Source organism: Protopterus annectens, chromosome 1.part1 (genome assembly GCF_019279795.1).
Source record: "Protopterus annectens isolate FY-2018-M chromosome 1.part1, PAN1.0, whole genome shotgun sequence".
Lineage (NCBI taxonomy): Eukaryota > Metazoa > Chordata > Ceratodontiformes > Protopteridae > Protopterus > Protopterus annectens.
The window spans coordinates 430999865-431144043 of NC_056726.1; positions in this window are offsets into that span (position 1 = coordinate 430999865).

A 144179-nucleotide genomic window follows, 5' to 3' on the forward strand; every position below is an offset into this window, starting at 1 on the left:
AAAAGGCTGGATTTGGAGTTTTTAGGTATGTATTTTATGTGTTAGGTGATAGAAGGGAGTAGTGATGGTAATGGTAATTTGACATACGGGGGGGGAATTTAATAAAGCCTACACATTTTTTTTTACCATGTCGGCATTGCATCATGCTGCCAACGTGGGAGTGAACATTTTTAGATTCATTAAGCTCTGCTGAGCGGTGCACATGAGCACGCCAACACGGAAACCTCATAAGCAGGTGAATCTCATGCAAATGAGGCAGTTGGAGTGATCCAGCAAGCAGATAGGCAGCTGTGCAGACCCCACGTCAGTGTCCGTAGTGCACACAGAAAAATTCCGTGTACAGGACTGTAGACAGACGGAAGGGGCTGTAAAAATGTAGGTCAATAGACAGAAATGGCATAGCACACACAGATATGAACAAACTATCCTCTTCATGTTCCAAAAGTTACAGTAAATATATTAAAATAAATTACTGTTTAAAATAATCTTAGCATGTTTGCTCGGCGAGCTTCAGTGCGCAAAGATGACTTATTCAAAAAAAAAAATAAAACTGGAAAAATCAAATATTAATATCATGAGATAGAAATGCATCGCAGGACCCTGCATGTAGTATCTACAATGGTGCACTGGTGCTGTTCCTAATGTGGAAGGGCTTGGAAGCATGTAGTATCTAGGTTGTGAGCACAGATCCTTATGCAAATGAGGTGAATATACTGAATAGCATAATGGGGTAACTGTGTCCGCATATCCCCTCCATGTAGGAAGAGAATCATGTTGGTGTCCACAGAGGTGGTAGCTGACATCAAGAGAGGGTAAGTCCAATGACTACTAAGCTGATTGGAGCTTAGCTGCACATGTTTACACAGTGCGACACCATGCTGAAGTAGGAAGCCTATGGGGGGGGGGTGTGTGCACTAACTTTTAAGCTTTGTTTACCTACAGGGTGCATGTTTCTGCATGTTTGTATGGCGTGCTGCTGTGCTGAGCGTGGACATCTAGGGGGTGTGCACTGACTGCTGAGCAGTGTTTACCTTGTGGGCACATGTTTCAGAATATCTAAAAGGCCAATGATGCATTAATTAGTGTTGATCCTTGCTTAACTTAAACTAGGGCCATTAAATGATGTCAGTGATATGTTAGGGAGGTGCACTGCATCATAGGTGGCCAATCACGCAAGGAGCACTTACAGTAGAGCACTATAAAGTATGCATACACCCTACAATCTGATTTTCCGCCATACTCTGCACCATTGGAGTACAGACTTGGGAATTTTAACTGAAAGAATGCTAAGGGCTGCTACAGGTCTGCTACATTTGTATGTTTTTGATGCTGAAGTCAATGCTGCTGCTGTTAACATTAGGCCTAGGCAGAGAAGGAGGAGAGTGTTCAGGCCCAGGGTAACCTTCCAAGAGCTACATGACATGGAGATTGTAGTGTGCTACAGGGTGGAGAGGGACAAATTACAAGAACTCACTGAGCTCTGCCGCTCTCAACTCAGACCCAAAGCCAACAAAGGGGAACCCATCCCAATGGAAACAAAGGTATGTGTAGCTTTTAGGATAATAGCCACAGGTACTTTCCAAAGACCAACTGGGGACATGATGGGGGTCTCACAGGCAACTCCACCAGTTCCTGGATGCTATGCTACCACATGCCAGTGATCACATTTATTTTCCTCTCACCCCTGAGGTGAGGGCCAGCAGTATGCAACTTGTCTACCATGTAGCACACTACCCTAAGGAACTGGGTGCCATAGATTGTACCCATGTACACATTAAAGCACCACTCAGTGAGGAGGGTAGAATCTACGTAAACCACAAAGGGTGCCACTCCATCAACTGCCAGGTCATGTACAATTCCCAGACCATTATCATGAATGTGTCTGCTGGCAGCCCTGGCAACTATCACGACTCCCATATCTGGCACCCATCGCAGCTGTACCAGAAGTTTCCTAGGGGGAACATCCCACATGGCGATTTAGTGGGGGTTATTGGCTATGCACTGGAACCATGGATGATGACACCCATCAGAAATGTACACACACCCATGGAAGAATGCCATAATGAGGCACACACACAAACTATGGACATCACAGAGAATTTGTTTGGGTTGTTTAAGTCATGGTTCTGGTGCCTCAGTATATCTGGTGGAGCCCTGCAGTACTCTCTGCCACATGTGCACATATGTTCACAATATGTGCCATACTATACAATATGATCCTGCTGAAGCAGCTGTGGCAGGATCAGCATAGGGAAGGGATACACAGTCCCCCACTAGTGCCTAGGTTACCGCAGCCACACTCACAGAAGGACTCAGAGGAGAAGCCCCCTGATGATGTCCCTGTAGGCAGACATAGGCGTGTTGAGTATGCCCTGGCATTGCACATACAGTGACAACCTAGGGTCCTAGGGACTAACACCTTACTCCCACTTCCATACATATAATAAAATAGTTGATGCCAGGCAACCCACACAACCTGAACCTATCCATGTATCAGCTGTATACCGCTTGCTTCACACAGAGTCAGCCCTGAACTACAGTTCTGTCTACTACTGCATTCTCAAGGTAAGTCTCTAACCTACACACTAATTGTAAGGATTACTATAATAAGGTATCATATGTATGGATCCACTGCTGTTATGCAAGAAAATATAGTGGGCTATTTGGTCAGAGTTAACATCCACATGAGGCAACTGATATCTAGTCCAATAGAATGTGCTCCTTAATACTTACTAGGTTTCATGGTTGGAATATTCACAACATCAACAGTGGGCACACATGATATTTGGCAACTGTCTACCCAAGCTGATCATGTGCTGTTGTTCCCCCACCCCCAACACAGGAGTGTACCAATATAACCGCTTTAACAGAAAATCAGTTATGGTATAGCAGTGGACCAGGCAATCTCAGGGCTGTAACATAGATAGCGCTCACACATTGTATGTCTCTCTTCACCCAGGATAACAATGTACATTTGTATGCTGTTGATTGTGTGATGGGTGACCCCTCTCTTTCTAGCGACCTGTGTTACACAGTGGATTAGGGAAGCTAGTATGGGTGATGGCATTGATGGCTCTAATCTGGAATTACTCACTTTTGCATTTGAGGTAGTAGTATGTTGGTGTTTTCACAGAATGCCATACCTCCCAACCTCTCAGTGCAAAGAAATCTGGTCAAAGCCAGAAAGATTGAGGGGGACAAAGACCCAAACATAGGGACAGAGTTTAAATATTGGTCACATAATCCTTGCTGGAAGGAAAGGTGTTGCAGTAGTACATATATTCTGATGGATATAAAGTCTGACACACAACTGTTGGTCTATAGTAAGTAGAATATATTGATGTCAACATTCAATAAGGCACCAGAAGACCACAAATGTATGAGGAGCAGACCAAACATATGAGGCAAATCTCTGAACATTCTATGAAAATCAGGGCAGTTGAGAGGTATGCAGACTGTCAGTCTGTTGGTGGTGTAACATTACCAACCTCAGTCACATATTTAGAACAGCAAACAGCTGGGGAATGCTGTGGACATTTTGAGTGGAGTGCAGTACTGCAGAAACAGGGGCAGATGTTAATGTCTGTAACATACAAACTCCCAGACTGGAATACGGGGTAGGTGTGTCCTGGAGTCACATTATAAGTACTGACAGTCCCACTGGACATGCCTGTGCACTTAGTAAAGATGAACACAATTCTGTTGGGCCTTCATTCAAATGGCCTATTATGTATAAATGTCTGTACATACAGACATATACATATACATATCTGTCTGTCAGTATCTCTCTCTCACATGCATAGTATATCTATCGCTTTGTAGTGTCAAATAGATATATATAGCTATATATATTAAAATGATACATAGACTCCTCCCATATATCTACAGAGCACATATACATATCATACACACACAGCTACATTTATATATACATCCCTGTTATACACATGTGTAGATGCCTGCATTGCCCAACACACCCTAATAATGATGAATAAACTGCACTATCACACAGCCATAATGTTGCTCAAAGGATCCAAACTAATCCACTTACCTACAGACCCCTATACATGCTGGATGTCACCACAAAGACAGACACAGGTGAGCAGGTGATGTAATACATAATGGTGTCAACACATACATGGACAGGGCACACTGTCCATGCCCACAATGTCACCTGCCTAACTGCAAGCTGCCACATATGGCCAAACTGGTAACTGCACACACACGGATGGATAAAATCAGTTATCTCACTGCTAGGATACTAGAAAACAGTATGAACCAATATCACTCTGCAGGCCACAGATGCTGTTCAACACAAGCCTAGTTTGTGTAATGCACAAGTACAGTGCCTGCAATCACATATACAACAGACTTAACCTGTGGTGCATGCAATAAGTACTGTGATCTATAGTGTATAAGCCTAGATAGGTAGGGGGTCTAATCTCACTACAGCCTACTTGGTGCATGTATGTGTGTGTGTGTGTGTGTGTGTGTGTGTGTGTGTGTGTGTGTGTGTTTGTGCGTGTGTGTGTATATATATATATATATATATATATATATATATATATATATATATATATATATTTTTTTTTTTTTTTTAATTTATTTTACATTTGTTGACTGGGATTATCCAACTGAGCTGAAAATCCCTTTTTCAGGAGAGGCCCGGGGAGAAAAGCTCCAACATATTATACAATTTCATTATAAATTAGCATTAAACAGCAATGTTACAGGATTATTACAAGGCATTAAGTAGCAATACAATGTTATACACTATCAATAATCATGAGTATAGCATAACTATTTCAAGATGTATAAAAAGAAAAAAAAAAAAAATATATATATATATATATATATATATATATATATATATATATACACCTGAAGATTACCAGCTGACAGTGTAGTAGCATGTGTGATAAATACTGTGATCTATAGTGTGTAATACTAGTAGGTAGAGGTTCTAATCTCACTCCAAGCTACTTTGTGCATGTGTTTGTGTACCCCTACAAAACTAGAGACATGCCCTAATGGGCTATCCAGCAGCAATGGTTATGCACTTTTTGGGCCTGTAACTTGCTGTTGGCTTCCACACTGCCCTATTCAACAAGGCCTGATGATGTCAGCCACCTTAAGACTACCAGCTGACCGTCTAGTATCAGACATAAGCCATGGCACATGTGATAAGTCCTGTGATCTGTAGTGTATAAGCCTACATAGGTAGGGGTTCTAATCTCACTGCAGTCCACTTGGTGCATGTCTGGGTGTGTCTGTATACCCCCGCAAAGCAAGGGACATGCCATCTTGGGCTATCCAGCAGCAATGGTTATGCACTTTTTGTGCCCGTAACTTGCTGCTGCCTTCCAAACTGCCCTATTCTATAAGGCCTGATGATGTCAGCCACCTGAAGATTACCAGCTGACAGTGTAGTAGCATGTGTGATAAATACTGTGATCTATAGTGTGTAATACTAGTAGGTAGAGGTTCTAATCTCACTCCAAGCTACTTTTTGCATGTGTGTGTGTACCCCTACAAAACAACTGACATGTCCTCATGGGTTAACCACCTGCAATGGTTATGCACTTTTTGGGCCCATAACTTGCTGCTGGCTTCCACACTGCCCAATTCTATAAGACCTGATGATGTCAGACACCTTAAGACTACCAGCTGACAGTGTAGTAACAAGACTTAAGCCATGGTATGTGTGATAAATACTGTGATCTATAGTGTGTAAGACTAGATAGGTAGGGGGTCTAATCCTTCTCTGCCCAACATGGTGCATGTGTATATCCATATGGCATACATATCATAGCCTATGCAAAGTAGACATAGGTAGGGTTTCGCATCATTTTATTTGTAGCAGGTGATGGGGTAGGGTTTTGCATCATTTTATTTGTTGCGGGTGATGTGCCCCCCCAAAAAAAATGACTGACCTCTACAAGGCTTGCTTATATCAAAAAGTATTATATGTTCCAAACTGACAGTGCTAGCAGACATGAGTTGTGCTGCATGCATCTGGTACTGTGATCTGTAGTGTGCACCAGTACATAGGTAAGTGTCCTAATCTACATACAGCCAACTTGCAGTATGTGTGTGCCTTGGCATGTCCTGTATGCAGTGAGTGGAAGTGGTGTTAGCCTGAATGTGGTCATGTTTGTGTATGATGTTGTTACAGCAGTATATATCATGTTAGCACAAGTGACCTTAACTAGCATAATGACCATACAGCCCTCACAATCAGAGATATCTGTATACACCTCAGTACAGGACCAGCACATACTGCCCTAGTTCAAGAGGGACTCAGGCAGATGTTGTGTGTTTAGATGATGGCCGCCCAGCCAAACAGATAGCATATGCTGAGGTACACTGAGGTGCTCTGTGTATCATTAGGCAGGGTCTATTTCAAGGGTGTGTTTATGTCTGCTAGACAAATGTCTCACACAGTCATGTAGTGCTAATGTCACATAATAGGTTAATGCCCTTACATCTACTATGCTCCCTAAAGATAGGCAGCATATGCACTCCAGCAAGGTCACACCTTGCCCTGTAGCAGACCTTATCACAAGTTATGACTGCATGAGTACGCTGACCACCACCATTGTCCTTTGTAGACTGTCATACAGATGTGAAGCTATGGAGCCATGTACATATACTGCTGTGCCTTGCTGAAGTCATATTTCTGCTGTGCTGTCATGCCATGCTGTGCTGCTCCACTGCCACCGTGTGTCCATAGGTTATCCCTTCAGACTCCTGCAAAAGAAACATACACAGGTCTGTGACATACCTGTCCTTGTGTAACAATACCGCCAGTACAACATCACACAACATAAGGTCTACAAATGTATGTTGTGTACTCATGACACATGCCAGCATACAGTATATGTTGGTGACCACTACAAGTGGCATGCAAAACAATAATGCATTACACAAGTACATCTCAAGTATTATAGTCACCCTGTGCATCAGACACATAGCTTCATTTGTCTGTATCGATGAGAAGGATGACAGGGATGTGGCACAGTTATCATCACTTGCACAGGGTGATGTGTGGGGGTGCTGGAGACCTAGGCTGGCCCAAACTGTTGACAACATGTGTGTGAGTCAAGAAAGGGAATGGGTTAGATGGGGCATGGAGGGGTCCCGTGTGTGTCTGTAGGTGACTTGCAGGTGACAGTGGTTTGTGAGTGTGTGCGTGTGCACAGTCAATTGTATTGTTATCTCTACATGTGTGTATGTTGATGAGCTGTGGACCGTACATAGTAGAATTGACAGTTCATCATCTCAAGCCCTGAACATGGGAACTGGCTCCACCAGGACTTGCAGTAGCACCACCATCCCCAAGGTCAGACATGGTGCTAGTACCTGACGGTGACTGCTGTCTGCTGGGACCATGTCCCCCACAGGACTTACCAGGACCACATGCCATGGCCTTCCACATCATGGTGTGGACAGCACACTCCCTTCTGTAGTGCTGGATGTACTGCCACTATGGGACTGTAACTGTGCATGGCCAAACAGACTCTCAGATGGTGTTGCTGACCTACGTCCACAGGTCCGACACACAACTCCAGTCACATGTTCCAGTACTGGCAATGTGTGGCACAAGACAGACACTTTCTCAGCCCACCATCTGTCCAGTGCATCAGTGAACTGATCCAGGGTGTCCCCAGTGTAGTGGAGGCAGTCATGGATGTCAGACTGTGCTGCATCCATAACCCTAAGCATATGTCTAGTGTTCCATTCAGAATGTGCCTGTGCCTCCATATAGCCCAAAACATGCATTGAGTGGCCTGTGATGTGACACCTGCAACAGGTGGTGCATGGTCAGCAGTCTTCCTATGAGCACCCCTGTCAATCCATCTGTGTGGGACCTCTCCATCTTTCTGGCTATAACCAGTGTCTACATTCATCGATGCCATAGTTGCCACACTGGCCTGTTCAATGTCTCCACACTCTGACTGTCCCATATATGAGGCTTGTGGGGGAATACTGACTGTATGCAGTGACAATGAGGGCAGAAGAGGGATATCAACCTCTGGGACAGATTCAGCCTCCGACAACCCCACCTATATCTCACTGTGGCCACCATCATCATCAGAGTCCAAAGAGACACTAATATCAGGTGGTATGGGGAAGAGACCCCAATCCCTCCGGTCACCTGTGGAAACCAAGACAAAAGCTGTACATTAATACCTGCACTATTATGCATGGAAAATCCACAAAGAGTCATAATAATGAAGATCCACAACTGCATTAAAATTCTCACATCCTCTCATTTCTGCTTTCATGCACAACAGACTTCCTCACAACAATATACACATTCAACTCAAGGCCTTTATAACAAGCACGTCAGGTAAATCATGTGATACTTGCCCAGTACAATGTACATTTTAGGTATGCAGTATGACACTATACCTGATAACACATCACAAAAACCCAGTACACCTATCTTAACAAATATATACAAAGACAAGTTTCAATGCCTAAGGTGTGTACCATCAACCTTTTGGTATGTACAGAGCATGTCGGATTTAATAGCCTCATGTACACCAGGAGGCATATTCACTCTGAACTATAACTGCAAAAGTGTTTCTGCTCATTCATCTACACTCCTGTGATTACCCACTCTGGGAAACTTAGATAACTGTTCCAGGCAGGAACATACAAACATTCTACTCTATTTATACACAACATTACCTGTACATAGGGTATTATCCTGGCCCTTACCCTAAATAGCATATGTATGTTCCATAACAAAACAGTATCAAGCTTTCCAGAAGCAGGACCATGGCCTTGGACAACTCCTGATGGACTTGTAAAAAGGTGAGGGTGAGGTAATTTCAGTACAACTGCATGTTGCAGCACAAGATAATACCTGTGTATATCTCACATGTACAGTAGCTTCTGTGTTATGTGATGTATTGCTGACATTCTGAGTATGAGTGTAGAACTGAGCTCATCTCCCCACAGCACATAGACCTGACACCCATGTAATGGTATGTACAGCCTGCCAGAATGACTGCTGCAGTATTACAATGGTGATCACAGTAAGCTTACCCGCACTTTCCTCTGCTGTGGACACTGTGGTACCCACCTCCATGATGCATGGTGTGGTGGATGGCTGGGAGATATTGTGTGTCCCTAGGTTCCCCAGGAATTCCTCAGTGCCCGTGAGTGGTTATTCCATTGCAGGCCCTCCACTGGTGATGGCACGATGCCTGGCTATATCAGCTTCCCTTCATCATGCAGCAGTCACCATGCCCATAGAGCAGTGCCGAACCTGCTCATATGTCCTGTTCTGGTGGCTAGTCTCATCCACATCCTGGACAAGGTCTTCCCACAATGCAGACTGCTATTCCCTGTTATGCCTCCCCCTGGATAGGAGGATGTGATGATGCTGCCATAGTCCTTGAAGTATAAGTTAATTCTCTGCATCTGAGAAGGGGGTGTGCCTTCTGCATTACATTGTTCCTGAAACACACCCAAAGGGAAACACATTACAGTATCAGATACATGGATGTTCACTATGTACAGATACAGCAGGAACAAATTAGCCATCACTATCCACTGCTTGCTCACGCATGTCATACCTCACAGTGTAACAACATACTACATGTGTGGATACAACTGAGATAGTATCATTACTGAGGTAGTTCTCTGTGTGCCATGAGAGTTTCTGCTGTAGGATCATACAATCTCACTCTGGTCTACTATGGTGTGTCCTCTAAGGCCAGCCACCCATTAATATGTCATAAGACCAGTGCCAGACAAATAGCAGTGTGCTATTATGACCACTATATTGGGATGTCCAACAACAACAGTCTGCCACAATGACAAAAGATAATGCAACCCTAATATATTCTATGTCCCCTGTATGTGTAAGGCAGCTGGGTATCAATGACATGTCATTACCACAGGTCTAAGACAGGCTTACTGCTGTACTTCCTATTCTCTATATCTCTATCCTTCCACCTGCATCCTGTTATACACAAAAACAGTTACATACCTGATGGAGTGCAGTACTCCTCTGTTGAAATGTTCTGCTACTACTGTGTAACAAAGGAGTGCTCTGCGTGAGGAAAGTCTCATACAGAATGTTTGCCCATAGCCAGCTGCTTGCATTTTAACATGCTGCTCATTAGCAGGTAATGGCCTCTAAACCAATCTGTGACTCTGATATGCTAATTGCAACCAAAATAGCTGAGTTGCAGTATCATTAGCCAATGATATGCAACCACTGTGCAATAAGTTTCAGTATCATTAGCCAATGATATGCAACCACTGTGCAATATATAAGGCCTTCATGTAGAGCAGAGCCCATTTTTTAGCTGTTGAGATGGACATAACTGGGGTGAGGAGACTACATCATTGCAGAGGGTAGGTCTGTAGTAGAAACCTTTACATAGAGCTGTGTGTACCACAGGCTGCAGCTGCTGCTGCAGGTAATAGACATAGGCAGTGAAGGTGAACACTTTGGAGGATAACAAGCTGTAGGTGTATGTGTGTCAGCTGTGGCAGTCTTGTTGTAGAGGTAGAGAGATTACCCCTAACACTCCAATTACAGCATGTGTTTAAGGTATGCATGTTAGGCAACTGTGTCAATAACAGAGTACTAGGCAACATATGATAATGCTATACGGATATGTGATGTGTGTCCCTACCTGCAGGCCTGTGACTTCCAGCAGTCAAAAGCAGTTATTTAGTTTGGAATGCTTTGTGTGGTTAATGAGTGCATGAGTCATACATTAATTTCTGTCTTCACAATAATGTAATTGAAATGCAACACAACACTGGATTTGAACCCAGAGCTGTGTGGCAAAATGTACTGCATGTAAGACATTTAACAGACAGAGCTACTGACTCACTGCTAAAGTGGGTGTATTTGCAAGATATATGTGCACACATACAGTCTGTGACATATATTCACTAAATCCATCAGTATGTGACTGGCTTTATATGGATGTATTTCTGCACCACAGTCCTAGTTGAATATGTATTTTGCCATGAATGTCTTAGCAGGTTACTTTCTACATGTTGCTGATAAAAGGGCACATTTACCTCCTATCACAGTGCTCAGTTACATCCATTATCATGTCTTTGGCTGTCTAGTGGTGTACTATTGCACCGGAGTCCAAGGTACACTCCCATTTTTCCATTACTTTTTATTCCAGTTTCAATGGTGTGCCACGGTGTGCAGCTACACTGAAACATGCCTGACTGCAATTGGAAATTACTATGTTTTGTTTAAACACCTTAATTAAGAGTTGCGTGGCATAGTGGGTTAATGCAGTGCGCTGCAGAAGTGATGGGCTTGGGTTCGAAATATGCCATAGTTGTTTATTTTGCACATGTGTCTTACAATATTAGAAACACATATAGTTATTATAGCTCTATTTAGCTGAGCTTAGCGAAGCTGCATAATGCGGAGTGTCGCGCAGCTCCGCACTAAAAATATATAGAGAAAAGAAAAATGAGGAGATAGAAAAGTTGTGAAATGGGGCAAGCAGAGGGAAAATCATAGTGAAAGGCAGAGAGGGATGTGCAGGAAGGGTGTAGGAAAGAACCATAGCTATCCATTTCATGCACAGCAACAACTGTGCACTTTGACAGAATTTGCAGATGAATCTGGATTCTCAAAGCCCAAAGAGAGGGGTGAGGATAACATAACTTTGTTGTGAAGCCAATTGGACCAAATTATGACTGTCCAGTGGACACGTGTATGAAATGGAGAGCTATGTATAGGCCCATATTTTTTTTTTTCGGACAGGTGCCCATTTTTTTTTTTTTTTTAAGGTGAGAGTAGAATGTTGGGGAAAGAACATAGATACATGTGGGGGAGGTAAGATGGGTAGGTGAGGATACATTTGCAAACAAACAAGACAGACAAGACAGCAGACAGGTGCAGTGTGGGATACATGGGGGGTGAACACCTTAGATAGGGAGGGTGTTGTAGAATCCAAGTCCCATGTGCCTTCAGATGGCAGTAGTGTGACATACGTCATCACCCATGGGACTGTTGACACTGCTCCATCACTGCCCCGAGGGTGGCTGTGCTAGAGACTGGGCACCAGGGTGAGGCTGCCCCACCAGGGTGGCCAGCATGACCTCAATCTGGTGCTGGTGGCGGTCATAGCCATGTGGACTACCCTGTGCAACAAGGCTGGCAGCTTCACATGGGTGACAACACTCCATCTGCCACCACTCCCAGAGGGGGAGTCAGGCCCCGTTCCCTGGGGTGGTACTACGTGACACCGCAGTTAGCACAGGGGCAGCAGAGGGGGTACCACCGGTCTGGGTCCCAGATGTGCTGGGACCCGGTGTCATGGCTGGTTGATGCAGGGTAGGGGGATCAGCCAGAACTGGCCTACCTTGACATGCTGTGGGAAATGAGGTATAGCAATATGTTTACGGTTAGTAATAACTAAACCAATGTTAGTATTAACAGAATCGAACATCATATTTATTCATCCAAATACATATTAATGTATAACATGTGAAACACAACAGTAAGTAACATAACAGTTAGTATGGTAACAGCATGCCAGTAAAAAGTAAACTAAAGGGCCAACAAAACAGTTTGACAAATATGTTAATATTGCATCATAATAAAACATAAAAATAATCAACCACATTTTCCAGTATATAGTTAGTCTAACAAAATATGTTGTTATTAAATCATAATAAAACATATCAGCAATGAAACACATTTTTCCAAAATATAGTTAGTGTAACAAATATGTTAATATTAAATCGTAATAATAAATGACAGTAATAAATAAATGAAAATAAGGAGTGGGGAAAGAGGGAAAAAATCCATAGCTGACATTGTGATTATATCCCTCAATATACTGAAATATATGATCTACAAGTGTGCACTGTCAGGTTTGAGTACAGTGACTACAATTTTTTTATAACTGATGTAGCCCATACATACCTCTCAAGCTGTTAGCATGGGTCAGTGTGGGCCAAGCAGTAACAAATGCAGGTACACCACTACACAGAACAGTTTTACATACTGTGGACTTATGTAACTACCCAGGTGTTCTGTAAATGGCTTTGGTAATACATTGCATTCCAGGTAATAATTTAGCTGTCAGTCATGTGACAGATGGATTATGCAGTTTTCATTACATTATGAGAAACCGTGACACTTGTCAGGCATGTTTGTGTACAGTAAGTAAACTAGGCAGCTGTCATGCCTTAGTTGGCAGGCATGGGAGTAGAACCCAATAGCTGTGACTGCAGGGGGCATCTGCAAATAATGTAATAACTGACTGCAACAACCTAGTACAGACATGCAAGGGATACAGCCATACTGGGATTATGTGGCTTTATTTATGACTCAGAAATGCTAATGAATACATTCTTGGTATTGATGTTAACATTCTGTGAAATCTAAACACACTATCTGCTCATAATATGGTCCACCTCACCCATATATTTGTTGTGCTCCTGGAGAGAGAGAAAATGTGATCATTATGTGACTGATACTGAAAATGTAGTGCTATATACCACTGGATTCGAACCCAGGACTGTGTGTGGCAAAATGTACTGCATACAAAGCATTTAACAGACTGAGATACCAAGTCACTGCTGACTACTAAGTGACTGATACTTACCTAGAGATCACCTGGAACTATAAACTGAATTGAGCAATACAAGTTACAGGATATTCCTCTGACATTCTAGTACTATTAAAGTGTCATAGTAGACTGCAGTGACAGTAGAACACACATGCATGGAATACAACCATACTGCATATATGACAAAACTGTAGTTTAGAATCAACAATGGTAGTGAACACATTTTATTGTTATTGGTTTGAAATATCTGTGAAGTCCACATACAATATCTGCCCATGGACTGGACTACCTCACCCATATACCTTTATTACCTGATGTCTGAGGAAGAGAGAGCATTATGTGACTGATACTGGCCTGGAGACAGCCTTAGACAGTACTATGGGTTGAGCAATACAGTTTGAAGACCTTTAGATTTGCTCGCTACAGATATTACAGTGTTACACTTGACTGCAGCAACCATACCATAGACAATCAATGCATACAGCTCTACAGCAATGATTCTGATAAAACACAGTCCTGCTGAACAACATTTTGCTTACTGTGCTGCGGTGGTACAGCAGTAGCATTGTTACCTCACAGCAAGAGGTTCTCCCGTTTGATTCTCAGCTGGGCTTGGGAGTGCCTTCTGTGTGGAGTCTGCATGTCCTCCCTGCGGTTGGGTAGCGTTCGAAAGACATGCGTGCATAAATGGGCGTGCCTTCGTTGAAGGTTGAGCGTCGAGCTGGCACGTCGGCATTTCATAAAAATCTACTGCCAATCATTAGCAGACCAGAGTTCCACTGTGACAACCCCTTACCGGGAAAAGCCGAAAGACAAACAACAACATTGGTATTGCTAATTCCTTATTGAAATACAGTTCTTATTGTTCATTTATTGCACCACAGCTCTACAGCTCTAATTGCCCATTTATTGCACTACAGTTCTACATGCCCATTTATTGCAGTACGGCTTTTCCTTGTGTATACATTATTGCAGTAAATGCTTTACCCTTTTATTTTTATTTATTTTATTTTATTTTATTTATTTTATGTAAGTACAGTATGTCTTCTTATTGCTTATTGCACTATGGTTGGCATACAAAATCTGTACTTACCACACTCATGGCACAACTTGGCTAGGCACCCAGCATGGGACTCGACATTGTGAGCACTCTCAGCTGTAGCTATTGGGAGAGCAGCACACCATTATGCATACCTGTTTTGCAGACCTTCAGCTTGCATTTTGGTTAGACAGAGGAAGACATACTGTACTTACATACTTGTGGAGCATTCCCAGCTCGAGCTTCCTGGACCCAGGTGTCCAGGGTTCCCCTTTTCCTCCTTTTCAGGTCATCAAAATGGTAATGACACTGTTCACCTGTGAAGGGAATACCAGTAATACTGGTGAATTCCCTGGCCAAACAGTCCCAGGCCTCCACCTTACACTCTGAGCCCTGGAATCCACCCTGCATCAGCCAGGGTTCATGGTTTTTAATAAGGAGCTGGACCATGACCCTGGGCTCCTGAATGCTGCACTGCTGTGCCTGAAATCGTACACCTTCACCAACACTACCAGCCATACCAACAGTTGAATGAACTCCAATGACTGTTGCAGAATTCCTGCCTATTGGGCTTAATATAGGTTGTTTTCCCACCCTTACATGTCATTCAGCAACATTCAAAAAAGTGCCACGTCAGTTAGCAGCATGCAAACCAGCTGTGCAAAGCCAAGCAGTGTGAAAACTCACATAACTGTGGTTTTAGCAAGGCTTAGCACCATGCAAACATTGGTAGCCATTAGCATGTTTTTGCATTGCTTAACATGATTGAGCAGTGCTTATCAGAGTGCAGCAGTGCCAAAATTCACAATAGTGTAATGAAATTAAAGAAAAATAGTACATTCATTTACAGCCATATTCTACCTGTTATAGACTCAAACTCAGGACCTACTACACATAAGACCATAACTCTACTCATGGAGCTAATTGGATGTTATAAAAACTAGTCTACCTTCACATATACTACTAGGCTACCTGTTAGCTTTGCTGAGCTCCACACCACACCACGCAAACATGCTTAAACACACTTATGAATAAATAATTAATCACATCAGGTTCCTATTTTTGGATGTCTGGCAGGTGCCTGCCATGTATGTATGAGCTCCACTTGGCTCTGCTGCACTCCGCTCTGTGCTAAAATACATGACAAAAAAAATTAATTATGATAATTAATTACATCTGCTATATCTATCTATATATATATATATATATATATATATATATATATATATATAGGTTCATAGGTTCATAGGTAAGTACTAGGCTATCTGCCCATGGGCATTTATAAGCCTAGCCACAGAGTGATGGCTTTCGCCTCCCCATTAGATTAGTAACCTGGGCCTCTGTCAACAGGGCTCCTGAAGTGATCCCAGGGTAGAACTTACGATTACCCATCCACTCATCAAGATTTCTCTTGAAGAGGGTAAGAGAGGAGCTCTGTCGAATATGGATTGGGATTCTATTCCAGAGTGAGGGGAGTCGCTGGGACAGGAATCTATCCCTCCAGCATGTCATGTTTATTGTTGTACATAGGTTCAAGTCGCTAGAACGAGTGGTTCTGAGGGATCTCGTTTTTTTGAGGTGAAGCATGTCCATTAGTTCAGTGTTTGACATGGCCCTATAGGGCAGGCATAGGTCACCTCTGAGCAGACAGTAAGCGACTGAGAAGAGCTGGAGCTTTTTTAGTCGTGCTTCATTGGGTAATTGTTTAAGGCCCTTAATCCTCTTGGTGAGGTACTTCTGTGGTCTTTCTAGTTGTTGCAAGTGTCTAGTGAGGTACATCCCAAATGGGGCATTGTACTCTATTATGGGCCTAATGAGTGAGGAGTAAAGGGGCACAATCACCTCCTTGGATCTGGATGAGAAACCCTTTGTGATCAGGTGTGTCACATAGAAGGATTTCCTGACCGTTTTGCTATGTGGTTATCAAAGGAGAGCATGCTATCTACTTGGGTACCCAGGTCCCTAATTACTTCTTATGTACTTAGTAGATTCCCATCTATGTGGTAGTTTGTAGGTACTTTGTTTTTCCCAAATGGGATTACTGTGCATTTTTTGGCATTTAGCTTGAGGCCGTGACTTTAACACCAGGTGTTTGTCTCTGTGAGACCCTTTTGCAGGATGTCTGTGTCAGCTGGAGAGTCAATTATTGCACCCAATTTACAGTCATCTGTGAACTTGGTTAGCCACAGTCCCTCCGCCTTTGCCTGTACTATATATATGAAATATATACCGAACAGGAGGGGTCCCAGGACTGAGACCTGTGGGACTCCACTTGTGACTGGTTTACAGTCAGACATGGCACCTGCCACTCTGACCATGTGGGTTCAGTCTGAGAGCCAATTGGCAACCTATCTCGTGATATGGGGGTTGATATTTAAGCTGGTGAGTTTGTCTATGATTCCTGAGTGTGGGATGGTGTAGAACTCCTTAGTGAGGTCCAGATATGCTGTGTGGACCACCTTCCCTTCATCTATGGCCTTGGTGACTGTTTCAAAAAAGTCGACCAAGTTCAGGAGGCAAGATCTGCCTTTAACAAAGCCGAACTGGGTGGGGTCCAGTGTCTGGAGGTTCCCAATGTCCCTGTTAATGAGCTCCATGATAATGCGTTCCATGGCTTTGCAGACCAAGCTAGTCAAGCTTATAGGGCGATGGTTCCCAGGGTCAGTTGTGGCACCACCTTTGTGGAGTGGTACGACTGTTGCTGTATGATGTTCTTTGGGTACATAGCCTGTAGAGAGGCTGAGTTTGAATAGTGATTTGAGATGGGGGGTTAGTTCATTTTGAAGCTCGTGTAAGACACAACCTGGGATAGCATCTGGTCCCATTGATGCTGTGTTTTTGGCCTTTGAAAGGGCTGTCTTTACTTGTGTGTCTGAGATATCTGGAGCGCCACTTTCTTCTGGGATGTGTGCTAGCCCCTTTGGTGGTGGGGGGGTGAAGTTTGCACTGAACTTGTCAGCCAGGATGTTGGCAATGTCAGTTGGTTCAGTGTATTTATGGTCATTATGCACTAGCTCGGAGCATATCTGAGAGTTTGCTCCTAGACTCTTGACATAGTTAAAGAAGACCTTGTGGTTATCCTTAGAGTCATTGGCTATTTTTCTTTCGAAGTTGGCCTTGGATGATTTAATGAGGGAGCGCAGTTTTTTACTGATGTTAATCAGAGATGCCTTCTTATTTTGGGATTTTGTTCTATCTTGCAGGAGTTTTCTCCTTTTGTTGTAAAGTTTATTTATGGCTGGGGTCCGCGAGAGTGGCTTTCTCTTTCTTGAGGAGTTGGTCTTGGTTTTACTTGGGATGGCTCGGTCCATGCATTCTTGAAGGTGTTCATAGAATGCACTTGTAAAGGATTCTGCCGATGGGTCATCATTTTCCATTTGATTGGGAGGTTTGAAACTTCCTACCTTGGTCTTGAGGAGTGTGAAGTTGGCTTTAGAGAAGTTTTTTACCTTGATTTCCTTGACTGGGGGGGGGGGGGGTCGGGATGTGTATGTCCAGTGTGATTAGTTTGTGATCTGATCTTAACAATGATGAGTTTACCTCAGGTGTGGAACATAGGTTCCCCATGTTGGTGATGACCAGGTTCAGTATGTTGTCACCTCTTGTGGGAGTGGTGACCAGCTGTTCAAGGGTGTTTGAGTTTATAAACTCAAGGAAGCATCGGGCTTGGGCGTTTGAGCTTGAGTAGTTTTCCCAGTCAATGTTTGGATAGTTGAAGTCACCCAGTAGCATGGTGTTGGGTAGAATCTTCATACTTTCTAATGTTCTCAGGAATGCTGTGTGAGGGTCCTGAGACAAGGTGGGAGATCTGTAGCAAGCTATAAACTGAACAGTCAATTTACCCGCTGTCAATTGCACTTGGATGGTCTCAGATTCCGCATGCTGTGCTACTAACCTGGAGGTGTGGGTGTTCTTGATGACTATGGACACACCCCCTCCTTTTGTGTTCCGGTCCTGGTTTTGGGACCTAAAGGTATGGTAGGAGTTATAGCCTGGTAGTGCTGGGGTGCTCTCTGGAGCCTTGAACCAGGTTTCTGTCACTGCACATACGTCGATTTCTTCCATACTAAGGAGAGCCTTGAGTGCGTGCATTTTGAGGTTTAGACTTCTGGTGTTGAGCAGCATTACCCTCAGTTTTTGTTTATTATTGTTGTTTATGAAGGCGGGTCTGTCTTTTGAGCCTTGCCTAAAAAAGGCAGTATTGGGGCGGCAAGAGTCTTGGCCAGTATTTGAAAGCCCAGGGGCGACAGGTGCAAGCTGTCTCTGGCGAAGCAACATGGCTTGTCAAGCATGTCGTCCCAGGCTGACAAGTACTGGATCCCCTTTGAATGACACCAGTAGTTTAACCAATTGTTGAAACTGATCATTTTTCTTCATATGCTGGCATCATTTTGGGTGAGGGCAGGATGCTACTCAGAGTCAGAGTCATACCAGCCTGGGCTACATGGTCAGAGAGCTCCTCCATGTCTCTTTTCATGTAGTCCAGGGAGGTACGTCTCAGGTCATTTATGCCTGACTGTTGTGACGTATGTGTTACCTGGTTTCTGTTGTGGGGTGGAGGTTGCTTGGGTGTATGCTTAGGAGGTCTCTGTTGTTTAGGCAGGTTCTTATTTAGAGCCTCCGAGTATGTTTTTGCGTGTTTCTGAGAGTTGTTTTCTGGTGCAGCTATGGCTGGTCTATGTGAGTCTGGTAATGTGGTGCTAGTGTTGCCCTTCTCCTTGTGACTGGTTGATCCAGTCGTGAGTTGAGAGAGCTTAGCCTCCAGTTTGGCTGTGTAGCTGCATCTCTCACATATGTTTGTGTTGGTTGGGAGGAGGAGGGGGTTGTCTGTGTACATGAGGCAATTGTAACATTGCCTCTGGATGCCCAGATTCACCAGCTGGACTGGAGAGCACACCTGAAGCTGTTCCGTGAACATGCCTGAATAGATGGTTGGGACTGTATTGTTGATTGGATGAGCAAAGGGCCTTATACTTCCTGAGTATAGGGCTGAAGTGCAAACTGTAAGCTAGTGCTAGTTTTAGTGAGTTTTAGTAAGTGCCTGTCTTAAATTGCCTTATTTCAAGTGCTGGGTTGAAGTGTTTCAAGTTTCAAGGGAAAAACTGAAGTGCAGACTTTGTGGAGCCTGGAATAGTTTATCCGCAGCTAAACAGCGCTGCGCAGTGTGCAAACCAGCGCAAAACTGCGCTAAGTGGTTTTTATACCAGGGAGATCAAAAAGGACATAAATTATACATAAAAAGCACACACACATACATATATACATAGCAAGAGAGACTGAAAGTGTGTGTCATTATTTGAGGTGTCAGTCTTTCAGTTACTGGCAGAGTGAATAGCTTTGGGAAACTCACCGAGTATTATCATCATCAAAAGTTGTTGCTGTTGAAAAGAGGAAGATCACACGTGTGTGAATAAGTTATGTGTGGATTTAGGATTTTAATTCTGAAACTTTTGGAAAATGCTGAAAGTTTCAGCATTAGTAGTGGGAGCGTGTGTACAAGTATTTGTGGATTAGGGTTAGAGTAGTGTCGTGAATGTGTGCTCCTGTATTTGGTGTGTGTCTCAGGTAGTGTTAAGGAAATGGTTAGTGTAAGGAAATATGTAGGGTTGTGGTTAGGTTGGGGTAAGCTTAGAGTTAATACATGTCAGTAATGGGGTGTGGGGGGGGGTGAAGTCCTTCTACCCATTCTTATAAAGGCATGTTGACCATAACACTAACCCTGCCGCTAACACCAGTCCCACACTTTACCTTTGAAAAAGCCTTTATGCAAAGTAACCACAATTCAAACAAAGTTTGAATTTAGTGTTCGGGTTTTGGCTACATGATAATAAAAGGAAACTTTCTTTTTGAAATTATATTTTTTATTTTGTGGATTTTTGAGTGTGTTGATTTTCAAAATGTGAGTATGTGTGTGTATGTGTGTGAGTGTGTGTGTGTGTGTGTGTGTGTGTGTGTGTGTGTGTGTGTGTGTGTGTGTGTGTATATTGTGTGTATATATATATATATATATATATATATATATGTATGTGTGTGTGTATATATATATATATATATATATATATATATATATATGTTTTTTATATATATATATATATATATATATATATATATATATATATATATACATCTAAATATATACACAGACACACATACATGTATACATAAAACATGTATACATATTGTCACACTAAGCCTAATATCCAAAGCCATGGAACAAATTATCATGGAAATGATAAACAAGGATATTGGCAACCTACAGACACTGGACTCATCCCAGTATGGCTATGTTAAGGAAGGTCATACCTACTTAACCTGACAGACCTCTATGAAAGAGTTACCAAGGCAATGGGCAAAGGTAAAACAGTGCATGCTGCATATCTTGACCTAACCAAGATAGTCTATATAATACCCCACTCAGATATTGTTAACAAGCTCTCTGAGCTAGGAATAAATCCCTGTATAACTCACTAGATTTCCAGCTGGTTCACAGACACGACCCAAAAAGTCAGGATTGGTGAGGCCATCTGTACCAAGAGACTGGTCACCAGTGGAGTACCCCAGGGCTCTTTGCTGGCCCTGCTCCTGATTGGCATCTGCTTATCAGAAGTCAAGACTAATGTTTAAGGCCTCGGGTTCACCAAGTTCACAGATGACTGTAAATTTGGAACTATCATAGATTCCCCCCAAGCCACTAACACCTTGCAAGATGGTTTAACAAAGGTAAACGACAGGTGTCAAGGCCATGGCCTAAAACTCAATTCCAAAAAATGCAGTATAAAGCCCTTTGGGAAACTGTCACCCAAGTTAATTACTCCATCGATACAATATCCCTAAGAGTCGACTTAGTAGTAAGAGATATGGGAATATATGTAGACAGCAATCTGGCCTTTGACCAACATGTAGTATAGACAGTAAGAAAATCATTCTGTGTCTCCCAGCTTATAGGTAATTATATCATCCAAGTCCAAGAAAGTTATAGTACCACTTTACTCAGCCCTTATCAGACCTATCATTGAATACAATTCCCCCTTTGGCATGTATCTAACCAGATACTTGCAACAGTTGGAATGCCCACAAATGGTTCTCACCAGGAGAATGCAGGGTATGACTACCCTGTCTTACACTGATTGCCTAAATGCTGTACCTCTGTATTATCTCCTTCAGGCTGCTGAGAGGTGATCTTTGCCCTGATGAATCTGCTGCACATGAGCAAAACAACCAGCACCAGAAACACTAGATCCACGGATCTAAACTACTCATGTAACATAAACAGAATAAGCCGGCAAGACACAGATCTGTCCCAAAGGATCCCTGCATTGTGGAATAGGCTTCCCATTCATGTAAAACACAGTTCATCCCTGACTCATTTCAAACAAAACCTTGACAATTGGATAGAAAATTGTAAATTAACCCCTGGTCTAGCCCCAATGTCTCTTAAGGACAAGAACCGCTAATAAAAAAGTATTATTCTAACTAACACCCCCCACAAATCCTGAGTTCCCTCCCTACTAACATGCCCATGATATTCAGGACCCAAATGGTTTGGGGTGTGTGGCTAGGCATGTAAGGGCCCTAGTGGTTGTTAGCCTAGTAACAACCTATGAAAATGTACAGGATCCACATTTATAGTTCCCTATTTTTGGAACCAGTGACCTCATAGTGAATAGACTTATAATATCCAAGTGTTTTATTAGATTTAACCCATTACTGTGTATAAAAACTGTTTATTTTCCAACTATTTGAAACAAATGTTAGTTGTCCTCTAGAATTTTTCAGTTATTCTTTACAACTCTATTAATTTCAGATGCTGCATGTTTATCTACACCAATTATATTATTATTATTTTTTTATATTGGCTTTAAGTTTTTAGGTCCGCCTGATAAGCATTATTACAACAAAAAAACTGTGGACAGTTATCTGCCCTCTTTCCAGAAACATCCTTAACTATCACATCTATAAGTTCACCTTAATATCTTATAAAAATCCTTTACAATGCTTACATCTTTTAAAAATAGGCATAATGTGTGGTTAATTTAACATAACTGATAAACTGATTTTTTAATGATATTCACTTTCAAGGGATATGGGTGGTAACTATGAGAAAGTAACTACATTTTTATTCTGTTTTTCCAAATGTGTGTAAGCCAAAAGTTTTCTCATTTTCAGAAACATAAATGCCCAAAACATTCTCTCCTGCTTGGAATATAATGCTATAAATCATAAAGATGAAATATTCTCATTCATCTGGCTAATAAATTCAATAACTTAGATTGATTTCCCAAGCAGATAAAAGTAAATCACCTTTAAACATGTTTATAAAAAAACTTATTGGAATTTCATCCCATTATAGAGTTAAGTCTCTTCCCATTCAGACATAATCAAAATTGCAAATGTGGGGGGCTATTCTTTATCCATAGCCACTCCCATGACTTGTCTAAACATTTCAGCACCAAAAGTAAAAAAGTTGTTTTTAGCACCAAATCCAGTTATCATACATAGAACCTTTATCTCAGTATTGAATAATGCAGTTTTCATTTCCAGGAAACTAAACTCCTTAACATCTCAATTCCATTCTGTGGAATGACAGAATAAAGGGATGCAACTTGTACTGTAAATGAAAAAAGAATTCTCCAATATTATCAGGCAAAATCACATGACTCAGCTTTGTCAAAAAATGCCAGGAATTCCTTGTGCAGTTTTATTTTTCTATAATACCATTTAAAGCACTATCTAAATACAATGATAAGACACCAGTTTCACTTCCAGCTGTACTAAGGGTCTGAGTGGTGGGTCAATTGCATCTTTATGCATTTTGTGGATACCAAAGTATATCTCCAGCTCTGAATCTTCATTGAGTAAAAACTCATATTCCTGTAAAGAAATATCACTATTCTCAAATAATTTACATAAAACAAAGTCAGCATACTTAGAAGCTTGGTACATCTGTTTAACTTAATTATAACTGTGGGATATATTGTTTAGTCAATTAAACCATTAAAACATTTCATTTCTTACTAGTTCAAGAATATTAAACTATTATTTCCCTTACAACTCATTAAGTTATATGTGGATGGATAAGGTTGCAACCACATGGAAACAACTAATCATGACATCATCTGGATGAAAAAAAACTTGCCTTCCGCACATTTAGACCAGCTACTACACAGACAGGGATTAATGCTGGAGGTGTTTCAGTTTACATCAAAAATAAATATATGTCAAGGCTGGTCAAACAGGACAATGCACTTGAGTTTCTCCATGTTCAAATTACCATAGGCAAAATCCGGTACCATTTCTTTACATGCTATAGGTCCCCCTCTATGATCCAGGAAACCCATACCATGTATTTAAACTTATTGGAAACACTCACCATCCAACCCAATACCATATTCATGAATAACTTTATGTCTCTATTAACTGAGAACCATATATGACACCAAAAGTACAGGCACAGAGATTCCTGGATTTTGTAAATGCAAACTTCCTAGATCAGATTTTCAATACACCAACAAGGGGTGCAAACATACTGGATTTGGTCCTCACTAATATGAGAGAGTGCTGCAAGCTCCCTACTATAATGTCTTCTCTGGTAAGGTCAGACTACAAAATGGTCTCCTGTGAAGTAAAAATAAAACCTAGAACCCCAGCTATACTTGGAATATTCAGAAACTACTCTAAGGGCAACTTCTTACTATTAAATGATAAACTGGTTATAAAACTTATATAAAGTGGCACAAAAAGTTGTAGAACAGAGTGTGAAGGATTAGTTTGTAAGAGAAAGACAATGAATATGTGTTAAGTAGAATAAAATATAAACTTTATTATGACACAGTTTCACTTACTGGTTTGGATATTCAGGAGCTTTTTAGATAACAAAAAACAGGAGACAGCACTGGCCTATATATAAAGTAATAATGCACAGATAATAGCATTATAGAAAACAGTATTGATCCATGGAGAAACTGATCAGTTTGTAAATAAAAGTACAGAGAGTGTTTCTTTGCCTAAATAGATGGACAGAGAGAATGAAAGAGGTCTTAATATCATTTCAATAGGTAAAGAAATAAAGGTTGAGGAACAAATGAAGACAGGTACGTTTTATAGCAGACAGAGGTTGTTGACGGGGTATAATAATTACACTGTCTGAACTATCTATTCTACCAAAATCAATTAGACAAGAAATAAAGAATATCATGGGCAAAGTTATAAAACACTGTACCGCTACAGGAAATAAAGAGAGCATTGTTGCAGGGCCACGCTATTAGAGGATATCAGTAGAAGGCAGAGACTTAAAGAAATGTATTCCTGTATTTAGGTATACTGATGTAATGAAAATAAAACAGAATGATGTAGAAAATATGTTTTTCCAGTGAAATATGGCTCCTGGCTATGATTAGATAGACGCCACTTATCAAAAGAATGATGTAACATGGTTCAAACCATGAAAACGCATCTCGGGATAGTGGCAGACCATGCGCCAATACAAATTAAGTTTGTATGCCAGTAGAAGTATGCTGGGAGAAACATTGACATTTACCAGCATTTATTCTGAAAAGAGAACCAGTTAATTACTGGGCAGATCAAACTTTAAATAAAATGATATTAGATTTGAACCTAAACAGTGTGATAAAGCAAATGAGCTATGGCATAATATTCACAGAGGGTATCTAGATGGCTTTAAAAGTTAAAGATTTACAGATGCAAAAAAGAAAAAGTGGAAAACAACAGGTTGAAAAAGAACTGAAAGAAGTTAGAATATCTATACAAGAGTACTTATAAAATACAAACAAACAAAAACCAATTGGTTTTAATACAACTATTTTCTACAATAACCTCAGAGAAACCAAACTGTTCATTCAACATTTGAAGGAACAGAAAGTTGAAAGGATGATAAATAAAATCAGGAAATATGAGAATGATAGGGTAAAAGTAAAAAATAGTGCAATTAAGAATGCAATTGTAAATTGTTACTGCATACTATATAAATTAACAAGATGATGAGGCTGAGAGTAACAGGAAATATCAATATATATTGGAGACAATTACAACTTCTCTAGTTAACAGAAGTAGAAAGAAAGGTTTTATTATCAAAAATAAAAGAAACTGAAATGAAAAAAGCAATGAGAAACCAGAATAGAGGGAAAAACCATAGTATGATGGAATATTGGCTATTGATCCATGAGGTTCTTTAGAAGTCTACATACATTCCCATGAAGTTTGCAGCCCTTATACTTGAAGTACAAATAATCCAGACTTCAGCAGAACATTTACATATTGCCCCTATCCATGAGGAACAAGGGTGCTAAACCAGGAGTGAATTTGTGGTTACCCACCCATTCTTCCAGATAATTTTGAATAGTGAAAGAGAAATACTTTGTATTATATGGAGAGCAAAGTGATTCCAAAGAAGTGGTATTTTCTGGGATAAACATCTATCCCTCCAACATGTTCTATTTTTTTGTAAACTGATTTAAATCTCTTGAGCAGGTGTTTATGCCCCCATTGTGACAGTGTTACAGGTCCAAAGAGAGAGGATCTGTTGATCAGTTTGTGAAGCAGCAAGATCACCTCTCAGTAGCCTGTATGACACAGAGAAGATGGACAAACCCTTGAGGTGGTCTGTATAGTTGTTATGATTTAGGCCCTTGATATCTTAGTAAGAAAGCATTGTGAGTGTTCAAGCTGTGTCAGATGTTTGGAGAAGTACTTACTGAAGGAGGACTTATACTCAGTGATTGGTCTGATGGGTACAGAATACAGTGGAATGATAACATACCTGGACCTGGGCACCATGCACTTAGAAATAAGTTGTGCAATAAAAAGGACTTTCTTATAATACTGAATATGTGGTGATTGAAGGACAGTTCATTGTCTACATAAATTTCCAGGTCCTTAACTACTGGATACATTTTCCAGGGTGTGTTGTCAAAGTGATAGAGACAAGAAACTTCTTCCTTGCCAAAGGATACTATTATACATTTCTTGGCATTTAGTTTTAGTCCATGGCTTAGAGAAGGGCCCTCTTGGAGGATCTTGATGTCCTCTGGAGAGATTATGATGGCACCAAGTTTACAGTAATCTAAAAACGTGGTCAGCCATAAATCCTTAATAGAAGCTTTAACATCCAAGATGTAAATGCCAAAGAAGAGTGATCAAGGACCATACCGTTGGGTACACCACTAGTGACAGGTCTTTTGGAGGAGGTAGAGTAGCCCACTCTTATTTTCTGTGTTCCATTTGTGTGCCAAGTTGCTTTCCAATGAATTACATAGGGATCAACATTTAGCTAGGATAGTTTATCTATAATACCCGAATGTGGAATGTTCTAGATATGTGGTGTGCAACGGTTTGCACTCATCTGTTGCTTCAGTAACCCTTCTGAAGAAGTCAATCCCATTAAGTAGGCAAGATCTGCCTTTGATAAATCCAAACTGGCTTGGGTCAAGAGTTTGTGCCAATAGAAGCAGTGTTTTTGGCCTTAGACAGGGCCTTGAGGACTTTTCATAGGAAATTTGAGGGAGATGTGTAGATGTTCATACATATGAGCTCTGGAAATGTAGGAGGGGAAAGCGGAGTTGAAGTTAATGCTAATTGTATCTGTTGGTATATTGTCTATGTCCTCCGAATCCAAGTATGTGATATTGTTTAATATTAGCTCTACTCAATGATAGACATTGTTCCTAACATAATTAAAGAAGATTTTGTGATTTTCCTTTGCCTAGGTCAATATTTTTTACCTCATATCTGGTTGATATTGACAGAGTTTAGAGTTCCCTGTTAAGTTTAGCAAAAGGTTTTTTTTTTTTTTTTTTGAACTTGTGAGGTATGTTTACTTTTACATGTCATTAATTTTTTTTTATTTTTACAAAGTGTTCCACCATAGAAGACTATTTTTGAATTTGGCATTGTATTTACTTCAGAGGGGAATTGATGTATCTATGCAGCTATTCACGTGTGCATAACATTTGGCAGTAAAAGATTCTACATAAGCGGTGGGGTCATCAGGTTGGAAAAGGAAGTTGAATTTACCCATGTCATCATTCAGCTTCAGTAAATTAGCCCTGGCAAAATATTTGAATTCTGAGGTATTAGAGGATGTTTCTGGCTTTAGTCTTAAGGTAAATGCGATTGATTTGATGTCTAGTTTGACCAGGGAGAGAGCTTCAGTTGTGAGGGAACAGAACTGTCCCATATTGGTGATGACCAAGTCCAGAATTTTATAGTCCCTGGTTGATGTGCAGACTAACTGGTCTAGAGTGTTTATATTGATGATGTCCAGAAATTTCTAGATATACATGTTAGAGGATGTATTGGTCTCTCAGTTAATGGAAGAGTAGCTGAAGTCCCAAAGGAGAAGGGTGTTTGGTTTAAGTCTTAGGGACTCCATACTGGTGAGGTAGGAATTATGGGATGTGGGGGACATAGAGAGTGTCCTATAGGTAGCCATGATGTGATAAAGGATCTTGTTAATGGTAAGTTGGACAAGGGAAGTTCCAGGTTGTCATTTTGTCTAACTAGTCTGGAGCTGAAAGCTTTTGTTTACAAATATGGAAACACTGCTGCATTTAGTGCCTTCATCTACTGTGGTGGGACTGCACATATAGTAGGCATTAAAATCCTTCTCTGATGGGGTGCTCTTATTGGTCTTGAACCAGGTCTCTGTGATGATGCAAATATCAATGTATTTCAGAGTAAAGAATACTTGCAGAGTGGATTTTTTTTGTTAATGCTTTGAGTGAGGAGCAGCAATAATGCTATGTAATCCAGATTATGTTTTGGTATGTTGGAAGGTTTTAAGAACTGACCTTGTCTAAAAAGACACTATAGGGCTGGAGAAGGATTTAGCCAGTTATATAAAAGCTTTGGCAGGATAGGTGCAGGCCAACCCTGGCAAAAGAGTTGAGACTGTCTACCAAATTCCCTCAGGCTGATATATACTGGACCCCTTTTAAATGACACCAGAAGCTAAACCAATTATTGAAGTCAGTAATCTTTTGTTCATATTAGGGCATCATTCTTGGTGATGGTAAAATATTGCTCAAGGCTATGCTCACACCTTGCTCAGATACATATTCTGAGAGCTCAGTCATCTTTTTCTTCATATAGTCTAGGGAGGTGCATCTCAAGTCATGTACACCCCAGTGTACTATTATGCCATCATAGGTGCATGATGTGGTAAATCCTGGCACCTGGCCATGACCCTCTCCATGCACAACTTGGTTGAGTGGTGCATCAGTCTCACAATAGAGTCACTAATGACTGGGATGTTGGGTTGTGTGGAGGTTTGCTTTATGGGCTTTTGAACTGAGACACTGTGACTCTTAGATATAGGTTTCAAGGTGGGTGCTACCTGTGTTGGTTGTTTGAGAGACTACTGAGGTTACTTGTTTCTTTGGTTCCATTTAGGAGAACTTAGTGATTTCGGTAGATTAATTTCATGGCCCTCAGCATATGTAGGTCTATGTGTTTAGTCTGATCAGTGTGTGACTGGTTTAGTGTAGTGTTGTATGGCACAGACAGCTTGCTTGTTATTTGTAGTGTCTTCATGTGAGTGCTTTGCTCTCTCACACAGTGTCATTTTGTTTAAGAAGTAGGTGGTTGTCTGTAAATATGAGAAACTTGCTACTTTGGCTCAGGATGGCCATTTCTACCAAATCCATGTTTCTAGGTGCTTACTAATGTGATCTGAAGTGAGCACATATTAGGTTTGAAGTTTATAACTGAAGGTGCTATCTTTTTTTGTAGTGGAGATAGTGTTGACCTCAACACCTTGGTATAAAAGGTTTCAGTACTTCTGATCCCTCTAGCACCAGGAACAATAGAGAAGAAGTAATCCCAAGCTGATTCCTGGGAAGCAGCTCCTAGGCTCTCCAGTGGTTGGTAGTCTACTTCCTGCTTTTGCAGATTTTCAAAGAAAGATGGTAAAAATGGGACTTACACTCTGAATACTGCAGTGTGAACAAAGTGAGTGAGATGATATGAAACAGAGGCTAATTCACACTTTAAGAGTCTAATGGGAGGGCCTTCCAGTTACATATTTCAGTGACCAGTAGAATGAGCAGATGAGAAGGAACTCAGATAAACTTCCAAAGTCAAATTTACTGTAGGATATCACAGCTCAAAAGCCACAAATTTTGAAAGCACACCAGGAATAGGTGTGTTGGGTTCTGAAAATCCAGTGCAGTGACATACCAACAGCAGTCTCACAGTACTTACAGTTAAACAAAAATGTAGCTAAACAGGAATGCAGAAAAATAAGTAATCCTATTTCTCAACTCCTCACACTATTTAGCTGGATTAAATTACTTTTCAGTCAGCAAAATAGGAAAGTAATGCTTTCTAACTGACCCTAGCCAAGAACTTGAACTACTCCAAGAAAAAAAAGAAACTTCAAGGTAAAACAGTTGTGGAGCCATGCGTTTACAATGGAAGGGGTGCAGTCTGAAAAGTAGACTACTGAGGTGTGTTAAAAGTACATGAACATTGGTTGGGATGATAATCAGGATTGAATTTATATGAAATGGCATCCTAGGCGAAAGATTCCATGGTGCACCCCTATTACCCACTGTCCCCCCCAATACACACACACACACACACACACACACACACACACACACACACACACACACACACACACACACACACACACACATTCCCTAGTATCCCACATACTGGCATCCCCACACCATCCATATTATGTTTTTAAAGTTTTTACCCATTTTGACTTTCACTTCAGTTTTTTTTGCCTGCATCCTTCCAACAACCGTACTTGGCTGCACTGTAACTGTGGAGGAAATAATGAAATTAAACTAGGGGTCTGGATGCTGCTAGGTCTCCAGAAGCCTTGAGGTTCAACAAGGTTTGAAGTGCATTTTAGACAATTTTTTCTTGCTTTTTTTTTAAACGGCCTTTTAATCAAATCTTGACCTGGACAAAAATCATGACTAAGAAAACAATTCTGTCTTACTCTTCAACTTTACATTGTTATGCTTCCTTTCAACACACAGTAACTGGCCAAATGTATGGATGAATAATCATATTAAGCTGTGGGTCTGAGGACACCAGGGTTGTAGATGCTCAGAGGTACACTTAGAGCTTTTTCCAACCTTTTGATCCAATGATAGCCTGAACAAAACATAAATAAAGACATTTGTGACTTATTTTTTCAAGGGATAAATACACTGTCTGAGACAAAATAGTTCACAACAAAATGAGAAGGCAAACACTTGCAAGGATACATAAGTCATAACTGGGAATAGTGTCTGCCTCCCTACCCCCCAAAAGAAAGTCACATCCTTTTGATATTAAATTGAGACAAAAGTCAGGGCAGAAATGGTCACAGATAAATTTCAAGGGGCTACTGTCAAGCATGTATACAGCATGTCTTCTCATCCCTTCACTCAAAAGACAGCCACATTCTGTGGACCACTGTAATGTTAGACTGGGACAAGGCTGAAAGAACAAATAGAACACAGTAACATATTTCAGTGTGTTGCTGTCACACATATATAAATAGAATGTCTCCTTTGTCCAGTCCGCAAAAGATAGCCATCTGTATATACATTAGAACAAGAACACTCATCCATTTACCTACTTAACTAAATAATCTTTTATTCCTCCCACAGGGAGGGTATCAGAGACAGAGTCTCCAAGATCTGCTAGCTAAAGTGATTATATATGGACTAATCCTTTGTGTTCTGCACCTGTGAATACATCTGATGTTTGATTGTGAGGAATGTGAAAAATGATGGCCACAATAATGTATTCACATTTGTTTCTCCTAAATAATACACTGCTCCTAGTCAAGCTATAGTGACATTCTCTTCACACCTCAGAGGTTTGTGAGTAAAGTTAAAGAAGTAATGACCACACTGTCCCCAGCCTCAACACAAGTTATAGCAGCCTTCTGTAATTACATTTGAAGTTTGTGATGAAAATTAAAGAAATAATGACCAACTGTTCACAGGCCTCACACAAGCTGTATCAACTTCTAGTGTGCAAAACAGCACTGAGGTTTGATAGTGAAGAAAATTAAAGAAGTATTGACCACTCTATCCTCAGCTACATCAACATTCTGTACACATCTCTGACAGTGCTGGCTTTAGACTAGGTGAGGTGCATGACACAAACCACTACTAAGCCTCTGTCCAAATTTCACTTATACAGCCTGGAGTGTGGGAGCTACTTGGACCCCAGAAGATGAGAGAGTCTGGCAGTTCTGTGCATTTTATGACTTTTTTTTTAACAGTAATGACTTGCTAACTCTTCTAGGCAGCAGTAAAAAAATGTATGCAAGTGCATGGCAATATTATATGTCTGCCACAGAAAAAAATCATTGTTTTTTCTCAAACAGACTTTTACACAGTCACACACACACACACACACACACACACACACACACACACACACACACATAGACACACACACACACACACACACACACACACGCACACACATGCGCACACATGCGCACATACATGCACACACACACACATGCACACACATGCACACACACACACATACTGCTGTCACTGACCCTGACAAATCAGGTTTATCACAAAATGAACAGTTTTTCACACACTTGTACACATACCAACAGTGCTCCTAACAAACCATGTTTATCACACACTGAATAAGCACACGTACGTGCTACTGGCTTACTTAAAGGCAACATGAAGGATCACAAATGCATCTGTGTCATACGTTTAGGGTGTTGGAGGAAAACAAAGCATATAAGTAAATTTACACAGAGATATGGGGGCATGTAGACACCATACAGAAGAAACCACAGCCAAGAACGTAACCAGAGCCATGCACTGTGAGATGGCAATACTACTTACAGTTCCAATTTGTTAATAATCACCTACATACACATAGACACTGGCAAACACACACACACACATACATACACACACACACACACACACACACACACACACACACACACACACACACACACACACACACACATGCACACACACAGACACACACACAAAAACACACACACACACATATATACACACATACAATAGTAACATTTGGTTGACACACTGGTAGACAAGTGGCTTTAGTGTTAAAATATAATATCATGGTAAGTTTCACTGCAATGTGTTGTATTGTGCAAAATGGTAGAGCAATTTAGGGATTATTCCTCTTTTCTGTACTGTGGTGTGACCATGTAGTAGGTATATATAATTTAGGGGGTATGTATTTATACTCTTTTTGATTCACACGTTTCAGTATTTATTTTCAGAAACCAGTGAATCAAGCAATTGTGCTTTGATCACTCATTAGGTAAATTCACACACACACATGCACATAGACTCATCCTGCTCCTGCTAGACCACTAAAGATACTTACCATGCACAATGCTGATGCCTGTGATGGGAAATTAAAAAAAATTATGACCAACCAATGACTTTTAAATTCGCTGCAAGCCCCCTCACACACACACACACACACACACACACACACACACACACACACACACACACACACACACACACGCCTAAGCCATAAAATACTCATTTAAAACTGATTGTAACCAATACAATACATTGTGTGACAATGAACCTACCATACCATGACAGATCAGTCACTATTTTTTAATAGTAATCAGATTACAATGTTAAGTCACTTGTATACAAAGACAGTCTTCATACTTGTATCCACTGATATTCTTCCTACCCATCAGTTTCATCCACTTACTGACTTCATTTGCCTCAGATATCAGATTGCAGTAGTAGTAGTAACAATAATAATAATAATAATAGTAATAGTAATAATAACAATAATAACAGTAACAATAATACAGTATTCCATCTTACTTCCTGCAAATGTACACTAGACTTGTAAAGCCAAACTAGTGACTACTTAAACTGAGTAAACAAGAGGGTCTGCTACTTTAATCTGCTGATGGCTCTCTTCCAGCATTTATAGCCATCTCTGTGGACACTTCAGAAATTTGATTGTGATAAAAAGCTTACACATTTAAATTTTGTTCCACATGAACAATAGCCACATATTAAGGTATTCCAAGTTGCTTCACACAAATCACATTAATCCTGCAAAGACAGACTAATGAGCAATCAACAGAAGTCTTTTTTCTTCATAGACAGCCCCAAGAGCATTCTGCAAACCAAGGACAATTGAGAAGTATATACCATTTTTGCAATATTAATTTCCATCATCTCTCCTTTATCTTTCACATGGTTCCTTGATTACTATTCATATATTCCTGAAGAAGAAGAGCTTATTTGCCTAGATTATGGACTTTTAAACCATGAACACCATATGAAAGTTGGAAGCTAGCATTACAGATGGTCACCTGTTAGAATGAGAAAAACACTTACCTGTAAAAGTTAGAAACCATCCCAGAGCTCCAGTCTGATCAGAATGTGTTCCTGCCCACTTTACTCCATCAATTGTCGATGCATTGCCATACAGAAACCAAAATATCTAGTACAGATGCTTCTTTCTTCCACCACAATCCAAACCAAAATCCTGCAACTCCCATTGCTGACACTGCAGAGAAACACACTACACATTTAAATGCACCACAGAACTTTTGCACCAGGATTCACACACTATTTCCTCTTACATTTAACCTTCCCAAGCTTTCTGCCCCTTGTATTTAGTTTCATTGTGGGTGGTGACATCTAAACTATATCTCAGAATTAAAAAAGAGAGGGAGCGAAAGCCCAGGAATATTTAAAATTGAAATGGAGTGGTATATTGTAAATAGTCTGACTGGGTCACAGCAAAGGGGGGGGGGGTACTCACCCCTGTGTCATAGCCTAAATCTACCAGTGTCATGTATCTAGAAAGACCCCAGATATTCCTAACTAAAAAGATCACCAGGCTAAAGACTCTCAACTACTAAGGCATACTTGATTCTCTGTCTATATACTCTGTCTCCTATAGGCACCTGTGTGCTAATTTAATTCTAGCATTACATGCTGTTTAGAACCCAACCTATCCTTGATCTACTACACCTCCACAAAACAAATGGCTTCATAAACACTTAAACTAAAGACTTGAATCTCCATCAACAATAAATAAAACATGTTGGAGGGATAGCTGTATTACTCAGTGGTTTCCCATCTCTGGGTTAATCTTTTACTGCATATAAAATGGAGGGATAACCTAGATGTTTGGATAGACACCCATACTATCATCCTAGGCCTGACTTGGTTTGCCATACTGGAGGCAGGAGGGAATGTATGTGGGTGGATATTGGCAGGGTAATTATGGCCCATGATGTGACTTTGATAGTCTTTGAGGCTATGAATTGGTTAAGTTTGAATTCTATCTCTCATCCTGAAACTTTTACTAAGAGTAAAGGTAGAAGCCACACATATAATGTATATTCTGTTCTGGCTGCTGAAATATAGTTGTGGTTGAATATTAACTGAGTTGCTTAGCCAGGTAAGGTTCAAAACTAAGATGGCTGTGTTGTTATATAGATTTATGGACACAGTCATGATTTGTTTTTAGCCAATTTTGGTTCCTTGCTTCAGAAACCCATTTTACAATTAAGTAATTTTACAGAGTTCAGTTCTGCTGCTTACCTCTTTATAGTTAATGGATTATTGTTAACTTCTATTTATGTCTAATTTGTTGGTCAGAACTTTTCAAATAAAGATAATTAGTGCTTTTACTACTCAAGGGAAATAAACAAGGGCGCACCTATATTAATGGACTGGCAGTTAGTTCTGACTTTTTGGTTTTATGAGAATGGCAGTATGAAGAAAGTCTTTTTGTGCTTGGACAGGGCATTGGAATATCTTGAACAGATTAGTGTTTCAGAAAAGAAAAATAAATGCTAGCATAAAGGAAGTTTTATTAGGACAGAGTAAGAAGCAGTGAAGAAGATTTGAAAAATAAGCAGAAATAAACTAGAATGAAGAACACCTTTAAAAGGGGACAGATCAGAGTTCAATAAAACTGCGTAGGCACTGCAATAATTCAAGCAGTTAAAATACTGCAGCAATAAAAAAATTATGTTTTACTGTTTTACACACACACACACACACACACACACACACACACACACACACACACACACACACACACACACACACCCTTGAAGTATCACTGCATTTTGTGTTTAATACTAAGTTTTAATCAGCAATGACCAGATTTCCCATTTAAAATGATTACCCTAGTATATGTGGAGTTATTGGGCAAAGTGAAGTAAAAAAATTAATCGAACAAGTTAGTGTTGGTAATAATTCCACATCATTCTCTTACCTTTACAGTGAATGACCCACGCAGAATTTTTGTACTTATCATCCGACTCTGTATTTGGATTAAGAAATTCACTTGGACTAGCTGAATAAGTGAACTAAGTGAGCCATCGCAAACCTCTAAAATGTACGTGTTGGTGTCTGACTTACAAACATGCAGTATAATAACTGAAGACTACATTTTTTTGACAAGCATATTACAGAATATTTTCCTCAACATAACCTGAAAGCTCACTCACTCATTCCCTCACTGTTAATGTTGCAATGGCTAGAATAATCTTTAACTTCCGATATGATCTGAAATTGCATCTCTGTTATGTTGCTGTTTCATAATGTATGTGTCTGTCTGTCTGTCTACTGTCTGTCCATATGTTCTTATATGAGTGTATATGTGGGCGTGGATGTATTTCTGTGTTTTTCTCAAAAATACTGTTTTCATTTCTCATATACATTGATCTCTATGAGTTTAATGCTAAAATATTTCACACTAAATATTTCTTTGGCATTTAATGTTGGTTCTAACAGGATTATTGTATTTTCCAAATCTATCAGTCAAATTCCAAATTCTTGCTGGTTACAGTTTTAGTTCCCTTTCTCCATGAGTGAATCCCATCAAGTGGAAAGAAATGATTATGTAAGATCATCCTAAGGATTCATTAAGATCCCTACTGCTCACATTCAAGGTTGCAGTAAAACGGCCCTGTTTCTGTGATACAGCATTTTGACATTCACAGAGATATGAAGTACAGTGCTGCAGTGAAGAAGGACCTCATTATTGGCTAATTTGTATGCCCATGAATTACCATTAACTGCCATGAGTCCAGCGGTTGTGCTATGAGGATGAGAGGTATGCTTAACATTTCCTGTCCCTTTTCCTCTTACATCACAAAATGTTATGGACATTACATAATGCCTGAGATCTTCAATATATATTAAAATAAAAACTGCTGGACTACGTTATTAGTTAGTGCAGTGGGTTAATGCACAGGTTTTGTGTGTCAAGGATGCGGGGTTCCAATAACCTTTGTATGATGTTCTCTTTTGGATGCTATCTGTGGTGTCTAGTGTCCCCCTCTTTGGATGCTATCTATGGTGTCCCCCCAAACCACACTGTGTTTAAATGCTGCTCAGACAAATTGTGCAGAGTATTCCCTGGTGGCTAGTGTTCCTCTATTGACCCCAAGTGTGCCATTAAGGCATGTAGCTACAGAGTTATCCCTGGTGGCTAGTGCTTCACCCCACTCTGATCCCTTTTCTGTTTACCTGACATTCAGTCATGACTTTATAAAGGTATCCCTGGTGGCTACTGGTTCTTCCCACCCAATTGTTGCAGGCCCTGATCATTAGTCTAGGGTTATGTAGAAGTATGACAACTGTCACAACCTACCCACATACATGTATACACAAACACACAGGTAAACACACAGATACACACACACACACACACACACACACACACACACACACACACACACACACACACACACACACACACACACACACACACACACATATCAGTCCCCTCTGCACTAAATAGCAGTCACAGACACACACATCTTTTCACCAATCTACACACACACACACACACACACACACACACACACACACTTACATAATTTTCTCCCTCAGTAAATATCCTTCCACTGTCTCCCTGGCAGACACACACTCACACATGTAGTACTCACATACACTCATGCACATACCTCCTAACACTACTTTACCACTAAACTCCCCAGCACGTACCTCAGCAGTGATGGATGAACACAGTCTTTGTATCTTGTTCACAATCTAGAAGGGCTAGGAACAGCTGTGCTAATCCATGCACCTGAGCAATTCCATGAATCATTCAGCAACATAGATGCCTTACCGCAAGTAGTTCTGGAGGGCAATGCATGGCTAATTAGCATATAGCTCTCCCCCATACTGCCTCCTTAGCACTGAGCGTGGTGCCAGTGATAGTCCACCACAGTGCTGTACATCTTTGTGAAAAAGCAATGCAGTAGGACTGTCTTTGAATTACATAAGGTTATTTTAATCTTTATGAATTCAGCCTCCTGTCTTCACATTTAAGATTTCATTCCTTTGTAATCATTTGTTAAACTTGCATACTTTAGGTAAAAGTGCATCAGCAAAATAATGGATAAGGAGATGATTTCATTAAAGACAAATATAACATTCCATCAGCAAAATAATGGATAAGGAAATGATTTCATTAAAGACAAATATAACATTCATTTCAGATGGGCAAAATTTTCCAGCCTCGTCTTCCACAGATTGTAAACTGAACATAAATTATTCAAAGTTGGATAAATTATAATGCATGTGTATTTTTCTTTGTATGTTTTGAATTTAGTCTGCAATACCCTAAAGATATATATGTTTATTTGTAGTACAACAAACACTGTGATATTTTGATAGTAACAGAAACATTATTATCCAGACTTTTTAAAAAGGAAACTCCTAATATTAAGACTTTGCCATGTTTATATAGAAAATCATTATCTTGCACACCACTTGCAAAAGAAAGACCTTCATTTATCAACAATATGATTCCCTTCGGCTCAGAGTCTATTTTTTATCATATCTGTGGTATTTGGGTGTAGATTCATGCCTGAAGAAAATTTTATTATCAGATGTGCTTTCTTACATACAAAGTTTGTTTGCATCTAAATTAATTATATTTATCCTTTTTTCCCCAAAACAGACTTGAAACTATCTCATGACTCTCACTTTTTATTGTCAGTTGGGTTGCTAAACTACAAATATGGTTCAGCTATGTGGTAATTAACTTTCTATTCTCTTGACTGTTTCTGAACATTTCACTGCAGCAAATAGTACAAAGTAATTGCCAAGCTCAATATACTCCAATTTCTGACTTATAAACCTAACATAATTAGATTCTCACATAGTTATTGCACTGGCTTAAACTTACTAGTTACTAGAGATGCCTTACTCAGATATAGAACTTGTTGCATCATCTGTCATCATAATGGAGACGGCACAGTGAATTAGCATCTCCCCAGTCCTCAAATAACATACCTAGGATGTAATTCTTTACTTCTCCTTTGCCCATGAAAAAAGCAGCTGCTATTCTAATGTGAATACTGTGTGTAATTGTCAGTAAAGCAGAAAATAAATCATACTGTACAGTACTGCTGCATATTAAAGCGATGTCTTTATGGCTTCATATAAAATCAAGCTACATTTGGTAACTAGCTTAAAACCAATAAATAATAAGCCATTTCTGTAGCTTAGTAGGTAGACTAGAGGGCAACAAAGCCCTTAAGTTCATGCTTAAGATTCAGAATGTAGTGTAGTATGGGGGGGGTGCTCTTCTGATTTTCTATCCTTTGCACAAGATACAAAACTGTGGCCCCATCTGTAAGAGTTAGTTATAACTCTAGTACATATAAAATATCTCATATCACTTATTGAAAAGGGTATAGAATTTCCCACAACGTCTGAGAGAAATTATCCATAGTCAGAATAAAAAGCACCTTGGGTCCCTCTTGAAAAATAGACCAGTCCTAGTAGGACTACCCAGGTCTAAAAAGTTATTAGATAGATAGATAGATAGATAGATAGATAGATAGATAGATAGATAGATAGATTCAAAACCAAAAGAACAGCATTTAACTAAAATAACAACTTATATTACCTCACCCTCAGCCCCTCAGCACATTAGCTTATACATTGTCCCCCAAAATGCATCTTTTGAGTGGTATAGATGTGATAACACTCTTCTCCTGTTCATGCTTCTAGATACATATTTGACCTTTGGTCCCATGTCAGGCACACAATAGGCTGCTAAATGTCACTGAAATCACAACACAGTTAGCCACATGACTGACAAGATGTTAATGAGTACCATGGAAAAGAGGCTACATAAAGCTCCAGTCTCACAACTGATATTTCAAATCTAGGAAATTACAATGAAGTCCACTGACAACAGTAGAATTTTCAATAAAACTTCGTAAAATAATGTATTTATAACTGTATTGGGCCTCCTGGCCTAACTTAGAATCACAGTTCAGGCACATCACATGTAGACAGGTCTTTTTGTGTGCAATATTTCCACACAAGAAGGGCAAGGCTAGAGTATGCTAACAAATATTTGCCTCAACCCCATGCAGTGGGTGAACTCACCAGATGCTGTGAATAGGGAGTGGGTTGGGGACCAAGACCTCCCAGAACTGCTATGCCATAGACAAAAACAATAATGCTATAAAATATTTAATTCCTTGAAAAATACTTAAAAAAATCTATGTCCTCATTCAGACCTTGATATAGTTTTTTTTTTTGTAATTACAGATTAGAAACTGATGCTTTCTTTAGCAAGTTGTTTTTGCTGTCATGCTTGGAAGAGAAACAGTTTGAGATGTACTGTGTGCTTATTAAGAAAGGTTCATAGGTTTAATTGTCAAGCTTATGAATAACAGAAGTCTGTCATAACACCAATTTAAATGTTTTACTCTCTCAAAATATATATATATATATATATATATATATATATATATATATATATGTATATATATATAAAACTATAACACTTTTGGAAGGCAGTTAACCATAGGAGCTTAGTAATTACCAGGATAATTATTCTTAAGGGCCTTTTTAAGCCTAGCTTTGCTGCCAACCATAATGGACCAGTTTGGATCCCACTGATTTTGTATAGATTATATATAACTTTGTCATGTGTGCTCAAGCATTCACATGCTCCTTCTTTCTACTAGGGACATAGGTGCTAGGCCGGGATAAATTTACGATTCCCTATCCACTGATACAGGTTGTGCTTGAATAAGTGAAAGGAAGAACTTTGCTTCACATGAATGGAAAACCTGTTACAGAGAAGGAGCAGACTCTAAGACACATACCTGTCTCTCCAGCATGTCTTATTTATGTTGCAGGCAAGGCTGAGGTCCCTAGATTGAGTGTTTTGATTGTATTTGTTTTGTGAATGTGCAACAGGTCCCATTAAGTCTGGATCAGAAGATGCTTTGCAGGCCATCCATAAATCAACTCTTAGCAGTCTGTTGGAGACCATGTACAAGGATAAGGCTATGAGGTGGTCTACCTAGGGCATGTTAACTACACCCTATATTTCTTTTGTGAGGAATCTCTGCAGATACTTCATTTGTTCTAGATGCCTGATCATGTACATATCAAAGGGGGGCATTGTACTCAATGACCAGTCGAATGAGGACTGAGTACAATGGAAAAATGACATCTGTAGATCTGGATGCCATACTGGCACCCTTGCTTACAAAGAGTGCAACATAGAATGATTTCTTTACTACATTAGACATATGGAGCTTAAAGGCCAAGTCACTGTCTATATGTGTTCCCAAATATTTGACCAATATGTCTACCCTATAAGGTGTATTATCAATGTAATAATTTGCAAGGTGGCCATCTTTCTATGCCAAACTATCATGTGCTTCTTGACATTGAGATTTAGACTGAGAATCTTGCACCAGTTACTAGTCTGTGTTAGGCATTCTTTATAGGTTTTTAGGTGCATAGGTAGGTACTAGGCTATCGGCCCTGGGGCCTATATAAGCCTAGCCAAAAATGTTCCCTGGCTTTCGCCACCCAAGAAAATTATTTTCCTGTGCTCCTGTTGAGCAGTGCCACAGAAGTGATCCCCGGGGTGAATTTTCTATTTCCCATTCAGTTGTCAAGATTTTTCTTAAGGAGGGCCAATGAGGAGCTTTGCTTGACATGAATGGGTAGTTTGTTCCAGAGTATTGGAAGTCTCTGAGATAGGAATCTATCCCTCCAGCATGTTCTGTTTATTGTGGTGATAAGGTTTAGGTCCCTGGAGCATGTGGTTCAGAGAGATTGGTATTTCTTTAAGTGTAGCATGTCCAACAGCTCTGGGTTTGCCATAGTTTTGTATGTTAGGCAGAGATCGCCTCTGAGTAGGCGATATGCGACGGAGTAGAACTGGAGTTTTTTGAGACGGTCTGCATATGGCATCTGTCTGAGGCCAGTAATTCTCTTAGTGAGGTATTTCTGTGTCCTAAAAAGCTTCACTTGTATCAAGATTATATCATCCCAGATGGGACTCAAACCCACAATCCCTGGCTTGGGAGGCCAGTGCCTTATCCACTAGGCCACTGAACCCTAATAAAAGCTTCACTTGTATCAAGATTATATCATCCCCAGATGGGACTCGAACCCACAATCCCTGGCTTAGGAGGCCAATGCTTTATCCATTACGCCACTGGGGCCTAACAAAAGCTTCACTTGTATCAAGATTATATCACCCCAGATGGGACGTGAACCCACAATCCCTGGTTTAGGAGGTCAATGCCTTATCCATTAGGCCATTGGGGCCTTGGAGGGTATCTGTGTCATTGTAGATTTCTATGACTGAACCTACTTTACAATCATCTGTGAACTTACTTAGATTAAGGTCTTTGGTGTTAGTCTTGACTTCAAAGAAATAGATGCCAAACAGGAGTGACCGCAGCATTGAGCCCTAAGGGCACCACTAATGACTTGCTGTTTAGTGGAGGTAAACTCCCCTATCCTGACTTCTTCGGTCTTATGTGTGAGCCAGCAGGCTATCCATCAGGCAACATAAAGGTTTATACCTAATTTCATAAGCATATCTACAATGCCCAAGTTGTTATTGTGTGAAATCTCTTGGCCAGGTCAAGATAGAAAGTATGTAACATTCTGCCTTTGTCCATTGCTTTGGTGACTTTGTCAAAGTAGTCCGCCAGGTTGAGTAGGCATGTCTTACCCCTAAATAATCCAAACTGAATAGGATCCGGTATCTGAAGGTTTCTTATGTTGTTATTTGTCATATACATGATTATTCTTTCAATGGCTTTAAATATGACACTAGTCAGGCTTGTGGGTATATAGTTTCCCTGGTCCATGGATGGCCTAACCTTGTGCAGAAGGATAACATTTGCAGTTCTTCATTCATTTGGCACAAAGCCTGTTTGGAGGCCCCATTTGAATAGAGATTATAGGAGGCCCAATAGATTGTGTTTCATGTTATTAAGGAGGTAACCTGAGATATTATTAGAACCCATGGATATAGTGTTTTGGCTTTGGAGTGTGATTTTAGGACTTGTTCCTCAGTGATAACTGGAGGAGCTATGGCTGAGAGTATTTCTTGTGAGATGTCTGGTAATGAAAGTGGGTAAAACTGGAGCTGAACTTATTGGCCAGTAGATAAACTATATACTCCAACTCCATATAGGTGTCTCATTTAACAGTTTGTTCAGCACATTGTTGTGTATTGTCTTTGAGGTTGCAGACATAGCTGAAGAATGCCTTGTGACTGTCTTTAGCCTGGGTAAATACTTTTACCTCAAATTTGGCAATGAGTCCCTTGAGTTGCTTATGACTTCTGACAATCTCTTTGGCAGTTCATAGGTTCATAGGTTCATACTAGGCTATCTGCCCGAGGGCATTTACAAGCCTAGCCCATAGTTTTGTGGCTTATGCCACCCCTTTAGTATGGGGAACTATACCCATTATTTTGCTGTGCCTCTGTCGAGCAGTGACACTGAGGTAATCCCTGGGGTATATCTGCGATCTCCCATCCATTGGTCAAGATTTCTCTTGAACAAGGCCAGCGAGGTGCTCTGCCTCACATATACCGGGATTTTATTCCACAGCATAGGGAGTCTTTGTGTGATGAATCTATCCCTCCAGCACATCCTATTAATAGCCGTGTCGAGGTTTAAGTCTCCCACCCTTGTGGCTCTGACGGATCTAGATTTTTTGAGGTGAAGCATATTCATCAAATCTGGGTTTGACATGGCCTTGTATGTTAGGCAAAGGTCACCTCTGAGCAAGCGGTAAGCGACTGAATAGAGCTGGAGTTCTTTCAGTCGGGCAGCATAGGACAGATGTTTGAGACCCTTTATCCTTTTGGTGAGGAACTTTTGTGGCCTCTCCAGCTGCTGCAAGTGTCGGGACAGATACATTCCGAATGGGGCATTGTACTCAATCATTGGTCTGATGAGTGATGAGTATAGGGAGACTATGACCTCCCTTGATCTAGATGAGAATCCCTTCATGATAAGGTGGGCAATGCAGAAGGTCTTCCTAACTACTTTAGCTACATGGGTGTCGAATGACAGACTACTATCAACCTGGGTCCCCAGGTCCCTGATAACTTCTTCTGTGCTCAGTGGATTGCCACCTATTTGGTAGCTAGGGGTAACCTTGTTTTTCCCGAAGGGTATGACTATGCATTTTTTGGCATTTAACTTTAGGCCATGGCTCTGGCACCAGTTATCCGTTTCTGTGAGACCCTTCTGAAGGATATCTGTGTCAGATGTGTTTTCTACTATGGCCCAGTTTGCAGTCATCTGCAAACTTTGTCAGCCATAACCCTCCTGTGTTTGCTTGTACTGGAAAAGTAGATGCCAAACAAGAGTGGGCCCAGGACTGAGCCCTGTGGTACACCACTTGTGACAGGCTTTGAGTCTGACATGGCACCAGCAACTCTGACCCTGTGGGTTCTGTCACTCAGCCAGTTTGCAACCCATCTTGTGATGTATGGGTTAACATTTAAGCTGATGAGTTTTTCAATGATACCCGAGTGGGGTATTGTATCGAAGGCCTTCGCCAGATCGAGGTAGGCTGTATGGACTGCCTTTCCCTCATCAATGGCTTTGGTGACTGTTTCGAAAAAGTCAACCAAGTTTAGAAGGCATGATCTGCCTTTGACAAAGCCAAACTGGGATGGATCCAAAGTCTGCAAATTCCTATGTCTTTATTTATGAGGTCCATTATGATCCTCTCCATGGCTTTGCAGATAAGGCTTGTCAAGCTAATGGGCCGGTAATTTCCAGGGTCGGTGGAGGCACCGCCTTTGTGAAGTGGGACCACAGTTGCAGTGCGCCACTCCCTGGGTACGTATCCAGAGGTAAGACTATGATTAAACAGCTGTTCTAGCTGTGGGTTTAATTCCTCATTGAGTTCGTGGAGCACACAGCCGGGGACACCATCAGGTCCCATGGATGCTGTGTTTTTGCTTTGGAGAGAGCAGTTCTCACTTGGGCGTTGGAGATGTTTGGGGGCTGCAATCGCTGGGTATAGATATCTCTCCTTTTGGGGGGGGGAGAAGTTTGCACTGAACCTGTCAGCCAGTATGTTGGCAATGTCTGTAGGATCAGTAATCTTCACATCATTTTGAACTAGTTCTGAGCATATCTGGGAGTTTCCTCCCAGGTTTCTAACATAGCTAAAGAAGGCCTTATGATTGTCTTTTGAGTCTTTAGCTATTTTTCTCTCAAAATTTGCTTTGGATGATTTTATGAGTGCTCTTAGTTTTTTACTTATAGTGATCAAGGGTGTCTTACCTTTTAAGGATTTTGCTCTATCTTGTAGTAGCTTCCTCCTTTTGTTGTAGAGTTTGTTTATGGCTGGGGTCCACCAGACTGGATGCTTGCCTTTGGTACAAAGAGTCTTTGTTTTGCTTGGGATTGCCTTATCCATGCAGTCCTGCAGGTGCTGGTAGAAGGCATTTGTAAGTGATTCAGCGGCTTGAGTACTGTTTTCCGCCCGGCTCGGGGCCTTAAAGGAGACCACACTAGTCTTTAGAAGTGTGAAGTCGGCTTTCGAGAAGTTCTTTACTGTGGTCTTTTTTATTTCAGGTGGGGTGGGATGAGGACCTCCAGCGAGATTAGTTTGTGATCTGATCTCACCAGTGAGGGGTATACTTCTGGTGTTGAACATTGTGCTCCCATGTTCGTGATGATGAGATCAAGTATGTTTTCTCCTCTTGTGGGGATGGTGACTAGTTGTTCCATGGCATTTGAGTTTATGAATTCCAGGAACTTTTGGGCTAGGGTGTTTGGGCTTGAGTAGTGTTCCCAGTCTATATTAGGGTAATTGAAGTCACCTAGTATGATGGTGTTTGGTGATACATTTATCCCTCTAGTGTTTTCAGGAAGGCCATGTGAGGTTCCTGAGTTTGTGAGGGTGGCCTGTAACATGCTACAATTTGCAGAGCAGTCTTGCCTATGGTTAATTGCACCTGGATGGTCTCCGATGCATCGTGCGTTGCCACCAGTCTTGAGGTGTGGGTGTCCTTGATGAATATGGATACCCCCCTCCTTTCTTGGTATTGTCCGGATTTTGGGGCGGAACGCATGATAAGAGGTAAAACCTGATAGTGCTGGGGTGCTCTCAGGAGCCTTGAACCAGGTTTCTGTCACTGCACAGACATCAATGTTCTCCATACTGAGAAGGGCCTCGAGTGCATTTTGAGATTTAGACTTCTGGCATTGAGCAGTATTACCCTTAGTTTTTCCTTTTTGTGTTCTAGGGTGGTAGGTTTAGAATTTGAGCCTTGCCTAAAAAGGCACTATGGGGTGGCAAGAGCCTTTGCCAATATCCAGAATCCCAGGGTGACAGGTGCAAGCCGCCCTTGGCAGCGTGGCTTGTCCAGCATGTCATCCCAGGCAGACAGACATTGGATCCCCTTTGAATGACACCAGAGTTTAAGCCAATTGTTAAAGCTGATCATCTTATCTCTGTATTGTGGCATCATTCTTGGTGAAGGTAGGATACGGCTCAAGGTCAGGGTCATACCTGCCTGGGCTACATAATCAGAGAGCTCCTCAATGTCTCTTTTCATGTAGTCCAAGGAGGTACGTCTCAGGTCATTTACACCAGCGTGGACAATGACTGAGTCGTATTTGTACCTGCTGTTGAGAGACCTGAGTGCTTGCGTTATGTGGCGGATTCTAGCGCCCGACAGGCAGATTACTGTGACCTTCTCCTTACTCAGTCTGGTGAGCGGGACGTCAGTGTGTCTGACTATGGCGTCACCAATGACTAGTGTGTCTGGCATTGTGTTTGGCCTTAAGGGCTGTGACTGTCTGACACTCTGACTGTGAGGTCTATGTGTTGCAGGTGTTGTGTTCTGACGTGGTGGTTGTTTGGGTGTCTGCTTTGGTGGCCTCTGCTGTTTTGGTAGATTTTTGATCAGAGCCGCCGAGTATGTCTTTGTGTGTTTATGTGTATGATTTGAGGTTGTGATGGTACTATGTGAGACTGGGTCTATAGTGTGTGTGGTAACCTTCTCCTCCTGACTGGTCTTGCCAGTCCTATGTTGAGAGAGCTCAGCCTCCAATTTGGCCGTATAGTTGCATCTCTCGCATGTATTTGTGTTTTGTGGGAGGAGGAGAGGGTTGTCTGTGTACATGAGGCAATTGTAACATTGCCTCAATATACCCAGGTTCACCAGCTGAGCAGGAGAGGACACTAGCAACTGATCCCTCGACATGCTAGAAGGACTAGACAAAAACTTTAAAAGAGATTCCGGGGGACGTGGGTGACCGAGAAATGGGGGTTTGCCTTTTTGGGGTGCTATCTATGAGTGCCGTATCAAGGTAATAAGTACTGTAGGAGCAAGTGCTAGGTTTAACAGATAGAGAAAAGTCTACTTGGAGTCAAGTAGAGATGATCTTTTTAGGTATTAGAGAAAGTGCTAGTAACAGGGATGCTTAAAGGTGAGATTGAAAAGAATGCACTCTGCAGTGTGCACTAGAGAAGTTAGATATGAAAGTAGGTAACTTGAGTTTTACCTGTTTAAAAGTTAAGGTTTAGTGGAGAGTTACTATTTTTAAAACAGCAAGATGGACTGAAAGGGGTGGTTACTTTTGTATTTTGGTACTATGAAATACTGTAGGATGGCCAATAAATTTAAATAATTGAAGGGTGGGATTTCAAAAGTGATGGTTTTGTGATTACTCACATAAGCCAGTGAAAGTAGAGAGAAATGAGATATATGGTCAGATTAACATAAGAGGCGGGCAACTAGAAAGACAGTGGTATTTAACAAGACAACTTAAATGGGTGGGAGGGAGGGAAAAATTCTGCCTGACTCAGAACAGAGAGAGCTGTGGTCTCTTTTGAAGTTTTAATATGCTGTTAAAACAGAATGCAAGCAAAACACAAGGTAAAGAAAACAAACTACAGTATTCAAAATATAGAAAGGCAATACAGAAATACAAAAATAACAGCAAACTAACCTTTCCTTCACAGCAAAGTGTAGCAGAGTCTGGATGAGCCTTTCTGGTAAAGCTCTGAAATGTTTTAGTTTACTCCTTAAATAGACATTTTAGTTCCTAGCTCCACCCCCTCTGTTAACAAGTGATTAACCTTAAGTGACCTCTTCTGTCTTATGAATGAGTCCTTAATTAATCAGTTCTTATTTCTGCCTGACTCAGAACAGAGAGAGCTGTGGTCTCTTTTGAAGTTTTAATATGCTGTTAAAACAGAATGCAAGCAAAACACAAGGTAAAGAAAACAAACTACAGTATTCAAAATATAGAAAGGCAATACAGAAATACAAAAAATAACAGCAAACTAACCTTTCCTTCACAGCAAAGTGTAGCAGAGTCTGGATGAGCCTTTCTGGTAAAGCTCTGAAATGTTTTAGTTTACTCCTTAAATAGACATTTTAGTTCCTAGCTCCATCCCTCTGTTAACAAGTGATTAACCTTAAGTGACCTCTTCTGTCTTATGAATGAGTCCTTAATTAATCAGTTCTTATTTCTGCCTGACTCAGAACAGAGAGAGCTGTGGTCTCTTTTGAAGTTTTAATATGCTGTTAAAACAGAATGCAAGCAAAACACAAGGTAAAGAAAACAAACTACAGTATTCAAAATATAGAAAGGCAATACAGAAATACAAAAATAACAGCAAACTAACCTTTCCTTCACAGCAAAGTGTAGCAGAGTCTGGATGAGCCTTTCTGGTAAAGCTCTGAAATGTTTTAGTTTACTCCTTAAATAGACATTTTAGTTCCTAGCTCCACCCCTCTGTTAACAAGTGATTAACCTTAAGTGACCTCTTCTGTCTTATGAATGAGTCCTTAATTAATCAGTTCTTATTTCTGCCTGACTCAGAACAGAGAGAGCTGTGGTCTCTTTTGAAGTTTTAATATGCTGTTAAAACAGAATGCAAGCAAAACACAAGGTAAAGAAAACAAACTACAGTATTCAAAATATAGAAAGGCAATACAGAAATACAAAAATAACAGCAAACTAACCTTTCCTTCACAGCAAAGTGTAGCAGAGTCTGGATGAGCCTTTCTGGTAAAGCTCTGAAATGTTTTAGTTTACTCCTTAAATAGACATTTTAGTTCCTAGCTCCACCCCTCTGTTAACAAGTGATTAACCTTAAGTGACCTCTTCTGTCTTATGAATGAGTCCTTAATTAATCAGTTCTTATTTCTGCCTGACTCAGAACAGAGAGAGCTGTGGTCTCTTTTGAAGTTTTAATATGCTGTTAAAACAGAATGCAAGCAAAACACAAGGTAAAGAAAACAAACTACAGTATTCAAAATATAGAAAGGCAATACAGAAATACAAAAATAACAGCAAACTAACCTTTCCTTCACAGCAAAGTGTAGCAGAGTCTGGATGAGCCTTTCTGGTAAAGCTCTGAAATGTTTTAGTTTACTCCTTAAATAGACATTTTAGTTCCTAGCTCCACCCCTCTGTTAACAAGTGATTAACCTTAAGTGACCTCTTCTGTCTTATGAATGAGTCCTTAATTAATCAGTTCTTATTTCTGCCTGACTCAGAACAGAGAGAGCTGTGGTCTCTTTTGAAGTTTTAATATGCTGTTAAAACAGAATGCAAGCAAAACACAAGGTAAAGAAAACAAACTACAGTATTCAAAATATAGAAAGGCAATACAGAAATACAAAAAATAACAGCAAACTAACCTTTCCTTCACAGCAAAGTGTAGCAGAGTCTGGATGAGCCTTTCTGGTAAAGCTCTGAAATGTTTTAGTTTACTCCTTAAATAGACATTTTAGTTCCTAGCTCCATCCCCTCTGTTAACAAGTGATTAACCTTAAGTGACCTCTTCTGTCTTATGAATGAGTCCTTAATTAATCAGTTCTTATTTCTGCCTGACTCAGAACAGAGAGAGCTGTGGTCTCTTTTGAAGTTTTAATATGCTGTTAAAACAGAATGCAAGCAAAACACAAGGTAAAGAAAACAAACTACAGTATTCAAAATATAGAAAGGCAATACAGAAATACAAAAATAACAGCAAACTGACCTTTCCTTCACAGCAAAGTGTAGCAGAGTCTGGATGAGCCTTTCTGGTAAAGCTCTGAAATGTTTTAGTTTACTCCTTAAATAGACATTTTAGTTCCTAGCTCCACCCCTCTGTTAACAAGTGATTAACCTTAAGTGACCTCTTCTGTCTTATGAATGAGTCCTTAATTAATCAGTTCTTATTTCTGCCTGACTCAGAACAGAGAGAGCTGTGGTCTCTTTTGAAGTTTTAATATGCTGTTAAAACAGAATGCAAGCAAAACACAAGGTAAAGAAAACAAACTACAGTATTCAAAATATAGAAAGGCAATACAGAAATACAAAAATAACAGCAAACTAACCTTTCCTTCACAGCAAAGTGTAGCAGAGTCTGGATGAGCCTTTCTGGTAAAGCTCTGAAATGTTTTAGTTTACTCCTTAAATAGACATTTTAGTTCCTAGCTCCACCCCCTCTGTTAACAAGTGATTAACCTTAAGTGACCTCTTCTGTCTTATGAATGAGTCCTTAATTAATCAGTTCTTATTTCTGCCTGACTCAGAACAGAGAGAGCTGTGGTCTCTTTTGAAGTTTTAATATGCTGTTAAAACTCAGTTGTAATGGTTTTATGTGAGAGCATTGCTTCTGGAAACAGTGTATACTTAACATCTCTCAAATACTGCATCAAATTGAGAATTATGCAGCTATCAGAGAACATGAGATAATTGCTTCATTGTCTCAAGATGTCCATGTTTGGTTACAAAGAAAGAAAGTAAGGATCCATGCATTGGGGGTATTTGTATAGTGGGCTTTAGTGGGAGTGATACCAAGAGCATATTTAAATGTATTTAAAAGTGTATTTTAGTAAGGCTGTGATTAGTGACTGATTTCTACTGATCATGATGGTAAGCTTATCTAAAACTTTGGAATGTGATATGTAATGTATTTGTCCTTTTTTTTTCCTGTTACTGATATATAGGTTCTGTATTCTGCCCCTAGTGATCATTTCTAACACACACTTTCAAATAGAACAGGATCAGACATTATCTTATAAACCAAGAAGAGGTAACCTCTGTGCTCTCTAAATGTCTTTCTTTATCCTTCAGGAGTCTGTATAAAAACATCAAATAAACATTGTTTAACTTTGGTGTAATTCAAGGAATCTACAGCAGACATATTTTATGCAGTATACATTAACTTACACATGAGCAGAGAGTTACAAACCTTACCCACTGCCCTTGATCAGTTTGGTGATCATTACATACCCTTTCAAATGTCTAAATAGAGCTATAAAGACATCTCCCTCTGTATACTGCGGAGGGGTTTGAATGTTGCGATTATAAGACAGCAAGTAATGGAGAGTAATATCGCTAGAATTGAATTCGTCCTCTAGTCTTGGTGAGTACCTTCATGAGGTGGACCCTGTTCTTCACAAAATCTCACCAAGACAACACTGATATATAGACTGCATTTTACATAGCATATATCAGGACAGAAGTAGTTTAAAAAACAAAAAAGATAGCTGGGTGCACAAGACGTAGGATAAAAAGTGCCTAATGCTGGTAGGCACATTGGTGCCAAGACAGGAAAAAATGACAGTGTAGAATCCTCGAAATACGGAAAGATTCCTACAATGGGACTAGGCCAGGCCCAGGGGAAGGAAGGCCCCCTGTTATAGAAGAAAGTAGTAGTCCACAAAAATCACAAAAACTGATAGGCCAAAAAAGACCCATAAAGATGACAGTGAACTATTGAGGATAAGAAATTATGCATTGTTACTATTATGCAAGAAGCCCAGAATTTCCAGACAAAAGATACACAAAAAGATTAAGGGAGAAATTAGAGGAAATAAAAATATTTCCACAAGAAAACTGTCAGAAGCTTCAAACAAAAAATTGTGTTCATTAATGCAACAGATTGATGAAAAACATTATGTAGACCAAGAAACCTCAGGCCATTTGGCCATTTGAAAGAACAAAATATAGAGACTTTTGAAAAGAAATATGGCCATGTAAAAGAAACAGAGGTCTGATATGGTGCAATATTTATGCAAAGAAGAAAGTTAAATTAATCAACACAAAAAAGGCAGCCCCAAAGATATTTGAAGAGAAATACAGGTAAAGGCATCCAGATATGGAAAATTTCACAATAAAAAATAAGACCACAGAGAGGGAATGTAGAACAGAAAATAAGTAAAGTAGAAGTTAAAAAATAGAAGGTGAAGTTATGGAATACTTGTAAAGTGAAGGATTTAGTGCAGAAAGTCTAATACATCACGGCACGATGAAACAATGAGTCCCCAAAGTAAGGGTAAACAGGAGGAGCAGGAAACATCTGAAGAAGAAATAGGGACATGGGAAAGAAAAGGAGATTTAATATGGTGCAATATTTACACAAAGGACAAATCAAAACTAATCAGTACAAAAAGAGCAGTGCCAAAGATATTTGAAGAGAAATACAGGCAAAGGCATCTGGACATGGAAAATTTCACAATACAAAAAATAAGAAAACAAAGAAGAAAATTAGAAAAGAGGATTAGTAATGGAGAAGTTAAAGAAACATAAACTGAGGTTATGGAGTACCTCAGATAACAGCACAACAGGATGGATCAATGGAGCCAGAAATTAAGGAGAAACCAGTGGAGTGGGAAACATCTGATCGGTTGCCATATGAAGATACTTTGGAGCCTTTCATAGGAAATCAGTACAAATGTTCAGCTGAACTGCACAGCAAGAGAAGGAACAGGAAACTGTGGCAACTCTGATGCAGTCAATGTTGTGGAGTGATAGGCCAGTAAGCTCCCATATGAAAGAGCAACGGATGACACAGGATGAAACTGAAGAGAATGTGGCACAGGAAGATGCTCTGGAACATTGTATAGAATGCCCACAGGAAATGGAGAACAAAGAATGTCCCTTCAGTTTAGAAGAAATTGCTCTAAGAGAAGAGTTGCTTTATTTAATAGAAATGAACAGATGTATTAAGTTCAATGAAAGAAATAGACTACAGAAAGTCAATAAAACCCAAAACGTTAGAAGTTTGATAAAACAAATGAACTCAGTAATTAGGACTGTCCATAGAGATTCACATGATACAACAGAAGTAAATAAGATATATTACTGAGCACCTAAATTAAAAACAGATAAAGTCTTACCACAAAACAAGGGTGAGTAAGGGAAAGGAAGGGGGATAAATCAAATGCCATCATGGAAGCATCGAATAGAGGAAACTATAAAGCAATTAAGACAAGAAGTGTCACTGTTAGAAGAGTATAGAAGAGGAGAACAGAGCAACAAAAATAGAAAGCTAGACGTGATAAAAGCAATGTGCAGTATCAGAACAGATCAGGATCTATCGTGCACTGTCGCAAATAATAAATTAAAAATATCAGCACAGGTAGAAAAACTTAGAAGATATGCAGATAAATATAAAGGAAAAAGTACAAAATAAGCAATTTACAGATGACCCCCCCCCCAACAATTATAGAGAATTAGGAAACAAGGCAAAAGGAATTGAAACACCACCAACAAAAAGAAGAAATTAGATACATTTTGGAAAAATATCTATGAAGATCCTGTGGAACATAATACAGATGCTAAATAGATAGAAGTAAAAGAAAGAATAAGAAGTTCAAAGGTACAGGATATGAAGTGGGATGAAGTAACTGCAAGAGACATTGAATAAAGTTAAGAAAAGCTCCCTAATTGTAAAACCCCAGGTCCAGATGCAGTACCTAACTTCTGTCTAAAAGTATTAACATCTTTACATGAAGATTTACCGTGAGCAAGAACTATTTATATGAGCACCCTGAACAGACACCAGCCTGGTTAACAATAGGAAAAACAATACTCCTACTTAAGAGCAAACCTGCAAGCTATCCTATACACTATAAACCAATAACTTGCCTTCTGATGACTTATAAACTATACACTGGAATTGATATAGTCATTTAGAAGAAAACAATTATGACACTAGAACAAAAGGGTAATAAAAGAAAGTCATATGGAACAAAGGAACATTTGCTGTTAAATAAAGTCATACTGGAGAACTGTAAAAAGGAGAAGGAAGAATCTAAGTACGGTATGGATAGACTATAACAAAACATTTGACAGTATCCCACATTCATGGATGAAATCATCATCATCATCATCATCATCAGCCCACTTTTTCTCATTTTTCTACAAGGGGTTGGGGTATCATGTTAACTGTCGCCAGCTCTCTCGATTCAGTGCCACACTCCTGCCATCTTCAACACTCATGCCTAACTGTCGCAGATCTTCTTTCACACAATCCATCCACCTCTTTGCTGGACATCCTCGCTTCCGCTTACCTTCTTCCTGTCTGTCCCAAATCTTTCCTCACTAGATTGTCTTCTGATTTTCTGCACATGTGCCCAAACCACCATAATCTGTTCTCTTTGATCTTTTCTGCAATTGGAGCTACTTTGCTTCTGCTCTTATGTCCTCATTTCTTCATCTTACCCACAGTGTGCATCCTACCACCCTTCTCAGGCACTTCATTTCCATCACCTCTAGCTTCTTCAACTGTTCTGCCTTTACTTCCCAGGTTTCTGTACCATACAGTAGTACTGGTCACACCACTGTCTTGTACACATTACTTTTCAGCTTCTTTGGCATTCCTATGTCATAGACTACACCTGATACTCTATGCTAGTTGGCTGCAGCCCCTCTGATTCTAGCTTTGACCTCTTCATTCAGACTACTCTTCTCCTCAACCACCCCTCCCAGATACTTGAAGCTGTTTACCTGTTCCACTATCTTCCCTCCTATCTCTATTTTCAGCTTCTTCTGATTTCCCCAATTTGCTGCCATTATCACTCTTATCTGTGCTTAGTTTCATCCCATGTGGCTTCAGATTTGCATTCCATTCTCCTATCTTTTGCTGAAGTTCTAGCTCAGAGTCTGCCTGTACTGCCACATTGTCTGCATACAGCAGCTTTGTTGAGCCATCCCCTCCAACCTGTTTGCTAATGTAGTCCATCACCAGTATGAAGAGCAGTGGGCTCAAAGCTGAACACTGATGTACACCCACACCCACTGGGAACCCTTTTGTGAGGTTGAATACTGTTCATACTTGAGTCACTGGGCCCTTGTACATAGCCTGCACTAATTCTACCAATGTTTCTGGGACTTCAAACCACCGCAGTACTGCCTAGATCAGCTTTCTTGGGACCCTGTCATATGCTTTCTCCAAGTCTAGGAATGCCCATTTGGACTCTCTCCTCATCTCTAGCTTCTTCTCAAGTATCTGCCTCAATGCAAACATTGGGTCAATTGTGTTGCATCCTGATCTGAATCCAAACTGCTCATCTCCCATCTTACATTCTACTACTCTGTGTATCTGTTTATCAATCACCCTCTCCAGAACTTTCATGCAATGTGATAGGAGTTTGATGCCTCTGTACTGCCCACAGTTATGCTTAAAATGTATAACATAGACCCTACACTGATTAATTGCATTACAGCAACCATGAAACAATGGCAAACCACTCTGCAGTTAAGCAATGATAAAGGATAAATTATTATTCCAGAGATAAAAATTCAAAGGGGGATATTCCAGGGTGATTTTCTGTCACCACTGCTATTTTGTCTTGCCCTTAAAACATTAAGTTGTCTACTTAGCAGATTAGGGCATGACTACAATTTGGCTCACAGAAAGCAACAAAGTGTAAAGACCTCTCATCTTCTTTTTGTAGATGATTTAAAACTGTATAATTCATCAGTTGAGGAACTGAAAGCACAACTGCAAGTGGTTAAAACTTTTTCAGATGATATAAAAAATGTCATTTGGACTTGATAAATGTGCAAAAACAACCCTTAAAGCAGGAAAGTTGCAGCACCTAGAAAACATCAGTTTGGGACAGGAATATGATATAAAAGAACCTGAGCAAGAGGAAGTGTATAAATATTTGGGAACTGATGAATACTCAACAATAAAACATGAAGAAATGCGAATAAAACTTAGTAAGGTCTATTTTAGAAGACTTAAATTAATACTGAAAACAGCTTTGACATCTAGGAACAAAGTCCAAGCTGTAAATCAGTTTGCTCTTTTTGTCCTAATTTACAGCTTTGGGGTGACTGACTGACCCCAAAAGGTGTTGGATAGGAAAACAAGAAGAATGCTTCATGCTCATCAAATGATTTATAAAAATCAGTGCATACCAAGATTATATATTCCCCGTTCTGAAGGAGATATGGGACTCCTCAAAATTGATTACGTGTCGTGGGACTACATACATATCTGTTGACCTCACAAGACTCAAACATAGTGAAAGTGTAGAAACATGAGGAGAATAAGTTTAAGATGACTTCCCTGCTTAGTTTAGCAGAAACATATTGGTGTCAAGCAGGAATGGAAATCAAACCAGAAATAGATAAAAAGCAGGCAGCAACTAAATGTGCCAAAAAAACAAAAGAAAGAATATAAGATGAAAGACCAGATGAGAAGGCAAGAAATGTGGAAAATGCATAAATACAATTGCAAGTATAGAAAGCTCTTGGAACAACATCATGTTGATCAGGATCGAATGCAGGGATGGTTAAGGAGAGATGAATTTATACCAAAAGATGAAAGGCTAATACTGGCAACCCAAGATAGTGGGCTATATCCATGTTGGTTTACAAAGTCTATTGAACAGCTGGGAGAAACATACAAATGTAGGTTTTGTAAAACAGAACTAGAAGCAGTCACACATCTTGTTGCTGGTTGTGATATACTAATGGCAGAAGGCCTGTATACTGAAAGGCATAATAATCTGGCAAGGCTGTTGCATTGGGAACTGTGCAAACATTATAATATTGAAGTAGCTGAAAAACACTGGAAACATGAGCCAAAAAGCATCATAGAAAATGATGAAGTTTATAAAACATGGGATCATTCATAACCAACAATTCAAAAATAGATGTGAGAAAACCAGATATTCTAGTCAATAAAAAGAAGACAAATGTAGCACTGATCATTGAAATTGCTACACCCAGTGATTACAGTGTCATAAGTGCAGAGAGACACAAAGTCATAAAATACCAGGATTTGCAGGCAGAAATGAGGGCAATGTAGAAGAAGGATACCCAGACAGTTCCAGTAGTAGTAGGAGCAACGGGTCTTATAAAAATGAACTTACAATCATTTTTAGATATGTTACAGATACGTGTAACCCCATATGAATTGCAGAAGGAGTCATTACTGGGCACATTATGGGTGCTGCGAAGAGCATGTCTGTCTGACATCAAAGATTGAAACAATAGTAATTTCATGAGCTTTAATCATACTTTGACTTAGAAATGGGGTCCATTCCTGTCATGCTATTAGAAACTCAAAAGACTTGGAGAAATTTAAAAAGTAATAGAAATAACTGACTATGTAATTTAGTGTTTGGTTTTCTCCCTCCCAAGTATGCAGTCATAACAGAAACATACACATTCAAAACAGAAACATAAACACTGATTTTTTAAACAATAAAATCTAAGTCTACTGGTTTCAATAATGCTGATGTATTTTGCACTGTTGATTTTAGGGGTCTATATCAGAACAACAAAAGCGCATATATGCGACTACATAAAAGTTGACTCATAATACGCGAAACCTGTAAAGAGCGAATGGCCACATAATCAAATTTTTTCCTAGTGAAAAAATTCATGTGGCCATTCAGAAAAAATTAAAATTAAAAATCATTATCAGGTGAGGGGCTTCACCCCCCCACACTCCCCAACGTGGAGGGGATGTGCCCTCCACACCCCTAACTAAATATGCCAACTCCGAGATCGCACTATAGTGAAGAAAAGGGCAACTCTGTGTAGTTGGCCAACTACCTCCTTGCCCTGTGACATATTCATCGAATCGCTTAAATGCGGTTTGATGAATATGTGTCGCTCTTTACGTGTTCACTCAAAAGCAGTTTTGTGCTTCTAATATAGACCCAATTTTAGGTAGTGCTGTGTTTTTAATGAGTCAGAGAACCACAAGTTCAGCCAAGGAACCACATGTGGACATAGAGCTGCAGGTCGTAAACCACTAAGGCCATAATAATTGAAATCAGTTTACCTGAGGACTAACACTTTCTGTTGGACTTTGAGAATGCTTAATAATCTCTTTAGAGGAAGCAGTCATTTATAGAAGCTTTGGTATGGCCCTAGAAAATGTGGTGACACTGCTTGGACTGCCTTTTACATTTCTTTGGCTTTTATGAGAAGAGAGGTTTATTTAATGTAACCCATGGTATCAAGTTCTTACTGGTAAGGACCTCTTACAACACTGTATATGAATGGGGTATTAACATCTTCCTCCAAGGTTCAAAACTGGATTCACAGCTTGCCTTCATACAAGTTTAAGTTTTCCTAAAAAGTAGCTGAGGTTGCTACTAAAGCTCCATTTTGTTTCTTGTTTAGGACAAGTCTTAATTTTGTTTTGGGTGCTACTAACCCCCTGTATGTTCTACTTGCTTACTTGTCCTATCGCCTTTCATGTATACCGATGACAGTATTTCTCTGTTGTCCTTGATGCTGAAGACAAAGAGAGAGTTGAGAAGCGTCCAGTAAACTGCAGTTTCCACATAGACAAGATGGTGCTGAGCAATCTTTATCCATGATTTGGTAAAAAAAAAATGATCTCATATTAGACTTTGTCGCTCGTTCATCTCTATCACATATAACAAGAAGGCTTGGGGGTTAGTTTAGATGTTTTAATACATAGAAACACATCAGGATGGATAGCAGCATCATTAAATACAAACAAACTAGTTAACAGACAGACCTGACATACATACATGCTTACATCTCAACATCTAACTACAAAATGGCAGTCTAGCTTACATGTGCTCAGTATTTATACACTTGTGCAAGCCCTTGGATAGCTTCTTAAAGGTATATACACATTATTAATCTACATCCCCCATATTAAAAAGATTGCCCTTTATACAAAACAATATCAGAGCTAGGCATGCATTAGTATATATATTAGAAACAAAACACAATGTTCATGTCCAAGTTGCTTCATATCTGCTATATGGTTTAGAGATGTGACCATATCTCATAACATAGCAGTTAGGACCAAATTTAGCAAAGTCTGCGGTGAGCAACTCATATCAGGAATTTCTGGATTCGTCACAGGAACAAGAATGTCCTCTTGAACTTCCTCAGGAATTGGAACACCAGACAACTCACTCTGAGATAAAGAGTCTTTCTCACAGTCTATGTGCTGTGGTACAGGCTTGGATACTGGTCTCAAATGCTTCCGATTCCACCTAAAGATTGCTCCTTCTGATTCCACAATGTATGATCTCGGCTCTGGCCCAATATTCATCATGACACTAATCTGATCATAACCTTTGGATGTCTGCATCCTTACCACTTCTCCCTCTTGTAATGGATTGAGTGGTTTGCTGGTCTTATCATAGCAGGACTTCTGGGTTAGGCGCTTCTTCAACAGATTGGCTTTCACTGACCTGTTTTACTTGACACATGGAACCACCAATTGACTACTGATTGGTAATGTGGTTCTGGTTTGTCTCGACAGCAGTCTCTGAGCAGGTAAACCAAGATGTTTAACACGAGGAACATTTCTGAGATTCAAGAGATTCAGGAAAACATTATTATTATCCCGTTTTGACTTCTCAAGTAACTGTTTTGCATTTTGAGCTATATGTTCTGCTAAACCATTTGACTGCAGGTACTCTGGACTACTTGTGATATGAGTAAAGTCCCATTCTTCAGCAATTCTTTTGAGCTGTTGGCTTGTAAACTGCGTGCCATTGTCAGAAATAACTTTGTGTAGATTACCATTAACAGTAAAATGATGCTTCATCTTTGTAATGACTGTACTGTATTTAATGCTAGATTAGGAAGTAGGTCAATCTCAAACTAATTTGAGTAAGGGTCTGCTAACACCAAATAATGTTGACCATTCCTACTGTCGACCAAGGTAGTTCCGGAATCTGGTTAAGCTGAAGTGGTTCCCTCTGTTGATGTGGCTTAGTACTATTACACACTGAACAAGAAGTAAGTGCTCAATGTTTTGTGACATATAAGGCCACAATACTAGTCCTCTCACTCTTCTTTTGGTAGATTCAGTTTCTGGGTGACCACCATGCAAGATAGTAATGTATTCTTGTTGCAAGGACTTTGGAACAATTACTTTTGGACTTTTCATAATGATACCCTTGTCAGACAAAATCTCATCTCTGAATGGAAAATAAGGTTGCACTTCTTGAGGTAAACTCGATTGCTTTGATGGCCATCCTTGATTGATAAAGTGGTTGAGCTTCTGTAAAACTGGCTCTGAGGCTGTGTGAAGTCTCAGCTCATCAAGACATGTGGAAGAGAAATTTCTCACTTCCATGACTTCAAAATCAAGGTTCTCATTCTCATGCTGTTCTGCGGAATTTCTGGGTGATCTGGATAATGTATCATCAAGATAAAGAGGTTTGCCTTTCTTGTAGACAAGATTGAAACTATACTTTTGCAATCTCAGCATCATACGTTGCAGTTGGGCTGGAGCTGAATGCATAGGCTTTCTCAAGATAGTGACTAGAGGTTGGTGGTCTGTTTTGATTTGGATAGGTCTACCATAAACATAATCATGGAACTTCAAATGTAAACACAATTGCCAAAAGCTCTTTCTCAATCTGGGCGTACTGCATTTCAGTTTGGATAAGAGTTCTTGATGCATAGTCAACAGGTTGGTCCTCTTGAAAAATGACTGCACCAAGACCAAATTTAGAAGCATCACAGGAAAGTGTAACTGGTTTGTGAATATCATATTATCTGAGAGTTGGTGGACTAGCAATTCTGTGTTTCAGGACATCCAAAGCATAAAAACTTGGGCAGACCATCACAGCTCACAGGCACAAATAATTCACGTTTATTAAAATAACAAGGCAGATAAGAGCTTCCACATTATGAAACCAACGCTTCTTCAGATCATGTTTCTGGACATCAAATGCTCTTTGGTGCTACTCTAACCAAGACCAGGATACATCTTTACGTGTCAGCCCTCTGAGTGGTGCTGAAAGTTCACTGAAGTCTGGAATGAAGTTGCCGAGGTAGTTCACCATGCCAAGAAAACTTTGCAGGGCTTGAACATTATCTGGAGCTGGCATCTTGAGAATGGATGTTTTGAAGGGTCTAGTCGTAGGCCTGTACTCATAAATAAATGACCAACATAAGTAACTTTTTGTAGCCTGAATTTGCATTTGTGTGGATTGAGCTTAAGATTCACTTGATGTCCCCTTTCTAGAACTTTTCTGAGGTTTCCGTCATGTTCAGCTTCATCACAACCTCCTATTAGTATATTGTCTACTATAACAGCACAAATATACCCAGAAAAAGTTTGCTCCATTGCTCGTTGAAAGACTTCAGTTGCAGAATTTATCCTAAATGGCATTCTCAAAAATCTGCACCTGCCAAACGGAGTACTGAATGTAGTGAGCAATCATGATTTGTTGTCAAACTGAATTTGCCAAAATGAACTCTTTGCATCTAAGACAGAGAAAATAGTGCCATTTGGCATCAAGGTTGTGACTTCTTTGACAGTGCGCATTGGATGATGAGGTATTTTTAGCGCTTTCTTCAAATTTCAAGGATCAATACATATTCTAATGTCACCTGAGCTTTTCTTATGAGCTACCACCATGGAAGATACCCATTCAGTTGGAGTTGCAACTGGACAAATCACACCTTGTGGCACCATTTTATCTAACTCGGCTTTGACTCTGTCCTGCATGGCTACTGGAACTTTTCGTGCTGGCCTGATAACTGGATTGACATCTAGGACTAACTTCATGGAGTACACAACTGGAAGTTTGCCTAGTTTGTCTTCAAAAAGATCAGCATAGGTAGAAAAAAATGTGCTGGGCAAAATGAGAGTAGTAGTCTTTTAAGCTAACATGGTGGACTTGGAGGACTTCCTTATTAAATGACAGCAGTCCCAATTTCAAACTGTCTCTGAGCCCTAATAATGACTGGATGTGCCTCTTGACCACATAAAATAATAAGTTGTAGCTTCTTCCAGAAGAGTAACATGAAAGCACTACTGAGCCTTCAGTTTGAATTTCTTCGCCTCCATAAGCAACAAGCTCTAGAGCAGTGTTAGAACATTCCTCCAGGAATGTTACAGTCAAAGGAATCTTTTACATATTCACTTTCAGTAAGGACAAGTAGTAGTAATCCTGCTTTTAGAAAGTTCATGAAGTATAATTTATATTATTTTAGTAGTGAACTTTGCAATATGACAGCGTCTATATTACCTGATCGAACGTTTAGGTTAGCGAATACCTAAACATCAATCTGGTAATATAGAAAAATTAAAACAGTGAACGGCCAGTTTAATGTGGGGAATGAATTCCCTTGGCCGCAAAAAAAAAAAAAAAAAAAAAATTAAACCAAACTGAAGTGGGGGGCTATGCCCCCTCACCCCCCCTAACTAAATATACCAACTCTGAGATCTCTCTACAGTGAGGAAAAGGGCAAAATCCACATAACGGCCAAGGGAATTATTTCCCTGCGTTAAATTGGCCATTCTCATTTTTTTTTGCTTTTGCTATTACCAGATCGACATTTAGGTATTCGCTAATTTAAATTTTCGATCAGGTAATAGGAACCCATATTCCTCAAAGTTTTAAACATTTTGTTCACAGCAAAGCTACAAAGTTGAAAGTAGCACACCCTGACTCCACAGACTAAGGATGTTAAATTTGGGGAAAAAACTATGGAGCAGAAAGAGCCTGACCTAATATCTGTAAAATGGAAATATTCCCCTTTTTGGTTCTAGAAGCTAACTCAGTTAAATAATTTTTGGTCAAGTAGCATAGCATATAATTTAATTGCATATCAATAAACTGTTTCAAATGGCATGCAAAATGCCTTTATTAGATTTAGAGTATAACATTTGCTACAGCGATTTGCATATCATGTGGTATACAAGTTCTAGTGAATATAAATCTCATGGAGGTTAGACCACAGCTCCTGTCTCCCTGTGTTCTTTATTAAGAATAACAAAAGACATGAGTGATCACAGTTTTGATAAATATGTAAAAACATAATAAAAACAAATAAATGGGTAATCTCTGCTGTGTATTTTTTAGACAAATATTGTGTGATATTTATACATAAGTGCTGTACACTACACAATACTAAATAATGTATTGCCTGTAGTGTGATGTGACATAGAGTTAATCAGATCTGTAGTAGAGTTTGCATAATGCCAACATAATGTGGAAAGGATTGCATATTAAAATAAAGGCACCATTTAGAAAGGAAGAGCAGCTCTAGGCATGTCCAGTGGATGAGTAGTGCTACAGACGGTTGGGTGAATCAAACCCTGTACCATATCTATGTGAGGTAAAGACTTTAACCATTATGCCACCTCCCCAACTCCAAATTTCATAGGTAAGTACTAGGTCAGCTAGTATGATACTCCTTGCAAAAGACAGTGACATGGGCCATTACCAAGGCAAATACACTGCAGGGAGTGGGTCACTAGTCCGGCAGTTAGTATGAAGCATTATAGCTATGAGCTGTTAATAAGCTGCTTCCTGTGGTCCAGGGTTTGATTCTCTCAGCCTCCATTTGCTTATTGTGAGACTCTGAACAGTACATTGGGGTAATTAGAAAACTGAAACAGGATCCTCAATAGTCTCCATGATTGCATGACTAGTATCTGTCATATATCATATACACACATATATATATATATATATATATAGAGAGAGAGAGAGAGAGAGATGTGTTTGTATACATATATATTTATATTTATATGTATATATATATAAATAAATATATATATATATATATATTTATTTATATATATATATATATATATATATATATATATATATATATATATATATATATATATATATATATGTGTGTGTGTGTGTGTGTGTGTGTGTGTGTGTGTGTGTGATATACGCTATACATATATACACACACACACACATACACATATATAGATATATATATATATATATATATATATATATATATATATATATATATATCTATATATGGGGTTATCTGAAAATATCGAAATCCATCAATAGCGAAGCCCACATCATCGATATGATAAATCAACAAGAACTCATTTCACATTTCAGTGAAGGACCGTATTGGCGACTCTTTTCCCAGTGTAATTAACCTGTTGGCCAACAAGGTGAACTTTGCCCTTTTCCCAACTTCAGTGCAATCTCGGAATTGGTATATTTAGTTGGGAGGGTGTGGACAGCATAGCCCCTGACCTGGGTGGGCTGTGGATGGTGCAGTTTAATTTTCGTGACTTTTAGTATAAGTGATTACTTACCCTGGGAAGACATTCGTTGATCCGATCTTTCTCTGAAATGAGTTTTTGTAGATTTCATCTTGACGATGTGGGATTCAATATTGTCAGATTTCGACATTATGATGTAGACCCATATATACCTCACAAGACATCTACAACAACTGGAAAGGCCGCCGAAATATCTCACATAGAGGATTACCAGCCTCAACCAGATGCCCTACACAGACCGTCTCAAAAAACTCCAGCTTTACTCCGTTGCACATCGCCTGCTCAGATGCGATCTCTGCCTAACATACAAAGCTATGTCTAACCCAAAGCTGTTGGACATGCTCCCCTTAAAGAAATCCCAATCCTTCCGAGCTACATGCTCTAGGGACCTAAACCTTGTCACCACAATAAACAGAACATGCTGGAGGGATAGATTCCTGTCCCACTTCCAATACTCTGGAGCAAACTACCTATAGATTCCTGTCCCACTTCACATACTCTGGAGCAAACTACCTATCTATATCAAACAAAGCTCCTAATTAGCACTCTTCAAGAAAAATCTTGATGGTTGGATGGGAAATAGGAAATTTACCCCAGGGATCACCTCTGTGGCTCTGCTCGACAGGGGCACAGGAAAATAATTTTCTTAGGTGGCGAAAGCCAGGGTATCTTTTTGGCTAGGCTTATATAGGCCCTAGGGCCAATAGCCTAGTACCTACCAATGAACCTATATACATATATATATATATATATATATATATATATATATATATATATATATATATATATATATTGTATATCATATCATATCATATATGCCTAATATCTATCATATCTATCATATGAATCACTGAAGTAGCTAACAGACTCAGTTGAGCACCTGGTGTCACTCTTGGGGTGGGAGAGTAGGTCATTATACCTGATATTGGTTAGATGAGGGAGCTAGGATGTCAACAACCACCCAAGAGTTGATAGGTGACACAACAGGCTTGTAAGACCCAGTATACATCCATATGATACAGTGGGAGAGTGCACTGCATATCTGATGAAATTGATTCTCCAAAAACTTACTGCTTATCTGTCCTTTCAGGTACTTCTGGGATGCAACTACAACAACCTGCATGTTAAGAGATATAATGCACATATCTTATATTATACAACTTGCATATGGCAAATGAATACCTGCATACATATGTGAGACTACTGCCAAATGCATCATGTACACATGCTTTCAGAGTTTTTCCTGTTGGAGGGACAAACACAATGGAACAACATGTACCTGATGTTGGCAGGCCATCTGTCAATGACAATGATGGCAAAGTACTCATGGTGCAGTCTGATAACAAATGGCACTGTCTGCAACACTACTATTAAAGGGCTTACTCATATACCCAGAGGCCTCTGTGGTGGTACAGGCTGACCTCACAAACCTATTAGTGCATAACTATAAGGCCTCACACATTCCCCAGAAGTCCCCAGTCCACACAGCACCTTATATTCACACTGCTTCTGACATGCATATACCCCTCCCCCATAGGGGAAAGGTGTGGTTGCTTGCAGCAGTGTCATGACTTCAGGTGTCCCTGATTTGGATACAAGACATCATAATCAGTGGATGTACAGATCAGTGATCTAGATAGAGGCAGTTGCTACCAACAGCATTGCAGAGATGGTGAGTGTGCTTCCTAACTTGCTTGTTGGTGTCCAGCTCATGTACTGTGACTTAGAATATAGGGGCAGGGAGAGATGGTGCTTTTGAGATTGCTGGTGGCAAAAGGTGCCTCCATGTATGCTTTGATGAAACACATGGCATCTGTCCTCTGCTCTGCCTCTGCAGGTCATGCAGTACATGGTTATTGAAGGATCCAGATGTGAGATGGCAGGGCACATGATGACTCCACTTAGACTATAAAGACTGCTGCTGAGAATATAGCATTGTCAGCTGTGGCTATACAGCCTGTAGCTATGGTCATACAGCCTGCTCACACTGGCTGGCTGTAGTTTCTTGGTCATGAGTGTTGATGCTCCTCCTGCTAAACAAAAAAGAACACCTCACCAGAATTCTCACAAAAGGTACCATTGTTCTGTCCTCTAAATATCTCCCATGGACACATGGAGTGCCATGCCTTCTCATGAGTGCCCCCTAGGTCATGGACAATAACTCTTTGCAGGATCGTGACATGAGACACCCCATTAGGGTGCATGCATATGATCCCACAGTTGTATGCCTTTCCTGCCATGGCTCTTACGGTGCTAGAGACCACAAGCAACAAAAGCAGACATCGCCAATGGTCACAGTATGGCAGTTCAACAATACCACTGATAGATGTAATTCCTTTCTGCATCCTACCAGAGTATGCGCCTACCAACTTTAGTGTCCATGGCCCTGCCCCAAATTAAAATACTATATTGACCTGACACTGTATACTCCTCTTGCGGAACTGATCAGGGCTATGTCCTGACCATCTCTAAATGACATGGCTATGGTTATGTCTAATGCAAAGCATTTCCTCTCCATTGCACTGCTTGCATATCCTGAGCATGATAATGCATACATCATTTTATTTAGTGTAATGTGCCTCATGCCTGTAGTTATGGACAGAGACCACCTCTCTGCATTTGCCTGAATGTATTGTGCCCTCCTCTGTGTCACCTGTCATACTGTTGCTCCATGTTAATTCCCAGACTACACCGTGCACTTCTAATGCTGGTCCTTTTGGTATGCTGGGTCCTGCTGGGATGTTTCCCTGCTGAACCAGCTTTTCTGCAATGCTGTATCATGGAACATTTGATTTTTAATGCAGGTGTCAGATCCATGATGCACTGCCCTACCTGATATGTTGAGACAGCGAAAGTATCTTTGCAGTTGTCCAAATGTATGCTTCACAGTGAGCAGACAATAGGGTGTGGTCAGCATGTCACGTTTCAACTCTGTATAATACATCATCTTGGCCATGGTTTGGTATTGTGGATAGGGTCATCATCCAGGGTTCCAGGACATATCTGGTAGCATCTACAACAGATAACATTCATACCATTACATGGGGCATGCTCCCTACTTATATTGTAAAATTGTATAATGCCCTATGTAATCCAGCTAGGGTATGCATCTTGATGACCCTGTAGGAAGTACTTGTACACAAACCGTTGGCATACGTCATACATTTCATATATGGGAATCATTACAACTGCCTGGGTGACACATAGACACTTTATGTATAATGCTGTGGGTATCACACATGACCTACTAGTTCAGGAAGTGGAAACCCTTCCTGTTAACATCTCTAAATCTCTATGGACCAGATAATGCTTTGATAACAACATGTGTCAAGGGATCAACTTTCACATTTTGAATGCCTACTTGACCGAACCGCAAAATAACAAGACCAAAAACACTAACATTCAAATACCTGAAACTTATAAAAATCGACTTCCACAATATCGAACATAGCAAAGCAAATGGTACCTCCCTACACTACATCAAGCCACAACTACAACTATTTTCATACCTACACTTTTGCAGGGGGGCTGCACCCCCACAAATTAAATATAACAACTCCGAGATCGAACTACATTTCAGTAAATGGTAAAGTACGGATACACTGTGCATTAACCACTATGAATTTACTTCGAAAACATTATCTTTCCATGTTAATACTTTGTTCTAACTCAAAACAACATACCTGTGAATTATTCCCTATTCTTTTTCTGTTTTACTGGTCACATTCTAAACACATCCCCAGTTAAATCAGCAGCTTCACCTTTACTTCCACCATGTTAATTGACATCCTAAACACAACACCTTAAAGTGACAGCACTCTATTTAACCAAATACCATGTATTTTATTCAAAACACTGTAGAACACAGAAGTACTATTTGCTTTTCCTTATCCGATATTATAAGCATTGATATTATGAACTTTCAGGTAATTAAATTTTCGATATTCTCATCTCAATATTTTGTGGTTCGGTCAAGTGGCCATTCAATATTTGAAAGTAGATCTGTCAGGTATATGGGCTATGTTATACAGCACCCATATAGCAGGGGTTTTCTCCTCTGCAGTCCTGGGAAACCAGATACTCATCTACATGTGCTGCAGAATGACTTTAAAGAACTGGTATAAGATATAGAAGACCGATGACTGCAATATCCTTAATATGCCCATTGTAGGTCATAGGAAGTTCCCTGTAGTTAAATTAGGTTGTTGTGTCTTCCGGCTTTTCCCGGTTAGGGGTTGCCACAGCGGAACTCCAGTCTGCTAATGATTGGCAGTAGATTTTTATGTGCCGAGTTGCCAGCTCTGACACACAACCTTCAACGAAGGTACGCCCATTCACGCATGTCTCCACACAGAAGATGATACATATATCTGTGTATACACTGGAATGGGCAATCCATACATCCCTCTCAATTCCACTTGTGGGTGACACAGTTTGACTAAATCAATATATGGTCTGCCTGCTCACATAATAAGAGTCCACTGTGTGGTAGTCTGTGGGGCGGTTATATGTATAATGTGCTGATGTATCTCCTGGGATGGCATATATAATTTCAGCACATCACACTGAGGGCACTGACTCCTATAGCAGCCAGTAACAGTTGCTGTGCTGCTAGAGCAACTTCTAGTCCTGACATCTTCACTTGCCTGTATGTTATACATCTTTGGTGTTTAGAAAACATTTACACTGTGGCGCTCTGCTCTTGTTTATCCATTTCTGAATAACTCTGCCATATCTGAGGTCATCAATTGCAAAGTCCACATACCTCATTTACTGTTTTTACAGTTATGCATCCTCATTACCTATCTCCCTGAATCTCCCACACCCTGCGGTTTGCTGCTACCTGTGCTAATTTGTGCTGGGCACTGTGCTGCTTGTCTAGGAATCCTGGCCATTTTCTAAACATCACATACACAGATAACAAAACCACAGCTTATTAGTGCTTAAAATCTCTTAAGTTCAATAAAAGCTTAAAGAGGATATTTAAGTTCTAGAAACTGGTAAGAATTAAATAAAACTTGCCAATTTAGTTCTTTCACCTGTAGTACATTGGTACCACACCTTTACGTTACCATAGAATACTCCCAAAGCTTGAACTTTAATACCTGGAAAGTACCTGCAAACAAAGGAATGCTTATAAAATGGATTATCATATTTTACAGAATGCCAGGCACATCCCTTTATGTTTATTGCAGTCAGCATAAGAAGAGAAGGTAATTTTTTACCAGTAATAGGATGTACAAAACGTCCATTTTTTTCCTCTACATGCTTACACAGAGTACATAGCTGACAAATAAAAGTGACAGATCTTTTATATAGTAGTCTCACAAAATTGCACTTGCTTTTCTGTAATCTTTTATAGGTTCATAGGTTCATACTAGGCTATCTGCCCTAGGGCATTTATAAGCCTAGCCAGAGTGTGTTTGACTTTCCCCACCCATTTTAAATGAATTTTGCTATGCCCTTTTTCGAGGTTAGTATACTGTGCCTCTGTCTAACAGTGACACAGAAGTGATACCAGGGGTAAACCTACGATCTCCCATCCACTCATCAAGATTCCTCTTGAAGAGAGTCAATGAGGGACTCTGCCTAACCTGGACTGGGATTTTATTCCAGAGTGTAGGGAGCCTCTGGGTTATGAATCTGTCCCTCCAGCATGTCCTATTTATTTCAGTGCTGAGGTTCAAGTCTCTCAAGCGCGTAGCTCGATGGGATTTGGATTTTCTGAGGTGCAGCATGTCCATTAATTCCGGGTTGGACATGGCTTTATATGTCAGGCACAGATCGCCTCTGAGCAGGCGGTATGCCACTGAGTAGAGCTGGAGTTTCTTTAACCGGGCAGCATATGGCATCTGTTTGAGCCCTTTGATCCTCTTGGTGAGGTACTTTTGGAGTCTTTCCAATTGCTGCAGGTGTCTGGTAAGGTGCATCCCAAAAGAGGCATTGTACTCAATTATGGGCCTGATGAGGGATGAGTAAAGAGGCACGATGACCTCCCCTGATCTAGATGTGAATCCCTTCATGATTAGGTGGGCTATATAAAATGTTTTTCTAACCAATTTGGCCACGTGGTTTTCAAATGAGAGATTGCTATCAACTTGGGTCCCCAGGTCCCTAATTACTTCTTCCATACTTAATGGATTACCACCTATGTGGTAATTTGTGGGCACTTTGTTTTTGCCAAAGGGGATGACTATACACTTTTTAGTGTTTAGCTTGAGGCCATGGCTCTGGTACCAGTTGTCTGTTTCTATGAGGCCCTTTTGTAGGATGCTTTTGTCAGCTGGAGAGTTGATTATGGTGCCTAGTTTGCAGTCATTTGCGAACTTGGTCAGCCACAGTCCTTCCGTGTTGGCCTGTACCTCCGAGAAATATATATCAAACAAGAGAGGTCCCAGGACTGAGCCTTGTGGGATGCCACTTGTAACTGGTTTGGAGTCTGACATGGCTCCAGCAATTCTAACCATGTGGGTTCTGTCCTTGAGCCAGTTTGCAACCCATCTAGTGACATAGGGGTTTATATTTAAGCTGGTGAGCTTATCTATAATGCGCAAGTGGGGTATTGTATCGAAGGCTTTTGCGAGGTCCAGGTAGGCTGTGTGGACCACCTTCCCCTCGTCAATGGCCTTGGTGACTATTTCAAAGAAATCAACCAGGTTTAAGCGGCAGGATCTGCCCTTAACAAATCCGAACTGGGTAGGATCCAGTGTCTGTAGGTCCCCAATATCTTTATCTATGAGGTCCATGATGATCCTTTCCATAGCTTTGCAGATCAAGCTAGTTAGGCTTATGGGGCGATAGTTTCCAGGATGTGTTGAGGCACCACCTTTGTGGAGAGGGACCACTGTTGCTGTACACAACTCTTTGAGTACATATCCTGTAGTAAGGCTGAGATTGAACAGTAGTTTTATGTTTTGGTTTAGCTGTTCTTGGAGTTCATGTAGGACGCAGCCCGGGACACCGTCTGGTCCCATTGATGCTGTGTTTTTTGCTTTGGAGAGAGTGGCTCTTACCTGAGCATCTGAGATGTCAGGGGGGCAGCACTCTGCTGGGATAGATATTTGCCCTTTTGGTGGGGAGTTTGCGCTGAACCTGTCAGCTAGGATGTTGGCAATGTCTGTGGGTTCGGTGTATTTTTTGTCCTTTTGGACTAATTCTGAGCATATCTGGGAATTCCCACCCAGGTTCCTAACATAACTAAAGAAAGCCTTGTGATTATCCTTAGTGTCCCGTGCAATTTTTCTCTCGAAGCTGGCCTTAGACGATTTTATGAGTGCCCATAGTTTTTTGCTAATACTGATCAGAGATGCCTTTCCTTTTTGGGATTTTGCTCTATCATGTAGTAGCTTCTTCCTTCTGTTGTATAGTTTGTTTATGGCTTGGGTCCACCAGACAGGATGCCTGCCTTTGGAGGATTCGGTCTTGGTTTTATTTGGTATTGCATGATCCATGCATTCCTAAAGGTGTTCATAGAATGCGTTTATAAAGGATTCTGCAGTCTGGGCCATATTTTCCACAGGCCCAGGGGCTTTGAAGGATTCCACCTCGGTTTTGAGGAGTGTGAAATTTGCTTTAGAGAAGTTTTTTACTGTGGTTTTCTGGGCAGGGGGTGGGGTCAGGATGTGAATATCCAGTGAGATTAGTTTATGGTCTGATCTTACCAGTGAGGGATACACTTCTGGTCTGGAGCATAGAGCCCCCATGTTGGTGATGATCAGGTCCAGTATGTTTTCCCCTCTTGTCGGAGTGGTAACAAGTTGTTCCATAGCATTTATGTTTATAAATTCTAGGAACCTTTGGGCTAGGGTGCTGGAGCTAGAGTAATGCTCCCAGTCTATGTTTGGGTAGTTGAAGTCGCCCAATATAATGGTGTTTGGAGAGACCTTCCTATTCTCTCAGGAAGGCCGAGTGGGGTTCCTGGGTTTGGGAGGGTGGTCTGTAGCAGGCTATAAACTGGAAGGCAGTTTTATCTACTGTTAGTTGCACATGGATAATCTCTGATGCTTCGTACTGTGCCACCAACCTGGAGGAGTGGGTATATTTGACGAATATTGATACTCCCCCTCCTTTTGTGGTTCAGTCCAAGTTTTGGGGCCGAAAAGCATGGTATGAGGTATAACCTGGTAGTGCTGGGGTGCCTTGAACCAGGTTTTTGTTACTGCACAGATATCGATGTTCTCCATGCTAAGGAGAGTTTCGAGTGTGTGCATCTTGAGGTTTAGACTTCTGGCGTTGAGTAGCATTACTCTTAGTTTCTTATCCCTTCTGATACCTATGGAGGTGGGTTTGTATTTTGAGCCTTGCCTAAAAAAGGCACTATGGGGGTAGCAAGAGCCTTTGCCAATATCCGAAAGCCCAGGGGTGACAGGTGCAAGCCATCCCTAGCGAAGCATCGTGGCTTGTCGAGCATATCATTCCAGGCTGACAGGCATTGGATCTCCCTTGAATGACACCAGTACTTAAGCCAATTGTTGAAATTGATCATCTTGTCTTCATATTGTGGCATCATTGTTGGTGAGAGTAAGATGCACTCAAGGTCAGGGTCATACCGGCCTGGGCTACATGCTCAGAGAGCTCCTCTATGTCTCTTTTCATGTAGTCCAGGGAGGTACATCTCAGGTCATTCACACCAGCATGGACAATGACTGAGTCATATTTGTACTTGCCTTGGAGTGACCTGAATGACCTGAGTGCTTGTGTTATGTGGCGGATCCTAGCGCCCGACAAGCAGCTCGCCATGACCTTCTCCTTGTTCAGCCTGGTGAGTGGGATGTCAGTGTGCCTGACGATAGAGTCACATATTACAAGTGTATCAGGTGTGTTGTTTAGCCTTAAGGACTGTGACTGTTCAGCACACTGGCTTTGTGAGCTATGTGTTGCACGTGTTTTGTTTTGGGGTAGCGGTTGCTTGGGTGTCTGCTTTGGAGGTCTCTGCTGCTTAGGCAGATTTTTATTTAGAGCCTCCGAGTATGTTTTTGTGTGTTTATGTGGTTGGTTTGCTGTCGTGGTAGGTCTATGTGAGACTGGAATTGTAGTGAGTGTGGTTTCCTTCTCCTCCTGACTGGTTACGCCAGTACTGAGTTGAGAGAGCTTAGCCTCCAGTTTGGCTATATGGTTGCATCTCTCACATGTGTTGGAATTTGTTGGGAGGAGGAGAGGGTTGTCTGTGTACATGAGGCAGTTGTAACATTGTCTCAAGATTCCCAGATTCACCAGCTGGACCAGAGAGGAGATTGACAACTGACCTTTGGACATGCTAGAATAGTATTGGGAATTCTTTTATAATTGAAAAAAAGGGCCAATGGGGAACAAGGTACTCAAGGGGAGTTTGTGAGGGTGTAGTGCTTTTAATTTTTTAGTGCTGACTTATATAATTGCTTTAGTGAGCAAGTGCCAGGCTTTAGAGTAGGAATAGGGTGTTTATTATGAGAACTAGATCAGTTCTAAGGGAAAAAGTGAAGACCAGACTTTGTGGAGCCTTTGTTAAAAAAAAAACAACTTTGAGGAGACTTTGTTAAATTGTCACCCTTAAAAGTTCATAGATTCATAGGTATGTATGCCGTTAGTCTGCTGTCCATCACAAGCCTAGCCAAGCATACATATTCAAAAGCTCACACCATCCTCAAGGAGGGCAGCACAACATTGACCAAGGAGTAATTTGAGGCTGCCCTTTCAATGATCTAGGTTGACCCTGAAGGTGGCCGGGTGCTACTCTGTTTGACATGTAGTGGAAGTTTGTTCTAGAGGTGAGGGGATACACTTGGATATGACTATCTCATACCAATGTGTCTTATTTGTCTGTTGATAAAGATTTAATTCATTTACTGCCTATTTGGGGAATTATTTGCTCTACAGGAATATGAGGTCAAAGCGGGTTGGATCTTTCATGGCTCAAAATCTAGACAGATCTCCACAGAGTCTATAAGAGACTAAGTACAGAGAGAGGGCTGCCATTTTGACTTGATAATTAAGATTTTTGAGGACACTGATCTTTTTAGTTATGAATGTCTGTAGTCTCTTAAGATGAGTGATATGTTTAACAAACACATGCCAAAAGGTGCATTATATTCAATAACTGGTCTGATGAGATATGAGTAATGGAGAATTAGGACTTCTCCTACATAAAACTAGGAGATTAGCCTATAGGTGGTACCAGATCTTATTGGTCTGATAAAATACATACTTTTCTATGTATAATTGTTTTTTTATTATACACATACACCTAATGAAGATCCAAAATAAATTAGCAATATGTGATTTGATTCATGACATTTCAATTAAAAGCCATTTCTGTTTTTGCCCTTGGGGAAACAATGAAATAAAAGACAATTCAAAATAAAACAGCAGCTACATACACAGTATGAAACCATTCATCAAATAGAAGTCTATGGCATGTAAAATGTGAATCCATTATTGAAAAAGTATGCTAAAGTTTTAAAAATGAAAATTTGCAATAGAAGATTTTGGTTGACTTGATTAATACAAGTAGATGATGTCTAAATTTAATTAATATGCTATCCCTAAAAGAAACCATGCCTGAGCTATTACACAACAATGTTGTGTAGGAAATGCATTTAATAAACGACTGGTTGTAGTTTTTTTTTTTTTTAAAGGGACAATTTAGTCCACAGCTTGGGAGGAGTGTCTGGTTAGGAAACTAGTTCAAAACGAAGGCAAAATGAAACATAGGTAATCATATCCTGGACTGCTGGAGAAAGCTTGATAACAGCTCTAAGCCTAAATCATTTACATTAATTACCAGACCAAAAAATGACTTGTGCTGGGTGCACAAGCTTTCCAGTCGGTGTTTGTTTGTTTGCTTATACAGATTCTAAAAACAAGCAACCAGGTGACAGAGTGACTGGAAGAATAAGCTTTATAGAAAATGGTCTAGTACTAATGTCTATTATAAAAATAAAAATTATAAAAAAAAAGATGGTCAGAGCAGCCAGAATGACATCTGAGAGGAGTGACTTAATTTTTGAGATTAAGTATATCTCGGAATTATTTACCTCCAGGGGATACCCGGCTAATTTACTTAAGGAGGTTGCAAGTGAGATTTTGGAAGGATGAGGTGTAAAATTTTTGCCCTTGCTTGGTGACAACTCAGGGACAGTAATAGTAGATGGGACTAGTAGGTTTTGCAATACAGTGGAGGATCTAGGGATATTACATACGTTATTGAGAACAACTGGAAAATGTTAAGATTTAATCACGACATTGTGTGTAAGGTAGGGGAGAACCTCAATTTTGTTTACAAGACAGGGGTTAACTTAAAGAATCTTTTTGAAAGGAGTAGTGACCAGAGTGTGGACCAAGGTACCAGAAGATGTGGTAGATGTGGTTATTGTAAATATATCATAGGGGTGGCACATGTCACTTTGGCAATTACGCAAAAAGTAGAATACAATTCAGAAATGGTAACTGTATGACTAGGGGAATAGTATATTTAGCCTTATGTAAGGACTGCCCAGCATTTTATGTTGAAAAGTCTGAAAGGGCACTAAAAATGTGGATTTATGAACACACATAACATTAAAAAGAAAAATTTGAATACTGCACTATATAGACACCTGCATACAAAACCTAGTCATGTAGGGTTTCTGTTTGGGATTTCGTAATAGGTATGTGTGGACCCCAGAGGGGGAGATTGGGAGAATTGGTTAGGCTGCAGGGAAACCTTTTGGCAGTTGAAACTGAATGTATCCCAACCACCAGGGCTAAACGTCCATATTTCCATTAAGTCCTTTTTAAAGAAGAAAAGTGAAAAATTGTTGTTGTATCTTTCGGCTTTTCCCAGTTAGGGGTCGCCACAGCGGAACTCCGGTCCGCTAATGATTGGCAGTAGATTTTTACATATCGAGTTGCCAGCTCTGATGCACAACCTTCAACGAAGGTACGCCCATTCATGCATGTCTCAACAGAGAATATGCTTTCACTGAGAATCGAACAGGACAACGTCATACTGTGAGGTGACAACGCTACCGCAGCACCACCACCGCTAAAAGTGGAAAATTGTAATAAATTAAATTCTTCATACATCTTTTGTGGTTTATGTTGTGAAAAGCTTTTTATGCTTAATAATGCATGATTAAATATGTGTAATAAATTTATAACATGTCACTTAATGTATAGGGACAATTGTAAAATGTGCTTTTGATTACATCTACCTGTGAGTTGTTGTGTAACACTTGTTATGTTTTTAGAGTGCCTCTTTAAAAAAATTTTGGGGCGCCTTTTTTATGAATGGGAGTATTTATAGACCTGATTTTAAGCTTGCATTTACACTTGAAAAAGCCCTGTATTGTTGTCAGGGTGAAAGCTCTTGTGGTGAATTTTTAAAAAAAAATAAGCCTTTCTACTGGCTGACACCTGCTGCTGCCTGGACCGTTTGTTTGATTATTAGTTTTTCTTTTTGGTCCTGCATCTGTTACTACTTGTTATTTATACTTTGTTACTGATTTGCAGAGCGAGTGATGGCCACTTTTAATGAGGAAGTTGATGTGAGAGAAGGATTTTGTCAGTCAGACCTGGAAAGTTTGCGTTTTCAACAAAGTGAGGTTGTTTCAGCGATTTCTGGCTTAAATGAGGAGATGAGGAGCCTTAAGACAGACCTTTCTTGGTTAATGCAGTTTTTAACACAGACCAATGGTTTACTTCTGTGTGGGTAGAGAGGAGGAGTTCCTACCAATCGGGTAGGAGGGCAGGCCGCTGTGTGTGATGAGGAACTCAGTGGCTCTTTGCGTGAGTTTGTTTCAGTCTCCCAAATGGGTTTGGGCAGTCAGTCTCTATTTTCGGATGTTGTTGGTGAGGGAATGGAGACAACAAGAAGGAGAAAAGATTCTATTCATCTCGATAGTATGAGGAACGAACGACCTAACCCTGAACCCCCACGGACTAACTTAACAGAGAAAAAAGGTACTGTTTCTGGTTCTGGTAACTTGGTTAACTCTTTCAATGCTGAGACTGGGCGGTTTCATAACATAAGGGACTGGTGTCATTAAACCAAAAGTAAAGGAGGCAATTTCAACAGTGTTTCAACCTTCATTAACAAGGAGGCTGTAGCAAATCATTCTATAGTTATGGCTTCATTAAATGAGGGCATTAGAGACTTGGAAAACAAGTTGCTTAAGATCAAGAGTGTTAATTTGGACATTGCATATTTGGAGGAATGTATTCGCAAACATGTTGTTCCACAGGGATTATGAGTTAGTAAATACCCTGATGGTTTTATTTATAATGATGTTATGGTTCATGAATTCAGTGAAATTTTTGATGAGTGTGGATTTAAGATTATGTCTTTAATGTTAAAATATTCAAAAAAGAAGATCAAATATTTGTTGAATGAAGCAAAAAAGTTAAATCAAATTATTAGGAACAATTTACTGTTTGAATTTTATAGGGATGTATATGAATTAGTTTTGTCCATGTAGAAAGGAAATGTGAGGACATTTATTTTAGAAGGCAAAAAAAGTTGGTTAGGGATCTGAAGCAATACAGTGAGAATAGGGCATATGTTTTTAGGGGTAAAATTGTAAAAACTAAAGTGTATGAATGTGTAGATATGGTTCAACAGAATGGTGAAGGGGCAGACAGTATTTTGGCTAACATGCAGTCTGTTATTGAGATTGCTGACAATGGTTCAGTTAATTCTGGACCACCACGCCCCCACCTTTTAAATTTGGAGGTGGTACCAAACCCTGTTAAACCTTCACCTAATTGTGAGGGGGAGGATGATGAGGTAAATGCACAGGATTTTTCAGGAGGCAAGATGAAGGGGAAGAGTCAGGTAAAAGGCAAAAAGAGAGGGAAGGTATAGTTGTGGACACGGATTTGGTTACTTACACATACAATGATTTTAAAATTTTCAACCTGAGTGGTATTGAAATTACATTGGAACATTTCCAGCTTTTCAAAAAGGGCTTTATGTTTGTGCCATCTGTGAAATTTGACATTTGTGATACACTCATTGAGCTAAAAATGTTTGTAAGAAAGCTGAATTTTGCACTAATGTTTGACCAGAACAATGAAAGAGACACCACCCAATTTGGGAGGGCTAGTACATTTAATCCCCCCTTCACCCGGCCTTACAAGTCCTTGAGGATGCTTATACATCTGACATTTATAACTTAACCACTAGTAAAACTTTTAAGAGAGGTTACAATTTTAAATCAAATTTGACCAAAGAGGAAAAACGGATTTTGGATGAGTTAATGTTGAATAGAGAAGTACGTATTATGAAACCAGACAAGGGGGGTGGTATGGTCTTGGTCAATGTTATGGACTATTCTAGTAAAATTATGGACATTCTAAGTGATATTAATGTGTACATACCGGTCGCAATGAACAAAATTAATATTGCGTATAGGAAAATTGATTTAGCAACAGGTGGTTTCTGTTGTGAAAACCTTTTTATGCTTAATAATGTATGATTAAATATTTGTAATAAATTTATAACATGTCACTTAATGTATAGGGACAATTGTAAGATGTGTTTTTGATTACATCTACCTGTAGGTTGTTGTGTAACACTTGATATGTTTTTAGAGTGTCTCTTTAAAAATTTTTTGGGTGCCTTTTTTATGAATGGGAGTATTTGTAGACCTGATTTTAAGCTTGCATTTACACTTGAAAACCCCCTGTATTGTTGTCAGGGTGAAAGCGCTTGTGGTGAATTTTAAAAAAAAATAAACCTTTCTACTGCCTGACACCTGCTTTTGCCTGGACCGTTTGTCTGATTATTAGTTTTTCTTTTCGGTCCTGCATCTGTTACTACTTCCTATTTCAAAAACGCAGACATCTTCAGAACCTTAAAAAAACATGCAAACAAAGCAACAACATTTAAAAACTTTAGCTTGTACACACCCACATTTAAAAAGTCTACCAATTACAGTGTAGCTAAAGTCCGCCAAAAAGTTTAAAGGTACAGTGCACTCTTTTCTGTGACAATGTCAAAACCTATCTTAAAAAGCATAAAAACAAACTAGAAACAAACTCGTGTTAAAATAAAACAAAATTACAGTTTAGATGCTCTAAACTAAAGTTCGCTAATAATAAATATGGCCTCATTGAGACCAGGTGAATTCAATACATCCAACCGTAACTGCCATAGTATTTCATTATGTAACAATTGGTTTTGTCAATCACCACCATAAACAGAATGAATTATTTTCTCTAAAATAGAAAAATTCCTATAAGCGATAGCATGCCTGGCTGGTGCACTTTTATTGTCCTTTTTAACAATGCTGTAAATATGTTGGTAAATTCTTTTATTCAAAGCATTGTTAGTTTTTCCAACATAAAATGTCAAAAGCACTAAATCATTTTCAAAAGAGTTTATTCTTCAAGTTACTCTGCCACCTGGCCATTTGTTTTTGGAATATTTGGACTTTTTATGTTCCAGAGTGGTTTGCTTCATTCAGTTTTTGGTACACATTTTTACACAGATGATATGTAAAAATGAAGAAATTACTTATATTTAAGTTAATTTTTTGTGTAAATTTTCCCCACTGGGCCTGCTGATTAGCAAACCTCCACCTATCAACCATGCTTAGTTGTTACCCCTTCTTGGGTATTCCCCAGTTAGGACAAGTGCTGACCCAAAGAGGTCATCATAGATGTAGCCATAGCAGTGGGTTGTAGCTAAGGCAAGACAAAGGAGCAGGCCACTGTGGCTGCAAGGTGTTACACGGCATCATCTGCAGATGCTGTTTTGGTGGTAGTGTAGTACTAGCATTCAGAAATTAATGCTAACCCTGCAGTACTGCATTCTGAAGCACGTCAGCACTGTGGGCGGGGAGGGGATTTAGCAAGTTGTTTACTACAGGTTTCAGGTACAGCCACCATTTTCAAAGGAGAGGAGTTTAGAGGATTTTATTACTTTTTTATCCTCTACTCAGACAAGGTCTTCATTTTTGTTTTCTGTTTTTTCCCTCTCATCTCAGAACTCAGAGAGGACCTTTTTAGAGTGAGGAACTGTACTAGACACCAGTATACCTAGCTATGGTTCTGCTGGAAATTAGGCATAACCCTGGCCCAGGAAAGACAGATAAATGATAGTCATCACCATAGAAACCATTCTGATGCCAGTGCATGCTCTCATGTACTGGCAATAAGGATTACCTCCAAAGTGGTTGGGTAACTGACTGCCCATCATTCTATTTTGGGAAGGATCTTATTTCCAGTGCCAACTTAAGAAGTCTCTGTATTCAGAGTACTAACTTCAAAAAAGACCTGGTTTTTAATGGACATGCTCCACCTCAGTAAATCTAAATCCCTTACAGCCACACGCTTGAGGGACTTGAACCTCAGCACAGAAATAAATAGAACTTGCTGGAGGGACAGATTCATAACCCAGAGGCTCCCTTCGCTCTGGAATAGAATTCCAGTTCATGTGAGGCAGAGCACCTCAATGAATCTCTTCAAGAAGAATCTCGATAAGTGGATGGGGGATCGTAGGTTTGTCCCAGGGATTACTCCCGTGTCACTATTCGACAGAGGCACAGTAAACTAAACCTTAAAAAGGGCACAGTATACTCAAATCAAGGGGTGGCGTAAGCCATACAGAATCGGGCTAGGCTTATAATTGCCCCAGGGCAGATAGCCTAGTATGAACCTATGAACCTATGAACCTATAATCTAGAGTCTTCAGTATTTAATACCTTAAACCTCCTGTAATAGAGACCCATGGGATATATGCAAATGATCCCCTAAGGACACAGTGTTTCAGCTACTTGGCTTTTGAATGCTTATCACTGTTTTACTTTTTAAGTCTTTATGGCTGCATTCAGACCAGTAAAGCCAAACCCCACTAAATGCAGACACACTATGTTTTGGTCTATGTCTGACTTTGTCAGTACAGCATAAGTGGATTGTTTAATTATATTCTGATATTATTTTTGCCCAAAAGCCATAATATATATGTCATTAATAAAGTGAAGGTCTGTGACACTTCACTAAATTGTGGCTTTAGGTGTTGCAGACCATGGCAAAAACCCGTAGAAACTTGAAATATTAGGAATGTGTATAGTGGTATATGACAGAGTTTTTCATCATTGTTACCAAAGACAATGGGAATTCTTACATTTTTTTTGCCTGCAGTAGAGTCTCCCAGCAAATCTTCTTCTTTTGACTTTTTCCCGGTTAGGGGTCGCCACAGCGGATCACCTGTCTGCTCATGATTGGCAGTGGAGTTTTACAGTGTTGAGTTGCCAGCTCGGTGCTCAACCTTCCACAGAAAGCACACACTCACACACTCACACCTAGGGCCAATTTCGAGTGTCCAATCCACCTTCAGCATGTCTTTGGGATGTGGGAGGAAGCCAGAACAACTGGAGGAAACCCACGGGACCACAGAGAGGACATGCAGACTCCGCACAGAAGGCACCCCAGCCAAGGCTCGAACTGGAGAACCTCATGCTGTGAGGTGGCAAAGCTAACTGCTGCACCACCGCAGCCGCCCTAGTCTCCCAGCAAATCAATGGTGGATATTCATTTGTTCAGTTTTAACTTAATGTTTTTACCAAAGCACTTTCCAAATGTCAAGACTGACAGAGAATTAACAGCATAGTATTACCATTACTGATAATACTACATCACTGAATAACAGAATATCAAGTGCAAAAAAAAAAAAAGCTTCCAAAATAAAATCTTAAAGATGCAAAATCAGCAGAGAAAATAGGAAACAAATATATTTTATTTTTTTCTGACATTCATTTCAACTGCAGGAGACAACCATAAAGTCAAAATATATCCAGGACTACAGTTGTTAAATAACAAAAAATGACCCAAACATAGATAACAAAGGGTCAGGCCATAACAACTAAAAGCCTAGTTCACTTGGCTGAGCTCCCATTATATGTTTGAGATCTGATACTAAGAATCTTGAAACAGTAGGAAACTAATTGCAATTGTGGGAAATATATACTGTCAGAAATTGCTGTATCTTGGGAATTCCCCTTCTCTGATGTACAGTGATGTCAGAGTTAATGTATATTAGCAGTGGGAATGTTTGAGTTGCAGCCCCCCCGATGGGGGTGCAGACTGGCTTGCCATCTGTAAAACAGAGTTTGATGTCCAACAGCAAACTCTGCACTTTGCTGCCACAGCTGTAAAATTGTATTTACTTTTTTCAGAGTTTTGGGACTCGCATTGTAGAGTCTTGAAAATTACAGTAGGGCGCCCCAGTGGCCATACATTGTAAAGACAGACAGAAATCAATAACACCTGCATAAGTAATATGTCACCATGTCCAGACCAAACAAAGAGCCACTGTGGGGTAAAGATCTAAGAAGAACTTAAAACACATAATGATATTGATGTCAGGTATTTCATGACGCTACTCTTCAGTACATGGCACCAATCTTCAGGAAATAAATTCTGTAATCAAACAATTCATACAGCTGTGAAAATGTTCTAGCACAACAGATCAATACGAGCCAGCAATCCATTATCATATCCCAAACCACACTGTGGAAATTTAATGATAGTGTAGAATCCTCAAGACATGGAAATATTCCTACAATAGGGCTAGGCCAGGTTCAGGCGGAAGATGGCCCCCCTTGTTGCAGATGGAAGTAGTAGTTCACAAAAATCACAAAAACTGATAGGCCAAAAAAGTGCCATAAAGATGATTGAGTGGACTATTTAGAATAAGAAAGAAATTATGTATTGTTACTATTATGCAAGAAGCCCAGAATTCCTAGACAGACCAATACATGGAACTCCATATGAACTGCAGAAGGAGTCATTACTGGGTACATTATGGGTGCTGTGGAGAGCACTTCTGGTCAAAATCAAAGATTGAAACAATACTAATTTCACAAACGTTAATCATACTTTGGCCAAGAATGAGGTCCATTCCTGTCATGGTATTAGAAACCCAAAAGACTTGGAGAAATTAAAAAGGGCAAGAAACTGGCAAATTCATTATAAACCAAGTACCTTAAATGTAATTCCCTGAGATATCAATATAACAATCCACCACTGGTTAGTCCATGATAAGTAGTGGTAAAGATGTTAGTCAACACCAGATGTTAGTAAGCCAGCCAAGTCAAATGCACTAACACTTTGCTAGAATGGCAAGATACAAATTAGAAAAGGAAGAAACAATATTGTAGCACGCAACCTGGATTGTACAAAGAAACTTTGCAGTACAGAGGAAATCTGAGTCAGTCATTTCAAATACACATACGCGATGATGTCAGCTCCATCAGCCTGTCGGAATTGAGCTCAAGGGCATACATTTCTGGCTGGCTGCTTTGTGCTTTCACTATCTGTGAGTGGGAAGGACATTTTGAATGTATCTGCCAGCGGGAAGGAAATGGGTTATTTTGGGTATCTACTCCAGGCATCTAACTTTGAATTACTTAATGGCAGTCTTGGGGGCGGGGTGTGAGGCATTTGAATTCTTCTGAGAGAAACGCGGAAAGTCAAATGTATTGTCGCTGCATTTTAATGCATTAACTGACTGGAGATTACTTTTACTTTACAAGGCAGTCAAGTGTAGTGTATTGTTGCTGCATTTTAATGAAGGCAACACTGTTTAACTTAACAGAAATGGCACGAGGCATCACTGTTTAACTAATGGCAGGCATATTATGTTAACTGACTTGGAGACTACATTTATAGGGGTATGTGTGACTTTTACTTTATGAGGCAAAGTCATTACTGTTTAACTTAAAAGAAACATTAGCAGGTGAGCGGCAGTCAAGTGTATTGTTGCTGCATTTTAATGAAGGCAATACTGTTTAACTTAACAGAAACAGCAGGTGAACAGAAGGCATCACTGTTTAACTTTAGTACATTTAACTGACCTCTGACTTGGGGAGATTACTTGACGAGGCATCAGTGTTTAACTTTAATGGCTGAGGCATCACTGTTTAACTTTAACAGCAGGCATACTATGTTAACTGACTTGGATATTACTTTTATGGGGGTATGTGTGACTTTTACTTTACAAGGCATTACTGTTTAACTTAACAGAAACGGCAGTATTTTAATAAAGGCATCACTGTTTAACTTAACAGAAACGGCAGTATTTTAATGATGGTATCACTGTTTAACTAACTTTAAATAATTTAACTGACCTAACTTGGAAATTACTTTACGAGGCATCACTGTTTAACTTTACCTTTAATGCACTACTTTATGAAGTGTGTGTCTTTTGACTTGGAGATTACTTTTATGGGGGTATGTGTGACTTTTACTTTACAAGGCATCACTGTTTTTACAAAGCATCACTGTTTAACTTAACAGTCACTCTTTAACATGGTACTTTACTGGGTTGTGCGTGTGTGTAAAATGCCCCAAGAGCCATCACTGTTTAACTTAACAGAAATGGCAGTGTTTTAATGAATGCACCATTGTTTAACTTTAATGCATTTAACTGACCTGACTTGGAGATTACTTTATGAGGCATCACTGTTTGACTTTACCTTTAATGCACTACTTTGTGAGGTGTGTGTCTTTTGACTTGGAGATTACTTTTATGGGGGTATGTGTGACTTTTACTTTACAAAGCATCACTGTTTTTACAAAGCATCACTGTTTAACTTAACAGACACTCTTTAACATGGTACTTTACTGGGTTGTGCATGTGTGTAAAATGCCCCAAGAGCCTAAATTCTCTACCCATACCACCACCTTTGATTCAGGGAGTTAAGTCCATAGTTATCAATTGTCCAAAGTTTTTCAGAATGTCTGAAATGTTTGGCTCATATTTTTGGTCTGTTCCTCTTAAAAATGTGTGGTTTTCTGCAAATCAGTGAGAACTGAATTCATTAAATGATGGTAGCCATTTAAGTTTCAGTCTTTCTACCTTTCAAGAAATGCACGGGAACAGAAAACATTTTATTCTAGCAACATTTGTAAGATTTTACAAGTAATGCTTAAAATATATCCCTGGTTTTGTGCCTTTGCCCCCCTCCCAATAAATTTTGTCTAGTTCTTCAGGGGGAGAGATGTTTAATGTTGTTTATGGCAAGCCTTTTTGTGTTGTTAGTAGCACAACTTGTCAAATACTTGCTCTTGATGCATAAGGCTGTGGATTCTATTCCCACAGTATGTAGATAGATTGCTGATACTGTAGTTTTAAATAGGGTGGATGCTGCAGTCCTGAGAAGGTCCTCTTTGGTGGCGATACCTAGTAACTATCAACCTGTTATCAGTTTGCCATCCAGTCCCTATTGCAATATTACTAGCTTATCATTTTTTTAATGTGACATAGGCAAGCGATTCCTCAAGGGCAACAGGCACTTTATTTGTAGATGAAACAATAAAATAAAGTTGTTTGTTAGCAGCAACCTTTACATAAGTTACAGATCTCTTTACTGTGGAATTATTTAGATGACTTTTACTTCTGCAGAGATTGTGCATATTTACTGATATGTAGACATTTGAGTAGACATTTATGATGGAAATGTTCTGAATTGGGCAGTTTTGTCATTATTGGTTCATGCATTTTGTTTTATTACTTACTGGAAAAAATGCTTAAAACAATAAATTTAAAACACGCTCTAACAAGTGTGCTGTATTATACAAGGAATATAATTTAATACAATCTGGAAGGTGTATCAAAGGACACATATGCGTTTCATGTGAAAGAAGCCTATGATTTGAAAACAGTATAAAGGTAATCTTTATCTGCCACTGGCCAGATGTATTATCTTTGAATGAGGGTTTCAATGCTGTTTCAATGAATGTGAGGTTCAAGGGCAGAGAAGTTTTAATGCTAAGTCTACTTTCATTGTAAGACTGTATTGCTTTGTTTAGCAGTCTATTAGTGTTTGTGCTATAAAATGTAAAATAAAAGTTTAAATGAAATCCAAATAATCATTATAGAAGTAAAGCAATATATACATTACAGTGTTTATGGTAAATGGGGTGAAATAGCCAAGCAATAGGACATTGGAATGGCTGCAGGGGGTAGGGCTGTGTATTGGGGGGCCCCAATTGACCATGATTTTGTTCGGGGGAAGAGCTACAAACTCAAAGACAGCCTGGGGTGACACAAACTCTAGCTATCCCACTGATCAGTAGGCCATGGCGAATGACTTTTGGAGGTCCTAGCAAACTGCAATAATCTTTTGCTAAGATTAGAATATTGCCTACCATTAAATGCCCTACTTTTACCACAAAACCCACATACTGTAAGTCACCAAAAACAAAATCCTAAGCCTAAGGTTCATCATCTTCTCCTTTCCAGGTGAACATCATTGCTATACATTAAAAATAAATGGTTGCCATTTACTACAGGGTCTGGGCCATATTTTGGTTGTCAGTTCTTTAGTTTGCATTTGAAATCTGATACCCCACAATTCCATTGAAGTGGGTAGAGTTACTTAATTATGTATGCAAATTTTATGTTAATCACAGTACAGATTTGTACCTATTTTTCATGGGCCTTTGTCCAGTTTTTTGGTGATTTCAGGTTGAGATGTATGATGATATAATCTAGATGCTAGAAAGTAAAGTTTTCTCAGTTATTTTCAAGTGTAATAGGGATGCTAAAGAAACAGACACCCCTGTTTTTCCTTCTTTTCTTTTTATCCTTATTCAGTTTTTTTAAAAATGTAGGCACTGTAACATAAAAAAGAAGAAAAGTATGGTCAAAGGGGCACAATACAAGAAAATCCATGTGCTTTTTCTCATTTTGCATAGGGAATGACTAGATTAAGGCTCTTGGCTTGATTTAGTAACAAGTTTTAAGAGACAGTAAATAAATGAAAAATAACATTGAATATAATAAATCTTTCTTCTAGCAAATAAATAAATGTTTGTAGAAACAACTTTGTATCTAATTCTCATGTCTTCATGGAGACTATCCGATAAAGAGCAATAAAAACAGGATACTTCTTTCTTTCAATGGGCAGGAGATAATGTTTTCTGAAAGCATTCAAGCATTTTCCCAATCTAGGAAAGCAATAAAGATAAGACAAAATCAGGCACACTTAGTAGCAACACAGGCTGTACCACACATCTTAGCATGGATAACCTTTCTTTTAGGTTAACCTAAGTCTTTCAGTGTGGCTGTCAGTTTGGGACAATTGTTCCTATTAGGAGGGTAAAACTTCAATATTTGAAGATGTACATAGTTTTGTGTGTTAGTATTAAGTTAATAGGTTTTAGGGCTGTATTTGGGGTAGGTTTATTTTTTGTTTGAGTGCTTTCAATAAAATAAAAAGTTTTGTAAGATGTGATATAGGCTCATATGGATATGACAAGAAACAACTGTATAAAAGATCAACCTACCAAACATTAGTGTATGCATTTAACACAAAAGCTGGAACTAGATACTTAACATGAAGCTGTTACATATGAAGGGTGATAATAACTTTTTAACATAATGATCATTTCTATATTATCTTTAAATGTTAATGGTCTCACAGATATATTAAAAAAGAAATGCAACTTAAGACAATTTTGGGAGAAATAATTAGCTTTCAGCAGAGAAAATTACTTATAGGCAGGGGCTAGAATTTCATTTTCAGCAGTGAGGATGTGTCTGTCGGGCCCAGAAGGGAAAATGAGTAGATTTTTGAAGACAAGTATGAAAATATGGGTCTATATTATAACATTGAAGTCTTAAAACTTTGAATGTTATAATACCAACCCCTATTCAGTGAACGCTTGAAATAGCAAAGCTGCAAAACACTGAATACTTTCCCAGGGAAAGTATTCGATGGGCTGTTTCTGCAGTTTCGCTATTTCCTCAACTGTGGACTGAAGGTTACAAACCGGGTTAAGGTAAGTGTGCGAATTAAGGTGAGTGTGTGATAGGGACCTTAGGGTTAGGGAGCAGGTAAGGTGAGTGTGTGATAGGGACTTTAGGGTTAGGAAGTGGGTATGGTGAGTGTGTGATAGGGACCTTAGGGTTAGGGAGTGGGTAAAGTGAGTGTGCAATGTATTTTGGTGTGCTTGTGCTGTGTGTGTGTATTCTCAGAACAGCAAATTTTTTCCCTTGAAAAAATTTGCTGTTCTGAGTGTTCGAGCATATCACATTTTGAGATTCCAAGGTCGAGCTTATGGTGTTCGACATTTTGGAATTTTGATATTGTGATATAGACCCGAAAATATTTGGCATGGACGATGTGAATTCATTAGCAGAAGTTCAGAGTGAGTTTACATATTGTTCCCCAGTTTACAAAAACTGGGCTAGACTAGACAGAACTTACATTTCACAGGAACATTTGCATGCATTTAATTGAAAGTTTTGATTCTCATTAAATAACTATTTCATATCATGTTCCAATAATAAATGAAATAAAAATACAGGGTATTGAAGTAAAAATGAGACACTGGCACTTTCCCACCTATGTGTTGAAAAGAGAGGAATTTAAAGAATGGGTACTGGAAATTATTCAGGAGTTATCAGGGAAGATAGAAATTTCTTCTGAAAATATACATATGGAGTGCAATAAAAATTAAGTGGAGTTTAAAAAGAGAGTGGAAATAAAAGAAAGAGAGATATGGTTAAGAAGTAACAAGAATTATTTAGAGGGACTGACAAAGGTTAAAGCATTGCAGAATGGGGGATCTCACAGAACAAGAAGAGGAGGAATTTCAGAATGCTAAACAGAAAATAAGGGATTACCTTGATAATATGCATGAGTTTAGAAAGATTGATGTTAAGAACTGTTTTTGATAGTAACTCCAAAGTACAAAAACTTTTAGCACAATGACTCAGGAAACAGAAAATCGAATGGTTGTTGCCAAGCTTATGGAGCCTGTAACAAGTAAGATGACAAGAGCTACTGTAGAAGTACTAGAAATATTTTGGAAATGTTATGAAACTGTATAAAGCAGAGAAATAATGAAATCACGAAAAGGTACAAATGGAAGTGTTTATGGAAGAGTTAAATGTGCCTGTAACAAGGAAGATAGCAAGATATCCTGTAGCAGTACAATAAATATTTTGGAAATGTTATGAAACTCTGTATAAAGCAGAGAAATATGGAAATCAAAAAAGTTATAAATGGAATTGTTTATGGAAGAATTAAATATGCCAAGGTTAGAAGTAGATAAGGCTCAATTGCTAACAGTTAGGATCGGAGGAGATGATTTAAAAATGGTGATGTATAACCAATCCACAGAAAAGTCCCCAGGAATAGATGGCATTACTGTGAAAGTTTGGAAGCTAGGAGGGAAAAAACTGATAAAGTTCTGGAAGGCTTTGTTTAACAGTATTTTAAGAGGAAGAGAAGCACCAGCATCCTGGAAGAAAGCAGTAGTGGCTGTAATACCTAAAGAAGGAAAAGTCCCATCAGCACCAGCTTTATACATGATGATTTCAATCCTAAACCATGATTATAAAGTGTTTAAAATGGGAAAGATGATGCCAAATTTGATAGCTATGGATCAATGTGGTTCTATGGAGGGGAGGCAAACATTTGACAACATTAATAGAACCCCGATAATCCAAATGGAAGCAGAATGTAAGAAAATACAAAAGGTGTTGGTGGGTCTTGATGCAGAGAATGCATTTGACAAAGTAAGCTGGGAGTTTCTGATCAGGGCAATGGAAGCATTTACATTCCCTGATAAAATTATAAGGTTGATTAGGAAGATATATGAGGAATCAGAGGTGAAAATTAAAGTGGGTGGGTTCTCTGATAATTTTTGTTTGAGCAGAGGAATCAGGAAAGGCTGTCCACTTTTCCCCTTTGTAATTTGCATTATATTTAAAACCACTGGCAAAGAAAATAAGGGACTCAAAATTTCAAGGATATAATCAGGATGGTAAACAAGAAAAGCTGACCTATTTGCAGATGATATTATTTTATACCTGATAAAACCAGAAAAGGACATTTCAGTGTTGTGGAACATTTTGAGGCAGTTTCAGTTCATTTCGGGATACAAAATTAATGAAGCTAAAACAAAGGCAATAGCTGTAAATTATGTACCCACACGTGAATTGATTCAGCAATATCCATACTTATGGGGATATGATAAAATGAAGTACTTAGTAGTATGGATTAAAATGATTCTGGTGTGGCAGCTAATGATATGTAGGAAGAGACTAAACAAAATATAATACTAAAACTGGAAGGTCTGTCATATGGATATGTATAGCAAGACACAAGCAGTTACAATGATTTGAGTCCCTTCAGTTTCATACACAGATCAGGCATATTTTTATCAGCCAGAGTAGAAGTTGTGGATAGCAATTAATAAAGAGCTGAAGGATTTTATCTAGGAGGGGAAGATGGCAAGAGTCAAGTGGGATAAACTGATTCTTCCACTAGAGCAAGGCGGTTTGGGATTATCCAATTTGAAGGGGTATTTCAGAGCTTCACAGTTAAGGCTCCTATATATAGTACAAGCATAGACCTAAAATTCAAAGTGGAAAGGGATGATGATGAAATTGAGGGAAGCTCAAGAAACAAGGAGAGACTGGGATTTTGGATGGAGAGCCTTAAGGAAAATAACAATAACCGTAGTGAATGTTGTATTCATAAAATAGCAGAAAGTATTCTAAGAACTAAGCCAGCACGGGAATGGAGAAAGGAGATTTTGCTGATAGGGATGACTACAATTAGGTATACAGACAATAGCCAAGAGGGGGTTGGAATTTATTGAAGGAAACTGGCAAAAAACAAGGTATTAGGAGCAAATAATTAGAAAGGGAAAGGTAATAGGATGGGAAGAGGCCAGGAATTTATTTGCACTGGAGGCTAGAGCTTACCTTCCCTATCAAGGATTGATATCAGAGTATAGGAAAGAGAAAGAAATATGGGGATCCTAAGAAAAAGACCAGCACTGGCAGATATTTTTTTTAGAATCTAGAAAAGAAGCTGCTTTAAAAAAGGAATAATTAGTAGAACACACAAAATATTGCATGATAACTATAAGAATCAATCAGAGGAGATTAGAAAAGATTGGGAAGAGAGACTGGATAAGCATTAGCAAAGAAACAATTGGGGGGGGTTATATATATGTCTCTCAAATATGCAACAAAGTCTAGATGATTTAGGTTTTTGCTTGGAAGTGTTTACATAGGTATTTTTATACCCCAAGTAGACTCCAAAGGATTTTTCCTCAGGTAGACAGCAAATGCTGGAGGTATGATAAAGAAGAAAGAGGTAGTTAGGAACATATTTTCTGGAAGTGTAATGAGTTGTTAGACTTTAAAGGTTCCCAGCAGACTCCTCTGTGAGAGATACTGGGTGAGCAAATAGGTGCAACTAAGGAAATGATTTTTTGAGCTATGATACAGAATTGGAATTGCCTAGACATGGTAAGGCCTTGCTGAGTCTAATCATGGCAGCTACCAAAAAAGCAGTTACTAGAAAATAGAATTCAAAGTCTAAACCAACTGTAATAAAAGTAGTGAATAATGTAACAGAGATAAAACAATTCAAATTGGGGTCTTTAGAAAAGGATGGGAGCAAATTACATAGAAAAAATAGGAATTGTGGGAACAATACATGCAAAGGAGGAACAGGTTTTAAAAGAATGCAGGATTTGAATGAGCTATGTAATGTTTGGCTGACAATCACTGAATAGGTTATAAGTGATGTATAATATTTCCGATTAAAAATGTGTCTATATGGTTTGTTTTCATTTATATAAATGTACGATTGCTTATGTTATCCATCATAATTTAATAAAGTTGTTTCTTGTTTAAAGAGAAATCTGGATAAAGCCTAAAATATTGAGGGAACAAAGGCACAGAAATAGGGATAACTGTTAAATATTGCTGTTATAATTTAGAAAGTTAATAGAATAACAGGTTTTGTATTAGCTTGCATTTTCTGAAGGATATAAACTTTGAAGTTCAAATGTGTGTCATTATTTAGTGACTTCAGTCCTCAGTGACTCACCAGAAAACTACAAATTTTATGAGGAATAGACCCAAAAAAATGAGACAAAAATCTGGATAGTTGAGAGGTATGCTCTGGCACAGGCTGCTTTGGCAGTATGTGTGAGCTATTCACTCAGCAATTGCTTTGCACTGCATAAGCTTTTGTTTCATTTTAACCAAAAATAAAAAAGAAATAGCCACCGCCAAACACTGAATCAAACTCGTCCTTTAATAAGCAAAATAAAGCCAACTTTATACTAAGTGTTTTCACCCAGTTCACTTAATGGGCTTCATCAGAGTAAAGCCTAAATGTGAAAACAGTCATTTAAATAGTTAAAAATCATTTGATTACCTATTCATTCAGTCATAAAATTTAAAAATACATAGTAATAAGGCATTGTAAAAAACATGATTGAAACCAAACGATCAGAAAATGAATATATAGATAAATAAGTTAATAAATTAAGTGGAGAGCTATTGAAACAAGAAGAAAGAAAATGCACTATACACTCATAGTCTGTCATGGGAAAATTTTAAAAAAATTGTATTTTTTATTATTGATCACATTGTCCCTACACAAAGGGGAGGCGATATGAAAACAAATTTAGAGAGATTAGAGTTAGAATGTCAGTTAAGACTGAACGTGACTAATATGCCAGGTATTAATGAAAATCGTTCTTTGATTAGCATCCTAAAATTAAAAGCATCTAAATTATAGTATTTAGAATGTATCTTAGTTATACTTGCCATTTTACTTTAGGGTGTTTTATTACAAAAGGAAACTCCTAGTTAAATTTTATTAAAGTTACAGTTTATCCTGAAACATTTAGAAGTTATTTTTTGCTCTCCACTTAATTTATTAACTTATTTATCTATATATTTATTTTCTGATTGGTTGGTTTTAATCATATTATTACAATGCCTTATTACTATGTCTTTTTAAATTTTATGACTGAATGAATGGGTAATCGCATGATCTGTAACTATTTAAATGATTGTTTCACATTAAGGCTTTACTCTGATGAAGCCCATTAAGTGAACTGGGCGAAAACGCTTACTGTAAAGTTGGCTTTATTTTGCTTATTAAAGGATGAGTTTGATTCAACATTTGGTGGTGTCTAGTTCTTTTTTATTTTTGGTTTGTTGTTTATACTCTTTTGAATGTTTTTAACTTGGTTATTTTGTTGCATTTTACTGAAAATGTGAGTTTTATTTTCTTCTTCTTCTCCTTCTTCTTCTTCATTGATAGCAAGTAGACAAACTACTGAATGGTTAATCGCAGTTTGTTTAGAATTAGTGCTGAATCCTTTTTAACTTAATTGTATTGATATAATTGACATAAGCAGGGATGGAACAATATTTATACACTATATCAAGATGCCTTTGGCTTCATTTTTGCTTATTAGCATTATATATTAATTATTATAGTTTTGTTTATTCATCTCATATTATAATAATAAAGAACTAATGAATATGTTAAACATGATAGATTGTGGTATACTCAGACTTAGAAAATGGACTTGGAGAATCAGCTCTTCGCACTGGACACATCATTCCAAAGGGATGGGGCATTAATCTATAGGGGGAGCCTGATAAAAAGAAGAATGTCTACTCTGGCACAAAAATCACTGGAATCATTTACTGAAACCTCCATATCCTTTCCCTTTGCTAACTCTGGCTATTAAAAATCTGTGGTTAGTGAGTGGAAAAAATAAAGTAAAAATAAATGGATAAAAATAATAAAACTAATGCAAGTAACTGTAGCAGCAGTTACAAACATTTGTCATTTACATTCCACTCACTAACCACAGTTAGCAAAAAGGAAAAAACAACTAATAGCAAGTAAATGCAGTAACAGTTACAAGTGTTTGTGAGTGTGTGTGTGTGTGTGTGTGCGTGTGTGTGAGTGTGTGAGTGTGTGTGTGTGTGTGTGTGTGTGTGTGTGTGTGTGTGTGTGTGTGTGTGTGTGTGTGTGTGTGTCTGTACGTGTTTATCCATGCATGTACAAAATAAAATAATTTAGATAATTCTACCTCAGAGCATCTAAAATCCCAATGCTAAATGTAGTTTTTTCCTCCACAGTTATCAGACTGCAGTCTTGTCTAAGGAGAACAAACTGAATGAATGAATAACTGCAAGAAAAAAATTAAAGAGTATGACAAAGTATGAAAAAAAAAAAAAAAAAAAAAAAGAAATTTGGATGCTATGAATAGGCCAGGATGTAGTGGGCAGGGCATGGGCCTTTTTGCCTTTGGCACTAGTTTGCTTAAGGCCAACTACACATATCTCCAAATAGCTCATTCATGTAACCAAACTATTCCATGCAGCAAACATGCACTGTGATACCCTGTCTCATTCTACCATTTGTGTAAATGTGTGCATAAATAGCAGTTAGTGCACATACCTAACACAGTATTGTCCCAGTGAGTGCATACCATATCATTACATTTGTTCTACAGAAAATAATGGTGCATGTAGAAATTACCTGAGTGCATGTCATGTGCATGGTAGCTTGTGTGCCTAAACAGTATTTCTGCTTTGTCAGAGCTGTTAAGTTGCTCTTTTCAAAAAGATATCATGTATGAAACATCTTTAGCATGAAAAACCTACTGATGTACTAATTGTTTTGCACATTGTTATCGAGACCCCCAATTTTATTATACTGTGTGTGTGCGCGCGTGTGTGTGTGTGTGTGTGTGTGTGTGCGTGCGTGTGTGCGTGTGTGTGCGTGCGTGTGTGTGTGTGTGTGTGTGTGTGTGTGTGTGTGTGTGTGTGTGTGTTTGTCTGTGTAGTTCTATGCATCTACAAAGAATTTTTGAATCTTAGCCTTAATTGCATGTCAGTAAGACACTTTTGATAATATAGTTAAATATAATGTAATCCCTTGTAATATGTTTAGGTTATTTGTTCTGATAATTATTTTATCAACAAGGTCATGTATTAGCATAGATAAAGTACCAAAATGCAATAAACATTTAACTAGAAATGCACAAGTTTTTGTACAATTGCTTTAGCCAAAAGGTTACTCAAAAAGGTATATTTTAAAATGCAACTGAACCAATCCCAGTCAGAATGCAAAATGTGCAACTTCTTCAAAGTATGAAAAAGTCTGGACTAAACTACCATACTTCCTAATTGACTGTTATGCAACTTTGCGGCACTTTTAAACAGAAGTGCACTTTTATGTTTGACATTGTAAAAGATGGTTTACACATGTTAAAATGTTCTTTCTGTGGATAAACTTGGTTTAAATGGCTTTTTGAGACTGGTAAAGCATATCAGACTGATTTTTTCATATATTTTTATTGGGAAAAGTGTCCTTATACTACTTTTACAATTTTACCAGCTTAGTTTCTCAGGGAAAGGGGCACTACTTTCAGCTTGACTATGGGACAAACTACCAGTACCATGGTCTGTCCATCTTTCAGCCACAAAAAGAAAAGTTAACTAAACAGCCTTAGCCACCACAGCAACATAACAATTTGCCTCAGCCACAGGTGGGTGACTCTGCTGTGACCAAAGCTGGTTCCTAATATTCCTCATCCTTTTCTCTGGATCCCTTCGGTGTTACCCATATAGCTACTATGAACCAGGGGTTGCCACTTCTCTACCATATAGAAGCAAGTGCCCATGCCACATACATAGAAATAGTGGCAGTGAATAAAATCACATATTCTGAGCTTAAAATGTACTTTATCACACAGGAAAGTAAATTAGAACATTAAAAATAATATGTGGAAAGTTTTTTCCTCAAAGGGAATTATCTGCTCAGCAATAGAACAGCACAATCTGACCATAAAGCCTCTGAAGTTTGGAGAAGAGTGTTCCTTTCAGCAACAGGAAAATTCTGAAGGGCTTGGCACCGGAATCTGTCTTATTCAGCTCAGCTCAAGCTGATTAATTGTTTGAGCATGTGGAAGTTGCCCTGAAGTTTTGGAGCTGGATTGCTGTTATATCCCATGCAGGATATAACCCATATAGCTTAGTCTACTGCAGCAGTGATCAATATGAAGAACATTGTTTTGTTTGTAAAGGAACTCTGCAATTTGCTTACAACACTTTTTTCATTTGTTTTGCTATATAAGGAAGCAGCAAACTGGGTGTGTACTGCTCCTGGGAAGAGGAATTTTTGCTGCCTCTTTCTACAATCTGGGAAAAATATTCTGAGTAAGGTAGAGGTTAATGAAGTGTATGATGAATGGACTGATATCTTCACCAAGTGGCACTATTTCTATGCATTTGGCATGGGCATGTGCTTGTACATGGATTTCTTGAGCCTAACATGTTTCATTTTACTTCCTGCACTTATGTTCTCACACAGATCACGTATGGGATGCTGCACTTCAGGGGCACTTAGTTATTATTTTAGAATCTGCCCTTACCCATGTGGACTGTTTTAACACAGACATAGTGCAGAGCTCTAGGTGTTTCATTGTGCTGTGCTGTGTTTCATACCAGTTTTATGATTGTATCTCAAAAATGCCTGTATTCTGTAAAGTTCATATTGTGGCAACCTAGAGGCAGAGTTTGCAGAAAGGCAGTTAAAACTCATTTGGGAATGTAGTAAACTGCAATGTACCTTGCTACAAATATCCAGTATAAAATGACATGCAGTTTGCCACTATCAGTAGGCTCCAGAAGAACACCTTTCATCAGTCCTGAAGAACAGGATTTACCTTGCAAGGGAAGAAAATGTGCCAAAACTTTTGCTTTAGTTATTTTGAGTGGCTTAGCAGATATGTATATCTGGTACAGCTCTGGGAACATTTTATTTGATAATTCATGTAGCATTCAAAGAACAGAAGATTATTAGCGGTGTAGTGTATCCTGTGACCCTGTAGTTATTTAAATTATGAAGTAAAGAGTTTTTTAATCCATTGTAGGTAAAAATCAGTTGAAGATATTAATGAATGCAAAAACAGAAGCACAATAACTCTATGCATAAGAGTATTATAACTAACCTTCCCTGTCACTGCATTCATTCATCTGTCAGGAAATCAAATTTAAGGTAATGTTGTGTAAACAAAAGTGTACTGGGACACCTGTGACATAAGGTATCAGGGCTAGCAAGGTCATAGGTGTACTACCTTTGCAACTAGTATAAGCAGTTACCATTACTGTGCATAACTGTGACTGTCACAACCTACAGTACAGCAATATATAAAGGAAGAGTTGCAGAAACAGTCTCTGTATTTCTGTAAGCTTTGTCCGTTTCTTCCTGTCCTTCAGGACTGATGAAAGATACACATTTCACACATCTGCTTGCTTACCAGGAAGACCATCTGAGAGGTGATTTTGCAGAATGTGGCATGCCTGGGAACTAGTAAAGCACTGCCTGTCCTTCAAATGACCTCAGAAATGTTCCCTTTTAAGAGACAGACAGGCAGCCCTCTTCTGTTTCAAACAGTAAACCAAGATAAACAGTTACGTACAGGAAGAAGGCTGCCAGTGGCCTACAGCATGGTGTAGTAAGCATTCCAGAGATTCCTGGCTGATGGGCTGCCAGTCTCAGCTGTTGTTTGAGAGCTAACATGTCTATTGGATACCACATCAGGTTATGATATTTCAGTACACAAACATTTGAATTATATATCAGAGGCAGCATTTAACTTTTCATGCCCTGACATGATTGATTACTGCCCTTGACAAAATACAACTACTACATAAGATACCTGCTAGAAGAAGGGTCTCATTTATGCAACATGATACCAGACTGCTTGGTTAAGAAAACAAAAATTCTGTCCCATTGCCAAGGACATCAATTTTTATAGGTACTGCAGACTTGTATTCAAATTACACTACCTTCATCAACATGAAATGCCCATGAAATCCCCATTATGTATTACAGTGAAACTATGTGTTCTAGTGAGAAGCCTTCATATGAACCATTCATGTGGGAAAGAGTTAAATGTGTTAGTGAAATATTGCAGCTCCATTTGTATACCATTTGCCATATGGCACGAACATTCTGAGATTACTAAATAAGGTCAGAGGTCTGCTAGATTTCAATTTTCACCTATCTGAAGTAAAATGTATGTTGTTCATGCAAATGCAGTCCCCATACATGTGGATTTTGCATGCATTCTCTCTTTCCCATCTTGTCTGCATTGTATCATGGGTCTCATTTATGCAACATGATTCCAGACTGCTTGGTTAAGAAAACAAAAATTCTGTCCCATTGCCAAGGACATCAATTTTTATAGGTACTGCAGACTTGTATTCAAATTACACTACCTTCATCAACATGAAATGCCCATGAAATCCCCATTATGTATTACAGTGAAACTATGTGTTCTAGTGAGAAGCCTTCATATGAACCATTCATGTGGGAAAGAGTTAAATGTGTTAGTGAAAATATTGCAGCTCCATTTGTATACCATTTGCCATATGGCATGAACATTCTGAGATTACTAAATAAGGTCAGAGGTCTGCTAGATTTCAATTTTCACCTATCTGAAGTAAAATGTACGTTGTTCATGCAAATGCAGTCCCCATACATGTGGATTTTGCATGCATTCTCTCTTTCCCATCTTGTCTGCATTGTATCAGCACCTTCCAGTTCCTTCCTAAGGTGCTGCAAGTCACAGTGATCATATCCACATGATAAACTGTGGACATGCTGTCATTTTCTTGACCCTTCCAGCACTTAGGTCACACCTTACTAAAGTAGATCCTGTAGTCAAAAGAACAGAAGGAGCTAAAGTACACACGTGATGATGACATACTCATCGAGCGCTGTTCATTCTTCCTCTTCAGTTCTACATTCCTGCTGAGTAGGGGGTGTGCCATCCCTTTAAGCCTGCTGTCAGTGTTAATCAAGCACAGTTTTCTTTGTTGACAGTTCAGTGGCAAACAAAGACTACTAGTGAACATGCTTGTGGGAACAACAATAAATGGCATCAGTATCCTCAGAAAATGGTCTGAACTTTAACATTTTTTCTTTAATTTGGCACTCTTTACAAGTAAAGGCAATATAGTAATTTTGTCAATGGAAAACAACAGCAGCATAACATAAGCATACCTTTCAACTCTCCAGATTTTCACATAATGTAGAGATTTTCACCTCTTATTTTTGGTCGGCTCCTCATAAAATTTGTCACTTTCTGGAATATCATTGAGGAATGAAGTCACTAAATAGTGACAAACGAGTTTCAGACTTGATGTCCTTCAGAAAATACATGTCAATGCAAAATCTACTATTCTAGTAACTTTCTAAGTGTATAAGAAGAATATTTAACATCTATCTCTATTTTAACCCTTTGTCCCACATATTTTTGCTGTTGTCCAGATTTCTTGTGATAAGAGGTTGAGCGGTACAAGCCATACTTAACTGTATATATTCACTGAAAAAGCTTCTTATTGGTTTTAGCAAATATAAACCCAAATGTTGTTGTGGGAATAAAGTGTGCATTTTCCTCAAAATTCAATTGCTTTGCAGTGAGTATTTTTAGCTAGAAAGGCATCCAGATGCCCAGCACCCTACAAATACACTTGGAGGGGGAAACTGCACTCGCCAGACTACTGCGCCTAGTAAAACAGCTCCATCTGTCAAAGCATGACTCAGTGAAGGTTAATGTACTCATTTATCCTGAATCTATAAGAAAACGATCCAATTTATATTTTCTGATTTTTGCTCAGATAACTAAGTAAAGATTGTAAGATCTAAGTGATTGCTATTAGAGGTAAAATACCATTAGGCTCAACATAACATCAGGCAGTTATGATTTGTTTAGAGTTACACCGTTTGCAAAATGAGCCTGTAGGAATCAAACCCATATTTGCAGGATACAGTAATTAAGCTGCAATATGATACCTTTACATTAAAGACTCAGTGGTTTCATGGCTTTCAGCTTCCTGTGAATATATTTCCTAGCTTTATAATGGTGTACATTAAATCAGAAAAATGCATTCTCTATAAGTTCTTTTTCACGGGTATACAAGGAGACATTTTGACTAATTTTAGTTTGACTTTGCTTTAATCAATCTTTCTCTTCCACTCAGTTCTGTACACCATCCCCTTTCAGTGAGACCCAGCTCCTCAACATTGTTTCACTTCTGTTTCTGTTCACGGTCTGTTTAATTTTAGAAATGTTCTAGGCCCAGTGCCCATTTGTGTAGTGTTCTGACAACAACGATTCAAGCCATGAATTTCCAATTTTGAAAGATCATACTCTGGCAATGTTCTTACATGCATCATTGTCTGAACAGCTGTGCAAACCACTGCATGTGCCCTGCTGTCTTTACAAGACCTGCATCAGCTAGGCCAACTATAAAAGGAAAAAGATGTGATAATGTGAAAACTAAGCAAAATAGCTCTACTTAAAAAAACATGTTTCAGTAATTCTGTTTAGAATTTTAATCATAAAAATAAGTGTTCTTTAATTAATGTTCATAATTAATGCAAGGGCATAAAAGCCCTTCAGTTCATGGTTTAAACTAGTAAAAATAAATGCTGTACAGAAACTAGCCCTTGAATATCAATAACAGTTGTTATACTTTTGGGAACTTCACAGTTAGATTAACTATAAAAATGTGACAATATTCTTCCCAGCTGAGTTTTATAAAACCTGAAAAGATTTATTAAGGGATTAAGTAACTCAAATGTCATATTTCACCCTTGTAAAAGGTTGCATCATAATCATACACACCCACATCCTTAATATAAAGAAATAATACTACTCATTACAGTGGTGAGTACTAGTACAGTACCAGTACTGGTCTTACTACAGGGTTCTGCAGCATGAAACCACAGAAGAAATCACCACACCACTGTGGCTTAGTTCACCCTCTCCTGAAGCACAGTACTCCTCTTAGAAAATGGCGATCTGTGCCATCATTTAATAAGTTTGTATTATTATTATTAATTTTCAGTGTGTTTTCAAAAGAAATAGTTCTTCGTCTGCAAGAAATATAATATAGCTTAGAATGTCTTGTTCGTTTAGCATCTAATGCTATATTGTTGTTTAAAATAAGAATGTTGTTCTCATTCTAACTCCTGCTAGGATGTTTTCTGGCCACTGCTATGTTTTCAGGGCTCATGTATTAAGCTTGAAGCAATCAGAGCTATGGAAAACAGGAATGATGCCATAAACTAGCTGATAAACATACAGCATTTGTTGTTTGATGGAAGACTGTCACTGGAGTCATTCATCTGCGATATTATTCCAGCATTTTACATCTCCTTTTCAGATGTTCCCACTTCCCATTTCTAATCTCGGATTACCACCACAGTTACCTCTGTTGTTGATAATGAGCTTCCTACAGCCACCAAAAGGCAGACTGACTAGCATCCACAGGCACTGTTATCCACTCATCCACTGACACAAAACAGCTCCAGTAATGATAGGAATATGTATTTAGATGGTGTATCAAAAATGGTGTGACAGAGGTGCATAGTTTAAGTATTCTCATCTTTGATCATATGTCTCTTGGAAATAAAAAAAAGCTGTAGAAAGCATGATTGACACTACTTATCAATCTCAATTTACTCAAAGTGTAAGACTATAGCTTTCAAGTTTTTTTTTCAGATTATGGTCATTATAAGGGAAATATGGTATCATCACTATGTGATATAATATTGAAATTAATGGAAAGATAAAGGCCTGTTTCCCCTGACTGCTAGCTGTCCTATGACTAGGTTCCTGTTTTTGCTAGCTGAAATATAATGGTGCAGGTGTTAAAAAGGCAATGCTGCCATTCAGCAGGTTCAAGATGGTGGCTTTTTAAATGTGTTTCATATTAGTACATCATGAGCTTATAAAAGCTTTCAACCACATTGACCACAGCACCTTCCTCCATCACCCACCTAAAATAGGCACAATTCCCAGTTCCTTACCTTAGTTTCAAACTACTTCATGGAGAGTCACCTCTCTGTCAAAATTCATACCTGAATTTCTATGTTCGGCCTTCAAAAAGGAGTACTTCAAGGTTCCATACCCGTTCCTCTCCTAGTCCCATCTTTATCAATAAACGTCTCCTTGACCTACTTCATCATCCCATCTTACTCTACATAGGCAACATGGTATTATTTAATTCAAATGACTCAGTACCCAAAGTCTAGCCCTAATCTCCAATAAAATCAGACCTATGATTTTCAGCACCAAACAGAGACTGAAAAAAACACTCTTAATTAATTCTGCTAAGGAATCTAAGAAAGAGATCTATTAGACAACACAAGGCATACTTCCTGCAAGCCTCCCAGTCCTTCCTGAAAAACAACCAAAAAAGGTTCTGGCAGCTAGTTAATAAAACAACTGACAAGATCCCTTAGAAAAAGTTAGAAGGAGACTCTATCAATACACAATCAGGTTTCTTAACTCCAAATGATTTTCTAAAATAATTGTTCTCATTACCTTATACCATCCCAAGTAGACAAGCCTCTCATGTATTATAAACTAAAATCTCTGTAGATTCATCCAATTTTACTTTAAAATGACCAAAACAAAAGATATTGTCAGTCTGTTAAAGAAAACCCCAACAGATATCCCAATAGGTGTCAATGATTTACACCCATGGTTTATCATATTATGCAAGGATTTTATCTTGCTTCATCTGAAATATACTTACAGCCTTATGCTCAGTCAATGCATAATAGCCAGGCCAAAATATCTACCTAAGATACCTAATCCCAAAAATGCTAAAGACCTCAGATATATCTCAGTCTTACTAAATACTACTATTCTATTAATGATAAGGCACTTAGTATGTATTGTGGGTTGTCATGGAAGCTATCTGGGAAACAGGTTGTTAGGTTTATGAGAGAGGTTTTATTGGTTAAGATCCAGTCTAGGACTGAGTGCCTGCTTGTTTTTCAGTTGTGTCTTGTAGTGAATTGGATTAGCTGGGTGAAGCCATATACTTTAGGGAGGTACTAGAGGTGTCAAAGTTGCAGGTATGCCAATCAGTGGTAAGGCATCTCACTCCCAGAATGATGGCTTCTTGTATGGTCTGGATTAACCAGTGGAACATTTTTTTTACCTGCTGATGTTATGTTATTCCCTGGAGGAATATAGATTCCAACAATGGTAATAGCCTTTTTGCTGTTGATTTTAAGTGAGGAAGAATTATTTCTATTTTTATTAAAGTTGGGAATTGTATGGGTATGAAGACTGATTTCAATATTGTTTTGTATAGAATTGCTATGCCTTCTACATATTTAGTTTTTCTGTCCACCCTGTGGATGCTAAATCCAGGGGGTAGAATCTCTGTATCTTTTATTTATGGCTTGAGCCAAGTTTCTTTACAATGGCTATCTTGGGGGGACTATTGAGTACGAAAAGTATAGAATCCATGCATCTTATTTAAGATATGTATCATGTTTATGTTCATAAAGAGCAGGTTTGATCCTCAAGTGATTGGAGGTGGGACATTGAGGTTGTCAGGTATTGTTGGCATGGGAGAATCATGGTAATCTATGGTTTGTCCTCAGTTGATGAGCTCTGGATTGGATGTATGTCTCCACATAGCTTTAATTTTGTAAGTACAAATTGTAGTGAGTACAGCCATTTGTCTTTTGGTTTGAGTTTTAAGGTAATAGTATTGTGTTTTATAGTTTTACATGTTTAAAGGAGAAGTGGTGTATATAGGCTGTTGGGTAAAGTTCTGGGGAAATGTGGTATATTATAGTTATGTTAGCTGGGAGAGATTGTGGCTTGGTGTTACATTTTAGCTGTGTGGGCAGCTGTGTATGCTAGGCTGTTAGTTGGGCTAATAAGCTGTTGAGAAAAAGTAATCAATGGAGATCATTATGGGATGGCAAATGATGAGAAGACTGATTAGGTTTAGGAAGATAAGAGACTGAAAGGATAGTTTTCTTTTGTAATTGTGGAAACATGGATAAGATAGGTTTATGATGGCTAGATGTGAATTTGAGGTAAGCTACTTAAGAGAGATAGATCAGTATGTGTGATGAAGCAATCTTCTTCTTCTTCTTTCGGCTTTATCCCGGTTAGGGGTCGCCACAGTGGATCACCTGTCCGCACATTGAATGGCAGTGGAGTTTTACAGTGTCGAGTTGCCAGCCCGGCGCCCAACCTTCCACAGAAGGCACACTCACACGCACACCTAGGGCCAATTTAGAGTATCCAATCCACCTGCAGCATGTCTTTGGGATGTGGGAGGAAACCGGAGCACCCGGAGGAAACCCACGTGACCACAGGGAGGACATGCAGACTCCGCACAGAAGGCACCCCAGCCGAGGATCGAACCGGAGAACCTCTTGCTGTGAGGCATGTGTGATGAAGCAATATAGTGAGCAATTAGGTCATTCAGAATGGGGATTGTTAAATATGATTCTATTGTTTAATGGTGGTTTAGGGTGAAGTTATGGAAGTATAAGATTAGATGTAGTAGAGTGGGTAGGAATTGGGGGTAGGGGAGGGGAGGGGAGTAGAGTGAGCCCAAGTGAAGCAAGGGTGAATGAAGCAGGTTCCACCTGACTGTAAAGTAGTTTTTGTTAGAAAAACAATATGTTTTACATGCATACAGGAGGTAGATGAATGAAACAAAACACTGCTACGGGAAATATTTTGAAGTAAAGAAATTATAGTACAGCAACTTAATGTAACAAACCCAGCTGCATACCTTTTTTTAATCAATTTAGCTATTGCTGTGGAATTTAGTAGTTTTGCAGTGAAAAATATTACCTTAGTAACTAGGAGCTTGTTTTATAGAGGTTTGCCTACAAAAGAAATTGTATTATTTCATAGATTATTTCTTTTGTCTATTTATTATATTTTTTTCTAATTAGTTTACTGATAGGGTTAATATTAGTTACAGTAATAACTGGGATATATGTCTGGATAATGACTGTGTCCAAAATCAGTTGTGCATACCTTTCATGGACAATGCTTCTAAGTTTAGATCCAACTGCTGTACGTGACTGTCGGCAAAAGGTCATCAACACATTTTGTGTATTGTGTGATGAATATAAGGTATGTCAAAGATCTATGGGATGTAAAATGACCACTTCAGTATCTATTATCTATGTATCCATTTGTTTAGTGATTAAGTTACATTTTATTGCTTAAAATGACCAATTAGGATGAACTTATTTTAAGTACAGGGCAGATGAGAAACCCTCCATATATTAAAATTCAGTAGCACTTATAAGTTATATGCATTAGCTGACTTGAAATTAAACGTTTATGTAAGAATGATACACAGAGATATTCAAATTATATGGAATAGTTAAACAGTAAAAATGTCTTAAGATACTTAAAAATATAAAAATTCTTACAACGTGTACAACTATGTCTGAGAGTAGTCATATGGCAGCATGTTCCAATATGTGTTAATACAATGTAGTGGTCAGATAAACAAATGTCATTTATGCCTGAATTTGAACATGATTATTCCTTGAAGGTAGATTATCAGAAGTCAAGCCTGGTAGAAGTAAAGTCCATGTGGTCAGTGTATGTCTTTGTAGTTAGTAGCTGATGCACAGAAAGGCCAAGAAGTAAGTATAATTTGTGTAGTCATTTCTGTAGTCATAGTTAGATGATGCACCTTGAGCAGCATGTTACTATGCAAGTTTTGATCTATAAAACATAATTATATACCCAGAATTGTTGGTCCAAATTTGGATTATCACATACAGAGAGAGTGTGATTGGTCTACTGCATTGGATTTGCTGCTGCTTAGAACACGTCCTAATGGGTATATAGATATGACAGGACTAGGTTACCTTCAAAACATCGACAGACCATTTAATTGAAACCCATTTCACTGACAGACCATTTCACTGACAACTACTAATTGCAGGACAACCCTGACTAAGACTTTCTCTGTCTATTTTCATCTTTATCAGTTTTTCCTATGCTATTACTCACTTTATTGCCACTTTAAGCCCTCTACCTTCTAGTTGTACTTATTGTACCCAGGAAAGCCAGAATTGACATCTCTCTGTCTCTTTTATGACCACCCCCCCCACTAACTTTCCAATACTATTTTTAACTAGTCTGTTCTCATGTTACTTTCTCTTAACTTTGAGCTGCGAATCAAAAAGTGTTTGTTCTACATGTTCTACTGTATTCCATATATGCTAACTTGCCTTGTAACACCTGTTTTTTTTTTTTTTGTCTGTCAAGCTATTTATAACTCTAATGTTCTGTAACTGAAGTTTTTATGTTCTGTTTCTTTATCTGTTCTATGAGGAGCTTTTCTCCCTGGGCCTCTACTGAAAATGGACATATATTCAGTTAGACTAACCCAGTCAACAAATGTAAAATAAAATAAATAAATAAAATAATTTAAGGCAAATAACAGGAATTTGTCCCCCTCCCCAATGTAGTGCGACCCTGGAGTTAGTATATATAGTTAGTAGGGTGTGGGGGGCGAAGCCCCCCACCTATTTTGGTTTAAAAGAAGAAAATAACGCAAAAAGTACAGTATTTATACACCCCCCTAACTATATATACTAACTCCAGGGTCGCACTACATTGGGGAGGGGGAGAAATCCCTGTTATTTGCCTGAAATTCCTGCATTTACTAGTTGTCAGTGAAATGGTCTGTCAGTGAAATCGGTTTCAATTAAATTGTCTGTCGATGTTCTGAAAGTAACCCAACAGGACTACAGTGTGATCCATATGTCTTGAATGCACAAACACCTACCTGTTTGATAATATGATCTGCCACCTTGGTGGCCCTTTGGGAATGGGTGGTAATGTCCTGCAGCAATGTGTCAGGAACCTCTTAAATATACTAGAGCAAACATGCCTTTAACCAGAATCTCTTATAGAGGCTTAGTCTGTTGTAACTGAATGCGTTAGTTCTCTGATTAAAACTGTGTTCCATTATAAAATCCTGTACTCTCCTAGGGACATACCATGGCTGCATGCTAATGGTCTTAGGATATCCAGTTGAATGCTCACAGTACGTACAATAAGGGAAACAACTACAAGTCTTTGTGTATCTGTCCAATCCTGATTTATTTGTCAGTTAGTTAACTAACTGAGTTTGTGAGCTGCTCTGAGGGCCCTTTTTAGAATATGACCCAGTCCAAGAGGCAAAGGTTAAAACACATTACAACTGAGATTAAACTATCATAGGCTTGAAAATAAATATGAAAGAATCTTACAACATTTGCATCGAGTTGATATTTTATGTCTGAAAGTTTTTTAGAGCTAACAATGTGTAAGTGCAGTGCAATTAATTGGAATAACAGAGATGACACTATTGTTAGGGGAAAACGGGAAGGAGGAAAGGGAAAAAGAGCAAAGGTCTAAGGCAATGGGAGCTCGTGGGAGAAACCGTTAAGTGGGAATGTGAAAAAACAAGGCCTTATGATGAAATAAACATGACTTAAATCACAGATTAACAACAGAGAACTAAACCTGACTGCTTAAAAAACTGCTCAGATAGAACAGAAAAAATAAGGTTGCAGTGAAGGGTAGCCTTACTAAAAAAGATGTACCTTACATGTGAAACAGTGCCAATGCCATGTGGGATAGGATGCCATTGCAATTAATGTTCCCCCAGGAAGGAAAAAGTCCTTAATATCTGTAGGTGTTTGTAGTCATCCAAACTAAAATATATCCCACCAAATCAGTGGATTAGTTTGTGTACTGACACTCCTGCCTGGGTGTGTGAAAATATGAAATATAGCAACTTTCTTCCAGGAAATTTTACTGTGGACCCAGATGATCATTTTTTACTCTTTTTTCATGGGGCCTAAAAAAATGGTCTGACAAGAAGCCCAAGAACAAAGGGATTGCTGATTGGGTATTATTTGGTTACCTGTCCAACCTTCTAACATATCTTCAATAGACATTTTGATTGACACCTCGAGTGACCATCATGGCATGGCTGCCATTCATAATTAAGTAAAAATATTTTCAAACCACAAATATATAACGGTCAGCCTAAAAAAGTTTGAAAAACCTTCATGGATAATGGCTGGAAAATAAAAACTTTCAGATAAACTCCCTTAAAATGTCTGCCTTATTATACAATTACAGACAATATTGAATAAATGAAATACTCTATTAAACAGCATGTGTAGGAAATTTAAAAGAAACAGAGCATCCACAAAAAATGTGAAAAAAAGTATAAACAAGCTGGTGTAATCAGGAAGACATTCAAATTTTCATCATCTTTGACGAGAATAACATCCAGTTCTTGAGAACTATATGGGCTATAACACTTTCTAGCTCCTTGTGTTATCCAGCTAAACTTCTCACACATTCAGTCTGTGAGAAGTAATTAATAAGCTTAGGTAGCATTAAAAGTATTTCAAGAAATACAAAACAATTAATTTAACTATATCAGACCAGTATCAAATGTTAGAAAAATGTGTGTAAAGTTGTCTAAAAGATAAAAGTGAAAAACAGTGCATTGCACTTGTTTTTTCCAGTGTAGTGCCCATGTAAAGCAAAATATACAAAACAGTATACAACTGCATTTGATACTATGGACGTCAACTGCAGTTTATCTTATCTTGCGTCTTTCTTGACTGTGCAGCTGGCTAGGATTGTAGAATCTTCTGCATTGAAGCTCCTGCACTACACCATCCTGTTGATTTCCATAGTTGGACTCAGGCTTGATTAATTATTTCAATCCTACTTGTACATGTAACCATGAAATGGGAAAGACATCTTCCTAAATCAAGCTAAAGGTAGTAATACTGCTTGAACTACAGTGAGCATTCAAGCATTTAAAGGTTGGCTTATTTTAAGAAATGTTCTTGTCTTGTTAGTTTTGGCTAACTGCATACCTTAAAGTTCCGAAAGTTGTAACTCAGTTCTATAATGTTACCATTTATCCACATTCTAAAAATATTGTGTGAGTGGATGTATGTATACAAAATAATTTTGGCCAAAATTCAACTACTGATGGTAAGGTTAGTCACTGAAAGCTACCAGGCTTGATCTGAGATGAGTGAAATCCTGGAGACCCAATAATTATAACTCTAACCTGAAGCTGAATATTTTATAGCTTAACTGTGTGCTGCAATAATTGGTTATTACCTAAGGCTTCATTGCACATCTACCTTATACCAATAAGGCCAATAATCCTTTGTAGTTTAGTAAGTGCCAGAGGTGGAAGTCAATCCCCATACTGCTGGTTTCATTACACATTCAAGTAATGAAGGCAGCAGTTTGGGAGTTATAACCTACAGTCCTGACTATCAACAGTTAATAACTTCTTTGTAAAAGAGATTTCCATATATATACACCCAGGAATTTGCCTTAAAACTGAATTTTTAGCTTCTGATCAAATTCCACCCAAGTTTTTCAAGTTGGCTACCTTCCTACCTTCACTCGCATTATACCTGGTATATCTCTGACTGACAGAAGCAGATGTGAAGGTATGATTCCATCCTGGTGTCAGAAAGTCCATCTCATGCCTCCTGAGAAAGAGGGAATATCAAGCATAGCAAATAACTAAAGGTCAAAGGTCAGTCAATGGCTGTATTAAGCACTGTGTTAAACATTCTCAAATGCACTCTCTTCCAGCAACTAACCAGAAGCCAGCAATATGTTTGGCCTGTCACAACATACTTTTAGAAATGGATTTCCTGTCAACAAAGCCATGCAAACAGTGCTAGTTTATATTCATTATGTCTAAATAATGGACAAGTAGTGTTATCCCACACATTTTTGACAGGTGATATGCCCTAGAAATGAACGAAAAATCTCTAAATTGGTTTTGGAACCCCACAGTCAAGTTGCAGCATGAATATTCCACTGAGTTTTATGTAGCTAAAGGTGTTCCGAAGGATCGCTCTTCATGACCTCTTCATTTTAACATCTGTGTTAATTCACTGTCAGCTTGCTGTGATAAACTTGCTGCTGACCAGTACACAGATGACACAGCATTGCTATGTGTCACTAAGTCACTCACTGATGCTCAAATAAAGCTACAAGCTGGTTTCACACATCCTGCAAACTGACTTCATGACTTGTACCTGTTTGTGAATGCAAGCAAAACACTCTTATTTTATAACTACTGTTGCTCTATTGTCCTGACCATCCATACTAGTGGCGAAGCACAGAAAGAATACACTGACATCATTAAATATCTGCAAATATTTCTAGACATTACCCAAACCGTAGAGGAACAAGTGAGTGACACCATTAAAAATTAATTAAATTGCTGAGGAATTTTGGGGACTCCCCTTTCCCTAAAGGACCACTATTCTAGCTATCTGATTTCCAATGGGATAATCATTCTGCAGCAGTAGTGTTACACAACTAGATGCCTTTCCAAGAGCAAATGAAAGTAAAAAGATTAAAAACTAAAGTTATTAAGCAACAAGTACCAGGCAATAAGTAAAACAGCAGGGTATATAAAACGCCTGAGGTCCTACTACAAGAAAATGAAGCACAACAATCATTTATTTCAACTAAAAATTCCTGTGCACTAATAATGAAAGAAATGCAAAAACACATTAAATCCAACATTGAGAAATTTATTGGAAAGTGATCTGCCTAAGAAGACTGAGACAAACTATTTTACAGACTTCATTTGAATGCCTTTAGCACAGTGGGCAGGCCAATCTGAAGAGCAGATATCAACCAAAATATCTCATAAAATTTTAGACGTCTGTTGATGGCATCTACTTGACAGGTGAAAGGTATGCATTCATAGGTCTGTAGTAGGCTAACAACAACCAGGGCCTTTATAAGCCTAACTGTGCAATCCAACCCAATTGGGTCTCTATGTATCATGGACACTTAGTAGGAGGGGGTATGTTAGGAAGTTTATACAAATTATGCAGAGGGGGTATGTTAGTTTGGGAATTTCTGTCAGCATCTGCCTATCAGAGATATAGGAGCCATACCTGGGATGAATTTCTGATTTCCCATCCACTGGTCAAGGTTACACTTATATAGGTTTAGGGATGGACTCTGCTTCACATGGATGGGTGGCCTGTATAATAATGAAATCTGTTAACTTTGCAATTTGAAAGGAAATATTGAAACAATTATGGTATCCAGGTAAGATCCTCACTTATAAGAATTTGCAGATGTATTGCAATCAAGATTTCTATCTTGCAACTAAAACAAAGAGGTGTACACTTTTATCAGCAATGCACGTACGCCACTTGAATGCAGTCAGACTTAGGATTACTTATACATCACATTAGAAGAGATTTTATTCCAAGAGCAGCCAAAAACACATATGAACCAGACTAATCAGAGAAGGTTTTGAAGAGGTATATGCCACTGCAAGCAACCATAAAATAGATATCAGATATTGAGAGAACACAGTCTTTCAGGCTAAAAATGCATCGCAATCAAAGACTACTTTCAATTTATTGAAAAATGCTGATCGAATAAATAGGAAGCTCTTGTATCTCATTTCTACTTCAGCACTGACACAGCACTGATGCTGAAATCAATGAAGATGGACAAAATAATTCATAAAAATAAAGGGTGTGAATGCATTTTGTCTTTTAAGGATAGACAGCATTTTATAACTATTTTATACATTGCCTCTGCTGAAGGTCTTGAAAGTTACACTGTACCTGAATGACCTAAATATCGACCGCAAAACTTTTGATGCAAAAATACCTAATGTTCAAAATATCGACAGTCACAAAAACCTAATCACAAAATATCAACAATTAAAAATACCTAAACACAAAATAATTGACAAAATCTAACCACATCCCAACTCAATGTTTTTGCAGGAGGACTCCCCTGCATCCACCACGTAGAAGATGGCACCCCCACACCCCCTGCTAATTCTACATACCAAATCCAAGGTCACACAACAGTATGTAAAGGGCATATACTATTCCCTAGTGTTAAATACAATTTTGCCAATATTTTGTGTTTACCTATTTCTGACTGTTGGCATTTTGTGCTACACATAATGTTATATATATATATATATATATATATATATATATATATATATATATATATATATATATATACATAATACATACTGCATTTATAGTTAAACATATATAACACAAACATCATGTCTGTAAGTAATAAAATCATGACTGTGAAACCAACAGTAAGCAAAAACACAAATTAGAAGATGATCATTTTTACATAGGAACTGAACTTTGATCCCACCTCCTTTAGTAAAATATGCTATTTTTTTGGACACCCAATCCATGGAAAAACAAGAAACTCCCCAATGGTGAAAATATACTCCTGCATTCTTTTTCTGTTTCACTGGACACTACACAATAATTTAACAGCAGAATGCATGCTTGGTCACAACAGGTTTCAACATTACTGCTCCAATAATTGAATAATAGTACAACTGACACAAGTGCCACGGACCACAGGATGTGCTTTCAGAAGCCATGAGAAGAATGGGATAGATGGGGCTGCTGTGCATACTGCGAGGCTGCAAGGGACACCCATTAAAGATAAAGCTGTTTGTTCATCTTTCTCTTCTTTTCTAATTTCCCATACTTTCTTTGAACGATCATGGAGATGGAGAGCCCAGATCTCATAGCACCCTATCTAACAAACTTCTTCATCTCTCAGACTGATAAAAAGTGAATTTTACTTTTGATGTTGATTTAGATAGAGGTGAATGTATTTGCAGTGAAGATGATCACAAGTTTTATTTAAAATTAGTTACTTTAATAACAAATAAGAATCATGTGTGTCATTTTTGGTTTTCTTACAAGTGATCAATGAACATATGATCTGGTTCTAACTACCCAAACATAACTGGTCAAATATATACTCACCCAAAGGTCATGTTTTTGAGGTATAGGCAGTGTAGGTTCACTGTGTGTAAATGCTATGCACTGTACTAGGGGGTTTCTCCTTTCCCCATCACTGTACACATGTACGATTAGTATATATAGGTAAGGGAGTATGGGGGCATATGGGTCTTGACCCTGTAAAAAAACTTTTCCTATCTGCGCAAGTATTTTAGAAGAGTTATTTTCTTGCTTAATTGTGAGTATGCATATGGATTTCAACCAGCTGTGTGTTAAGTCATGGCAATATTATTTTAGCCCTCTGCCTACACTTTTATAGATTATTTAGCAGAAATATTTCTTTGCAGCTCCAGAAAAAAAGGCAATTATTTTAGACAATGTATCCAAAAACTTGTTATAACTCCCTTTCAGGATATTAATTTGGGAAAGCATGCCTGTGGTTACAGTATAATCTTGATAAAACATTTGTCTTCCTCAACCCATAGTCTGCTGCACAGAGTGATATAGTAACAAGGTTCTTCATGCAAGATAAGGGATGTTTATCACTATCCATTGAAGAGACACCTATAACTGACTTCATTACAAGTTATTACATTCAATAATCACCAAAATACTTTACTCACAAAAAGGTTTATCTAAATCAGTCATCCCTCTCCATAAAGGAGGAGCGACTATAGACCCTGGAAATTATCGCCCCCATTAGCCTGACGACTCTGATATGTAAGGCTATGGAGCACATCATCATGGACTTAATTAACAAGGATATAGGGAATTTCCAAACTCTAGATTCTATGCAATTTGGTTTTGTGAAAGGTAGATCATGCCTGCTCAACCTGGATGAATGAATCAATGTACTGTATATGGACTGTTCTCCATGCTATCATTCATTTTCTAGACTTGATAAAGCACAGGTCTCAAGCAAATGCATTTAGAATACTAAAAATTGGAAATGTTCTCTATCACAGATGTACTGGGATTATAAGGAATGACTGTCATTTTAGTTTGAGCTTTTGCACAGTCCACAAGTTTTAAGACTCTTTTAAGATAGAAATTGAGACAAACCTAGGGTAGTGACAGGAGTATTCCACAATTTTTATTAGAAATAAGATACTGCAGGAAATTAAACAAAGATTATATAAAGAAATTAAAGAATTATACCTTCAATTGGAAACACATAAATAAGAGAAAATAGAATACCTAGAAAACATCTAACTGTAATGCAATTACAAGTTAAAAGTTGTAAATATCTGTAAAATGCATTTTAACTGCCCTGAATAAAGCAATATATATAATCTAAGATAAATGAAAAAGAAATGCAAGGAAGTATTACTCAAAAGGAATTGAAAAGCATTTAGTAGTATTGCAGTAATACTATACCAAAGGTTGACTGAGAGAGAACAAAGTAGAAATATTTAAATATGACAAGATTGGAAGAAATAGTTCTCCCCAATCACACGTGGAAGCACTATGGGCAAAAACAGAAATGTGCAAGATATTGGCTTCTAGTGCAAGTTTCTAAGAGGCATGCCTTGAATCTAAGAGCACAGTTGGCATCGGTGCCTCTGTCAAATGCAAGTAAAGATAATAGTTCTGAATCTGAGGCATTGGTGGGTACTTTTGCAGGATTCTTTAGTAATTCACTTTGTTTGAACTCCTATCAAGGAATAAGTGAATGAACTGAGAGACTGACCCATTCTTGCAACAACAGGCCTCACTGACCTTAACCATGAAAATTAGTTTTTTTTCTGTTATAGCCTATAATCATTGAAGATATCAGCCTGACCACTGATAGAGTAAGAAAAGACACAGATGTTAGTTGATGCACCCCTACAATTATATAAAAAGATATGATGAAGACCATTTATAAATAACATGATGAGAATGATTAACTGCTTTCTTGATATTTACAGTGCACCTCATGCATGGTAGCAGACTATCATGTCTATAATTCATAAGGAAGGTACAAACTCTGAGCTACCTTCACCATATTAGCCAGTTTCAGTCTTAAGCTATAGTCTCATCTTTTCTTCCTCCCACTACATAATCTAGGTAGCCCTCCTCCCACTCACTACTCAATCAGGATAGGGCAGGGAATCTGGTGATGTGTACGAACGGTGGGCCTCAGCATTTTTACAACTTATTGATCCACTGTTCTTAGCGTCATCCCCAGCAAAGCCTTGTGAGACCAGTGATCTGCTAAATAACTTTCCAGCAAGAAGCAAAATAATCATTAAAACTAACTGTAGGTGCATGTTGGCTATTTTAATAGTATATTGCCTAGCCTCTGTCTCTAATACACATCTCCAGACTGAACTAGACAGTAGCAACCATCTTCTGCTGCTAAACCCGCTTGTATAACTTTCTTGTCTGTCTAACCTACACTATTTTTCCTGCATAAGTGTTGTATTCTGTTCTTTCCACTCCCCTAGAATCATATGCTTTCCTTCCTCACTATGTTCCCAATTTCCAACTTTAAAAATATATTCTAACCTCTCCATTTCAGACTTTACAAATACATTCTAACCTCTGCTGGCCACATTACTCCACTCTTTCTATATTATACCTTAACTTACCTCACTGCTTGTTCCTGACTGTCTTTTGTGGCAAGTTAGGTCCAGCCTGCTCCGTTCACCCTTGCTACACTCAGACTCACTGCACTCCCCTACCCTACCCCCATTCCCACTCATCACCCAGGCTCCTGACCTTTATACCCAACAAGCCACTCCCCTACATCCTCACTCTAACAGATCACTCCCATGCAACCTCACTCTCATGCCTAACTCAAAACTAATACACATCTCCCCTGCAACCTCTCACTCCTAACTCAAAACTAATAAACCACTCACTAACTAATAAACCCACCCTCATCCAACATCAGCTTAGCCTCTATCTCACTGCACACTCAACTAAACCCAATCCCACTTCCCTCACTCACACATTCACCAAATTCTATAATCCCTTTAAACCAAACCCCTCACCCAGTCTCCCTATTCTACATACACCATCCAAAAACATAATATTACTTAAAACTCTACCCACTCCTGTTACATATCTACCTTTCCCCTTACCTTCTAAGAACAGAATGCTGTCCATAACCTTTGTAATAGCTATAAACCTCACCATTACATCACATTTAACATCCTATCATCACATCAGTGACCCAAAGCATCAAACTAAACCCCCACCTGCCCTATCCCTACGGAAGATAAACCAGCTTTTCTACTAATATCTCCATCTATTTATAATATCTCAGATTTCAACTTTGCCTCTTTCATAGTTCCCCCATACCAGTTAAACACTCACATTTCCATAAAATGCAATGCATTTATAGCACAATATCTAAAAACTATTATTTATGGAGCATCCCGACTCCTAATCAGTGGTGACATACAACCAAATCCCAGCCCTACAAACAACACCCCCTGCAACCAAACACATTCTAAAGCCCCTCAGGAAATCCACAGACCTCCTAATTCTTAGCATAAGCATTAGAAATGTACTGAATAAAATATCAGAACTACACACCACTCTGAACCTTTACTCCCCTGACATAGCTCTTCTCACAGAAACCTGGCTAAAACTGCAAATCAATGATAATGAATTTGTTCCCCCCAGGTATAATGTATTTAGACAAGACAGACTGTCCAAAAGAGGTGGAGGCATTGCGCTACTCTTTAAAAATAACCTCAACATAGACATATTAGACAACAACCCACCAAAATTCAATCATGCTGAAATAATATTCACCAAACTAAAAATAAATTCAAGAAAACAACTAAACATAATTAGAACTTATATACCCCCCCTGGCAACAACATTAATATAGCAGAATCCATTCTAGACTGGACATCCCATAACATCCTCCAAGAAACAATCATACTGGGTGACTTAAATACCGACTGGTCCTCCTGTGACTCCTACATGGCTTCACTCAGTTAATCAATACCACTACCCGAGTAGATAAAACATCTAAAAATGAGTCCATCTTAGATTGGATCCTCACTAACTGACCATCTCACTCCTACCTCACCAGTTCCCTTCCAGACACACTCAATGATCTCCTTCCCACCTTTGTAATTAGGCACAAGTGAACCCAATAAAATCCTCCATCCTCCAACAAATCTGATATACAAAGAACTTCAAAACCTGGGACTTCATATCTGCACTAAAACAATGCAATTGGAGGCCACTCTCTTCTCTCCCCTGGTTAGTGCTGTTGACTATGTCAAGAACTAATTCTTTAGCATTTTAAATCAGCTCGCCTCTATCAGAACTGTTAGAACTAAATACAAATATGCGCCCTGGCTTATCAAAGATACCTGACTACATTTAAAACAAAGAGATAAAGCCTGGGACTCATGGCAACATAATAAAGCACAAAATAATAGAGAAGCTTACCTGGAACCGAGGAACAAAGCCAAAAAACAAATTAGGACAGACAAAAGGAACCACTAGATAGACATCCAATCCAAACAAAAAGTAACTCACAAAAGTTCTGGGCTGCCATAAATAAAATCCTGCAACCAGGTTAAGACAAGTACTCCTTCTCCAAATATCGATGCCACCACCAGTAATATTGCCCCAGTTCAACGAATATTTCACCAAACCCATTTTAGCCTTCACTAATAATCTCCCCTACTACATATCCAAAACTAACATCCTCACCTGTAGATCAGAATAGCTTCTCCCTGCAACCAATCCCTTCTAGCACAATATGTATATATCTGGGTCAACTTAAACCCACAACCCTGGCTGCTGATAAATTACCTGCAGAATACCTCAAGACTGCAGCCATAGGCATCTCATATCCCATCTCCCTTCTAATCAATCACTCCTTACCAGAACAACATGTACCTTCTCTGTAGAAAATTGCACATATAATACTACTTAACAAATGGGATAACACAGTTAAATTATCTAATTACTGCCCAATTGCCATCCTGTCTCCCCTGTCTAAGATACTCAAAAAAATTATATATTCCCAAATAATGAACTATCTCCTTACTAATAAACTGCTGTCGAGCATCCAACATGGATTCCATCCTACTCATAGTACTACCACAGCCCTGATTAGTTTTACCAATACTGTAAATCAATACCATAACAACAACCTTGTCTCCACTATCTTCCTAGATCTCTCCAAGGCCTTTGATACAGTCTCTCATCCCAAACTCTGTACTGCCCTGTCTGACCTTAATCTAAACCAGTCTACTCATCTACTATCCAATTGCCAACAGGTAGTAAAATGGCAAAACTCCCTGTCTCCCCACCTGTCTCCTTGGGAGTACCCCAAGGATCCATCTTTGGCCCCGTTCTCTTTAACATATTTAACAACCATCTTCACAAATCTACTCGGCATGCCACACTAGTCCAGTATGCTGATGACTTCACCCTGATCTGTTCAGTCTCATCACTCCCTCAACTCCAGAAATTGACACAAGAGTCCTTTACTGCTATTGAAACCTGGTTAGCCAGCTCTCAACTAATACTTAACCCCCAAAAAACTCAGCTAATAATATTCCATCTCATAAGAGCCCCAAACCTCATACCACCACTTACAATATATTCAGCTAATAACATCCCTATCACACTGATCTATAACACCAAACTACTAGGAGTTATCAAAGATGACAATAAAAAAATTCCACAAAAAACTTGGAACACATGCAAAAAATACCTCACCAACAACAGTAAAGCTACCATTGCAAGAACCCACCTAATCTCCACACTATGCCTCCCTTATATTCATCAACCTAAATAAAGTAGACTTAAAGAAACTTGACACTTGCTACAATAAAATAGCTAAGTTTGCAACTGACTCCCCCTGCAGTACACATCACTGTCAAGCAATCAAGCAATTATCCTGGCTAGAATTACCCAATCTGCTCACCCACAAGCAAGGTTTAATAGCCAATCAAATCATATATGATCCTGATAAAATTCCATCATTACATGGCCTACTAAAAAGCTATTCCAACATCCGCCTTCTAAGATCCACCAACAAAGTACTGGTTGACATATCCATAAGCAGAAATAGCTCTGGTGACTCCCTCTGCTCATCTACTATTGCAAAAGTATGGAATTCCATCTCCCAAGATATTAGGTCTACAGAAAACAAAAATAATTTCCAAATACTCCTCCGGACCCATTTAAACAGGTCTTGGATATGCAGTTGTTCTGCCCCTGGATAGCTTTCCATGTTAATCTTCTGTGCAGGCCTGTAATCAGGTCCCCTCTAGATACCATTCTCAAGTATCTCATAGTGTATCTCATAATGAAACCAAATGTATCCAAATAATTGATTGTAAGGCCACCCAACTGTATTGCATATTTTCACACATAATGTTATTTGAAATTGCATTTATTATATGTGTATGTTACAGTATTACACTGTAACAGCTCCTTACTGTCTTTTGTACTGTATTTTAACAGCTTGTGTATTGTGTATTGTGTAATTTATTTTTTTTTCTGTACTGATCTTTGTGGAGCTTTTCTCCCCAGGCCTCCACTGAAGATAGAATTTATACCCAGTCAGACTCTTCCAGTAAACAAATGTAACATAAATAAATAAATATTATGAGTATGCAACTAACAAGATTCCTTTGAATGACTTGGATTATTATGGTTTTGTCCTGGTTGCCTCTGGTTGACAGACTATGATAATATACTGAAAACAGAGATGTTTTTCAAATCTTTGGGCAAGACAGATTTTTCACAGTTTGGTGATGGTGGTCATTGGTTATTCTTAAGCCTTTGTACAGTTATAGCATAATTTATGTGCCAGGAAGGAGGCTAGAATCCAAACTACAGCCAACCTTCCTAAAGGAATTTCAGTTAGAAAAAGGTACCAGACAGAAGTGCCCTCTGTTCTTGCTTCTGTTTGCTTTGTATCTACTACATACATAAGAGGTTATGAGTTTTGGATTTCCTCTTCCCAGACAAAGAGGTCAACATATCCTTATTCACAGAAGGTGTCTTAATATACATGAATGACCCTGAGAGGATTTATGCACAATATATTTATAATATGTTGGTTTACTATAGGAAGATATATTGATACCAAATTAATCAGTCCACGACTAAAGCATTGGTGTTGATCATCGCCCATCTACATAGACTTGGAACAGTGCTCTCCTTTTTGTGGGACAATTTGAATTACTTGGAAGTAACACTGGTTCCTACAGTCCAGGATACTGCAGACTCAACATATAATATAGTCTTCAATAGAATCAAAGTATATTTAGCAAAACTGACGAAGGTTCTGATGTAACTACCACAAAAATGCAAACAGTGCAGTTTTGTATATTTGGTTTTAACTCTCTGTTGTTTTCAGGCAAATCCTAAATAACCTCCTAGGAAATCCTTTCTCAGTTTTCAGCATGTTTTTTTTTTTTTATTTGTGTTTATGATAATAAAAGAGCAAATAGTCTCATGGGGAAAAATGACTTTCACAAACAGGCTAAGAAGGTTGGAGCCCTGGACTTTAACCTTTCTTTTAGGGCTGTTGTTCTGAGAGTAATGCAGCTTTTTTCTATGATGGCTGATGAGGTTTGTTGACAGAATCTTTTTTTAAAAGCGAGAGTCATATGAACAAAGGGTCATTCTGTGCATCCTCATTTAAAGGGGAAGAGTGAGAAGAGGTCCCAACTAATCAAATGAATAAGGAAACACAATCAAGTAATTTCAAATATTGTTACTTGATAAACCAATCCCTAGAAGTTACGCTAAAATGGTTCAGCCATCACGGGAGAATGCAGAGAATGTCCCAGACTAAGATACTGGAAGCAGTTGTTCACTGTGCTCCCAGCACTTTGCAACTAAACAAGGGGATTGTTTTGCTCTGTCTTCAAGTAATTAGCAACTTGAAAATTGCAAAGTGGAGGATAGTTCCTAAAATAAACATGTAAGAAGTGTGACATTTAAAATAAGAGCTAAAGAGCACAGTGTTTTGAGAGCCTAGCCAGTTATTTGGTTATATAAATAGAGTCATAATGTCAATTACGCAAATAGCTCAAGACCAAGATAAACAGACAAGATTGTGCATGCTCCCTATATCTGCTACAATGTCTAGATAATTTTGTATATTCCCTTGGAAATTTCTTAACCATTTCCATGCCAGTCATAAACTGCAGCTTGTTAATCTGTCTCCTGTTAATAAATTAATTCATGGGAAAGGGTAGATGTATTGCATGTTTTTTTTTTTGGAGCAGACAACTTGTGAAGTCCTTTAAATAGGAGCCACATGTGGTTTTGTCTTCTTATGGGCACAAAAACTGTGCTGGATGCTTCACTTTTGTTATTGGGATGTCTAGCTGGCTGCTCATGGAGAAGTAGGTAATAAATCTGGCGACAATTATCATTTCAGTGGCAAAGAAAGTGGTTACAAGAAGGTGGTAAAATCTATAACTTTATTTCTCACTGATGTTTGCATTATTGTAGAAAAAATAAGAGAGAGATGTTTTAACAGATACAGATATACAAATGTATCTTCACAAAGAGATACCATGGTTAAGATTTCTGACAATGGTTAATAGACGTTTGGCATGGATGCACATCTTCTCTGTATGATTGTGGTTTTAGTTTTCAGCACTTCCATTCACTCTAGCATACCACTCAACTGTCCAGATTTTCACATATTTTCCTGATTTTTGCCTCATATTTGTAGTATGTTTCTTATAAAATGTGTGATTTTCTGGAAAATCACTGAGAATTGAAGTCACTAAATAATGACATGCCTATTTCATATCTTTCAGAAATTGCATGCTAACACAAAACCTGTTATTCCAGCAACTTTCTAAGTTTATAAGAGCAATATTTAAAAGCTGTGCCTATTTTTGGGGCCTTTGTCTGTCCGTTATTTTAGGCTGTGTCCAGATTTTTGTGCTAAGAGTTGAGAGGTATACTCTCCAGCATAGCTTTGAGTTCTGTAGAAGTGCTACATGAGGAGACAATGATTCGTGACAAGGGTATGACATTCTGCAAGATAAAAAGTATATGACCTAAATGTATTTTTGGTCTTAAATAGAAACGCTTCTTCAGTGCTGATAACAACACTTAGTATTATAGCTGTGGAAAGTGACTTTATTGCTTCTAAAAGGCTCTTTTCATATTGTAAACTGAATGCAAGATAAAAAAAAAGGGCTGTGTATAATCCCTCATCAGTGTTGTTTGTTTAACCTAATATAACTGTGTTTATTTATTTTGTATTTATTTATTATTGCAATATTCTTGTCTTCCTTCTTTTCTTTGTTTCCATTTTTTACATTTTTACTGCAGTTTTTTCCTACAACTGGGATTATTTGGGCTTAGTAAAATGAATGACAAAGACTGATACTCCCACTTAGATTTATTTATGTATTACTTGATGAGCACCGGGGGGGGCAGTTACTAGAGTGATCTCAGTATACCCATTTCAGCCACAGCCCAGAGTCAGAGAAATGTACAACATCTAAAAGTATAATACTTCCTATCAATAAGAAAACATCTTCAACTCAAAGTTTGAGTAAATACTGAAAGAATAGCTAACTGAAACAATATATGCAAGCATAAAATTTGGGGACTATCACATCCTGCATACTAAGAGACTTGAAGTTATGAAATACCAAGACATTTAAGCAGAAACTGAAACAAAGTGGAACAGGAACAGTCAGACAGTCCCAGGCGTAATAACAGCAACCGAGCTATACAAAATAAATTATAGGCATATTTAAATAATTTATCAAGCCGTGGTGGTACAGCGGTAGCATTGTTGCCTCACAGCAAGAGGTTGTACTGTTCAATTCACGGATGGAGTGCCTTCTGTGTGGAGTCTGCATGTCCTGCCCGTGGTTGAGTGGCCTCCGAAAGACACATGCGTGAATGGGCGTGCCATCGCTGAAGGTTGGGCGTCGGGCTGGCAACTTGGCACCATAAAAAAGTCTACTGCCAATCATTAGTGGACTGGAGTTCAGCTGTGGCAACCCCTAACCGGGAAAAAGACAAACAACAACCAATACAGGTAACTCTTCATATAAACTATAGAAGGAGGCAATTATGGGTGCTGGGGAGAATACTCTTGACAAAAGTCAAAGACCAAGACTGATTTCATAAGTGTTTACTATGCCCTGACTTAGGAATGGAGCCTATTCCTGCCATAATATTAAAAACCTTAAATATTTGGAGAAATTAAAAAAGATATTTATGTAACAGATTACAGACAAAGGAAATAATCCCTACCAAAAAGATCACCCAAAGAAATTGGTTATTTTGATTTTGCATCAAAGTATGAAGAGATTTGACCCAATATAATGATAGATAACTAAGTTAAGATAACCCAGACACACTCTGATTCTGTCTTTGGTTGTTAATGAGGTATTAGAAGACATAGTAATTCTTCAGGAGGGTATGAATATGGGGCTAATCATAATAACAGTATATTGTGGTAAGTGATGCTGTAAGAAGGATGTGGCAAGATGGTTATTCCATTATTTGAAAGTATTCTGTGTGAATAATCAACTTGGAACATACATCTCAACCTCTTAGTGCAAGAAATCTGGACAAAGTCTAAAATAATGGGAGGACAAAGGCCCAAAAACAGGGACATATTTTCAATATTGCTCTCATGAATTTAAAAAGTTGCTAACATTACACAATTTGTGTTATCATGTATTTTTTGAAAGATATGGTGTCTTAAATTCAAATGCAATCATCAATCATTTGCCAGAAAACCACATGTTTTATGAGGAACTAACACAAAATATGTGACAAAAATCTGGAGTTTTTCAGAAAATCTGGACAATTGAGAGGTATGAGCTGGAAATGTTGAAACATTATTATACAATAAACATCACTGGTAGCTAATGCTGGATATTTCAGCTCTTCAAGTAATTTGGTAAAAGTTTCTATAACAGACTAACTGGCTGGATTGCATGCTTAAGTGTTCATCTGTCTTGCTGACTGATTTTGGTGTAAACAAGTCTTAAATAAAAATGTTGATGAATTTTGATAGGGTTAGGGCTTACCATGTATCATCTACCAGAACTAAGTTTTCCACCTTACTGTTTTCTAAACAGTTATATGTTATCATCCTGTACACCAATCTGTTCACAGAGAACGCAAATACATTTGTAAAATGCAAACAAGAAATTAGCTAGTTGTTTAGTCGATCAACTACCAGGAGCCTTGTTCATTTTATTATTATTTATTAAATATTTACATGACTAACAGTAGGCATTGCACAAGAAAATGATGTAGCTGAAAAGTATTAATAAGGAGTATAGTTAAAAAATAACAACATAAGGAGCACATAAATAATCCTTATATTAAAAAATGAAATATCTAAAAACAGAGGAACTAGTCTTAATAAGATTTTGATTGTTTTATACAGATGGTATTCGAGAGATCATTTGATTAAGGAATAGTAATTATACACCAAAATCTGGGAAGGTAACTGATTCCAATGGACTGGAGTAAGGAAGGCAAAAGATGGCCTACCAGATGTTTCAAGACAGATCCTTAGAATATCCAGCAGCCCTTCTGCTGATAACCTGAGGTACCTTGCCAGTGCATAGAGATTGATCAGCTCGTTTAGATGAGTAAGACCAAAACATCTATTAGCCAGTGCAGATCACACAAATCTGATGTTATATAACAAATACGCAATGTTCTGGGAAAAAGATAGTCAGCCTGTGCAAAACCAGTTACAGGACAAGCGCCCTATGTTTCAGGCAAATGTTTTGCTGCCAAGTTCTGCATTTACTGGAGGCATGCCAGGACTCCCATCCATAAGCCAGCCCTTAACTGTGAGTTATTAATGAATCTCAGCTTCCTGTCATTCAACCATAAACTGGACTCTATTCCATTTAATTTAATTTATGGATTACTGGGATAATACTTATTTTATAATATCTTGCATTAAACAATAACTTTGAAAAACTTGTCAGTTTGTAGAGCTTTTTTCCTGTTCCTCCATAGAAAATAGACTTCATCCTAATAACTCAGTTACCAAACCATGGATAACTAGATGGATAGACAGATTTTAGCTAGACAGATAGATAGATAGATAGATAGATAGATAGATAGATAGATAGATAGATAGATAGACAGATAGATAGATAGACAGACAGATAAATAGATAGATAGATAGATAGATAGATAGATAGATAGATAGATAGATAGATAGATAGATAGATAGATAGATAGATAGACAGATAGATATATGGGGTCAAGAGGCAACTTTAACTATTGCTGCACACAGACAAACTCGCACTTAATCTGTTCATCCACTCTGCTGTTCTTTTTTCTATAATAGCTGCAGCCAGTGTGTGCTTTTCTTCCCTTGAATGGCACTCTTGACTCCTCAGTTACTTCCCCCTTCCACATTCTATTATTTACTTTGGTTAGCAGATTTGGGGAAAAGGAAAGAAGAATGCTTTACATTCGTTTTGCTAATGGTAAGTCCCTTTAGGTCATTAACAAGGTCTCTGATATGCAGGATGCACTTATCTTCTTCTTTTAAGATGCATCAAGTGATTCAGTCTTGCTGATAAAGCTAATCGAACTGCACATGAACAGACTGATTGTTTCTTTCTAACATGGCATCTCTAACCTGCTTCGCTCCCTTCCATCCCAAATTCCTCAGCCTCATTCTCATTCTCATGCAACCCATTCCACTCCTACCACTCTATCCACAATCATAACCTCTTAAAGACAAAACATATAGTCACAAAACTCTTTTCACTTCACTCCTATCACATGATCACGCAACCTCTTTCTAACCATTCCATCTCCTCCCTCAGAAATCACCCTTTAGGATCCTATGAACACACAAAGACAGAACTCAGTTACTCACCCTCTAACTAATAAAAACCTCCTGTTAGTTAATAAAAACATTCACTGCCAATGCCATTGCAAACTCCTTACCCCTTTACACACACACACACACACACACACACACACAGAAATATATCTCACATCACTCACATCCATGCATCTTCAAAAATTTAATGACCAAATAATTCCACAGATTGTACTTCTGATTATCTTTATTGAACCCAAATCTACTTTTCCAACAGACTAACAATTGCCATGTTGAATGCCAGCAGTATACTAAACAAATTAGAACAATTCCAACCCTTCCTAGTCACTAACAACTCAGATGTTCTAGCAATATTGGAATCCTGGGTCAAAGTCAATACCCAAGGCCTACGCTCCATTTCATTGAATACCCTCCCACCCAGGACAGGCATCCCCCCCCCCCCCGATGTCACATCAGTCACCCAAGCCACAAATCAAACCCAGGTTACCTGGACTGTAGTAATGGCTTTATCCCTCTACACCACCAGAGAGACAATAAACTCTCTAATTGTTGACATCACAGAAGCATGTAACACAACATAATTACCCTGGGCAACTTCAGTATCAATCTGCATAACCCCAAGGGCTCTAAATCTAAAGACTTGTTTACTAGTATTGGTCTTACTCAACTCATTAAAGATTTAACACAATACAAACTGCTCTCTGGGAATGATATCCTATTTGACCTCTTGATCACTAACTAGTCATCCTTTAGTAATAAACTCGCCATCCTTTCCCTTTCTTTAAAGTGACAACTGCTCAGTAATTTTAAACTTTAAACCACCTGCCCCAAAAACCACCCCCACTCTTCTAAAATTTCAGCCAGAATTTAAACAAAACATCCATAGTCTAGATGCATGACACTCACACCACAAATGATATGACTGACTTGCCTTGGATGTTCCCAGTGTTATCACTGATGCCCTCATCACAGTCTTCCTTAATCTTCTGCTTAATAATTTCTCACTGATTTCCAGACTCAGCACATCTTATAACAAATAAATCACAGATCAACTTAAATCCCTTTATAAGACTAGGGATAACACATGAAAGGTATGGAAAACCTCCAAGACAGCTGAGACCACTGCACTCAGTTACGAAACCTTGTCAAGAAAAATACTAGATGTTATGAAGTCAAACTTCTTACTGTCACACAAAACTCTCTTGACAATGACCTAAAGAAGTTTGGAAAGCTGGTGAAGAATATCACTGTCTGAAATCCCACCATTTCAAAAAGACATAGTCTGTACCTCCTCAGGCCACCCTTCTATCCAGATGTCTTTAAAAACAAATTCTCTACTCTACTACACATTGATATTTCCATGTAGAACAACCCCACTTTTTAAAGAATAATCCACTGTCGACTCCCCTCTTTTCTACTTAAGAACCATAACCATTAAAAATATCACTAGAATGATTATCAATATCCTAACTGAAACACCACCTGGTAGCAATGGCCTCCATCCTTGGTTCATCTGCAAATATCATCATTTCATATGCAAAGACCTCATCTTTATTCGACTAAAACACCTCTACACCACCTGTCTCATTAAGAACACCATGCCCCAACTTTGCGAAAAAATGCCAAAGTAAAAGCCTTCAATCTTTCCTTGGCTAATAACTCCAGACACATCTTAATTTCCCCAACTTTATGGAAAATATTGGAAAAAAATAGTATACAACCAAGTCGCCAATCACATTCAGACATACAGAATCCTATCCCAATATGGTTTCTGGTCAGGTCTCGGCACTGTGTCTACAATTTACCATCTCAGTGATGACAGCTTTCAAAGGATGGAAAAGGCCATGGACGTAGCTAGGGTGGGGTAAAGGGTCAGCTGCCTCAAGTCCAAGGACATGCTGAAATAAGTACCATCATCTCTATTCTACTTTTACCACTACACAGCAAGTTGAGTATCAGCTGCCCTGGAACTGCTTACAAGCATAAATAAATAATTAATAGACCCAGGAGAAGGAGGAGGAAGGAGGTCCACTGTCATATGCAAAGCACACAATTTAGTGGTAAGATGTCAACCTCAGCGGTCTCCAGATACTTATATTTTCTACCAAAAACATGCTGGCTGGCTAATCTAAACTGTCTATATGTATTATATTTATCCTTGTCATTGAGGCCTGGGTTATTCTTGGAAAGATGTCCACATACCATATACTAACCCCCCCTTACCCAGGTAACAATGAACAGTTTATACACCCAATATACAGTCATGGTGTAGTGTACTTGTCTGATTATTTTTATTCATTACTGATTACATTTCTCATCTGTGCATAATTTTTCTATGAAGAAGTATGCATGTCTCTCTACATTATAGACCACTCTTAGTTTTATATAGGAGTTACATCACTTTGAGCACAAAGTACCCTGTTTATCCATAAAGCTGCCACACCATGACTATCAGTCATCAGCCTGTTATACACACACACACACACACACACACACACACACACACACACACACACACACACAAACACACACACAAACACGCATTTTCCCTATAATGGTACTGCACACATGTGAGAAGTGCTTAATAGGCCAGGTGTGCTGTCTGTGATTTCTGAAGTTTTGTGTATGCTCTTAGTCGTGCACTATATGACACTATTAAGCTTGTGTATTTTTATTAGTTTTTAACTGCAGGTACGGTTCACTCTTCCTATATGCAGGGTATTTACTGGCTTAAACTACAGGTACAGTTCACTTTTCCTGCACGTAGGGTACTATAATCGGTTTGAACTACAGGTGGAGTTCATTGTTCCTGCAGGTAGGATACTATGATTAGTTTTATCCACAGATGGAGTTTACTGTTCTTGCAAGTAGGGTACTATGACTGGTTTAAATTACAGGTGCATGTCACTGATCCTACATATAGAGTACTATGATCAGCTAAAACCACAGGTGCCGTTCATTATATTACCAGTAGGGAGGATCTGTTAAACCAGACTTGACAGTCTGTCTTTTAACTTATCATGTATGCAAATAGTTTATTGCACTTATGCAGTCATAAATTAAAATGTTATTTATATGAACATCATTTGCAAAAATAAATGATTATATAAAAGACATAAAATAAAAACAATAGACGTAAAAGAAAAGCAAACACGGGTATATGCACTTTTAGACTTCTCATTATATAACAGTTTACTATTATTTTGCTTATATCAGTTTGTTTTCAAAACAAAAATACATCTCTGTATTAAACTTCAGAAATTAGGAAAAATCATTTCTGAGCCAGAGCGTATTGATGCTAATGGTACTTTTATTTAAACAACTGCATCAGTTTTCAATATTTAAATATTGCATGCCAAAAAATGATGCAGAAGATGGATACATACCTCTCAACCTCTTAGACCAAGAAATCTGGACAAAGCCATAAATAAAAGGGGGACAAAAGCCCAAAAATAGGGACAATTTTTAAATATTTCTCTTACAAACTTAGAAAGTTGATAGACGAACAGGTTTTTATTAGCATGAATTTTGTGAAGGTGTATGAAGTCTGAAACTCAAATATCTGTCATTATTTTCTAACTTCAGTCTTTAATGATTTGCCAGAAAACCACAATTTTATGAAAAACAGAAAAAAATAACATGAGACAAAAATCTGGACATTCTGCAAAAATCTATACAGTTGAGAGGTATGGATGGATACAGAACGTGAGGATTCTAACATATATAAAAGCACTCAGTAGTAGACTAGCACCAATTACATGGGATCAGTAACAATGAACATCCTGTAATCTATCACAAGATAGTTATATCTGACAAGCAGTACAGGCACTGATTTCTCCAACTACTGCTTTACTAACAACTACAGAGCAAAGTGTGGATGTGTGCATGTTATACTACACACGTAAACACACACACACACACACACACACACACACACACACACATATATATATATATATATGTATGTATATATATATATATATATATAGAGAGAGAGAGAGAGAGATAGATATAGATATATATAACATATATATACATATATATATATATATATATATATATATATATATGTGTGTGTGTGTGTGTGTGTGTGTGTGTGTGTGTATATATATATATATATATATATATATATATATATATATATATATATAAAGAACTGGGTAAAAAGGAAAAAGGTTACACAGAAACTGTTCAGTAAAAGCTGCAAGAAATACTCAAACAAGCTAGAGCTTTCTCTGTTTAATAAGTTAAACCTCCTGTAGTGGTGATCTGTGGGATAAATGACCCATTAAGGACACAGTGTAACAGGGATGACTGCAAGTAGGGGAACAGAAAATAGTCAAGAAGGGGCTGGAATTTACTGCAGAAATCTGACAAACCAATGTATTGGAAGCAAATAACTAGAAAATGAAAGATAATAGAATGGGTTGAGGCCAAGAAGTTTGGACTGCAAACTAGAGACTGCCTTCCCTGCCAGGGATTGATATGAAAGTATAGACAAAGAAAAAGGAACTGTGGAATCCTAAGTAAAAGTCCTGTTCTAGAAGATTTTTCAGCTGAATCTAGAACAGAAGCTGCTGTTTAAAAAGTGATACTTTTTAGGGCATATAAAATATTGCATGATCAGTATAGTAATCAATCAAATGAGGTTAAAAAGACTGGAAAAACATTTCACACAGGAACAATGGAAGGACATATGCATGGCTCCCAAGTACGCAATAAATTCCAGAAGGTTTAGTATTTTTTTGCTTGGAAATGTTGGCATAGGTATGTTTATACACCAAGTAGACTTCAAAGAAGCTGACTTCAAAGATTTTTTCTAAGGTAGCAAACAAATGTTAGAGGTGTGATAGGAAAGAAAGAGGTAACTGGGAACATGTATTTTAGGAGTGTAATAAGCTGGCAGATTTTAAAAATTCCCTACAGTGTACTCTGTCAGAAGTATTGGGTAAGCAAATAGATGTAACTAAGGAAATTATTCTTTTGAACTGGGTCACAGGATATGAATTGCCTAGACACATCAAGGCCCTGTTAAGTTTAATTCTATTGGCTGCCAAAAATCTATTACTAGAAAATGAAAATCAAAGTGTAAACCAACTGTGTTTGAGGTAATGACTATTGTAAAAGAGTATAAAAGAGATACAATCATTGGAAGAGGGATCTTTAGAAAGGGGAAGGAGAAAATGACATCGAATTAAATGGAAATTATGGGAAAATACATGCAGAATAATGTTCATGAAGAGGAGTGAGGTTTAAGGGAGGGGGTAATTGAGCAGGAATTGAGCAATTTAAGTAATGTTGGACTGATAATAGTTATAAAGAAATAAAATGTTTGTGATATATAATGTATGTAAATTTAAAACATTTTAATATGGTTTGTTTTCTTTTCAATTAATGTATGTATATCATCTGGAAGCTCTCCTATATTATCCCTCTCTATAAAGGCGGTATCTCCACCAACCTCACCAACTATCGCCCCATAGCCATCTTGCCTCCACTAGCTAAACTACGTGAGAAAGATATATACCACTGGGTTATGCCATACCTGCTTAACAACCATCTTTTTTCTCCAACCCAACATGGATTTTGGCCTTCTCATAGCACAGCCACCGCCCTACTGTCCTTTACAAACCTCATCAACCAAAACAAACACACAGGCAATCTAACATCTGTCATATTCTTGGATCTATCAAAAGACTTTGATATGGTCAACCATCGTAAACTAGTACAAGCCTTTACTGACCTTGGCCTTAGTAACCAAGCATTAGCTTGGTTTCAGAACTATTTACAAGGAAGACAACAAGCAGTTTGGTGGGGCAACAACTTATCCACACTGCTACCCATCATCACAGGACTCCCACAAGGTTCCATTTTAGGTCCCCTGCTGTTCTCCATTTTCACCAATAACCTCCACAGCATCTGTCAAGATGCAATAGTTATACAATGTGCTGATGAATCAACACTTGTTTGTTCAGCCAATGATCCTCAGAAACTCCTCTCTATAACCCAAAAAGCCTTCCATACCACTGAAAACTGGTTTCTTAACAAAAGCTAATACTAAATCCAAAAAAAAAAAAAAACTGTTGCTATTTACACCTAACAAATCTACCACAATACCCAGCCCATTTAATACTGTGTCCAGGGATGAGACTGTCATCTCCCCTGACACTTACACTAAATTCCTAGGAATGACCATTGATAATAACCTCAAATTTGATCAGCATATAAATCAAACCATTAAAAATATCCACAAAAAATTGGGCAGTCTATATAAAAATAAACCATTTCTAACACAACCTGCTAGGATAACAGTTGCTTAAACTCACCCTCCTTTCCACACTATTTTATGCCTCGCCCATTCTCATTAACTAACCCAAAACCAACATTGTCAAACTCAACACCTGTTACAATCAAATTGCCCGAGCCCACCACTGCCATTCCCTAAAACAACTTGGCTGGCTTGAATTCCCTAATCTCCTAAACTATCATCAACTTTCCTTTGCCCATAATTTCCTACTACTCCCAGACAAAACTCCATGTCTGGCCAGTCTACTAGAACTACAACCTAAAACTAGACAGCTTTGCTCTAGTTTCAAAAAAATTAATCAAGGTCACCAAGACCAACAGCACAGTAGGGGACTCCCTCTTCCCTAACTATATAGGCAAAATTTGGAATACCCTACCTACTGCGATTACCTCATCAAGCTCAAAGATTAAATTTAAAAGACTGAAAGAATACCTAAAGCACACATGGATATGCACATATGCACATGTTCCCCACCTGGCTGCCCCCCCCCCACCCTCTCCCCTTACTCTTGCTCTCTGACTTCAGCTTCATCATCAAAAGAATGCAACTTCTGTAGCTTCCTTCCAGTTACACCTCTAATTCTAACTTCTTAGTCAATACCCATATGTCACTGCTAGGACACTCTGTTATCTATCCACTACACTTTCCTCTTTACACCTCCACTCTTACTTACTCCTCCTGCTTTTCTTATTTAACCTGTTATCCAGTTTCCCATCTCTGTCTCTTCTCCTGCTACTATACTCCCTACTATGTCTAATCTTTGCTCTCTTTGTTGCTATACTCCCTACTGTGGCTCACAAGTCAACTGTATAAAGCAAAAAATGCAGGCCCTACTAACAGTGTTCAGCATTATGTAATGCATCAGCCTAAACTGTAAAAGATGTGCTCAGTCTATGTAAATATGTTAAATCTTAAGCTTCAGTGCTATGTTACTAGTCAGTGTTAAGTTTGGTACTATGTAAATTTGAATGCTTCTGTATACACCTTATATTTTGCTTAAAATTTAACTGTGGAGCTTTTCTCCCCTGGCCTCTGCTGAAAATGGACATGCATCCAGTCGGGCTTTCCCGGTCAACAAATGTAATTGCCTATGTCTTAAGTGATAATTTAATAAAGATGTTTAAAAAGAAAGGACATGACAGTGTTTCAGCTGTATGACTTTTGAATGCCATGTTTTTTTTTTATTTTTTAAGTCTTTATGAGTACATTCTTATGTGCATCAGACTGTTTTTAAGCCCTGTCTCAATTATCATCAATCGACCTATGCTGTACTGATGAGATCATAAAAGGTCTGAAACATGGCATGTCTACACCAAGTGAGGATTGACTTTATTAACCTGAATGTGCCCATAAAGAAGTAAAACGTTATGGCTATTCAGAAATCATGTAGCTGAAACATTGGTATCCACTCAAGGGGTCATTTGCATAATTCTTTTGATTTTGTTAATATAATATACAATTAGTGTGATAATTAAAACAACTAAGAACATCTGGACATTAACAGTTATTTCTTCCATATTTATTAACATCAGGAAGAAGTGTGTGATGCACCACCAAGAAAACCAGCCTGTTAGCAGAACACATCACTACAGTGCCTCCTCCAAAAGATCTAAAAAAAATGCTTTCATGCTAAGTACAAGGCATATGCATATAGACATGCAGCAACAGTCAAACAATCATTGAAAAATAGAAAAATAAGTCTTTGTCATTCAACTTCTAATGACATCTACCATCACAGTATGCTACAAGTTCCACAAAAACTGATGAGCAGTTTCAAAGTCATTCACTAAATGGCATAAACTGTATATTACAAAACGTGAGTGTCCAATTATCAATAACAAAACATATAAGTTACAAAATCAAGTGCAATGATAGTACTATTTAAAAAAATTAGAGAACATTTTTAAATGTGCATTTTATAATAACAGTATCACACCAGAGTGAGTACGATATTAAATGTACCCGGTCCATTGATTTGTACTCCAGAGTGAGTATGATATTCAATGTACCCACTCCATTGATTTGTACACCAGAGTGAGTATGATATTAAATGTACCCGCTCCATTGATTTGTACTCCAGAGTGAGTATGATATTAAATGTACCCGCTCCATTGATTTGTACTCCAGAGTAAGTATGATATTAAATGTACCCACTCCATTGATTTGTACACCAGAGTGAGTATGATATTAAATGTACCCACTCCACTGATTTGTACTCCAGAGTGAGTATGATATTAAATGTACCCACTCCATTGATTTGTACTCCAGAGTGAGTATGATATTAAATGTACCCGCTCCATTGATTTGTACTCCAGAGTGAGTATGATATTAAATGTACCCGCTCCATTGATTTGTACTCGAGTGAGTATGATATTAAATGTACCCACTCCATTGATTTGTACTCCAGAGTGAGTATGATATTAAATGTACCCACTCCATTGATTTGTACTCCAGAGTGAGTATGATATTAAATATACCCACTCGACTGATTTGTACTCCAGAGTGAGTATGATATTAAATGTACCCGCTCCATTGATTTGTACTCCAGAGTAAGTATGATATTAAATGTACCCGCTCCATTGATTTGTACACCAGAGTGAGTATATTAAATGTACCCGCTCCATTGATTTGTACACCAGAGTGAGTATGATAGGGTACCCACTCCATTGATTTGTACTCCAGAGTGAGTATGATATTAAATGTACCCGATCCATTGATTTGTACTCCAGAGTGAGTATGATATTAAATGTACCCGCTCCATTGATTTGTACTCCAGAGTGAGTATGATATTAAATGTACCCGCTCCATTGATTTGTACTCCAGAGTGAGTATGATATTAAATGTACCCGCTCCATTGCTTTGTACTCCAGAGTGAGTATGATATTAAATGTACCCGCTCCATTGATTTGTACACCAGAGTGAGTATGATATTAAATGTACCTCCATAGATTTGTACATCAGAGTGAGTATGATATTAAATGTACCTGCTCCATTGATTTGTACTCCAGAGTGAGTATGACATTAAATGCACCTGCTCCATTGATTTGTACTCCAGAGTGAGTATGATATTAAATGTACCTGCTCCATTGATTTGTACACCAGAGTGAGTAGATATTAAATGTACCCGCTCCATTGATTTGTACACCAGAGTGAGTATGATATTAAATGTACCCACTCCACTGATTTGTACTCCAGAGTGAGTATAATATTAAATGTACCCACTCCACTGATTTGTACTCTCTAAGGATGTGCCCTCAGGAACAAACCAGAATGGGTATTGGTACAGCCACCATTAGCCACTCCTCAACATGATTTATTGTGATATTAAGCTAGTCTCAGTTTTTGCTACACAGGAAGTAATGCTTTACCAGTCTGGCCTCATCTGTATATCTGCAGTTATTTACTCTTAGGTTTCTAGAAAGTAAATAAATTCATATTGACTATATGCATTTTAAACAAACCTGTGTTTTAAATTTGCTTTGAAGTGTATAAGGTGAGGGATGTGTCTAAACTCCCAAATAACTTAAATTCATTTTCTCATTTCCCTTCTCTTTTTTTCGTTTAAAATAAATGGATGGCTTATAAGCCCCCATATCCCAGTTGCTGAGTTGCTGGTGAAACATAAAATATATTTGTTTTTCTTGGCTTTTATTTGCTGTAATTATATGCTTCCTTCTGTCAGTCTGTGGAAAAGGTACCAAACTGAACACCAGAACTGAATGCCTGTTCATCTAGTGCCTTTATCAAACAGTCTTTAACATTAGTGTCATTGTGCAAGATGAACAATGATATTTCATGATGCATTTTTGTTGTTTCTTTTTGTTTGGACTTGGTAGGAAATGCCACTGCTTTTGCTATTCTTGCAAGTGAAAATTTCCCAAGATTATACAATGGTTGTCAGCAGCTGTGTCTTTTTAACTCTGCAGGCATACTTACAAAGTTCAGAAGATGTTCAATATGTCCCTGGTAACACAAAATCCACTGCAGAATCTGACTGCCCAGTTGTATTTTTAGCACATATATTCTGTGTCTACAAGATAAAAATAACCACTTGAGCCATTTCCCTTCTGGCATTCTTGTAAAGAGTTTTGAATATAACACAGTACTGTTCTGCATCATCGCTTTATAAGCATCCACTTCCCGTTCCTGGAGAATGTTTCCACCACGTAATAAATCCTTACTGTTATGGCATGCCCTTTTTTGCTATGCTAATTATATGTGTGTGAAAACTCTAACGTATACTTCATGGAATGCATTTTTACAGCTTCACGTGACTTACCCTTTATATCCTTCAGCTCTGTTAATGACTTTTGTTTGGTACACTTGCTTCATACACATTTCTTTCCTGGTATGAGTCAGATTAGGGCAGTGCATTTATAAACTTCATTACTTTATTATAGGAACCTTATTATACTCTAACTCAAGGAAATCCTTACAAGAATTCACTTTCTATCTTAGTTTTATGAGCAATAAAGTCAACAAGGAAAACAAAAACAAAAAAAAAAGATTTACCAGAATTTTAACAAGAGCAGGTGGGAATTCTTCCTCATCTCTGTTGGTATCTCTATGAAGTCCTACCTGCCTTATACATCTATACTTTGTTTCATACTACCTTATCAGCATGGATAAATGAATTTTGTGAAAGTAGAATCAGATGTTGTGATTTAGAATGTTATTGCTGCTCAAAAAATCTTTTAAAGTAGTTAAACTGTAGTAGGGGGTTCTGCTATTTCTATGAAGTAGTAAACAGTAGCCAGTGGCATACGTGTGTGTGTGTGTGTGTGTGAGTATTTACAGCATACTAGCTATGTAAGTGAAAGTGATGTTTCATGGTCCCTTTTCTGCTATGACACAGTTTGACTCCAGTCCGCTAATGATTGGCAGTTGATTTTTACATACCAGCTTGCCAGGCCTGACATACAACCTTCAATAAAGGTACGTCCATTCACGCATGCCTCCACGCAGAAGACGCTCTAGCTGAGAATCGAACTGGACAGCGTCTTACTGTAAGGTGTCAACGCTACTGCAGCACCACCACCGCAGCTGTCTGCTGCTATAACACAGTAACAAGGATAAATGTCAAGCACCTTTTTTGTTGTTTGTTATAAGGATAGGAAATTGCAACCCAGCCCCAAAAAGAATCCATCCAGCCACATAACACAAACTTGACACAGGAAGAAGTCAGGATGAAACTCTAAGCCCAGGTGCTGTGAGGTACAGTATTAACCAGTAAGCCACCATGTTGCTACCAGCCATCACTCCTTGTGATCTGTTATAATTAAACACTAAACACTCCCTGCAGGCCTGCTGCAGCAGAAGTGCTTAATTGCCTCTGTGACCTCATCTACAGAATGGACCAGTCTTGCCATTTGCTTCTAGCACCACCCCAGAGAAGGACATGTCCACCGTGTTCAGGAGTTCCTCAAAGTGTTCCATCCACCTGCTGACAATGTTCCAGTTTAGGTCAGCATCTGTCAACCCTTGCTGAGAACAGGCTGGGTGATGTTCCCTTCAACTGTCCTGAATCACTGGATGGTTTGCCAGTACGTGTTTAAAGCCATCTTAAATGAATTCCCCACAGCCTCACCAAATGCCTCCTTCACCTGAGATATCACTTTAGTGACTGCTTGTGCTACTACAGCCTTTATCTGTCAGTACCCACCAGTGAAATCTAGAGACTTCCTGCCAGTATTGCATGGAAGTTCTCTTTCTTATCTTGAGTGGTTCCCTCGCCTCTGGTATCCATCACTAGGTCCTTGGACTACCATCATGACAACAAAACAAGCACTGATCACCATTCAATCACAGCCTATGTCAAGTGGCTCAGATATTGAGAGCTTGAAGATGGGACATTCAAATTCCATGTTGCTCACCTTGCTTAGGGTAAGGTGAAGGTTTTATGAGGTGCAAGTTGAACTATACCTGCCCAGGAGCATCTCCCAGGTATTCCCAGGATGCCCTCACTACAGGTTTGTGTTTTTTTAGCTACTATCCTATCCATTTGAATCCATTTCCTGCCAACTGCTGATCAGCTGAACGCTCAGCACCTCTCTTCACCCTAGTGTCCAGAATATATGGCCTCAGGTCTGATACAGCTACAAAGTTAATCATCAACCTTTGGCCCAAGGTACTGTGGTATCAGTAAACTCCCCAAACTCTGGAATAGACTGTCCATACATGTCAAGCTGAGTGCCTCTTTGGCCCTCTTTAAAAGGAACCTTGACGATTGGATGGGAGATAGGAAATTCACCCCTGGGATCACGTCAGTCACCCTGCTAGACAGGGGACCAGGGAAGTAAATATTCTGGAAAGAAATAGCCAAGGAATTATTATGGTTAGGCTTGTAAAGGCCCTACGGCCAATAGCTTAGTACCAACCTATGAACCTATGAACCTATGGACATGGTGTTTGTTATGGGCAATGCATGTCTAGCAGTGAGGTCTAATAATGATTCACCACTCAGTTGTAGATCAGACAAGCTGTGTGTCCCAATCCAATGCTGCCAAGTGTGTCCATTATTTCTCACATCATAACTGAATTTTCCCATAGGATTACAGAATCAGGAGATGGTACCCTATCGTACAGTATACCCAGAATATCCAAAAAGGCAAAATACTCTGAATATTGTTAGGTTCACATGTACAAACAGCAGTTATGACTTTCCATTCTGCAACACGCTGTGACTCTGGAGTGATGCTCTCATCCATCTGTACAACCTCAAGTGGTACTGCACCTAGGCGAGGACTCCCTCCTCAGGAGCCTCTTCTGAAAGGCAGCTCCACAATAGGAGAGTTACCTCCCCTATCAGGATCTCTGATTCTGGAACCAGAGTTGTGTGTAGTGGTTAAACCAACTATATGTAGCTAATGAGATTTGGCCATAAATGGTGAATGTGCTGGACTTATATGATTAAAATACAGTTTTAATGTTGACTGGAACATGAGGACAATGCCTGTACATTGGCAAATTTAGGTAGTGGTACTCATTTTGAAAAAGTGGGACAGGAATGTGTTCCAGTTATAGAGGGCTTGCACTTCTCAACCATTCTGCGAAAGAAAATAAAAGAGTTCTAGAAGGGAGACTCTATTTGATAGTCAATTCTCTGATTCAGGACAGGCAAAGTAGATTCCATCCTGGCAATGGGGCGTCTCTTTTTCCTTGCATGGATATTAAAGGAATTATGAGAATCTGTCACTTTTGTCTACATGTGTTTTGTGGGCCTGGAAAAGATATTTAGGTACTTGCGTATTATCGCAACCATGCTTTCTCGCCTGTCACAACCATGCTTTCTTGCCTGTCACAACCATGCTTTCTCACCAGCTCTTTCCACGCTCCACAGTGCACGCAGCCTTATGGTGGAATAATCATAAAAACAAAATCCCCTCTTAGCATAATATTTATCTAAGTAATGAAATGAGTAACCAAAGGACATGTTACTGCAACCACATTAATTATGTTATTGAGTCCTTCCTTTTTCACCACACTCTACGCTCCCTCATTAAAATTAAAATGCACACAGCATGTAAGTTGCTTGTCTTTGATAAATCAGATCACTCATTCAAACAAAATAAAAAATAATTAACATAAAATAAAACCTATGCTCCCTGCACCCTCCCACCAATATGTATATGTACTAACTCCAAGACTACACAGCAGTGGAGAAAGACAAACTCCCAGTCCTTGCTGTACCCAGTCTTCTACAATGTAATCCTGACACACTGAGATCTTCTGAATATTTGATCACTTGTGCTAGCATTAAAAAATAAAGTTTGATATTACAAATGTTCAACTAATTGTAGTGTTCCCATATATAAGAGAGAGAGAGAGAGAGAGATAGTTGTACCTATAGCTGTAGATACAGAAAAGAGATAGACATATGTAGCAGGAAGAGATGTATGCATCTGGAGAGAGCTGTGAGAGAAGAGTATTTATCTGTTTACTCATCCTACATTTGTTAAATGGGTAGATGTATTTGATTGAGGATCATTTCTGCCCATACCTGAGTCAATAGGTAATAACACTGGAGTGCAAGTTACATAGTGTGACTTATTAATGACTGAGTATAGTGAAAGCAGAATAAAGTGCATAACATGATACATATTTAAACACAGTAAAAATGCAGAGCATTATTTCATTATCAAGTACCCATTGTCTGCATAGCTGAATGTTAGACGAAGGCCATAGGAGATTAATCCAGGAAAATAAAGGAGTGATAATGACAGGGAAATAATATGGTACTTAATATTCCTTACAACTGGTACTAGTAGTTAACACAAGATAAGAAGACAGAGAGGTGAAAATCTGTAATTGTTTTGAAGAAATAGACCTAAAATGTTTCTTCCCAATGAGTCGGTCTTTGCAGGAACTGATCATCATCATCATCATCATCATCACCATCAACATCATCACCAGCACCACAACCTTAAATTCACTATATTCCAGTCTGCTTTTAAAAGCATTAATAGTGACAGTATTTCTGATTGTATCAGGATGTCTGCTGCATTTTTGAGATGATACTGTTTGAACACAAGTTAGTAGTATGCTGCTGTGCCTGAAATCCCTTAACAATGTATGCTTTTCAATCAGGGTAGATAATTTAGGCCCTAAACATTTCTCCAAAAATGCATCATTACAAGCCCTGCAAGCCAAAATATGACCTCCTTACAACACCTTCAAGGTAGTGAAAACAAATTAAAAACTCTGAACCTGTCAGATTGTTAGTCCATTCAGGTAACTTTCTATGTAGCTTCTCAAGCGAGTTACTTAAGGTTTTAATTTGAAGATGCCATACAGGGCAGATATATCCAGACTTAAGTACCATACTACCAATCAGGAGTGAAGCAATAATTTTATGGACCCTAACATTTTGAGCCCCAATCTCCTAGATCAGTAATGTAAGCTGCAAAGGTCAAAGTTTCATCTACTATAACACCCTTGCTTTTGATGGTGATACTCTTTCTAGTTGAACAGTGTTGATCAGATAATGACTATCATATAGCTGCAAAAATTGTGCACTTTCTTTTACCTGTGCTAAATGACATGTAATTACAATGAACCCATGTTGTTAGATCACATGGTTGCTTAAAGAATACTAGAAACTTTCTAGCTGATTAAAACCTATTCCAATTTGATGTCATCCATGCAGATGTCATAAAATGACTGGTTGTCGATATCCAAATCACTGAAATATAAGCTAAACAAATAGGGTACAGGAATAGATCCCCTGGGGTACTCCATGACTAATACTGATCCATTCGGAACACAAGCCTTTATGCTCTACTGCCTACTGTCTATTGGTCAACCAATTATGCAGCCAAGAAAATAACTCTGTTTATCACTGTGGTGAATTATTGACCAAATGCCTTTGAAAAATCAACACATACCTCAAGTCCTAAGTCCAAAGCAAAAATTATATTTGTATAAAAATGCTAAATCACATGCAACTGAGGATCTTTTTCACAAATGGGCATGTTTTGCGATACTCACCTTATAACTGTTCGTTAAGTCAGCCTACAACTTTTGTAATATAAGTCTTTCCATAATATTCTCAGGTCCAGTCAAGAGACTTACTGAGCTATAGTTGATCACAAGACTTTGGTCTTTTTATTCTTATAAAATAATTTTATGATTGCACATTTCCAGTCATCAGGTATGTTATATTCCCTGAAACTAGTGCTAAAGAAAAGCAGCAATGTTTTTTTCCAATACTTTTGCCAAAATAATTAAGTCTCAATTAGAAATTCAGTGGAGACGAACTGCTTTATTATTCTTCAAAAACTTCATAGCAGATTGTACACTCTCTGAGTTTAGTGATTCTCCACTGATGATATATTCCAGAATAATAGTAACCATCTTTTTTAAGAACATTTTGATTAGTTTAGCATATTTACAATATGTACACAGAAAAAAAAAGATCAACATCACATATTGTTATACAATATTAGGAATGCATTGACTCATTAAGGTAATCTTATAGAATTACCACATTAAGAGTCTTGGTGTTTCAACAGCAACATTTCAAGGCTATCTCAACCATTAAAAGTCTTATTATAATTTACTTAACATTTGTTTACTGGGAAAGTCCAACTCAGCAGAGGCCCGGGGAACAATGTTCCAGATGCATGTCTTTGTAACATGGGAGGAAGCCAGAGCACCCAGAGGAAACCCACACGAATGCAGGGAGGACATACAGATTCCACACATCAGGCACCCCAGCTGACAATTGAACCAGAGAACCTCTTGGTGTGAGGTGATAATGCAAACCTCTACACCACTGGGCCATCCAAGTTGATTAGTGTAATTTATAGATCTTATTCTGATCTCTTTTTTCAGTTTTACATAGTACTGCTGTTAAATGTAAACATTCTTTGAATGTAGGAACAAAGTTCAATTTACAGTTTTTTTTAAATAACTTTTCTATCAACTGCCAAGACTCCAAATATGTTTTGTTGTTTGTCTTTTACAGATACAGGAAGTGGAACACTGATTAGTATTGTTTATCTAGTTAAACAACAACTATCAGACCATGACTCCTTAAAAACATACTTATCTCTTCCCAATATACATTTCATTTTTCACAACCCATAAACATGTGCTTCCAGTCAGCATTTACATTTCTACTATATCTTCAACAAACCGAAGAAGTTATTTCACTATACTTAGAGATTTTACAGAGAGTAACAAATATTCTCTGCATATATTTCAATGTAAAAAACGTTCCAGAATAAACTTGAAGTTTGACTAACTGGTTTAAGTAAAAACACTTTATTCTTACCATCTATTGAGGCAATCAATCCCTACTATCTAAAACGTTCAATAATTTTGCATCAAAATTATTATTATTTATAATTAACTTATATAACTTGGACAAGCTTCCTGTGCAGGTCAATTTACCTTTGATGATAGCATTCGTGTATTCATATAATGGGGGAATAGTGTTCTGTTCCTCTTCATTCATATTATCTACAAAATCATTTAATTTCTTACTGATGGATAATATTAACTGGTTAATAGATTCATCCAATTTATAATCTTTCATTAAATATTCTGACAACTTAGATTTTCCTTTTCCCAAGTAATAAAACCATAATACTAATCCCTTGCTTTTTAGTAAATTCATTGTAACATTGTTCTGAGTTTCTTTAAATCTAGAGGTATGTGCAATGCGAAAGCATAAACACTTCCATTTTCATATTGATGGAGTATTAAAAACAAATTTCCTAATTGTTTCAAAAATTGATTTCATGCATGCAGAGTCTAAAGACTGAAGTGAATTTCATTCTATGTTAAATTTTATTAACCAGATGAACTGATTACTATATATTTCTAATTTATCATATTTGATAAACTTATAGGAATTTAGTATAATCTGCTCCTGAATAGTTTTCCATTGACTAGTGTAAGTTTACTCTATCCAGAGTACAATATAGTTAAAATTTGCAGCAACAGAATAAGATTCTTCATCTGGGAAGCTAATACCTCTATGTTCCCATAATCTTATATAAGTTCTAAAAGCAATTCTCATTTTTTAGGATACCATAAGAATGAAGTTAACATTTTTTCCATTTTCTTTAACATTTTTTGTTAGGTATTAAAGCCATTGAATTCAATATATATAATCCTGGGTAACATAATCATTTTAATAAGTACTACCTTATCCTCAAAAGAAAAAAAAACATTCCATTTTTTTAATAAGAAGTACAAATTCTTCACTTCTTTTTTAATTATTATTGATAATCCTACTCACATCTTGATAGAGTTTCATTCCAAATATTTTAGTTCTTTTCCTTCCCAATTACATTTATATTTATATTTAAACTATATAGCATTTGATTTAACACTAAAATTTCAGTTTTATTATTATTACATTTTAGTAGCAATACTTCTTGAAACGTTTCAACTTCCTCATCTGTTTCTTCAATTGTATAATATAAATCTCCTCTGGCTAGTCAAATATCACCTACAAAAAGCTGTATTTTAGATTGGCAATCCTTGTTAATTGAGAATCCATCATTTTTTCATTGCTTCTTATACTATTAGCTAAGGGATCAATAACTGATGCAAATAGTACAGGGAACAAGGGACACCCTTACTTTGTGCCTTTGTTTAAAGTGAATTCTTAATGAATATAAGATCCAATTTTAACATATGCTTTGAAGTCTCTATAGAGTTTTTTTTTTAATATTCAAATAAATTCTTCTGGAAAAGCAAATGTTTCTAAAGTTTTAAACAAGTAGTTCCAGTATACAGAATCAAAAGTTCTCTTGATATCTAAACTAATTAGAGCAAATTTCTTCTTCATTCCTTTTGCTAATTCTAAGATAGTTACTACCCTTTTTATATTATCATACATTAATCTACTGTCTATAAATACTGTTTGATCTTTATTAATTAATTTAGCTACTATATCTCTTAATCTTCTAGTGAAGATGGAAGTAAATATTTTATAGTCT